Here is a 111,180-nt window from a genome sequence, read left to right on the forward strand (position 1 = left end):
CACATAACTTCTGCTTGCTGGAGAAGGACCAGGAACAAAATCTGTCTGGCTCTAAAGGCTTTGAACTTGCAGAGGCTTATCTTTGTTTGTTCATCTGTACCCAACCTGTCCCTAGGCATGGGGAAAAACAGGTATCTCAATCTAATCCATCATTTAATCTCTAACTTTTTAACATCTTCTTTCCTCTCTGTTTATAAATATGTTCAGTACTTGGAAGAAGAATCCTACTCCTGTTATCCCTGTTACCCATCTGCTCTAGTCACGTCTCCTTCCGGTCTTGCCATAAAGTGATAGCCATTGGCATAACGAAAACAATGTGATGTTTCAAGCACAACACAAGAATAAGTGTTAAAGCTTTATCCCTTATATGTACATACTGGAGACAGCGTTCATGTTCTTGCCATTGTAGCTTTAGAACTTGTCTGCAAAGTCTGATTCCTTGGAACCTATTCAGCTATACTACAGTTTCTCATTACTGTCCTTAGTAACTACCACTCTCCTATTTTCCTTTAAATAGCTAGCCCTTGGTCTTCCTATCAATCCCTTGATACTTTAATATTACATGGACAGTCCATTCAATATTTTGGCTGCTTGAACCAGTCAAGTTCCTTGACCCAGTCTCCAATAATTTTCACTCTATCTTAGCCACCCACTCCCTTAGTTATGCCCTGGCCATTGTCATTACCCCAAACTGCTCCATCTTTAAAACACAATTACCAGCATCTTATTCACTGACTGTATTCCTTCCACTTTATTGATCTATTTCTCTTCTATTCTTTGATTTCACTGGAGCATTCAAGCCATTGATTCTACCTTCTCTCCACTAACACCTTCTGTCTTTCTGTTTCTGTCCAGCTTAAATTCCAGTCACTCTCTTGGAACAGACTAAATTTCTTTGTCGTCTCTTTGTTGGAATCCGATAAAATAAGACATTTGTCTGCCTGCATTTGGACAGCTAAAATCCCAAGGAAATCACCACATAGCAGATTTACATCACAATGAATTCATGATTACCAGCGTCAACTGGGGTCTCAGCCCCTATAATCCCACTAGATTTTTTCTAGTCTCTCCCTGCAATGACTGTTTCAAACCGATATTCTTAAACCTCTTATTACCCTCACCATTCTCTCAAGTTTTCTACAGGTAACATTTTTTTAATTCATAGGTAAAAGTAGAAGCTATCAGTTGGGAGCTCCCACAAAATCTCAACAAAACTTGGTCACCCACCTACATCTGCATCATTCTCTTTCCCTCCTGTGTAAACAGAGCAAGCATGCCTCTTCAGGCCAATGCCTATTCCTGCCCTAAATCCTAGTCCTTCCTTCTTTGGGAATCTCCGACATCGGTTTTCCTATTTTACTATATTCTCACCATTGTTTAAACATGCTAAAGACTTCCTGTAACAACAGGCAAACCACCCTACCTTATTTCTCCTTCAGTTACCATCCTATTTTTCCCCCACTCTATAGCTTCTCAAAAACAGTTGGATACTTCGGCGCTCTCCATTCCCATTCATCCACCCACTCTGTTTTGACTTCTACAACCTTTATATTGAAACCCTTCTTAATGAGGTTACCCTGGCTCACCAAGTGACTTTCATATCTCTGAATTCAGTGATGATTTCCCAGTCCTCAGTTTACTTCACTTCTCAGTAGCATCTGGTAGTATTGACTAGTTCCTCATCATTAGCAGTCTTTTTTTGGTGTCTGTGATTCCAGTTGTGGTTCTGCGACTTTCACTGCAGCTTCATAGCCTCCTTTGAGGCTCACCTGTCTCTGGCCTTTACATCTAAAGATTTCTCTAGGGCCTGTTCTTTCTCAGACATTTTTCTAGAATCGTTTCCTCCCTACTCCGAGCTTCAATTACTGATGACTCCCAGATCTCTCTTCTGAGTTACTTGATTGACATCCCCACTTAGGTGTCTTAAAAACATCCCCACCTCAACATATTTTCCTCATCAATTTTCATCTTATACCTAGTACTTCTCCAGTTGCAGAAGATAGGAACCTCACTCATCCCCTTATTCAGTTGCCAAATCCCATCAGTTTGCATTTTACATTTCTAAATAGCCCTTGATTCTGTCTGCTTCTCCCTGTCTTCACAATCTTCCACCAAGGTTACTGCAATTGCTACTTTACCTCATGTCCACTTTTGCATCCCTCCAATCTGTTCTCCATTCATAGGTCAGAAAACACAAACTGATACTTAAAACCTTGCAATAGCTTCCCATTCTTCTTAGGATAAAACACATTCTACATGTGACCTGTGAGGCCTTGTATGATCCAGCCCTTGCCCACCTCAGCTTTATTTTATTGGCTGTCAAACATTGGACTGTCAGCACTGTTTGTTGAATTGAACCACACCTCACTTGTTCCCTCTCTGTGCTCTAACCACGTTGCCTTCTCAGTTCTAATCTGTCATGTGCTATTCAATCTCAGGGCCTTTGCACCTGCTATCTCCTGGCTTGCAGTGCTTTCCCCCTTACTTTACGTAGTTAACTTTTATTCATTCTTGAGTACTTAGTTCACATGCTGTTTCTTCAGATAACTCTTCCTAGACTCCAGCTCCCATAATTGCTCTTGTTTTTTGCATGTAACACTTCTAACAGTTGGTAATTAATTATATACCTCATGAGGTCACAGTCCCATGTCTGTATTGCTCACCATTGTATCCTTATCACATAATATGGCACATAATATGTGCCTGGCAAATATTGAATGAACATCTTTCAAGTTCCTCCCAGCTCAGTTTACTATTTACATATTAAGAGAAAGGCTTTATATGAGAAGAGACAGAAATGAATCTTCATTGAACTTTTGATCTTTTGCCAATGATTTGGAGGTGTTTTTCATTCAAAATCTCACTGGTTGGTATCTTCTACCCTTAATATTCACAGATCAGTCAACACCTAAAAGCCTCCATCTGGAGTGAATCAGTCATTCTAGTTTTCACTCACTTTCTAAGTATTGTAGTTCTGCTTAAATATTTCTTGAACCCTTTCTTTTCTCTCCATCTCCTTTGTCACTACCTTAGTCAAACTTTCATCAGCTCTTCTAAAGATTACAGCAGCAATCACCTAGCAGCTTCTTTCTTGAGCCTGGACTGCTTTGATTAGCATCTAGCTAAGGTATACGTAACAGACTGAAAATGACAGTGACTTACAAACTTTTATTCTTTCAAGTAAAAATCTAGTCCAAAACTGGTGTGGCATCACAGTCAACTGAGAACCGATATTCATCAGCTTTCTGCTTATTGTATCAGTGGTATGACCCTCAACTTTGTGACCCAAGATGGAGTTTTACTTATCACATAAACATTCCAAGGGTCAGAATGGAGGAGGGGGTGGGTGAAGAGGCATGCCCCCCTCCCTTTAAGGACACATCCTAAAAGTTGCACATCAGAAATTTGTCATGTGGTCAGACCTTGTCACAAGGGAAGCTGGGAGATGTCACTTTATTCTTACTCATCATTTTTTTACCCATTTAAAAAATGGGAGCTCTGTTACTAACAAAGAAGAGAATGGCTATTAGAAGATACCCACCAATCTGTTTTCCACATTAGTCAAGAGTGATTCTTGCAAAATACAAATTTAACAATGGTCCTCATCCGCTTAATGCCTTCCATGACCTTCAGCCTCTTTAGCTTCATAACTGAGGCTTTCTTGGGTGATCAGGTTTCAGGTGATCTCTCTGCCTCATCTCCAACCCCCTTTTCTCAGTTTTTGATTTTCTCACCCTTGGTTATAAAAGGATCAATTTATTTGTGGTACTGAGATACATCATGCCAATTCTGGACTCTTTTTCCTTTTCTGAGTGTGCCCCACTTGCATTCATATATTCAGTACTTCACAAATATCTGAGTGACTGCGTTTTCCAGCACTGTTAAGCCCTGTAGATACAGAGGTGAATAAAAGAGGCAATCTTTGTTCTCTTGGGACTTAACACAGGCATGGTGAAGTTCAATATAGAATGAGTGATCACAACTGTGGTGCATGTTACAAAGAAGAAATATGTGTTGTAATGGGAACATACAGTGGTAGGAACTTGTGTGGGGGATGAAAGAGAGCTTCCCAGAGCAGTGATTTAGAAGCTGAGATCTGAAGGATGAGTTAGAATTAATCAAGCAAAAGACAGGGAGAAGGGCTACCCTCCTTTCTTTCATGTCTTTGCTTAGAATAAGCCTTTTTTATTAAGGCTTATTCTGATAACATCATTTAATTTTTTAAAATCTTTATTTTTGAGAGAGAGAGAACACAAGTTGGGGAGAGGCAGAGAGAGAGAGAGAGAGACAGACAGACAGAACCCAAAGCAGGCTCCAGGCTCTGAGCTGTCAGCACAAAGCCCGACGTGGGGCTCAAAATCACAAACCAAGAGATCATGACCTGAGCTGAAGTCGGCTGCTTAACCGACTGAGCCACCCAAGTGCCCCTCTGATAACATTATTTAAAACTGCAACGCAGTACAGCCACTCTGGAAAACAGTATGGAGCCTCCTCAAAAAGTTAAAAATAGAACTACCCTATGATCCAGCAATTGCATTACTAGATATTTACCCCAAGATACAAAAAAAAAACAGATTTGAAGGGGTATATACACCCCAGTGTTTATAGCAGTAGTATCCACAATAGCCAAACTATGGAAAGAGCCCAAATGTCCATTGATAAAGAAGAAATGATTATATATATGTATTATATATATACATATATATAATATGTATATATATATACATTATATATATGTATTATATATATAATACATATATAATATATAATATATACATATATATAACATACATATATATGTATATATAATATACATATATATAATATACATATATATAATATATATATTATATATAATATACATATATATGTATATATAATACATATATATAATGTGTATATATATTATATATATACATATATATAATATATATACACATTATATATATGTATTATATATATACATATATATATATATGTATATTATTCAGCCATCAAAAGGAATGAAATCTTGCCACTTGCAACGATGTGGATGGAGCTAGAGCGTATTACACTAAGTGAAATAAGTCCATCAGAGAAAGACAAATGCCATATGATTTCACTCATATTAGAATTTAAGAAACAAAACACATGAACTTATGGGAAGGGGGGGAAAAGGAGAGGGAAACCAACCATAAGAGACTCTTTACCATGGAGAATAAACTGAGGGTTGATGGAGGGAGGTGGGTCAGGATGGGTTAAATAGGTAATGGGTATTAAGGAGGACACTTGTGATGAGCACTGGGTGTTATATGTAAGTGATGACTAAATTCTACTCCTGAAAACAATACAAAATACATACATACATACATACATATATACATTGCAACCCATCCTCTCCCTAGACATTCCTGATTCTCTTTATTCTCTGTTTTTCCATGGCATTATCATTTCTCACATACTATGTAGTTTACTCATTTTGTTCTTTGTTTTTAATTCTGGATCAAGATTTTATAAAACTTGGTCATATATTACCATGATTATACAAAATTGTTTATATTGGCATTGTCTCCTGCAGTGGTTTACATTACTGTTTTTTTTTTTTTTCCTGGAAGACTATTTTGGACTGTTATCACACATAAACAGTACATAGTGTGGACTTTTGGAATAGGCTTGTTTTATCATCTAAACAGAAACTAGGTTAGGATAGAAACAATTGTAGGGCTTTCGCATGTAATTCTCTTCCTTCAGATTCAAAGTATTATTTTCATTCCCAAGACTAGTGATATAAATTCTCTAAATGTGATCCTACTGGAGAGGGTGAAGATTAAGATCAATAATATTTCTATGGAAATTGAGAGTTTTAAATCATACCCTATGTATTGACCAGTCCTGTGGCTTACAATTATATTGTGCCTAAGTTCTATTTATTTTTATTTTTACCTTTTGGTCCCCTTCACCCATTGGTGAAATGGGTAAGGGGGCTCATTTTGTTTATTATTACTTGTATCTCCCACTAGAATTTACGTTCTATAAATCATAAATTAGGAATTTTGTCAATGCTATTGCTTTGTATGCTGGTGTAACCAAAGACCTAAAATAGTGCCTAAAACAATTGGTGCTCAATAACTATTTGCTGAGTAAGTGAAGGCAAGAAAGAGAGTTCCAGAGCAAAGGTCTAGAGCTTGGCTTTAGAGAAAGGAGGAGCATCTCATTGGTAACAGGAAAGATGGAGGATGGATAAAGCAGATCTAAGTAGTTTTTTAATTTGGTACTGGGAGATTGAGAGAGTTTATTTTATTTTTTAAACATTCTTTTTAATATACTTTTTTAATATTTATTTTGAGAGAGAGAGAGCATGTGCGAGGAAGGGAGGGGCAGAGAGAGAGGAGAGGGAATCCCATCTGTATCAGTGCAGAGCTCAATGTGGGGCTCGATCCCACAAACCATGAGATCATGAACCTGAGGTGAAATCAAGAGTCAGATGCTTGACCAACTGGGCCACCCAAGTGCCCTAAGAGAGTTTCTTTTAAATATCATGTGTGATAGTTTTTATGTGTCAGCTTGGCTAGGTTATAGTGCCCAGTTATTTAATCAAATACTAATTTAGGTATTGCTGTGAAGGTATTTGATAGATGTGGTTAACATCTGTAATTAGTTGACTTTAAATGACAGAAACTACTCTTAATGAAGGTGGGCTTCATTCAATCAGTTGAAGACCATAAGAGCAAAACAGATTTCTCAAAGAAGGAATTCTGCCTCAAGACTGCAGCTTTGGGGTGCCTGGGTGGCTCAGTCTGTTAAGTGTCTGACTCTTGGTTTTGGCTCAGGTCATGATCTTGCAGTTTGTGCATTTGAGCCCTGGATCAGGCTCTGAAACTGGTACTGGTGTACCAGGCTGCACAAGGTAGTGTGCAGCCTGCTTGGGATTTTCAATCTCCCTCTGTCTGCCCCTCCCCTGCTCATGCTGTCTCTGCCTCTTTCAAAATAATAAATAAGTAAACAAACAAACAAACAAACTTAAAAAAAAAAAAAAAAAGACTGCAGCATTAATTCCTGCCTGAGTTTCCAGCATACTGACCTATCTTATAGATTTTGAACTTGCCAGCCCCCACAATCATGTGAGCCAATTCTTTAAAATAAATCTATCTAGGGACATGCCTGGGTGACTTAGTGAGTTAAGCATCTGACTTCAGCTTAGGTCATGATCTCAGGGTTAGTGAGTTCGAGCCCTGCTTTAGGTAAGCATGAGCCCCACTTCAGGTAAAAAAAAAAAAAAATTAGCCCTGCTTCAGGTGAGTCCCTCTTCTCTCATTCTCTCTCTCTCTCCTTGTGGGATTCTCTCTTTCTCCCCTCCCTCTCTTTCTGCCCCTCACTTATGCCCTCTCTCTCTAAAATAAAATAAAATAAATCTACCTACCTACCTACTTACCTACATATGTGTGTGTGTGTGTGTGTGTGTGTGTGTATCCTATTGTTTCTGTTTCTCTGAAGAACTCTGAAACAGCATCTAATTTTTCTTAATAGGAGATGAAGTTATCACTGGAGAGTAAAACAAGAAAATGGAAGATGAAAGAGTACACGTAGGAAATAGAATTTTCACAGAATGGAAGAGTAGACTGACAGAAAAACTATAATTCAATTTTTAGGCAGTGTTGAGGGCTCAGTAGAGGCCACTGAACATGATTCCCTTCTGTCCTTGTCTGTCTGGAAAACCATTGTTTTAGGGCCATGAATTTCAAGGCCTGCTGTGACTCTGGGATTCTTCTTTGCCCTTTCCAGGAAGGGCTGCTGCCCTCACTGAACACTATTATGTCTTGTCCACCTTTACCTAAACAGCACTTGGTAGAGTGCCACAAACAACAAAAACACATAGCTTCACTGAGCTTTATTCTAGGCATTTTACGTACATTAACTCATTTAATCCCCACAGCAACCCTGTTAGGTAAATGCTGTTATTACCTTCATTTTATTTAAAAAAATTTTTTTGATGAGGTGCCTAGGTGGCTCAGTTGGTTAAGTGTCTGACTTTGGCTCAGATCATGATCTCTCATGAGTTTGAGCCCCATGTTAGATTCTGTGCTGACAGCTCGGAGCCTGGGGCCTGCTTCGGATTCTGTATCTCCCTCTCTCTCTACCCCTTGCCCATTCACACTCTCTCTCTCTCTCTCTCAAAAATAAACATTAAAAAAATTTTTTTAATTGAAATGGAGGCAAAATACCATACAACTAGTGAGTGGTACAGTCAGGTTTTCGATCCAGACAGTCTGACTCCAGAGGTGATCCCCTTTCTCATCAATGAAGACTGCTATACATTTATGCATTTGTTCCATAAATATTTTCTGATCACCTACTCATGGTGCCAGCACCAGGGAATGGGGATGCAACAGAGAGCAATCAAAATCTCTGCCACCACGGAACTTATGTTTCTGGTCAAGGGAAATAGGCAGTAAGCAAATAAGTATTTATATGAGATGGTACTAAGTGCTGTGGAGAAAAATAATGCAGGGTAGAAAGGGTAAGGAAGATAGGAACAGTGTTGTTATTTTATGCTGGATAGTCAAAGAACTCATTGATAAGGTCTCTGAACAGAGACTTAAAATGAGGGAATAAGCCTTGGGGACATCTGGAAGAGTGCTCCCTGTGGTAGAAGCCTCTCATTGTCCCTCAGTATCCATTGTCTCCTTCTTTCTTTACTAATTGACTCTTGACTTTTATCTGGGCACATGGCCACTGGAAATAAAGATCAGATTTTACAGCTTTCCTTGCAGCTAGGTGTGCCCATGTGTTTGAGTGATGTGTGCATTGCCAGATTGTGCCCTTAAAAGTAAAGGTGTGCCCCCTACTTGGGTGCCTGGGTGGCTCAGTCTGTTAAGTGTCCAACTCTTGATTTTTGGCTCAGGTCACTATCTCACAGTTCATAAGATTGAGCCCTGCATTAGGCTCTGCACTGACATTGTGGGGCCTGCTTGCAATTCTCCCTCTTTCTCTCTCACTGCCCCTCCCTTACTTGCTCGCTCGCTCTCTCTCTCTCTCTCTCACTCTCAAAATAAATAAACATGAAAAAATATATAAAAAAAAGTAAGGGTGTGGCTCCTAATTTTTCCTCCACGGACTGTGATGGGACCTAGCAGCATGGTGGTGAACATTCTTGGACATGGAAGACAAGGACCACCTTCTTGGAGAAAGTAGAACAACTGAAAGGCTGCCACGTTAGCCCTCAAGTATTTATACTTGGGCAGTTATGTAAGAGGGGGAAAAAAACTTCCATATGGTTTAAACCACTGTATTTTGGGGTCCTTTTGTTGTTACAATATATGTGGTGGGCAGAATTTTAAGATGGTCCTGAATTTCCCACTCCCTATGTGCATATCCTACATAATCACTAGGACTATGAATATGACAGCTTATATGGCAGACTTGATGTAAGAAAGCAATATTATCTGGGTGGGTCTGACCTAACCACATGGACTTTTTAAAAGCAGGGAGATTTCTCTGGCTGGATTCAGAAAGACTCCAAGCTTGCAAAGAGTTTGAGACATGGTTGCTGGCCTGAAGGTGGATGAATCACATGGCAAGGAAGGAAGGTGGCCTCTAGGACCTGAATATGGTCCCCAACTGATGGCCAGAAAGGAAATTGGGACCTAGTCTTACAACTGTGAGGATCTGAATCCTGCCAGCAAGAATGAGCTTGGAAAAGAATTTTCCCCCAGAGCTTTCAGATGAGAACTCAGCCCAGCCAACTCTTAGATTTCAGGTTTCTGATACTCTGAGCAAAGAACCCAGCCAAGCCATGCTAAACATGGATCTGCAGAACTACAAGGTACTAAACGGGTATTTGTTTCTAAGCTACTTAGGTTGTGGTAATTTGTTACACAGGCACAGAAAACTTGTATGAAACCTTGTATGTCTCCTAATAGATACACAAGCAGAGTAATTGATACATAGGCTCTGAGATGGGAGCATCCTCGGTGTAATCCAAGCACAGCTCGAGTGGAGTGGATGAGGAGAGAGAATAGGAGAGAAGGAGAGATAGTAGGTGGCTGATCACATAGCAACTTGTAGGCCATGTAGGACTTTGGCTTTCACCGGAGGGAATGAGATGATAGGGCATTAGTTTTAAGCAGAGGAGTGACAAGAGCTGCCCTGTGAAAAGGGTCACTGGCTGCTCTGAAAAGAACAGATTGTGGGGACAAGGGTCGAAGGAGGGAGTCCAGTTAGAAGGCTATGGAATAATCCAGGTGAGAAGTGATAGTGACACAGACTAAGGTTGTGGCACTTAAGGTGGTGAGGAATTGTTGGATTCTGGATAGATTTTGAAGCTATAGCCAACAGAATTTGCCAAAGGATTCAACATGGGAGGTAGGCTGAGGTGGGAAGAGAGGGATGGAAAGAGAAATCTAAGGTGATTTCAAGGTATTGACCCAAGCAACTGGAAAAATTGACTTGTCATTTTGGGGGAGGCGGTGAAAGGAGTAGGTTTCTTTTGCCACCGGGAGGGAGGTGGTAGTTAGAAGTCTGGTTTGGACATTTTAAGATTTTAAGTTTATGTTATTTATCAGATATCCAAGTAGAGCCATTAAGGAGGCAGATGGACATACAAATCTGGATTGCAGGGCAGAGGTGGGACTGTGTCATATGCTGAATTTTCTTTCTTTCTTTCTTTTTCTTTCTCTTTCTTTCTTTCTTTCTTTCTTTCTTTCTTCCTTCCTTCCTTCCTTCCTTCCTTCCTTCCTTCCTTCCTTCCTTCCTTCCTTCCTTCCTTCCTTCCTTCCTTCTTTCCTTAAATCATTCAGACCTTCCCACCCCCCATTTTGGACTTCTTATGATCAAGGATTTTGTCTTATTAGGGGTTTGCTTGTGGGGGAGGTAGTAAGGTAGGGTTGGTGGATATGTGGATGGGGTGCAGGTAGGGTCCCAAAGACATAACTTGCTGGTACTTGGTGCCAGCTAAGACGTTCAGTGAATGCATAAATAGGCACAGGGATGATACTTTCCCACGACGCCCTCACGGTTGCTACTTCCCCAAATCACCGTGTCATTTCTTTTTCAGACCCAGCCAGACTGATCACCTATTCTCAAAGCGTGTGGGCAGCCAGCAGGTTTGGTCTGGGCCGCAGTGCTTCAGCTTCCCTGTCCTCGCCCTAGCCCCTCGCCCTGTCCTTGTGCGACCCCGGACCAGCACGGATGCTGACTCCTCCCCTTTCCGGTTTCTGAGGGTTCCGGAATTCTGGGGTGAAGGCTCGGGCCTTTAGGGACCCTGTAACGGTTCTAACAGCTGGGAGGGCATGGAGCTGCGGGTGAGTCTCCAGCTTATAATCCTCTTCCCTTTGCCCTCAGACCTCCCTTGCCACTGCCCCCAGGAAGTTCCCCTCCTCCCACACTCCCAGGGACCCCCTGCCCCTCCCCCTCTTCTTCTCCCCTTCTCTCTCTCCTTCCTTTTCCTCCTCCTATTCCTCTTCTTCCTCCCCTTCCTCCTTCTCCTCCTCCTCCTTCCATCTTGGTCCTTTGCCACTTTTTCCTCTCTACACTCCCCCCAACCTCATCTGAACCATGTAGTTCTCTGTGCTTTCTGTTCCCAAGAGCCCCCCTCAGCTCTTCAGACAGGACTGGGGCTTTGTTGCCACAGAGTGACCACCTGTTCCTCCCTTCAGGCCATCCCTGGGCTCCACTCCCAGTGACGTTCCTTGCTGTTACCAAAGTTCTCTGAGTGAGCCCTTTCCAAGTGTGCATCAGTTTGTGCAAGTGATCACTCCTCCATGTGCCAGTCTCTCTGTATGGGCAGCTGTGAGTAGAGTGAGCCTGTGCTTGGGACCCAAGTCTTGGTTCACCAGTTTCTCCAACAGGCAGTTGGGATGAAACCTTACCAGCACATCAGTCTCTCTTCCCTTCCGTTGCCTCCTGTACCCCTTATACCAGGTGAGGGGGACTGTGTCCTGGGTGGTGGGAAGGAACTCTTGTGCAGAGAAGGTCCCTGCCTTTGTCTTGGGCCTGCTTCTTACCAGAGTCATTGGGGAAGCTGTTGTCCTCTGCTGTTCTGGCTCTGCCCTGCAGCTGCCCTGCAGCTCCATCCATTTCCCTGTCCTAAGTCCCTCCCCTCCCCTGTCCCCCAGCCCCTTAGACCCTGACATTCCTAGCCCAGGACCTAAGCCCCTTCTCTCACCCCTGTTCTGGGCTGGGCCATGCAGGTGAGACCCAGCAGCCAGGAGCCTGGAACTGGCAGTCAGAACCTGAACAGTGGGCAAGGTCAGTTCGACAGCAGCTGAATGCCCAGCTCCTCTTGGTCTCGGAGCCAAAGGCGGACTTGTCTCCTGAAGAGGCATCACCTGAAGCCCTTGAATCTCAGCACTCCGTCTGTGTTCCAGACACAGAAGAGCAGCTCCAGGACCGTCAGAGGACACAAAGACAGTCCCCAAAGGCAGTGAGCCAGTCAGAGCAGCCCACAGCGCTGGAGCTCCTGGTAGCTGAGCTCCAAACTCTGTTCTCAGCTGTCCTGCAGGATGGCAGCCCTGCAGCTTGGCACTACCTGCATGCGGTGCTGCGTCTGCTGCCTCCATATCGTGTGCTGCTTGTTGGTCACCTTGATTTGCTGCCCTTCCTGGAGCAGCTGTCCCACTGGGCACCCTGGGTCCAATCCCAGCTCCAGCTGGACCTGCTAGATGCCATAGAGCAGGCCTTTCCCCCAGACACCTCTTTGTTAGAGAGTGCCTCACATATTGAGTGCTGTTCCCAGAAGCAGAAGTTCCGTCACAGGCCCCCACACCCAGCCTGCCCTTTTGTGCAGGCCCGCTGGGGTGGGCAGCACGTGGGGGAGGAGTTGGCTACATGGCTGCGACCACTGACACTGCCAGAGCTACAGCGCAGCCTGGGTATTGTTGGTGCCCAGGTGGCCCTGAAAGAGACCTGGTGGCTAGATGGCCTTAGCCTCCTGCCCTTGGCACTGGCCACAGACATCCCCATACGGTATGAAAGCAGGGACACTGATGATGCAGAGGAGGAGCCTGTTGGAAGAAAAGAGACTAAGTAAGTGAGGGACCCAGAGTGGGGCTTTGAGCAGAGGGGAAAAAGAAGAAACTTAACGGGTGCCTCCAGCATCACTTCGAAGTCTAGGGCCAGCTCCCTATTGATTTTAGGCATTAGCCTGAACCCCAAGCTATGCTGGTTGTAGCTGTTTCTTTCTCCCTTTTTGTCTGCAAATAAACCGAGTGTTCTGTTAATCCCCTTCAGGCAATGCAGAAATTCATGAAAATCAAAAGTCAGCTATAAGGAAGCCAAGGCATCAGAAAACAGCTTGAGTTTCCACAGTTTCCAGATCTTTCTCAGATGGTGCTAGAAGCTTCTTTAGTTCTTTTTCTCACTCTTTCATAATCCCTGACCCTCTCCTCTGGGCCTGCCTAGGGCTGGGTGCTGGATGTTGTGTACAGGTTCTTCCCTCAGGATGCTCCTAGGTGAATGCTTGTCTGAGGGACCTTCCCATACATTTGTGTGTGAGCTAAGCCAGCCCCAAAGCACATTAGAGTTGGCAGCTCAGGCAAATGCGACATTCATTCTGACCTTTTCAGAGCCTTCTTCCTGCCCTGCCAGTGTGGGTATCCTGGCCCCTTGAGTGCCAATTGTTTCCTCCAATCGGGCTCTCATTGCTCCTTTCAAGATTTCAGAGTGTCTACAGAGACCTCCTCTTCTGAGAGTTCTTTAACACTAGTCTTAGAATTCCCCCCACCCCCCATCCTCTGGCCTGATTTTCTTCTTCTTTTTTTTAATCTTAAAATTATTTATTTATTTATTTTTTTAATATGAAGTTTATTGTCAAATTAGTTTCGATACAACACCCAGTGCTCCTCCCAACAGGTGCCCTCCTCAGTGCCCCTCACCCACCCTCATCAACCCTCAGTTTATTCTCAGTTTTTAAGAGTCTCTTATGGTTTGGCTCCTTCCCTCTCTAACTTTTTTTTTCCTTCCCCTCCCCCATGGTCTTCTGTTAAGTTTCTCAGGATCCACATAAGAGTGAAAACATATGGTATCTGTCTTTCTCTGTATGACTTATGTCACTTAGCATAACACTCTCCAGTTCAATCCACGTTGCTAAAAAAGGCCATATTTCATTCTTTCTCATTGCCAAGTAGTATTCCATTGTGCATATAAACCACAATTGCTTTATCCATTCATCAGTTGATGGACATTTAGGCTCTTTCCATAATTTGGCTATTGTTGAAATTGCTGCTATAAACATTAGGGTACAAGTGCCCCTCTTCATCAGCACTCCTGTATCCCTTGGGTAAATTCCTAGCAGTGCTATTGCTGGGTCATAGGGTAGATCTATTTTTAATTTTTTTGAGGAACCTCCACACTGTTTTCCAGAGCAGCTGCACCGCTCCCACCAACAGTTTGCCTTCCCACCAACAGTTCAAGAGGGTTCCCATTTCTCCACATCCTCTCCAGCATCTATAGTCTCCTGATTTGTTCATTTTAGCCACTCTGACTGGCGTGAGGTGGTATCTGAGTGCGGTTTTGACCTGTAGTTCCCTGATGAGGAGTGACATTGAGTATCTTTTCATATGCCTGTTGGCCATCTGGATGTCTTCAGAGAACTGTCTATTCATGTTTTCTGCCCATTTCTTCACTGTATTATTTGTTTTTCGGGTGTGGAGTTTGGTGAGTTCTTTATAGATTTTGGATACTAGTCTGGCCTGATTTTCTAAGTGCTTTGCAACTTGTCTAGTACACATTCACTGGGAAGAAGGGTAGCTTTACCTTTAATCTGGATTGGCTTCCTCAGTTTTTGCTCTAAGTTTATGGCTGGGTCAAATTTTTTCCTAAAATCTTAAAGCTGTAATGGTGGACAGATAGGTAGGCTCCTGGGGCTCTGATAGAAGCGGACAGTGCTGACAATTTATATCTTCAAGATCCCCAGCAGATCCTTTCTTTTTCCAAGACCTGCCCTGTGCCCTGAATGTGTTTCCTGGGAGTATATAACTAAAGTGAGAATGGACTGAGATGTTGGAAAGGGGTCAAGTTCTTTGCTTTTCTCTTTGGACCTGGTGATAAGTCTCTGAGGCCTAGCTAATGTGGCTTAGCTTGCATGAAGTTCTCCAGGTCTGTTCCTCCAGACATCCATTCATTCAATAAGTATCACTGGAGACCCAGTACGTATTAGGAACTGCTAGATGCTGGAGATACAGACATGAACAAGACACATTCATTCTCTTTCTTTGGGGTTTTACAGTTCAGTTGGGGGAATAATATTAAATAAGTTGATGCCAATAAAATAATAATTTCAAATTGTGATAAGTGCTATATACTAAAGAGAACACCGCCTTTCCCCTGGCTGCTCCTGTGTGTGTGTGTATGTGTACGGGTGTGTGTGTGTGTACATGTAGGGGAAAGCACATCAGAGGCATTTTGGTTTAGATTGAAGTTATTAACAAAATATCTTGCAGGTTATGAGGTGAAATAAGAGGAGAGTTTCAAGGAGGGGGAAGCAGTTAGTATTAAATGCTACTGAAGCAAGTAAGAAAAATCTGAAAAATGTTCATTGGTTTTAGTAACAAGGAGGAGGTTGGTGAGAGTGATTTATTTCAGGCAGTTTTGTGAAGGGGAAGCCAGATTTTAGTGCATTCAGGAGCAAACGGGAGATAAGGAAGTAGAAATCACATTTTACTATTCTTTCATGAAGGTTGGCTTGAAAGGGAGAGAGAGATAATGGGACACTGGTGTCTGGATAGGCCTCCTAAAAAAAATAAGATAGATGTTCATAGCCCTTACGACAATGCTTGAGAAGTGGGTGTTCAATATTTTTTTGCACAGTGCATGAATAAATATAGGCTAACAATAAGAAAAGAAAGAGATTGAAAATATAGCATGAAGAGAGGATAAAGGATCCACTTCACAAATGGAGGAATTAGTCTTACAGAGAAGAAAGGGCATTGCTTCCTCTCAAGTTGATTAGGATGGGATTAGGATGGGAATCTGGGCAGATAAATGTGTGGGAAAGCAGCTGAACTAGGGGAAGTTAGTTGATGGCCAAGAACCTCAGTTTTCTCTGGGCAGGGAAGGAGGCAGGGAAGGGAATGAGGTGGGGCCTGGCAGGGCTGGGCATGAGAGTAGGTAGAGGTCTGGAATAGCAGCTGAGGGGACTGAAAGATATAGGGTGCCTGAGGACTTGTATGAAGATACCAGAGCAGCATGAGCCCATAATTAAGATCAGATACTAGGAATCCGTCGAGGGGCTGATATTCCTGGTTCAGTAATCTTCTGAACCAATTTAGATCATGTAGGACTCTTAACTGTTGAGGAAATGAAACTTCAGTAGCTGTTACACGGTTCAAATGTCCCGATCCAACATCAAGGTTACAAGCCCTATTGTGCGATATGAACTTTTAGAATAGGATGGCACTGTTATCTCTGGGGTAACTTGTTCTGTTGATCTAGGTTTGGGTCAATTAGTGACATTGCTATACACTTGACTAGTATAGTCCAGGTATTCAGTTTTTGGTTTCTTGGAAAATTAATTTTTATATCAATTTTGTTGGCTGGCGTTGAAGGGTAAAAAGACTGAAAGTACTGGTGTAGGCTTGAGGGGATTGAAGAATGCACCATTGGATCCTGGCTGGAAAGGAAAGGATGTGAAACTAGAAGTTAGGTGGTGATGGGGGAAGAGCAAGAAAGACTCACAGGCATGGAATCATGCAGAGTTGGAAAGCAGGCATAATGGGGGCAATGGTTAGGAGATCTAGGTTAGGAAGCAGTGGTGGAGAAATCAGTCCTGTGGGCTTGCTAGATGATGAGCTGGGAAAACAAAATATTCCCATTTCATTCAGTATTATATAATAATAGCTTCATAGTAATCATAAGAAGTCCAGAATGATTACTCATTTGTCAGAAAGGGAAGGGTTGTTCATTGATTGGTCTGTGTGAATATAGCTGCTTGACGGTATTTGCTCGGTATGTGAATACCTTTGGGTATAGGTGGTAGGGTAGGGTATAGGCTCTGACAATACTACATCACATCCTCTTCAGCATCCAATCTGCTCCTCCTTTCACTGGCTAACAGTGGCAAGCTGACTCCTTGCTCTGTCTCTTTTCTCCTGATTTTTTTTTTTTAATCATACAGGTCTCAGCTAGATACACAAGTTCCTGGGAAGAAAATATTACAGAAGAGAAGCTCTGGCTTCTCATTTCAGACTTCCCTCCTGGGTAGCCAGGTGATGACCATTATGAAGACAGAGAGATACCTGAAGAAGATCCACTTCCTCTATCTCAATGTAGCTCCCAGCCGGCACTTTAGGTAAGTCCAGATGGCTTTTACTCTGGCCACTCCCTGTTTTCCTCCCATGCTATCTCCCACCCGGCTTCCTCTCCTTACCCACTCCTCTCCTGTCCTTTCTCTTCTCTGGCTGCTTCTCCTCTGTCTTCCAGTTTGCCTCCCTCTTCCCTTCTCAGCTTCCTCCTTTCCGTTCTGCACCTCTTCTTTGCTCCCTTTGCTCTCACAGCCTTTTCTACTTTTGGTTCTGTCTTCTTTATTCTGTCCTAAAATGGTAGAAACATTTGGTCGTAGCCTCAGAAGGGAATTTAATGGGGATCTCTTCCAACTCCAGTGCACAAATCTGGTGTTTGAACAGTGAGGGGAAGCTTTGAGTTTCCCAAGGGGCCCTGTTCCTTAGACTGAACCAAGCTCTGCCTTCTTTTAACTTCTACCTTCTGGTCCTGGTTGTAGCTCTGGGGCTATAAAAACAAGTCCCCTCCTTCCACATGACTCAGGAGGTGTTCATTTTCTTCTGTTAGCTCTAAAATTTATGTATGTCTCAAAGCCCTGTTCAAATCCCATCTCTTCTCAGAAATAATAATTACCATTAATCAATTTTTTTCCCAAGCATTGTGCTGTTATTATTTCCATACATGAGACGAGCACCCTGAGGCATAAAGAGGTTAAGTAACTTGTCACATACTAAGTGGTAGAAACAGACAAACCTAGCACTGTCTTAACTCAAAAGTTCATTCTCTTCAGCAGTATGTCGTGTACCCTCCCAGAAGGCTCTGTTTCCTACATACACTGCTGTCTTTCTCCTGAGCTTATGTAGCACTAATGGGGCATATCCATGCATTTACTGATCAGGTCATTTAACAAGTTCTCACTGAAAGCATTGTGCCAGTTATTAAGCAGTTGTCTTTTGGCTCTTTTCTCACTACTTCATGACACTGGGGCTGAGACTGCAAACTTTACTCCTCCTTTTTCAACTGGCCTCCTGTTAGGTTTTTCTTTTTTTTTTTTTAATGTTTATTTATTTTTGACAGAGAGAGACAGAGCATGAGTGGGGGAAGGGCAGAGAGAGAGGGAGACTCAGAATCCAAAGCAGGCTCCAGGCTCTGAGCTCTGAGCACAGAGCCCGACACGGGGCTCAAACTCACAGGCCAGGAGATCATGACCTGAGCCAAAGTCGCGCTCAACTGACTGAGCCACCCAGGCACCCCCTGTTAGGTTTGGTTAGTAGGGGGTGCTAGAAGGAGACTGGACAGCAAGATAAGAGAAGGAACTTCCTCTTTCCCTTGCTTGCTCCTTCTGTCAGGATTGGTCCTCCACCCTGGCGGCAGTGGGCACCTTCTGAATTAGCCTCTTCATGATTCTGACGGCACCAGCGCCAGCTGGGTGGCACCTGCCCATCAGCTTTCTGTATCTTGACTGCCCCTCCTCCAAACTCCAAAGGCACTAGTACCAGTCTGGCAGCGCCTCCAATGAAATCCAGGCCCCAGGTCTACAAGCCCCTCCCCCAAGCTCATAGCTTCTGAGAATCCAGACCCCTTCCCTATGTTCCTCTCATTCTCGAGCTGGCATCCATTCCTGCGGTTATTGTATCAGTGCCACCTTGGTGTTCCCTTTCGGCTGTTTGTTTCTTTGACACCTTAAAAAAAAAAAAGCTCTCTATTAAATTCACTTTGTTAAAATGCCCTGTTTGGTTTCTGCTTTCCTGATTGGACCGTTACTGATATCATGAAAGGAAAGGAGCCTCAAATATGGGATTCTGATACTGCCTTGGTAATGTCCTTGGCCTTGAACAGTACTGAGCTCCGTGCAAATGGTGTATAAGTCCTAGTAATCCATGCCATGTAGTGGCATCACAGTTAATGAAATGATCACTTGTGGCTGACTGTGATGAACTACCTACTGACACCCAGTGGCCAGCCACCACACCTGACCAGTAACAGTGGCGGTGTGGGACGGGATGCTTACTGACTGCAGTGGAGAGCTCACACCAAGAAAATTACAAGCTTAGAACTTTTAAACTATCAGCTCCATCATAATCACAGAAGCAGCACAATCAAAGATAATTAGGCACACGGAGAGACAAGAAACCATGAGCAAGAGAACTAAAAGGCAGTGAATAATTATAGGACGAACATCTGCCAAAGAAGGAAATCCAGTGAAGTGAGTTTAGCATTTGGTGGTGCTTTTCCCCAAACAGAGGCGCATGTGGATCCCACTATTGGCGATTGTGTGTCAGTTTTACTGTCAGCTCCTGAGCCGAGCTTTGGGTAGGCACAGACAGCCAAAGATCAGAGGCTGCAGCTGGGGACCCACACCCAGGAAAGCCATGTTTTCTGCTTCAACCTATAATGTGACCAGGGTACAAACCCAGAGCCCACGGCATTTAATTTGGACTTCCCTGATGTGTCCATACAGATGATTTTCATATTTTACCAGTTTATTTTGCCTTTTTCTAGTTGTTCTCAAGTGAGAGTGTTCTAAATTTCTAGTGCACTATTAGTTAAAGCAGAACCCTGCCCTTTATTGTTTCCTTTTGTTTCTTGGACATGTAATGGGTTTTTTTTTTTCAATGTGTTTGAATTTATCAATTTTTTCTTGGATTTGTCCCAGGTTTTTTAATTAAGTTTTTCATTTTAACTCTAACATAGTTAACATACAGTGTTATATTGGTATTTGTCCTGGATGTTAATTCATACTCAGATAGGAATTTATTTCTTCACTTCCTTAGGGTCTTCATTCAAGTGTCACCTCTCCCTCCCTCCCCCTCCCCCCTCCCCCCAAAACTCCTGTCCTCCCCTGGCATTGCCAACCTCCTCTTCCAGTGCTTTTCTTCCCCTCTCATTTATTATGTTTATCATCTTTCTTCTTCAATAGAATGAGAGCTCTGTCAGGGCAGGGATTTTTGTTTGTTATGTTTAACAGCATACCCTGAGGGTTTAGAACAATTTGGCATAGAGTAGAGACTCAATAACATTTGTTGAATGAATGAATGAATGAATTATCCAGAGTAGGAACAGGCATGGAGGCAAGTAGATGATGAGTTACATATAGAACTTGCTGTGTTTCAGTAAGGCAGAGAGCTTGAGGTGTTTTGGAAGCAGTTGAATACTCTCTAGCATCACTTAATAACTCCGATTGATCTGAGCCCTTTGAGGGCAAGGACTATGTAGCAGTTATTTTTATGTCCTCATCTCCAATCACAGCACTTGGACAGAAGGGAAACTCGATAAATGGTTTAATTAAATTCCATATGAAATCAGGGGCTGAATTTTTCCTGTTTACTGCTATATCCTTAGTGCCTAGCACAGTCGAATGAGTAACTATCCCCCAAAGGAGCACTTGCTGTGGGGAGTGAGAAGAGTACCCTCTATCCTGACTGTGTGCAGGAAGAGTAGCATTTAGGGGTGCCTGGCTGGCTCATTCTGTAGAGCATGGAACTCTTGACCTTGGGGTTGTAAGTTTGGTTGTACAATGTTGGTTGTAGAGATTACTTAAAATCCTAGAAGAAGAAGGAGAAGAGGGAGAAGAAGGAGGAGAAAAAGAAGAAGAAAGCAGCTTTTGAAAAAGAGAAAAGAAAGAGTAGTGTTCATTAAGAAGGTCATAAGGGAAGGAATGACCCCTTGGGGGAGCCAGGGTTCAATTAGTACAGGAAACTGTGGGAAACTAAGCAGCCCAGTGGTTAAGGGAGGTGACTTGAGTCAGGTAGATTCAGTTTTAAATCCTATATTCTTTCCTTAACTATCTTGGAAAAAGTTATGGCTCCTCTTTGTTTCAGAAGAAATGGTTTGGGGAAAAAGAGTACTTGGGAAAATCTAGTCACTTTGTCAGAAAGGAAACAAAGTTTTACATGACTTAGTGAGTTCATTCTGGATCTATCTAAATGTTCTTCAGTCATTTGCTTAATCATGTATTCTAGAAAGTTGAGAGGGAAGAGATAGAAGAGGGCCATTTTATCTCTTAGGCATTATAGGCATAGGAACTGGGACATCAAAGCTTATAAAGGGCTTTCAAATATACTTAATGCTTAAGTATATTATTGGCTCCAAGTTATGAAAATAAAACTGTAAAATAAAAGTTGATAAATACTTTATTGAATGTGCCCAAACAGCATTATGCTAACCAGTCCCCTGCAACTAGATACAACTATATAAATGGCATTTAGTTTGGGAAGCAGGTGCATTGTGCTGAAGTAAGAGAACTTAGTAGGATTTTAAGGTGGCTCCGGAGGTACTTGAGTGGTTCTTTTGGTTGCAGTTTTCCTCTTTATTTGCCTGTGTCGAGTCTTCTATTCACCCCCTGCTTTTCCCCATTCTCAGTTACTCCCAACAGCACCCACTGATTTTCTCTGCATGTTATTTCAGTACCTAGAGATATACATATTTTATCATCTCTAAGATGTACTTTTTTTTTTTTTTTTTACATTTTAACATCTCTGAAATTATGATGCATCTTACAAATTGGTGGAGTATCACATTGGCAGCATTTTAATGTTTCATTTTTTTTTTAACACTGCAGCTTACAACTGATGGCATCTTAGGTTTGATGGAATGTAAGGTATCTGGATCTGGAGATATGATCTTCTTAGACCTGGCTGGGTGCCTTTTTCTTTCTTCCCTTCCATCTTTGGCTTCCATTTATTCTTAATATTTATTTCTTTGGGGCACTTGGATGACTCCATTGGTTAAGGGTCCGGCTCTTGATTTTGGCTCAGGTCATGATCTCACGGTTTAGTTCGTGGGATGGAACCCTGTGTGGGGCTCTGCACTGACAGCAGGGAGCCTGCTTGGGATTCTCTCTCTCTCTCTCTCTCTCTCTCTCTCTCTCTCTGTCCCTCCCCCACTTGCTCTCTCTCTCAAAATAAATAAATAAACTTTTAAAACATTAATAATATTTGTTTCCTTTTTTGAGTTTGAAGATCATTCTTTTCTCTTTCCCTTCTTCCCACTTTCTTCTGCCTTCATTCCTGCTGCCATGTTTCGCCTCTCCATCCTTCTTTTGTCCCTTCCTGACGTCTGCAGGAGTTCCCAGGGCTCCTGCTGACCAGAGCTCTTTTCTAAAGGCCCTACAGCCTGGTGGTGGTGCCACCCAAGAAGGTGAACCCTGAGTACTACATCTTCTCTCCCTTTGGGATCCTGCATGTCCATCCTGTGGAGGGCAGTGAGACGATCACGCTGGGCACCTGGCACCGCCATTCTGTCCTCTGGCAGCAGCTCCAGTCCATCCCGTTCTTCAAATATTGCCTCTTATACAAGGCCTTGGCTTGGTAGGTGGTGACAGTATGGGATGTGGGGAGAAGTGTTGTGGGGAGCAGTAGCATGCTGTCGCTGCCCTCTGGTCTGTAGTTGGAAGAGGAGTGTGAAGTTGCACGGGCTGCACCGGCACCGGACTTTCCTAGGAAAGCATCTGCTCTTTGCTGTGCCCCACTTTGGAGCTGGGCTTCTGCATATTAGCAGGTAAGGTCTTCAAAATACAATGTCAATGGACCTTTTGAATTATTGTTACAAAAAAACAATAACATGTTCCTTGTAGAAGGTTTGGAAGACATGAAAAAGCACAAAGAGAAAAAAATCTTTAATCTTACCAACCGTAAATAACCACGACAAACATTTTGCACATTTCCCTTCTGGTCTTATTTTCTATCACATATACGTATGTGGTCATACTTGACATACTGTTAAGTAAGCAGTTTTTTTTGTGAATAATGTATCTTGAGCATATTTTCATGTAATTAGGTATTCCTACATCACCTTGCCCCAGACCACACAATTATTGAGTATTGGATCTAGGGATGTAACTCAGGTGCCTGAATTCAAATTCTCTGCTCTTCCCATGGTACCTTTTGGGTTCTTTTTTTTGAAGAAAAGCTTAGTTATTCCTGTTTTCAGTACTTTCTTACTTATCTTGCACTCCTCAGCCACTCTAATTCTCTTCAGTGATAGAAGTTGCAAACTCAGATGCCCACAGGGCCTGAGCCGGAGCTATGGAAGAAACGTAGTGGATTAGGTGCAAGACATGAGGGAGCAGGGGAATACAGTCTGGAGACTGCATCTAAATAGGACAGTCACTACTGAGTTCCAGTTGTCTGTTGCCTCTGGGAATATGGGTACAGCATGCCAGCTGCCTTGTTTTTCAGGATTTCCTGGAAATCCACATTTTGTTGTAAAATGTCTTAATTTTACCTACTCAACTCAAATTTTTATTAAAACAGTGTGCTGGCCAACTCTTACTGGAACATGTGAAAACATTTTCAGTCTGAATTTGACCCACGGGTTACTAGTTTGAAACCTTTGCTCTGGGAATCCTCCAGTCTAGCCTAATCATCATAGTGTAATTAAAAGCATAAGGGCTTGGAGACTGGACAGATCTGAATTTAAATCCTGAACCCTAGCAAGGACTTTACTCTTTGAGCCTCGTTTCCTGATATAAAAACTAGGGATAAACGTTCCTACCACGCAGCTATAGTGAGAATTAAGTGAGATTGTAAATATAAAGTACCATGTTCAATGCCTTTTAATAGGTGCTGAATAAATGATACCCATTATGATCACCTTTTGCTTATTGGGGATCTTTCGTCTTTTTCAAGGATTTTTAGAGATGTAGAATTCTCATGGAGAGAGTAGATAACAAAAGCAGGTTTTCTCAGGGATGGTCAGCCCATAGAGAAGTTAGAGGTTCCTCACCTTTGATCCTAAAACTGATCTGCCCATCTAGATTTTTTGGGCCCTTAGGCCTTTCAAGGAGACGCTCTCCTGGCAGAAAGGTCAGTCAGTAGAAACATTTGCACATAACTCCAGGCCTTTCCCAAAGAATTCCCCGGCCAGCAACTTCCTCAGCTTGAATTCTTCCAAAGAATTCTCAAGAGGAATCTGTCTCTGTAGGTCACCAGGAATATTAGAATCTTTCTAAATCTTTGCTTATTCTGCGGTGTGCTGGGCTAGGAAGAGGTCAGAAGTGTTCAAGGAAAGAAGGCTGAGATGCCGGCTCTGACAAGCTTAGCCATTGATTGCAGGCTTCTGCAGGAGCTGCGCTCTGTATCCTGGCTCCCCCGAGACCCCGATCAATGCTATGGGCTGCTGGACCTGCAACGGGCTCTAGCCAAGGAGAACCACAAGGCTCTGCAGCTGCTCCATCGCTGCCTGCACCTCTGCACATCCATCCTGCACCTGGTAAGAGGCTGCAGTGCAATTTATTGTGAACCTTTTCCCCAAGCTGAGCTTGCCAGAGGCCCAGTCTCCTCTTGGCTCACGCTTCTCCTGGGATCCCCTGTGTGGTCTGGACTCTGAAGTTGGCCCAGAGCCATTGTCCTGCCCGGCACCAGCAGTCTCTGTTGTGGGGTGGATGGATCAATTACAGATGGGCAGAGGCTTGGACCCAACCTTTTCCCTAAGGGTTGGTCCTGGCCTTGAGCAGGGAGGAGAAGGAACATAGCAATGGTTTTTCTTTAGCTGTTTGTGCCAGGGGCATTAGGGAATTTGAAAGTTGGAGTCTGGATCTTTTATGCTACTAGGCTTATCTTTGAACCTATTTTGAATCTTCGGTGGGCCACTGTGGCTGGTAGAAGCATCCGGTGATGGAGTCCTTCCTAATTATGCCTACTTTGCATCCGTGGTACCTGCCCTCTGCCTAGGGCTCCTGGAGGCCCTGCTACATGTTCCTGTCACTATAGTTTGCTGTCTGTCGGGTGGGGCTGGATATTTACCCAGTTCTCTGGCTGATCGCCGTCTCTAGGTAAACTAGATCTGAGAGAGATCTAGTACATGAGAAATAATGTACGAGAAGCCCTAGGTAGATTCATACAGGGAAATGGCCTTCAGCCTCCAGACAATAACAGCTGGACCTGACACTGCACTAAGCTGAATGGGGCCGAAGGTGGGGGCAAGCTATTCCATGGCCTTTCTGTACCTCCCAGTTCTGAAATCCCACTCTTGTTTTAATGTTACAAAAATATTAAAATTTTTTAATAGTAGTTTACTTTGGGGGTGCCTGGGTAGCTCAGTTGGTTAAGCATCCAACTCTTGATTTCAGCTCAGGTCATGAGCCCATGGTTGTGGGCATGCTGGGCATGGAGCCTGCTTAAGATTCTCTCTCTGCCCTTCCCCTGCTCTCTCTCTCTCTCTCTCTCTCTCTCTCTCTCTCAAAATAAAAAATAAATAAATAAAAATAGAGGTTTATTTTGTCAATTAAGGTAAATTTTGCATGCAGTAAACAAATTGTAAGTGTGCAGTTTGTTGAAATATTTACATGTATATACATCCATGTAACCACCACCCAGATCAAGATGTAGAACACTTCCAGCACCTCAGCAAGCTCCCTGGTACCTCTCCTGTCAATACCCCCACAAAGGTAACTACTACTCTGATCTCTGTCACCATAGATTAATTTAGTCTGATTTTGAATTTCATATAAATGGAATCAACATTTTTTTTTCACTCAACATTATTTTAGCAAGGTTTATCCATAATCTTCTAGGAAGCAGTGGTTCACTCTTTTGTATGCTATGTAGTATTTCCTGTATGAATATACCACAATTTATTCTCCTATCGATAGACATTTGAGTTTGTTTCAGCTTTTGCTGTTATGAATAATGCTGATGAGAACATCTTTTTAAAAAAAAATTTTTTTTTAACATTTATTTATTTTTGAGACAGAGAGAGAGTATGAACAGGGGAGGGTCAGAGAAAGAGGGAGACACAGAATCTGAAACAGGCTCCAGGCTCTGAGCTGTCAGCACAGAGCCCGACGCGGGGCTCGAACCCACGGACCGTGAGATCATGACCTGAGCTGAAGTCGGACGCTTAACTGACTGAGCCACCCAGGAGCCCCTGATGAGAACATTCTCGTGCATGTCCCTTGGTGGACATAAGCACTCATTTGTTTGGAGTATGTGTTCTAGGAGTGAAACTGCTGGAATAAGGTACATGTCTGTTTTACAGTACCAAACAGTTTTCTGGAGTGGTTGTACCAGTTTGTATTCCCCCAACAGTGTAGGAGACTTCCAGTTGTCCTATGTTCTCATCAACCTTTAGTATTGTCAGGGTTTTTAATTTTAGCCAAACTGGTATATAGTGGTATCTCATTGTAGTTTTGTTTGTTTGTTTGTTTGTTTTAGAGAGAGAGCACATGCAAGCAGGGGAGGGGCAGAAGGAGAAGGAGAGAGAGAAAATATCAAACAGGCTCCACACTCAGTGCAGAGCCAGATGCGGGACTTGATCTCACAACCATGAGATCATGACCTGAGCCGAAATCAGGAGTCAGACACTTAACCGAATGAGCCACCCAGGTGCCCCTCACTGTAGTTTTAATTTGTGTTTCTATGATCACCAAGGTTGTTGAGCGTCTTTTCATATGCTTATTGGCTGTTTTGGTACCTTCTTCTGTGATGGTCTAAGTCTCTTGTTTATTTTTAACTGTTGTCTGTTTTTTTCCTATTAATATGTAAGAGTTCTTAGATAGTCTAGATATGCATCCTGTATCAAATATATATATATAAATATATAATATATTTATATATTATATATATTGTATATTATATATATTATATATATAATATATAATATTATGTATATTATATATATATATAATAGATATTTTCTCCCAGTCTGTGGCTTACCCTTTTACTATTTTAATAGTGTCTTTTTTTTTTTTTTTAAGTAAGCTCTATACCCAACATGGGGCTTGAACTCATGGCCCTGAGACCCTGAAATCAAGAGATGTATGCTCTACCAATTGAGCCTGCCAGGTGTCCCTTAATGGTGTCTTTTGATTAACAGAAGTTCTTAATTTTCTTGAAGTTCATTTTGTCAATCTTTTTTGATTAGTGCCTTTTGAGTCCTGGTTTAAGAAATCTTTGCCTGCCCCAAAGTCATGTAGATATTTCCTTGTTTTCTTCTAGAACTTTTATTATATTTTCTTTCACATTTAGGTCTATAGTACATTTGAAATTAATTTTTATGTATGGTGTGACATAAGAGCCAAGTTTTATTTTCCCCATTTATTGAAAAAAATATCCTTTCCCCACCTAATTACAGTGGTGTCATTTTCTTAAATCAGATGACTGTATATGTGTGGGTCTGTTTCTAGACTGTCTTGTGTCTGATTAGTCTGTCTTTTGGCCAGTGTCACACCATCTTAATTATTGCAGCTTTGTGGTACGTCTTGATATCTGGTATTATAGGTTCTATAACTTTTTATTATACAAGATTTCCCTGGCTGTGCTAGGGTCTTTAAATTTCCATATCAAGTTTAGAATCAGCTTGCTAATTTCCACAAAATAATTTGCTGGGATTTTTTTTATTGGCTTGTTTTAAATTTGTATATCAATTTGAGGGAGAATTGATATCTTAATATTTCATTTTCTAATTCATATACATGGATATCTTCATGTATTTTGATTTCTTTAATTTCTCCTACTGAGGTTTTATAGGTTTCCTATAGAGGTCTTGAATATATTTCATTAGACTTATTACTAGATATTTGGTATCTTTTTGTTGCTATTGTAAATGGTATTTTAAAACATTATTGTTTTCTAATAGTTGCTACACCATACACAAAAATTAATTCATGGTATATAAAAGACTTAAGTGTGAAAAGAAAATCCAAAAAGCTTTCAGAAGACCATATCACATGTTTATTATCTCAGGGTTTCTTAAGATATTAAAAAGTGTAAACCATAAAAATATCAAGACATTTGTCTGTACTAAAATTAACTTTTTGGGGTGCCCAGTTGCTTGAGCGTCCAACTTTGGCTCCAGTCATGATCTCATGGTTCATGAGTCCAAGCCCTACGTGGGGCTCTGTGCTGATGGCTCAGAGCCTGGAGCCTGCTTCAGATTTTGTGTTTCCCTCTCTCTCTGCCCCTCCCCAACTCATGCTCTATCTCTCTCTCAAAAATAAATAAACATTAAAAAAATTAAAATTAACTTTTTAAAAAGCACCATAGGAAAAGTGAAAAGACAAGCAAATGCAACATGTAGAGCCACTTTCTGTGCTGCTGTGTGGAATGGAATGGAACTTGTCCCTGTTGGCAGTCACCCCAAAGGTGAGGGGTGGCGCAGGGGAGAGGGAGAAGGAGTAATCATCCCAAATGGCAACTGAATTGTTATAGAGCCAAGCCTGTACTCTGTGCTAATAAAAGCATGCTGCTGCCCAATAAATTGTAGCATTATTAAATAACTAAAATAGATTCGAAACACTAAATAAATAATGATATAAAATGTGAGTGTTTGGTAGATAACCTTTATCAATTTTTAAGGATGTTCCCATCAATTCTTAGTTTGCTAAGAGGTTTTACCACGAATGGATGTTGAATTTTGTCCAGTGATTTTTTTTTCTGATTCTGTTTAAACGATTATGGGAATTTTTCTCCTTTAGTCTAATATGGTGAATAATTGGTGTTACACCAGCTTTGCATTACTGGGACAAACCCATTTTCTTTTTTTCTTCTTACTTCTTTCTTGTATAACTTTTTATTTTGATATAAGTTCAAGTTTATTAGGAAAGTTGCAAGGATAGTATAATAAACTCTCATTTACCTTTTACCCAGATTATTAGTTTGTCTTATTTATCATTTCTGCTCTTTTTCTTTCTCTATGTAAGTATACATTATTTTCCTGAACCATTTGAGAGTTTTAAGTTGCACATGGTAAGTTCCCTTACCCCTAAATATGCCAGTGTGTTTCTCTTTAAGAACAAGGACATTTTCTTCCACAACTCCAGTGCAATGATCAAACATTAGGAGATTTCACTTGGATACTATTTTGTTATCTAACCCATAGTCCTTCCTAGAAATTTGCGAATTATTCCAAAAATGTCCTTTATAACTGTTTTTTTTTGGGGGGGGGTTTGGGGGGGTTTGTTTTGTTTTTTGTTTTTGTTTTTGTTTCAGGATGCAGTCCAAAATTGTGCACTGCATTTAATGGTCACTTCTCCATAGTCTCTTTCATATGTCACAGTTCCTCTGCCTTCTTTTTGGCTCCTTGTCTCATGGTGGGACAGCCGTACAATAGGGTCTTCATTCCAAAGCCTCCTCCCCCTCCACATCAGAACAAGAATAGCCTTTGCTGAGCTCTTGCTTGGCACTTTCCCCTTTCCTGTTTTGCTTCCCTCTTTCCCTTGGAGGTTTGTTTCCTGAAGATCATTCCTTTAATAAATCACATTTCCCCAAATTCCTCTCTCAGGCTCTTCTTCTAGGGAACTCAGTCTAAGAAAATGTATATATTAGACCAAGCTCACTCATTGTTCTGTGCAAATATTCTACCACCACAATAATTTTTTTAATCCACCTTATCTTTCAGTTTCTGAGAGATGCATGTTAAAAACATCCCCTCCTATGACTATAGATTTGTTCATTTCTCCTTGATGTTCTTTCATTTTGCAACATGTATTTCAAAATCATGTTGTATGCATAAAGATTCATAATAGTATTTCTTGGTGACTTTATTGCTATGAAAAGTCTGCATTCTGTTACTACTTTCCTGCTAGAGTTCTCTTTTGTTTGAGGTAAACTACATCAGGCATTTGCTCCATGTATCTTTTTCTATTAGTTTGTTTTCAACCTTCCTTTGTTATTTTGTTTTATGTGTATCTCTTACAAATAGCTGGAAGACATTTAGTCTGAGAGTCTATGTTTATCTCATTTATTATGATGACTGATAGGTTTGGACTTATTTTTTCCATCTTATTTTGATGTTTTCTATTTCCTGCAATTTCTGGTTGATTCTTCCTTGTGTTTCTTGTCTCTTGGTGGGTTGTTTACATTTTTGTTGCCATTATTGTCCTCTAATGATTTGGATGTTATACATTTTATTTTTCTCATAGTTGCCCAGGAACCACTCAATGCCTATTCATCCTTCTTAGTTTTAGAATCTTGATTGTTTCTTTTCATAAACTTGTAGCTGGAGGAAGCCACTTAACTCTGTTCAGGGCAATGAAACATAAGTGGAAGTCACCGAGAAAACTTTTTTTTTTTTAATTTTCTTTTTTTCAACGTTTATTTATTTTTGGGACAGAGAGAGACAGAGCATGAACGGGGGAGGGGCAGAGAGAGAGGGAGACACAGAATCGGAAACAGGCTCCAGGCTCTGAGCCATCAGCCCAGAGCCAGACGCGGGGCTCGAACTCACGGACCGCGAGATCGTGATCTGGCTGAAGTCGGACGCTTAACCGACTGCGCCACCCAGGCACCCCGAGAAAACTTTTTAAAAGAGGCATATCTAACCGGGATGTCATAGTGAGCATTTACTCCTGACTTATTGTCTGACCCTTGGATGAAATTTTTGGTGATAGAGAAGCTTTTACACAATGATAAAGGCAAAAGTCATATTAAAGATGGAGGAGAAGGAACATAAAAGGAGCTTTTTTTTTTATGTTTTATTTTTGAGAGACAGAGAGAGACAGAGCATAAGTGAGGGAGGGGCAGAGTGAGGGAAAAACAGAATCTAAAGCAGGCTCCAGGTTCTGAGCTGTCATCACAGAACCCGATGCAGGGCTTGAGCCCCACCAACAGTGAGATCATGACCTGAGCCAAAGTCGGACGCTTAACCGACTGAGCCACCAGGTGCCCCAAAACGAGTGTTGTTTTTATCGATACTGTTGGGCCAATATACCATTAAGGGATTTCTTATTGCATTAAATAAACCTTTTACTTGCTTAAACCGCACTTTTTTCCAGTTTTCTCTCACTTGCAGCTGAATCCATACGTAAGAAATGTATACACCTGCTCAAAAGATGTAGCTGTTCCATTTACACTTTTATAACAATGTCTCTTTCATGTCTTTTTCTAAAAGCACTTTGTCAGGAAGGCCTTCTCTGGGTCACCCTATTTAAACTTGCAAACCCCCACTATCACCAGCATCCCTGACCCCTTTTTCTACTCTGTGTTTCCTTTGCTCATAGCACCTATAACCTTTTTACATAGAATATAAATTACTTATTTATTATTATATATTATTATATTATATATTATTGTATTTCTCCCCCCACCTCCAAGAGGGTAGGGATTTTTATTTGTTTCATTCACTGATATATCTGTAGTGCTTCTTATAGGTTATGTCATATAGTAGGTGCTCAGCGAGTGTTTTGAGTGAATGAATGCCAAGTGTGCATTTGTATCCATGTCTTTCTCCCTAGCAGAATAAGAACCTTTACTGTATTCTAATTTCCTTTCTCTCCTCTCTTCCTCTCCCCACCCTCCACCCTCCCTATTCCACTTATGTTCAGATCTACTGGAATTTAATTCTGGATTGTTATGAACATTCTTGTTTTGTAGCCTGCTCATTTAGACCTGGCAATGTGTTTTACAAATGTCTTTGCTCATCAAAGCTTCTTGTAGCTCTTATATTCATTTTCTTCTGTCAAAAATATACTGTTGTTTGTTTTGTTTCATTTTTTTCAGAGAGAATCTGTGGATGGTAAATGTTTAGAGTCTTTGTATATCTAAAAATGTCTTTATTCATCCCCAAATTTCAGTGTGATACTGTGGCTAGATACAGAATTACAGGTTAAAAAAATTCCTCAGAACTTTGAAGGTATTGAAGATATTGCCCCTTAGTGGTGAGGCTTTAAAAATGTATACTGATTACATACTTGTGTAGTAATTATTGTTGCTTTGTGTATGGTTTTATCCTAATTGGCACTCAGTAAGCCCTTTCAGCTTGAGTGATACATTCTTTTTATATGTCCTGTGGAACCACCTGTGCCAGGCATTATGTGAAGCATTAATGCAGTAAGATGTGACAGAGGCCTCGTCCTTGTAGAATTGCCAGTGCAGTGCACGAGTGACACGAGTAACTAGCTAGTGGTGATGCGTCGCACTATGGGCTGTGAAGTGGGAAGCACTCAAAGCATGGAGGGTATTTCTAGAGCGTGAAAGAGAACCTCTTGTCAAGCCCAAGGGCACATTTGTGTATGATGTGAGGCTCAGGCCTCAAGTGCCTTATGTCTGGGTCTCAGAAGACTGGGGTTTGAGCTCAGGTTGAGCAGAATACAATCTAATCACAGAGTCTACTGAGCATCAAAACAGACAGGAGAGCTTCAGGGACAGAAGGTCCATCTGGCCAAGCATGTCTTCCTGGTGTCTCCCCTCTGTTCCTCAACAGGACAAATCCTGAGAGGTGGCAACTGTCAGCAACCTCCCAGATGTGAGAAAGAGCCACCAAGAGGCTCTTAGACTTTTATCCCACATTCTTCATCCCCCAGTGGAAAGCCTCTGTCAGTGCCCCGAGACAGCATCTGCTGTCACGTAAGGAGTATTATGCTAGCCAGCAGGCCACACCTCCCAGCCCTGCTGATTGGAATCCTTGTCCTGGAATTATTGCCGAGCCCTACTTATCCAATCTTTCTCTTCTTTTGTGTAGCCTGTGTGTTAGTAAGCTTCTCTGTTTACACACGCACACATTTTCTCTCTGAGTTCGATCCTTAGGGCCTTTAGCAGACAGGCCTGGCCTATCAAATTAGCACTGTGGCCTCTCAATGTATGTTCTCCATTTTGCATCTTCTCTGGTCACTAAAGGATTTTAGGGGCTAATCTCTACCAAAAAGCAGCCTTCCGTGGGTATATCGAGGTGCTAGGTTTCAGACTCTGAGACCCGAGAGTTTTGCACAGGCCAGCGGGTAGCCAGTTTGTTTTCTTTTCCCTTTGTCCAGTGAGTTTTCCACTCTCTATTCTGACAGGTTCATGAAGATACGTATCACATGCAACAGGGCCTGCAGGAGCGGCTGAAAAACTGCAAGAGGATCAGGACTGACCAACTCTCGGTGTATCTTCAGAAGGTACAGGGCCAGCAGCTGGAGCAGAAGCTGAGGCAGACAGAGGCGTGGTTGCTGCGGCTGGGACAGTTGGCCCGCCTGGTGGACCACATGATTGGCCAGAACCTTGTGTCTATCATAGAGGAGGAGATAACCTCCTTCGTGGCCAACATCCTGCAGGTAAGGGAGTGGATGGCATGTGTGGAGGCGGGACAGGCAGTCAAGGCCACATGGCAGACAGCAGATACTGACCTGTAGCCCCACGAGCTGTCATGACCTTTCTTGACAGGCCCCAAGGCAGAATCCCTTTCTCTCAGCAGAGCTGGTCTTTGACGATTGTGGCCAGCTGTCTCATGAGCCATGTATTGAAAACATGATCCAGATTCTAACTAGGGGCCTGCAGTCTGTCAAGGCCTCTGCCCTGAAGGTATCCTGGACTGGGCAGGGGGGCTGGCTGCAGGAATTCCCAATTCTAATCCCCTGTGTAATCAGAAGTTCTCAGCCTGGTCTGAACTTAGTTCCTTGTTTTCTGTTTCTGCCCCCCTCTACCTGCCTTGGTGTGAAGGTAATGCAATCTACAGACCTGAAGACCCCCTGGGACTCCTTGATTTCTGAAGGTATTTAAGTAAGGAGACACAGGCAGGCAGGTAGGAAGGGTGGAAGGAGCAGGGAGAGTCACATGCACAGTGCCAATGGCATGGCCACAGAGTCAGGCCTTAGGTGTGGAGGGAGCAGCTATGACCTGGGTACTGCACACAGGTGTGGGGGGCGGGGGTTAGAGAGTGTGGGTGTGTCTTTGCTCACTCATGCCTGTGCTTGTGTGCATGTGTGTGCATCCAGTTGAGTGGAATGAGAGGTGTGTAAAAGAATGTAAGTACATTGTCCTTCCTCTCATTCATTCAAACTCCATGAAATTACTCTCTAATGTCATAATGGCATTTTGTTTACTATTAAATTTGATTGCCAAGTAAATTTGTATTTACTTGAAGAACTCTGCTTATTTGATATTTGCTTTATTTCAGACAACTCTTTTTCATTTCATGTAAGATAATCTATTAGTATTGAGCTATTATGGTGACCAGTTATTACTGGCTTTCAGTCCTCAAACTTGTTAACAATCAGGGAGGAAATACATGTTCACATTTCCTTTATTTGCAATACTAACCCAGTTACAAATAAAACTATTACATGCATTCAGGCACATCCGACATGTAAGTACTTAACCCCCACCACCGCCTTCACTCAACTAGTATGTTTTCAGCAGGATGATTTAAAGACATGAAGTTGGGCGCCTGGGTGGCTCAGTTGGTTGAGCCTCCGACTTCAGCTCAGGTCATGATCTCACAGTGTGTGAGTTTGAGCCCCGTGTCGGGCTCTGTGCTGACAGCTTGGAGCCTGGAACCTGCTTCGATTCTGTGTCTCCCTCTCTATCCGCTCCTCCCCTGCTCACACTCTGACTCTCTCTCTCTCTCTCTCTCTCTCTCTCTCTCTCTCTCTCTCTCAAAAATAAATAAACATTAAAAAATTTTTTAAAAATAAAGACATGAAGTCAATTTTAGGAAATAGATGACAAGGAAGTGGAAGGTTCATTGAAAGCAGCACATGTCTTTTACAAATCACACCAATTGGGGCATATTTGTTCTCAAGTGCATCTAGGTTAAATGGTAGAGACTATTGATATTTGTTTTACATGGTCAGTGGAAAGAGGTAGGGCTCTAGAACCAAACACATTAGTTTACTAGCCTGTAAAATGGGAATTAGGTATTTTTGTTAAAATACCTAACTTGCAGCATTAAAAGAGGTGATATGTTTAGTATAGTGCTCAGCACATAATGATACATGCTAAAGATAGTAACTTCTTAGCATTATTAGTATTAAGGACTGAGGAAAACCAGATATTTCACATTATTCTCTCATATTTTTTACTAATTCATGTTTTGGTATATTGTAGTATTTTTCTTTGAATGGCAAAACAAGCAAAAACCTTAATAAAATTTTATTCTAAATTCTAATGAAAGTGAAAATATTCACTTGCAATGTCCTGGGTTATCCCGTCTACTTTTTTTTTGTTTTGTTTTGTTTTTTGAGAGAGAGAGAGAGAGAGAGAGAGAGAGTGAGAGAGAGAGAGAGCACACACAGAAGGGGCAGAGGGAGAGACTCTTAACCACGCTCCACGGTCAGCGAGTAGCCCAACTCAGGGCTTGATCCCACAATCCTGGGATCATGCATGACCTGAGCTGAAATCAAGAGTTGGACGCTCAATTGACTGAGTCACCCAGGCGCCCCTATCCCTTCTACTTTTAAAGGATCACCATGGACCGGTACATTTAGGCATGAAATGTCCTGATGCTTGTTATCTTACTTTCAAATGTTTTTGAGGAAAGAGAAAAGGAAAATCAAAGCAATGTGGGCAAAATGTTAATAATTGTTGAATCAAAGTGGATGGGTAAAAGGGGTTTGTAGTACTTTTAAACTTTCTTACATATTTGAGATTTTTCAAAACCAACATTTGAAGGAAAAAAAAAAGATCAACATGGAAAATCAAAGTAATATCATGGAGGAACTAGAACCAAAGTTCTGATTTAGGATTTTTCTTAAATTCTTGATGAAAATTGGAGTAGTATTTAATAAAACTAAATATCTAGCAGTTAAAACAGAACTAGTGGTGTTTAAGAAACATACATCTATCTGAGAAATTTGTTACTTAAGTGAGGCAAAATGTGTACATCGTTTTAGCCAAATTACAAAATAATTTCAGTACCTCTACTTATATATACAAACATGAAAAATCAGCCCCTTACAGTAGAAACTTACACACTGACTAGAGTCTGACCCCTAGAAGAAGACTCAATCTATTACTAATAACATAGTTGCAACATGTCTTGCAGTCTTTAAGCTTCATTCTCCAACATTTTCCAAAGAACAGTCTTAGTACTAGAACCAAAAAAAGATGATCAATATTGTTACCCTTACAATCGTTTCAGGAATTTTGAGCAGTTTAAAACTAGGAAAATACAATCAGATAATGATTCTTCTCATCTGGCAGGTGTCAAGTTCAGGAACTTAAGGTTCTTATGTTAACTTTACCCAGATCAGTGTATCTTTTTGATATCTGTGGTAAGATAAATCTGTTACATTGAGAAGGGACAAAGGATTGCTCCATTTTTATTATAAACTCTTTCCTGTATGTTTTGGTTGGGGTGGTGTTGAAGTTAGCGTAGAGATAGAATGTAAACAATTAAACTGTCCTTACTGTATATTTTGGCCAAGGGGCTACATGTGGCAGGAAGGGTCTCTTGGGAGTGTGACACATAACGAGTATGACCAGCAAGAGGAAGAATAGAGGTAAGGATTGTAACAGTGAGTAGACCAGAAATGGAAGAGAAGAGACACTTTTTTCCCAATCATCCTGTAAGAAACACTGAAGACATGAAAAGTATATAAATATGTTTGACGAGAAGATTTTGCTGCTCTGTGGACTAAGCAGCAGTCTGAGTGACTCATTCAAGGAAACCTACAGTAAAGGTCTACATTATTTGGTTTTTCACAGTTAGATTGATATTTAAAAATGCAGCTCCAGGTTGACTTATACACACACACACACACACACACACACACACACACACAGACACACACATTATACTGATACATATCTATTTTAAATTGAAGCCCAAATCCCTCAGTGGTGACAGGTAATTTATGTTTCTTTGATTTAATTGATATCATATTTCTTATCATAAGAAAGCTTTATTTGACTCTTTCTTTCACTTGGCTATGAAGTTGTTAGTGATTTCTGTTTTGTTTTGTTGGGATATTACATTCACCAAGTTGTATTAAAAATACACTAGCTTTTCTTTCCATGGCCCAGAATCACACAGGAATTGACTGTATCGCACCGTATTGCTTGAGTGCTCCTGTGGGTCTTGGTACCTTCAATCATAGTTCTTCAACCTTGTCTCGTGTTTTGGAGCTCACAAAACAGAAAGTTACCAAATTCAAAGGCAGAAAAGATATAATAGCACCACTCTTCACAGAAATGGAGACTAGAAAGTCAGGAAGAGAGCCACATCTCTCAAATTGCTGCTTATCCTTTTATCTCTACTTCTCTCTGTGCTTCTTCCCAGTTCCCCTGATTCTCTCCTAAAACTAGCTGTCTCTGCTTTCTTTGAACTTTCTGCTCCCTTATAACTATTGCTTCCAAATGACTTGGGCGTCCTGTGGTACCAACCCCATCCTTGACTCTAGATGATCTGTCAGTTAAGTTTTCCTGTATGTGTGACTGACTTATTTCAAATTTTCAAGAGAAGGAATATGATTGATTTAACCTACCCTATAGAGAGAACCACATATCCATTAGCTCTGGGAAGGGGAATGGGTTGTGTTACAAACTAGTTGGTTTTAGCTACAGGTAACAGCAGATCCTCTTAGAAGGGTATGTATAGTAGAGGAGGCTCCAATCTTTAGCTATGCTTGTATTGGCTATAAACCTACATTATGTAGGCCTAAATGTGCAAGTTGGGTTTGGATAACATGTTTCTAGCTCAGAGCTACGTAAGCAAAAAGGGGAATTTATTGGCTCCCATAACTAAAAAAATACATGGATGCAGCTGGATTCAGGCTGAGCTGGATTCAGCACCCAGGCAATGTCATTGAGGCTTTATTTCTCTTTGTCTTTTGACTTTGCTTATGTGTTTGAATTCTGAGTCACCGAGAATGCTTTTAGCTGGAAGTAACAGAAGTCCTGAGAGTAGCCTAACAGTGAAAACAATTCTCACATAATGAGAGGTCTCCAGGTAGGTGCTTCCAGGTTGTTTCAGTGGCTCAAAAATGTCATCAAGTATCAGGTTCCTCACATCTGTCCCCTGCTCCTTTCTGGTTTTAGCTATAGGTAAGGGCAGAGCCTCTTAGAGGGGTGTGTGTGGTACGGGAGGCTGTAATCAAAAAAGTTTTTTCAGGGCGCCTGAGTGGGTCAGTTGATTGAGCATCCAACTCTTGATTTTGGCTCAGATCATAATCTCACAGTTTCGTGAGTTTGAGCCCTGTGTCAGGCTCTGCACTGGCTGGAAGGGTAGAGCTTGCTTGGGATTCTCTCTCTCTCCTCCTCTCTCTCTGTCTCTCTCCCACTTGTGCTGTCTCTGGCTGTCTCAAATAGATTAAACTAAAAAAAAAAAAGTTTTTTTCATCCTTAGGCTTATTGCCTTATAAATGCAAGACAAGCTCCAACTCCAAGCATCCCATTCTTAAGCAAAATCAGGGGAAAGGGAAACAAACACTGGAGGGAGAGCTCTTCCTGCCCGACTCACATTTTAAAAAATATTTTTAAAGGTTTTATTATCATTATTATTTTAAATAATTTATTGTCAAGTTAGCTAACATACAGTGTATACAGTGTGCCCTTGGCTTCGGGAGTAGATTCCCATGATTCATCGCTTACATACAGCACCCAGTGCTCATCCCAGCAAGTGCCCTCCTCAATGCCCATCACCCATTTCCCCACCCCTCCACCCTTCCCATCAACCCTTAGTTTGTTCTCTGTATCTAAGAGTCTCTTATCATTTGCCTCCCTCTCTGTTTGAAACTATTTTTTTTTCAACGTTTTATTTATTTTTGGGACAGAGAGAGACAGAGCATGAACGGGGGAGGGGCAGAGAGAGAGGGAGACACAGAATCGGAAACAGGCTCCAGGCTCTGAGCCATCAGCCCAGAGCCCGACGCGGGGCTCGAACTCACGGACCGCGAGATCGTGACCTGAGCTGAAGTCGGAAGCTTAACCGACTGAGCCACCCAGGTGCCCCTGAAACTATTTTTTTTTCTAACTCTCACATTTTATCAGGAAAGGAAATCTTTTCCAGAAACTCCCCAGCAGACACACTTCTACATCTCATTGTAAAGATCTAGGTCATGTGGCTACCTCCAGCAGCAAGAAGGGCTGGGAAGTCAAATGGCTGACATTTCTAGTTTCTCGTGGAAGATGGACTCTACCACCACAGAAGAAGGGAGAAGGGAATAGCTACTGGGTCGTCAGCCAACATGCCTTCCAAGGTTCTAGTCTTCCATTCTCAAAACCTGGCAAGCAAGAGAATTACCAGCATTCTCCACAGCATCATTTCATACTATATTGTTTCCCTTCTAGTAACTGATATTTAGTAAAATCTCATTTAATTTTAGCTCTACAAGCAACAATGTATTTAAGCAGTCTGTGTTGATCAGTCTCTCAGTAATTTTGTTTGTCTGAAGCTAATTCTCTTTAGATTCCTCAGGAAGGGCTTGTGGAAGCAAAATTTTATTTCCCCTTTTGCCTGGATGCCTGAAACATTTCTTTTCTTTTTTTCTTGAAATTCAGTAATTTTAGTAGAGTATGCTTGTTATTGAACATTCTGAGGCAGTATTCTCAGGTATGCTCTTTCAAAATGTAATTTTACGTCTTTTTTTTTTTTAATTTTTTTTTTCAACGTTTATTTATTTTTTGGGACAGAGAGAGACAGAGCATGAACGGGGGAGGGGCAGAGAGAGAGGGAGACACAGAATCGGAAACAGGCTCCAGGCTCTGGGCCAACAGCCCAGAGCCCGACGCGGGGCTCGAACTCACGGACCGCGAGATCGTGACCTGGCTGAAGTCGGACGCTTAACCGACTGCGCCACCCAGGCGCCCCTTATGTCTTTTTTATTTCAGGAAAGTTTTCTTGAAGTTTTTTAGTATTGATCTCTTCCCTTGCTTTGGTTTTTTCTTTAGGGACTCCTGTTACATGTATGTTAGATCCTTATCATCTATCCCAAATATTTGTCCCTTTATCTTGAAATTAAAAAAAAAAAAAAACAACCTCTATTTCCTTTTTATTTTATAGTTATCCTTTTTTTACATTTTATTTCTCTTAAGGTATTACCTGTTAAGTTTCTTTGCTCTCAAATTCCTTTTAAGTTAAGTTTCCATTCTGAAATGATTTTTCCCTTTATTTCTAATCATTTCCTGAGTTCTATCAAATGATTTCTGAATTTTTCTAATTCTGATATGTGTTCTTCTTTCATGATTTATATAACTTTCCTAGTGTCTTTTATCTTGTTTTGCAATGGGCTTGTTTTACTGTTTCTTGATATGTTTCCATTGTCTTTAAAGATGTTATTCTGTCTGGATTCTTTTTTCTTATAAAAGTTTTGTACGAGTTTGATGTTGATACTTTTCTGTTGCTCACCTTTGAAAAAATGGCTTTTCTGAACTTTTAGGAAGAGGTGAGGTTCAAACTGGCTTTCTAACCTCTCTGTTTCCTTTTCTATTGTTTTTCTGTAGTGTTCAAAAACTGGTGGCCAGCATTCTGAGATTTCCTGGTTTCTGTTTTGCTCTTCCAGTTTTGTCTGGACCTTTTCTCTTTTTCTCTATTGCTTCCACTCTGCTCAGTTTTAATTCCACCCCCAGCACTTTCTCCTTCTTGTCAAGCTCTGTCCCAGAAGGGACCCTGGCCAGTTGGTTTCAGGAGTCCATCGGGCATAGATTGCTTCAGCTCCTACAGACTTCATTGCTTTTGGAGTGGGAAAACTCCCTCCACTTTCACCTCCTGTTCTCAGATTTGCCCTCTGATCCCCAGGAAATGCCTTTGGGCTGTATTGGAGTTTTCCTAGTCTCAGGTCTGTCAGTTGTGTCTTTATTCCCCTCTGCTTCCTCCCCTACAAATGACAATGCCATGTAACTCTTGAGGCTGTAGGTGCTTTGTCCCCACCCACTTGCATTTTGGGGTTTGTAAGGATCTCTTAGCCCCATTTTCACTAAAGTGTTATCATTGGGTTTGGGGTTTTACTGTCTAATTGATCTGTCACTTTTATGTCCTTTTATGTGGGAATTTGGGAGAGATTTCAAAATTGTGCTGTCACTCCCACCATTTTTCCAGAATCCCTCCTAGTATTATTTTTAAAGGGTCGTTCTTGATGTTATGTGAGGCAGAGACTGTAAGGTGTTGGAAGCAAGGGCCCAAAGCAGGGAGATGAGTTAGAAGGGCATTGCAGTAATGCCCTTCTAACTGAAAATCTAATAGTGACTTGGGCTGAGGTAAGGGGGCAGGTGGTGGTAATGGTGATGAGAGTTGGTTGGATTCTGGATATATTTTTAATGTAGACTCAGTGGGATTTTGTGATGGTTGGGTTTGTTGTATGTTAGGTTAAGAGTCAAAGATAACTCAAGTTTTTGACTGGAGCAAGTGGAAGGATGGTGTTCCCATTTACTGAAGTTGGAAGACTGCAAGTAGAGTAGTCTGGGGTAAGGGAGAAATCAGAGATCTTTTTTTTTTTAATTTTTAACATTTATTCATTTTTGAGACAGAGAGAGAAAGAGAGAGAGAGAGAGAGAGAGAGAGAGAGAGACAGAATGTGAGCCAGGGAGGGGCAGAGAGAGAGGGAGACACAGAATCTGAAGCAGGCTCCAGGTTCTGAGCTGTCAGCAAAGAGCCTGACATAGGCTCAAACTCACAAACCGTGAAATCATGACCTGAGCCAAAGTTGGATGCTTAACCGAATGAGCCATCCAGGAGCCCCTTGAGGTACATGATAGACATCCAAGTAGAGATGTGGAATAGGCAATTGTTTAAATGGGATTGGGATTCAGTGAGAGATCTGAAATAGACATAAATTTGAGAACAAATAGATGGTATTTAAAACCATGAAACTGGATGAGTTCTCCTAGAAACTACAGATGGAGAAGAGAAGAGACCTGAGGACTGAGACTTGTTGGGTGGGGGGAGGGGCACTGTATGTTTAGGTGTTGGTACTATGCATCTAATTTCTGAACATTTCAATGCTTCCCCCCACCTTTCTTTTTCAGTTTATTTATTTTTTGTGTGAGAGACAGAGAGAGTGCATGTGGGGGAGGGGCAGAGAGGGGGACAGAGGATACGAAACAGGCTCTGTGCCGACAGCAGAGAGCCCAGTGTGGGCCTCGAACTCATGAATCGTGAGATCATGACCTGAGCCAAAGTGGGATGCTTAACTGACAGAGCCAGCCAGGTGCCCATCAACCTCTTTTTGCACAAAGTTTTAACACAAATACCGAAATTGGCACTTAGCCGGTTTCTAAGAAGTTAAAGGAAAAGCCAGGCTCAAGGATATTCCTTAAGACATACTGAGGACTGGCATGTTCAACATCTTTGCCACCTCTTCCTCTGTTCCACAGAGGCTGGAGTTTTTCCCATATCTCCTTATAGCTAGATGTTGTATGTGCTTGAGATCTGCAAGAGATTTCAGTTCAGAATTAAGGTAAGAGGGGGAGAGAGCCAACACATATGCCATCCATTCTGCTGGAGGAGATCATAATAGAGGTAGTGTGCTTTTGTAGCTGCTGTTATGGCAGTGACATCCCAATTTGCCAGGCAGCACAGAGCCATAGATACTCAGCCTCGAGTGTTTTTGTTTGTCAGCCTTTCCAACTATTTGCAACTCATTTAATATCCCATAACAATTCCCTTTCTGCTTATACTAACTAAATTCTGTTTTCTGAACCTGAGCCATAACTAGTAAATTCCCTCAGTGGGTTGGTGCTTGTGATATAGATGTATGTGTAAACTCACTCAGGAGCAGGGAGTGTGTGTGTGTGTGTGTGTGTGTGTAATGTACACACTCAGGTAGGGAGAGAGGTTGTGTGGAGGCCCTGAAGGGCACTCATGGACAATTTTGGCATGTGTCCCATTAGAAGAAGAGGAAGAGGAGGACTCAAACAAGGAATTCATCATGCCCAAGCTCCAGGGCCAGCCTAGCGATGCTGTGCACATCTTTTGTGGCCCAAATATAGGATTGGTGTGGCCCTGGAAGTCTCACACAGTTACTGAAGCCCTGGAGGTCCGTGGGTGCCGGCTGCGGGGTCAGTACTTGCCCCCCAATTATAAGCAGCTGCAAGAAGACCTGGACAACAGTCCTCGAATCCAGCAGGCACTGACTCTGCAGCAGGCCTTGCTGGAGGTGAGAAAAGAGGTTTAAGCAGTGGGGTCATGCCCACTAATTCCAATCATAGCCACCCACCTCTGCCCTAAGCACCTTGTCTGTACCTAGGGCATGCTGTGGGAGGTGAAGGAATTCTGCAAGGAACATCACTGGATGACAGGCATTCATGAGTTCCTGCAAGCCTGGGGGCCTCAGAAGCTGGAGTCCATGAGAGGTTGTCCCATCAAGAACTACATGATGCTGGTGAGCCGCGTGAACATGTGGCAGACTGATGTCTCCAATATACCTAAGAAGTTGATCACAACAGGCAGATTGCTGCAGCTGAACTGCTATCACATACAGGCAGAGATGGGTGAGTGCTGCTTATCCTCTTTCCTTTCCTTCCACCTTCCTTATCTCATCCGCATGGCCCTCCTTGGGCCTGGAAATGTCCTTCAAGGACTTTTGGTGAAGGCCCCTCATTGGACCTCTAGAGCCTCCTAAAGTCCCAGGTCCCAGCCCCTTCCCTTTGCAAGTAAAGGTGTGATCATTACAGATGATAGCCTCTCCATCTGTTTTGGCGCTACTCATTCCCCATGCTCTGTGGGAAACATGTTTCTGTCACCTGACACTTTCTATTTTTCTGGCATGGAAGTAATTCAAACCAAATGTGAATGAGAAAAATCTTAGCCTACTCCTTAGGCTAGTGAGCTCAGTTTCTTTGCAGATATTCTCAGGAATCAAGAGTGCCCTTCCCCACACGCAGCAGAGTCAAAATTGACACTATAATTTGCATGTATAAAATGTTAGTCTCCTTAACTGATGTCCTCTTACTCTGTAGTCCTAACTTCTGCAGATGGCGAAAGAATGTATTCCAATTGAAAATGAAAGCACTTTTCATTTAAAGCAGCACTTTTGGTTTAACTCAGTCTATTTTGGGTATTTGGTCAATTCAAAATTCGTACTACAGTTCTGGGTTGTTTTTATTCTCAAGTGTCCTCTGCTCCTCTTCCTCCCCAAGGTGGCAGCTGGCATTGGAGAGGGCTGCTGGGCTGTGTGCTCTTCTTTGCTGGCTTCTGTCAACCCTTACTGAGGTGTGATATATCCATTCCTGGTCTCTGCCCTCCTTCTGACTTTGCTGCTTCTGGTGCAGCTATGGCCTGAGCTAGTGTAACTGTGTGTGTTCTCTTGGCTAGTAGGAGCTCAGAATGTCTACCTTTGCTAACTCAGCCCTGCATTGGATCCTGCTGGCTTTGCAGATCCATGGGATTTTAGTCAACCCTTCATTCGATCTTTGTCTTGGGCTGGCCACTCCCATAGCTTCTGCTTCAGGGTCCCTCACCCCTCTACATTGGAACCCATCCAGGCCCACTGGTTATTAAATCTCTATTATATCTTACGTATCCCCTGCCATTTGGAAGTTGTGGGGGACTTTGGAAGCATTGTATTTAGCCCTCTTTCTGCTGCAACACATCACATGATTTCTACTCTGCTATGGATATCTCATGTTAGCATGTGGGCAATCTGCAAGGTGGTATCTTCCCTAAGTTCCACATGGAAGGTGGAGCTGAAACCCATTCTGCAATCTGTTTCCTCCTCAACCATCTCAGTTTCCCTCTTGTCTCTTATCTACCCCCACTAGACCAAGGCCCAGTTGTTGGTCTCTCTGGGTCTCTGAGAAATCTGGTTTAAAACCTAGTTTTGGTCCTCTTCCCCCCCCCCCCCTTCCAATGGGAAGGATGTCTAATGCTATTGTTTACTAGCTAAAGTGTCTCTGCCTAGAAACTGGTCTTAGAAAGGTTCACAGTGGGGTAGATTGGGAAGCCATTGATTTGTACTTCTAGGAAACAGAAAGGTGGTTCCATTTTCTCACCTAGCTCCCAATAACCAATAGTGTCTGCTTCCTGCAGAGAGAATGTTCTATCAGACCCATGGTCCCCAGGGCTGCTTTCTTTATGAAGGTGGGTGGCTTTGGGTGGCTCTGAAAGAGATTTCTTGAAAGTCCTTGCCTGCCTCACCCTCCTTGTCTTTCCTTTTCAACAAATAAAAGCAATGCCAAATTATGTAGCTTTTGGGCCACAAACTCCCCACTTTGCCCTCCCTCAACCCCACCTAAATGTATAGGGGATTCAGGCTGTCATGGGAGGAACAGGGAGGGCCTGTGGTTAGCCTACCTTCTTTCTGACCTTGGCTTTGCTCCAATGTTGTTCAGGAAGCCTCTGTTCTTTCTAGTTTGTTAGATTCTTCGTCCTTAGTCCAAGATCAGCTGGCCTCTTCAAGAAAACCATGGGGTTCAGAATCATGGCTCTGCTTTTCACTGGCTTGTGTGACCTCAGGTCACTGTTCAGTTCATTTATTTGTAACATGGACGTGATAATGCAGTCACCCACAGGGTTATGATAAGGAGGAGCAAATGAGATATTTTTTGCAGTGTTTTTAGCATTGAATAAGGCATGCAACAGGTGCTTAATTTTTTCATTTAACCTTATCCCCTTCTGTCTACTCTCATTCTTCTTGTGATCTAATTTTGTCTACTTGTCCTCCAACTCTGTTCGTCTTCTGCCTGGGCTTCCCTGCACTGTGAATGACATAATTATTCACTCTTGTGAGTTAGTGTTCATCATTTATTCTTCCTTCTCCCTAACTCCACCACATACAACCTGTCACCAAATCTCTTCCATTCTTCTACCTCCTAAATATCTCTCAAATCTGTCTTCCCATCCATCTCCAACTTCTAACCCCCAGCAGCCCTCTGGTATTTTCAGTCTGTCGCTGATTTACACCATATGATGTCGCTGTTGAGCTCCTTTCTGCCATCACCTGCCTGATACTGCTGGTCTAAAAAGCAGCACAGGGGTACCTGGGTGGCTCAGTCAGTTAAGCGTCTGACTTTGGCTCAGGTCGTGATCTCACAGTTTGTGAGTTTAAGCCCCATGTCGGGCTCTGTGCTGACATCTCAGAGCCTGAAGCCTGCTTCAGATTCTGTATCTTCCTCTCTCTCTGCTCTTCCCCTACTCACGTGCTGTCTCTCTTTCAAAGATAAAGATTTAAAAAAAAATTTTTTTAAGCAGCACAATTGCAACAGCCTAGCTACTGCTAGAGGGCACAGGGATAGTCTGAAAAAGGAGATGTTCTCTTCCTTGTGTTCTGTTCAACCTTGGATGTCCCTCCATGGCTTCCCTCTCTCTTGGTTTTCTCAGTCTCATTTCTTGGTATTGAGTCCTATTGGTTACTTCCTTCGAAGCTCCAGATGGGTCATACCCAGTGTGTCTCAATTATCTGTCCCTGGAACTCACTACCTCACTTTCTAGTTGCAGAGATGCTCATAGAGGATAAGTCAGTTTATTTTCACCCCTCAAAACATAAAATAGAACAGAATGGCGCCAGGCTGCCTCAGTTTGACTATTTGCCCTGCCACTGTGTGATATACTTTTTAAGTTTTTATTTAAATTCTGGGTAGTTAACATACAGTGTAACATTAATTTCAGGTGTAAAATATAGCGATTCGGCACTTCTTTGCAGCACCCAGTGCTCATCACAAGTGCACTCCTTAATCCCCATCACCTGTTTAAACGATCCCCTCACCCACTTCCCTTCTGGCAACCATCAGTTTCTTCTCTATACAGTTAAGAGTCTGTTTCTTGGTTTGCCTTTCTTTCTCTTTTTTTTTCCTTTGCTCATTTGTTTTGTTTCTTAAATTCCATATAGGAGTGAAAACATATTGTATTTGTCTCTCTCCAACTGACTTACTTTGCTTAGCATAGTATTCTAGCTCCATCCATATTGTTGCAAATGACAAGATTTCATTCTTTTTATGGCTGAATAAGATGATATGATATAATTTATTTAACATAAATCATATATAATATAATAATATATAATATTTTATTCTATACACACACACACACCACATCTTCTTTACCCATTCATCAATGGATGGAACTTGGGCTGCTTCTATAATTTGGCTATTGTAGATAATGCTGCTGTAAACACTGGGATGCATATATCCCTTTGAATTAGTATTTTTGTATATTTTGAGTAAATGCTCAGTAGTGTGATTGCTGGATCATAGGGTAGTTCTATTTTTAACTTTTCGAGGAACCTCCATACTGTTTCCTACAGTGGCTGCAACAGTTTGCATTCCTACCAACAGTGTAATTGAGTTCCCCCTTCTCCACATCATCACCAAGACTTGTGGTTTCTTGATTTTAGCCATTCTGACAGGTGTGAGGTGATATCTCATAGTTTTGACTTGCATTTCACTGATGATGAGTGATGATGAACATTTTTTTATGTGCCTGTTACCCTTCTGAATGTCTTTTTTTGGAAAAATGTCTATTCATGTCTTCTGCCCATTTCTTAATTGGAGTATTCATTTTTGGAGTGTTGTGTTTTATAAGAATTATAAATTATTATTATAAATATAAATTAACTATGTTGTGTTATATAAAGAATTATATATATATTTTACATTTATCAGATATGTCATTTGCAAAAATCATCTCTATTCTGTAAGTTGCCTTTTAGCTTTGTTGATTGTTTTCCTTTCTTGTGCAGAAGCTTTTTATTTTGATGAAGTCCCAATAGTTTATTTTTGCTTTTGTTTCTCTTGCCTCAGAAGATATATCTAAAAAGAAGTTGCTATGGCCAATGTCAAAGAGGTTACTGCCTGTATTCTCTTCTAGGATTTTTATGGTTTCAGGTCTCACATTTAGGTCTTTAATTTATTTTGAATTTATTTATGTGTATGGTATAAGAATGTAGTCTAGTTTCACTTTTTTGCATGTAGCTGTCCAGTTTTCCCACACTACTTGTTGAAGAGACAGTCTTTTTCCCATTGGATATTCTTTCCTGCTTTGTTGAAGGTTAATTGGCCATACAGCTGTGGGTTCATTTCTGGATTTTCTATTCTGTTCCATTGATCTATGTGTCTATTTTTATGCCAGTACCATACTGCTTTGATTACTAAATTACTGCTTTGTAATGTAACTTGAAGTCCAGAATTGTGATGCCTCCAACTTTGCTTTTCTTTTTCAAGATTGCCTTGGCTATTCTGGGTCTTTTGTGGTTCCATAAAAATTTTAAGATTGTTGGTTCTAGCTCTGTGAAAGATGCTATTGGTATTTTGATAGGGATTGCATTAAATGTGTAGATTGCTTTGGGTAGTATAGACATTTTAACAATATTTGTTCTTTGAATTCACAAGCATGGGATGTCTTTCCATTTCTTTGTGTCAGCTTCAGTTTCTTTCATCAGTGTTTTATAGTTTTCAGAATACAGATCTTTCACCTCTTTCGTTAAGTCTATTCCTAGGTATCTTATTGTTTTTGGTGCAGCTATAAGTGGGATTAATTCCTTAATTTTTCTTTCTGCTGCTTCTTTGCTGATGTATAGAAATGCAATAGATTTCTGTATGTTGATTTTATATCCTGAGACTTTACTGAATTTGTTTCTCAGATCTAGCAGTTTTTTAGTGGTCTTTTGGGTTTTCTTTTTTTTTTTTTTTAATTTTTAAAAATTTATCTATATATAGAGAGAGCACATGTGCATGCGTGCAAGTTGGGGAGGGGCAGGAGATTGAATCTCAAGCAGGCTCTACACTGTCAGTGCAGAGCTCAATGTGGAGGGAGCTGGAGGTGGGGCTTAAACTCAGGAACCATGAGATCATGACCTGAGCTGAAATCAAGTGTTGAAATTGAGTGTTGGACGCTCAATGGACTGAGCCACCCAGGTGCTCCTCAGGTTTTGTATATATAGTATCATGTCATCTATAAATAGTGAAAGTTTTACTTCTTCCTTGGCTATTTGGATGCCTTCTTATTTCCTTTTGTTGTCTGATAGCTATGGCTAGGACTTCCAGTACTATGTAGAATAAAAATGTTGAGAATGGACTGTAGTGGAAAACCGCTCACTTTTCCCCCCATTTAGGATGATACTAGCTTTCAGTTTTTCATATATGGTCTTTATTATATTGAGGTATGTTCCTTCCAAATCTACTTTGTTAAGGGTTTTTATCATGAATGGATATTATACCTTGTCAAATGCTTCTTCTGCATCTAATGAAATGATCATATCGTTCTTTTATTAATGTGATGTACCACATTGATTGATCTGTGAATATTGAACCACCTTTGCAACCTAGGAATAAATCCCACTTGATCGAGGTGAATGATTTTTTTAATGTATTGTTGGATTCAGTTTGGTAGTATTTAATTGAGAATTTGTGCACATGTGTTCAGGGATATTGACCTGCAGTTCTCTTTTTTAGTGGTGTCTTTATCTGATTTTGGTGTCAGGGTAATGCTGCCATCATAGGATACATTTAGAAGTTTTCCTTCCTTTTCTATTTTTTGGAATAGTTTGAGAAGAATAGGTATTAACTCTTCTTTAAATATTTGGTAGAATTTGCTTATGAAGTCATCTTGTCCTGGACTTTTGTTGACATTATGTGATATTGATAAAGCTATTGAACCTCTCCTGAGGCTCAGTTTGCTTATCTGTAAAACAGGGACAATAATAGTATCTACCTCAAAGGGTTTTGTGAGTATTGAAAGGACTAACATAAGCAAAGTAGTTGACATTGCATATGGCATGTAGTAAGCAAGCATTCTATACTGTATTTCGTGGTATACTGCGTATCATATTTCTGTATTGTATTTTGCTGTCCTGGGCATATTTTAACATCTCTGAACTTAAGAGGTGTATTATGATTGATAGCATGTCAGAGTCCAGATGGCATTGTTTTTTTCTTTTTGCATGGTATATAAAATAATGATGCTTCTTATAAAGTGTTACTTTAGTGGTGTTAGTGATTTGGTGAGGCATCATACTGGTGCTGTTCCTGCCCTTGGAAACAGTGGAGTTGCTCATATCACCAAAGGCAGCCTCCAATATTACCTTCTAAGCCCCATATCCACCTGACATCTTCTTTTTTCCTTTTTTTCTAATCCTTAAAAACAAAACGCAGATTACACATTCTTCTTGCTACTTCTTCTACTAGAGCAAAGCCACTAAGACTCCCCAAACAGAAAACTTTTATCTGGATAGGTTGTTCTACTATTCGTGAGCATGTCATTCCCGTGCCTTTACACGTGCTATTTCATCTGCTTGGCATGCCTTTGCCCCTGGAGCCTTAGCTCCTCACAGCATTCAGCTCCAGTGTTCCCTGCTGGAGGAGGCCTTTCCCAGCTTCCTCAGGTCTCCTCTCCTTTCACTTGAAGAGGTGGGCACTTGAAGAGCATTTATCGCACTGGTTTGTGATTGTCCATTTGTTTGTCTATCTCTGCCACCATGTTGTGAACTTCTGAGGGTGGGAACATTTTCTGTCTCACCCACCCACTCTGGTCTCCCGGTGTCCAGCATAGCCTTTAGTAGCTGTGGATAGCACCAGTGGATAGCAGCTGGCCAGACACTGGGCGGGGGTCCAGTAAGTGTTCACTGAGTCAGGGAATCAATTTGTGGTCTGGCTTCCCCATTACCCCTCCCCCACTGTGGACCCACAGCGCTTGACCAGCACCCCTCCTCTTTCATGTACCTCCTAACACCGAACCTTCTCCTGTCTTCAGAATCCAAGCTGGATGGCGTCAGGAAGGACATTCTTACACATGTACAGAATGAGTGCTGGACCCGCAGTCAGCAACTAATAACGGAGCTCACAGATTTCACGGAGGTCTTCCAAACCATCAACTCAGACATTCATACCATTGCACGGTGCTCCCAGAAGGTGGGCTTTTCTCATCCTTCCTTCCCAGCTTATCCAGGGGCCCATCTTGCTCACATGCTCAACACACTCTCTTCAGGTCTCTGCTGAGCTCCCATTGGGGCTTGATGCTTCTAAACTGTGCTCACATATGTGATCTGTCCTTACTAACTCTCACTCTGTTCTCGTGGCCCTCAGTTTCCTCATGTCAGAGAGAAGCCCTGGTGTGAGAGAGACTCTGTGACAGTCAGCTAGGGATCTATCACCCTGTCATCAGGGTAATGAGTTGGTGGGGGAGGAGCCTGCTGTCTTCAGAGAGACCTGGGTCAGATGGGATCTGATCCCACAATGCCCCTGATCCCAGTTGGGTAAAGGTGGCTGTTGGGGTCTGGGGCCCCTAGAAGATGGGAGCTCCCCTCAGAATGAGCCCAAACTGGTGCACAGGGTTGTGGGGGTGCCGGTCTCATGTTGTAGCCCCCTGCAGTTGAACCAGGCCAACGAGCAGTATGCAGAGCTGGAGAAGCGAATGGAATACATACGGGCACTCCACGAACTCATCCGCAACCATTTTAGCCTCTTTAGTGCTGAGAATGAGGCACTGGACATCTCGGTGAGAAGGCAGTTGGGGAAGTCACCCATGCCTCCCAGTCTCCCTCCCCCACAGCCGCACCTACCTGACCGCACTCCCCTTGCCCCACAGCTACTGGATGTGTGGGAGGCATTTCAATTTGAGAAAAGCCAGGCCTCAGAGTTCCTGATCAGCAAGCGACATGCCATTGTGCCCAAGCTGCAGCAGCTAATAGCAGCGGCACTTGTGGAGCTGGAAGGTCTGATTGAGAACGCCCTATCTGGCCCCTTCATGGACCCTGCGCAAGAACAGAGGAGCATGGAGCGTCAGCTCATTTCCCTGGAGCGTCAGTTCCAGAACACAGCCAGTCACCTCAGTGAACTGCACCATGCCTATGCCACCTTCACCGGTACTGAGGATCCCTGCTCCCTCTACCACCATCCTGTGAGAGACCCATCAACTGAGATAAGGGTCCTGTATCCTGAGTGTCCCTAAGCAAGTCTCGGGAATCACATACCTTCATTTTAGTCTCTTTTATAAATGAAAATTACAGGACAGAATCTTTGTACATTGGCTATGTTAAGGGCTCTGCTTAGCGGGGGAAGACAGAGGGCTCACAGTCTGGTAGGGAAGGCAAATCGGTGAATGTTACATTAGAATGTGATGGGGCTGAAGGGCTAAAAGCCTCTGTAGGGGAAATGTAAAGGTGCCCTCATTGTACTCCTTAGCCGATCCAGCCCAGTCCTGTACCAGGCTGCAGGTCCCAGCTAAAAATAGGTCTTGATAAGTCATAGCCCCTGCTTCCAGCCAATGTAGTGTAGAGGGACAGCTGCCAAGGGTCTCCCTGGCCCACAGAGGAGACCAGGGCAGAACTATTGGTCTTAGCCCTCTGTACAAAGGGGTGCAGCTAGACTGGTTCCCTTCTGCACATTAAGAACTTTGTGGGCTCAAGTTTCTCCTTTCAGATTCAGTCACTTCTTTTGGTTACTTTTATCCCCTGGAAGGGCACACTGCTTCTGAGTTGCCTCTTGGCCAACTACCAACTATTACCAACTCTGCCTGTGGGCATCCCTAGTTCCAGGGCCGTTTGGCCAAATGTAGGGTGGAGGGGACACCTTGGGACCATCCTTAAGCAAGGGACTTTTTTCTTCAGCCAAGTATGGAGAGACCCTCTAACTGACATAGACCACAAACCTTAAACTTTCCTCTAGGGATTGGGTATGTTTGTGAAAAGGCAGAGTAGGGGCCTCAGGCCTTGTGATGCTAGGCCCAGGAAGCCCGAGAGCATGCTTTTATTTTAGTTCCATCGTCCATCCCTAGCTCTTCTCCCAGCTTTTGTTAAAATAATCCAGGATCTTAAAGCTAGATTATTAATACTATTCTATATTTTCCATTATGTATCTTATTTTAATTAATACTTTAAAAAAAAGTTTATTTTCAGAGAGAGAGAGAACACAAGTAGAGGAGGGACAGAGAGAGGGAGAGAGGGAGAGTCCTGAGCAGGATCCACACTGTCAGCGCAGAGCCTGACACAGGGCCTGAACCCATGAACCATGAGATCATGACCTGAGCCAGAATCAAGAGTTGGACACTTAACTGCCTAAGCCACCCTGGCACCCCAATCTTAATACTTTTGACATTTGCTTGGTTTTATAACCAAGTTATCAACTATTTTCACATATAAGGTTTACTGGTTTTGTTTACCCACTCCCCCTTTTTTTTTTTTAATCAAAGTATGGTTGACAACCAATGTTACAGTAGTTTCAGATGTACAAGATAGTGATTTGACAAGTGCTTCTATACATTCTGCTGTGCTCACCACAAGTGTAGCCACCATCTGTCACCATACATCGCTATTACAGTACCATCAACTATATCCCCATGCTGTGCCTTTCATCCCCGTGACCTTTCCGTTCCATAACCAGGTGCTGTAACTCTCCCTCCCCTTCACCCATTTTGCCCAACCTACCACCTCCCTCCCCTCTGGCAGCTCTCAGTTTGTTCTCTGCATTTATGGGTCTGTTTTCTGCTTTTTGTTTTGTTTATTCACTGGTTTTGTTTTTTTAGATTCCACACATGAATGATATCACATGGTATTTGTCTTTCTCTCTCTGACTCATTTCATCTAGCATAATGCCCTCTAGGTCCATCCATGTTGTTGCACTACCATTTTTAGAAATACCCCATCTTTTCATTATTTTCATTCTTTACTTAAATGGCAGCAATATTTCTTGGAGTATTTATTTTTTCTAAGAAGGGAGTTAGAGGTGTTAAAATTTCTAAGTTCTTTATGTCTAGGATGACTTTATAATGTCCTTATATCACAGATTGGCTAGATATTGAATTCTGAAGCCACAGACATTTTTTTCTCCAAACCTAGGATATTGCATCATTGTCTTCTGATATTTAGCATTGTGGGCCAATCTGTTATCAATCTGATTTTTTTTTTCCTGGGCAGGTAATCTGTTTATCAGTTATTTGATAATGGCTCTTAGATTTGCTCTGGTCTCCTTCCAGAATTCATACTTGTATATTGGATTTTCTGGATCTCTTCTCCATTTCTTTTATCTTCAGCATCATTCATTCCTTTATTCTGAATTCTGAGGAAATATCATGAGCTTATCTTATAAACTTCCATTTTCTTGGCATCTACTCTGTAATTTCCGTTGCATTTAGAAGTACACACATATTATATGTATACGCATGCTTATGTGCACATGTATATGTATATAAGTGTATGCATATGTGAATATATACCTGAGTATATTTCCTAGCCCTGTCTACTGAAGAGACTAAGAAGCAAAGACACTCCAACAGCAAGAAGCAACTTTGTGTCCTGGTCTTAGTTGCTAATATCATTTCCTACCAGGGCTCCTCAGAAAATTGGTGACTCCAGGGCTGTCACAGGGTAGGTACAAGATGAGTCTAGAATATGTTTTTAAGGTCTTGAGGACACAGAAGGGATGCCAACTGTCCAAATCTGAGGCAATTTTAGCACTGAAGTACAAAGTAAACTATTGGAAAAATAGGAATTTATAATCCACACTGATAATAAGTAGATAAATAAGTGAGGGAGAAATGAGGACTTGCACTTACAATAGAATGCCGAGAGCCAACTGATAAATGTAGAAGGAGAAAAATTGGAGGGAAAAATCATCATTTTGCAAACATTCTGGTAAATGTTGGATCAGGTAAAGTCATCAGTGGAGCAAATTCGATGAGATGTAGAATATTTGCACAGTCTTAGAGATTCTCCTACAGAGACTACTTATTAGTTGCAAGGGAGGGGAGAAAAAACACTAGCAATTATTTAGTAGAGAAATTGGGCAACATTTTGACCAGGTGATCAAAGTTAACATCACCAATGAGAGACAGACATCATGTGCCTCCAAACATGATACCCAAAGGACACAACATTACCTATTCAGTAGTCCAGCTGAGAATGAATAACTTCAGTCATGAAAAGAATCATATAAACACAACATGAGGAACTTTCTGTTAACAAAAAAGGGAGAAAAGGGTCAATATACTTCAAAAATGTCTGTTAGAAAAGATTAAAGCTATGGGGAATGTTCTAGATTAAAAGAAGTTAAAGAGACATGACAAGTAAATGTGGTACTTGATTCTGGACTGGGTGCTGTAGTTGAGGGGGAAAATGCTATAGGACCTTATTAGGTCAATTGACAACATTGGAACATGGACTATAGGTTAAAGAATTGTATCAATATAATATATGAAGTTGATAATTATAGTTATATAAGAGAATATCCCTATTCTTAGGGAATACACAGTATTTGGGGGATAAATAGGGCCATGATATATGTAACTTACACTTAAATAGCTCAGTAAAGAATTATGTGTTGGTGTATACATATGCCCATATACATACAGAGCCTGTAAACACAAGTGATAAAGAAAATGGGTAAAATGTTAACAAATGGTATACATCTATTCTTTTTACTGCTCTTTCTTGCAACTTTAAAAAATTTGAAATCACTTCTAAATAAAGTTTTAAAATGCAATGAAACTTACTGAGTAGATACCACAGCAAATGTGTGTCAGAGGATATTTGCTGTTAATCCTCAAGAGTGTATCTTCTCATGTGTCTGGGGATACAATGCCTGCTCTTTTTTTTTTTTTTTGAATCTTTTTAACGTTTATTTATTTTTGAGACAGAGAGAGACAGAGCATGAATGGGGGAGGGGCAGAGAGAGAGAGAGAGAGAGAGAGACAGACAGAATCTGAAGCAGGCTTCAGGCTCTGAGCCATCAGCCCAGAGCCCGACGCGGGGCTAGAACTCACGGATCGCGAGCTTGTGACCTGAGTTGAAGTTGGACGCTTAACTGACTGAGCCACCCAGGCGCCCCAATGCCTGCTCTTTCTTACAGAGGAAGTTCTTCACTTGTCCAAGATTTGATGTTGAGACAACTGCTGTCAAAGATTATATGAGTATCTAGCCAGATCTTTTGAGTTCAGACAAAGGAAGATTGGAAGGGTTTAAATTTACTATCATTTTTTTTTTTTCTGGTCAGATGAGAGCTTTGATAGCCTGATAGTTATTCTCAGTCTTTCATTATTCTGCTCTCCATGATGGATGATGCTTACACATGTAAGATTCATGATTCCCATCATTTGGGTATTATTTTATCCCTTTTTATCTCACTGAAGAAAGTATACTGGAACTCAGATGAATGAGAATGACAACTTTACTGTAATATCCTTGAGTCTAGTCAGATATATTTTAAGTAAATTACAAATCTCAGTACCATAACTATTATTAACTGCAAATTACTTTTGACACATATCTCACAACCAAATATAAATAATTGGTCAAGGATTATGCAGCAGCTTATGAGATGAAGGGAGGGAATAATGACCAGAAGTACACAAAATAGGAAGCATCACCATTTACCCCTTATGGTCCTCTCTATAGACCAGATATTTTTTCATATGCATCTCACTGGATTTATTCATTTGTCTAACAGGTATTCCTTGAGTGCCTATATTATGCACCAGGCTTGAGGTATATCAATAGATAAATAACATCTCCCCCCCACCCACCCTCATGGGCCCAACATTGTAGCAGGGAGAGAAAGACAACAAATTATAAACATAAAATATAACCAAATTATGGAGGCACCTTGGGTGGTTTAGTCAGTTAAGCATCTGACTCTTGATTTCAGCTCAGTTCATGATCTCATAATTTGTGGGATCAAGTCCCACGTTAGGCTCTGCACTGTCAGCAGAGCCTTCTTGGGATTCTCTCTCCCTCTCTCTTTGCCCCTCCCCTACTTGCACACAGCTCTCTCTCAAAATAAATAAATAAACTTAAAAATATATGTATGTATCTAACCAAATTATGGAGTACATTAGAAGGTGATAAGTGGCATAGAAAAAAGAATAGAGAAGGTAAGAGGTGTTGAGAATGCCAGAGAGGGTAGAAAGCGGTTTTTAACGGGTTGGGCTACACAGGCCTCATGCAGATGGACTTGAATTTGGTGAAGAAGTGAGGTATATGGTTTTCTAAGGGAAGAGTGTTCCAGAAAGAATGAGCTACCAGTCAGAGGCTCTCAGCAGGAGAGGGCATACCTGGGGTGTATACAAGCATCAGCAAAGAGCCTGGTGTGTCTGGAGCAGAGTGAGATGGAAACTAACAGAAGAGGAACCCTTCCCTTTTGCTGCCATCACATTTTCCCAGACAGCCTTTCCTTGGAATAACTATCTCTTAGATGGTCCCCACCTACAATAGTCCCCACTGGACAATTTTGGACACCCCATCCCTGGCACTTTCAGGACCTTCCTTCCTGCCATTATGGGCTCTTGACAGACAACTCCCTGTCGTGCCCCTCCCCTGCACCCAGCCCAGGCCTTAACCTACCCTGTCCCTCAGGGGAGGAGAGTCCTGTGCCCTTGCCAGTCTGCGGGACCCGTCCAATCGTGCAGCAGCAGCGCATCTGGCACCTGTACCGAGTCATCTCTGAAAACATCAGTGAATGGAAGTGCATGGCTTTTGCCAAGGTGCTGACACCCTTTCTTGGAGCTCCTGCCTCAGAGTGGAGAGTCTGCAGGGGTGGGCGGGGAAGAGTATCCAGCTAACAGTGAGCCTTCCTCCCTCCAGTTCAGCATGACTATCGCCCAGGAGAAGACAGATGGCTGGCTGACAGAGGCGGCCCGGCTGAGCACGACCCTGGGGCTGCACAGCCCGGTTCTGCAGCGCTGTATGCACATGCTGGAGGAGTTTCGCATCTACCTGCCAATACTTAGCAGGCTGGGCAGCTTCCAGCTGCAGAACTTAAATTTCCAAGTCCTCCTGCGAGGTGTGTTTTGGGTAGAGTCAGAGGGGAGGGGAAGGGAAGTACAGGGGGATTAGAACAATGTAAGGACTCAGTTCCCTGCTGCTCCTGTAGGAAACACCTTTCCTCCCTGGGTTGCTCCCTGCCTTTGCCCCACAGGGATAAACATTTCTAACCTCATGCACACCATGTGAGTCTCCTCTGCTGACTTGGGCTAAACTCAAGCTACAGTCTGAGCTCTGGGCTCTGTGTTGTGTTCTGGACCCTAGGTTCTGGGTTCTTGGCTCTATGTTGTGCTTTGAGATCTGCTGTCTGGGAGCTGGGCTGGGCTGGGCTGGGCTCAGGGTTGCAGATCTGGGCTCTAGGATATGGGCTGGATTCTGCCATGTACTGAGTGTTGCTCTGACTTGTCCCCTCTACCTCCAGCCTTAGGGCTGGGCAGTCTTCAGAACACGGAACTCCTAACACTGGGCCAGCTGCTAACTTGTCCGCTGCTCGAATTTGCAGATCAAATCAATCAGGTGGGGCCCTCCAGAGAGAAGGAGTTGATCCAAGCCCAGAACCTATGTGCTAAACTCTAATAGAGCCAGTTAAGTCCCAGCAGCCCCTTGAGACAGGGGACAGTAGATACTGGCTTGTGGGTGGGAAGGCGGGAGGTTGAATTTTTGGTCCTGCCTGGGGGGTGTGGGGATCTGATGGGTGGTCTCAGACTCTGCCTGAGAGCATGCCCCACCCCCAGAAGGAACTGGGTGGCAGCCCCAAATTTGTGGGCACACAGGATGGCAGATGTCCTCCAACACTTGCCCGGTTCCAATATGAACTGATTAAGGCACTATCTGCTCAGCTGAAACCTTGCAAAAGAGTAGGCTTCAAGGCAGCAGCCCTAGGTCAAAGTATGCTGCTGATGCTACCTGAGGCCAAATGGTCCCACTCTACATTTCTGAGACTTCCATTCCCCTGAGCCCTAGCCCTGGAGTCCCACTTTCAAGGCTATCCCCTGAGCCATCACCCAGTGCTGGTTCCTGAGACCCAGCTGTTCCAGATTTGGCAGTGTGAAAACGAACAAATCTGTGCCCAAGAAACTCTCCGGCGGCTGCAGCGGGTCTGGGAGGCACGCCAGCTGCGACTGATGAACTTCATCCTGTATGTACCCTATGAGCCCCCCGCCTTGGAGCGCTCCAAGAGGCAAATGTTCCATAGCCCCCAGTGGGAGGTGGTGAGCAAGGATAGCGGCACCTTCATCCTTTCAGGTGAGACCCAGCTCTTGTTGTCCAGTTATAGCCCTCTGCTAGGGGCCACATTTGTCCACCACATCCACACAACCCTGCCCAATCTGGCTTCTCTAGCCAGGGCCCCATCCTTACTGAGCAACCTGAGACATCTGTCTGTTCTGAGACAGTTCTTCCATGTAGCACCTGTATAGTCTTAATCTTGGGAGCCCCCTGCTCCCTCCCTCCTACCCAATGCCTGGCCCTTTCAGCAAAGGTCCTTCCCTTTCTGGGTGGACTAAAAAAATCCCTCACAGTCATGTCTCTCCATTTTCCAGTGCTCTTTCCTCTATATTGCATCCTGTTGTCGGATCTCTTGCCCCATTCATTCACTCTTTTGTCATTCCTGCATCAAACCTACCTGCCTTCTCGGAGCCAAACACAAGAGACCTTGAGATTTACAGTCCAAGTTCTGTCCTCTAGGAGCTCCTAGTCCAGTGAGAGAGGATGATAGAATAGAGATAAGTGCATGATGGAGAATTTAACTGAGGGCAGTAGAATCTCAGAAAGAGGACTAGCTTCAAAGGATTGGGGAGAGTCAGAGGAATCTTCCTTTCCCGTAGGTAAAGGCCTCATTGCTGACTCCTGAAGGAGCAGAAGTTTGCCAAACTTACAAGGAGAGAAGGGCATGCCGAGCAGAGAGAACAGCATATGTACAGGCACCCAAGATGGTATAGTTAGGGAACTGCCAGTAGAGGAGAAATTGTCTTATCCAATCCACTTGAAACTCAACTGGCAAATTCAAAGTTAGCTAAATAGATCATAAAATATGAGATATACATGGCTTAAAATTTTTACTTTAGCTTAAAACATATAAAAACCTTTTAGCCTGAGGACAAGGGCTTGACCTTGATTTGCAGTCGACTGATAGAAGTTCCTCACTGCCTTTCCTGCATTAATGCATTGTCCGCCATTTCCACTTTCAGCTTCTGTAAAGTTGAGCAGTGACATGAAGACACTTGTGAAGTTGCTGGAGTCCAAAATTTTTCTAGATGTTATTATAGTTTCCCAAGTTTTAAAAATTGACTGGCCTAGGGGCACATGGTGGCTCAGTCAGTTAAGCAACTGACTTTGGATCTCGGCTCAGGTCTTCATGTCAGGGTTGTGAGTTCAAGCCCTACATTGGGCTCCCTGCTGGGCGTGAAGCCTACTTAAAAAAAAAAAAAATTGGGAGTATACCTAATTTAATATCGTGTTTTTATCAGCTCACCTTTACTGAAGGTTTTCCATAGTTTCCATAGAACCAGCAACTCTTCCTCACCCATATTTCAGTGGTTAACATAATATGAGATCAAATTCTGTAATTAAGATTATAACTCACATGGACAGGCTTTAAACACACTCTGACTCTAGGAGAGCATACTTTGCAACTAGTGGAAGAAAAAATGTTTGAGTCTTCTAGGGAATAGCTTGAGAACTGAGTTTCAGTATAATTTGGGTATTCACCACCCCTGCCCTTGCCCCATCTGCCTGCCAGCTCCGCTCAGCTAGAACCCACTCTTCCTCAGATTACAGCAGCCTGCAGGATTCTATCCAGGAGAGTCTTCAGGTATTGTTCAAGATCCTGGCCATCCAAAAGTCAGGAGACTTAAACAAAATAGCTTTGGAGTGGGTGACCATCATGCATAGCCTGAGTGAGTGCAGGCCTCTAGCCTGGAGAGTGGGTGGGATCTAGGGCGGGAATGCCCAGAGGGATGGGGTGAGAGGTGGGGGTTGGGTGGGGGAAGACCAGAAGGACCGAGCGAGGACCTTCTTCCTACTTCTTGGGCTCAGGTGACCAGGTGAAAGTTTATTCACAGGACAAGTTTGCTCTCCAAGGAAGGTCCCTGGGTCCTGCTGAGTATTTGGGGGTGGGGCACCCTGGAGAGGTCAGGGTCAGCTGGACCTTGCGGAAGCTGGAACCCTAGCCTCCCTCCAGTGATCCTCTGGTGTTCACACAGGTGCCTTGCTGGAGGTGTGGGTGACTTTCCAGCAGAAGTGGATTTTTCTGAATAAAGTTCTGTATGAGATGAAGATCGAGTTTCCTAGTTCCAACCTGGTAGGAAAGAGGGGTGAGGCAGGTGGACAAGGGCTACTGCATAGTGGGGCTTATCATGGGAGGGGGAGCTGCCCTCACTTTTAACCCCTCCCTCACTGCAGAACTCCCAGTTCAAGGCCATGGATGATCAGTATCGGATCCTGATGCAGACCTCTGTAGCTGACCCCCTGGTTCTGTCACTTGTAGTGCCCAGCATCAAGCGGAGCCCTCACTTCCGAGGCCAGCAGCTACAACAACTGCTGCAAGCAGGCTCGGTGGAGCTGGAGGGCATCATCATGGCCCTGGAGACCGTGCTTTATGGGGTGTGTGCTGACTTCCCCCGCCTCTTCTTCCTCAGCAATAGTGAGCTGGTAGCCCTGCTGGCTGCCCCCCTGGAATCATGTGAGGCCCAGCTCTGGGTACGACGCTGCTTTCCTCATGTGTATGCTGTGAGTTTCAGTTCCAGCCTGACTGACAAAAACACGGATGACCGGGACTCAAGCCCAAAGCCATCTACTCAGGTGGAGGCATTTGCAGTGCTTGGGGCGGGTGGGGAGGAGGTGAAGCTGCAGGGGTCTGTTCCTCTGCATCCGGATCTCCCCAAATGGCTGGCCCATCTGGAGAAGTGCCTGCGTTTGGCACTTGTGCACATGCTGCAGGGCTGTGTGGCTTCCCGTCTCGCTCTGGGCCCGTCCCTAGATGAGGCCTTCAAGCAGCTGCCCCAGCAAGGCCAGCTGTCCTTGCAGCTGTGTGTCCACCACTGGCTAGACTTAGTCCAGGCCTTCCCTTGGCAGTGTGTGATGGTGGCAGAGGAGGTGGTATGGTGGGCGGAGATGGAGGAGGCTCTGGTAGAGGGGAGGACCCTGGCCATGGTCCCCACGCATGTGCGCAAGCTCGAGGCACTGGTGCATTTTATACGGGCTCAAAGGGCCTCCCAGGGTGGGCAGCCCCTGTCTTCTGTCCGCCAGACCAGCCTGCTCAGTGCTCTGTTGGCCATGGCAGTGACTCACCGGGATATAGCACAGCTGTTGCAGGAGCACCAGGTCAGTGATCTGACAGATTTCCATTGGGCCCGCCAACTCAAATACCACCTGGGTTCACCTCACATCGTCCCCCAGAAACCCCTGCAGAGTCTCAAGACTATTGCATCTACTGAGACTTCTCTGTCACCAGCTGCATGCTGGATAGATGTGCTGGGTCGGTCCTTTCTGTACAATTATGAATACCTGGGTCCCAGACTAGGGTCTCTACCCAGCCTGCTGCCCGAGCGGCCAGCCCTGGTGCTGTTATTGGCCTTGGAAGAGGTGGCCTGTGGGGCTCTACTGGGCCCTGAAGGAGTGGGCAAGACAGACATGGTGAAGAGCATGGCACAGGCCCTGGGACGCCAGCTGGTGACAATGCCCTGCCTGCCTCAGACAGAAGCCCAAAGCCTGAGCAACTACCTGAACGGGGCCTTGCAGGGTGGTGCCTGGCTGCTGTTGGAGGAGGCTCAGCGCCTACCCCTCGGCTTGCTCTCTGCCCTGGGCCAGCGCCTCACTCAGCTGCACCACCTCTGTGCCCCACTGTACCAGGAGGCCTCCCGAAGTACCAGCACTGTTGACCCCACACACCCCCAGCTCCTGGGCAGTGGCTTCTTTGAGAAACATCACGTGTACATACGCCTTTGCTATGGCTGTTTCCTGACACTGCGTTCCCTGAGTCCTGCTGTGCCTGCCAACCTACACCTGCTGCTACGGCCTGTGGCACTGACACTGCCTGACTTGCAGCAAGTGGCAGAGCTGACCCTGCTGGGTGCAGGGATGCGGGATGCCTCCCGCATGGCTTCCCGCTTGTCTAAATTCTTCTCCCTAGGGCGTGAGCTGGTGTCTGCATCCCTGCCCTGCCGCTTGCCATTGCTCAAGCAGGTTCTGGAAGACACGATACAAGACTTACATGTGACCAAGGAGCCCAAGTTCCAGCAGCCCCACAACCTAGCTGTCAATGAGGAGGCTGCCCTATTGCGTGCCCTGCTACGCTCACCACTATTCAGCATCCTCAGTGGTGTCCACCTGCACAACCTCCAAGAGCTGCTCTGTGGGCTCTTCCCTAATGCCCGCCAGGTGTTGGCAGAGCCTGTGACCCACACGCTGAGGAAGCCATTGCTGGTGGAGGAACTACAGCAGATAGGCCTCCATCCCAGCCCTGATATTTTGGGATCCCTGGAGCAGCTGAGCCAGGCTCTGAGCCGGGTTTCAGGTGTTTTGCTCCTGGGCCCTGCAGGCAGTGGCAAGACCACTTGTTGGCACAGCTTATTTAAGATCCAGAATCGGCTGGCAGCCAGGGAGGACACCTCAGCTCAGGGCTGCCAGCCTGTGGAGATCACCCACCTGTATCCCAATGTCCTCAGCCCCCAGGAGTTCCTGGGATGGCTAGAGGGCCCCTGCTGGCACCATGGCGTCTTCCCCAGGCTGTTTCGTGCAGCCAATCCATGTAAGACTGCCGGCCCAAAGGGGCCACCACAGGAATCGGTGGGTATCCAGCACTGGATAATATGTGATGGGGTCGCCAGTGCTGCCTGGCTGGACTCTATCACTTGCCTCCTGAGCGATGCCCCCCAGCTCAGCCTCCCCAACGGGCAGCAGATAGCACGACCCCCAGGTACTTTTCTCCTGATGGAGGTGGGAGATGCAACAGGTATGTCCCCCACAGTGGCAGGCCGGTGTGCCCTCGTCTGGTGTGGCGGGGAGCAGACTTGGCAAAGCATGCTTAGTGTTCTGATGGCAACCCTGCCCCACGAGTACCACCTGCAACCCCAGACAGTCACTGAGCTCAACCGCCTGGCTCAAGCACTGGTGCCAGCGACGTTCCGATTCCTCACCCGGCAGGGCGCCAGCTCTCTGCTGCAGGTTCATGGGCAGCAGGCCGTTTGCCCAGGTGTGGCCGAAGTGACCAGCCTGGCCCGTATCTTGCGTGGTCTGCTTGGCCCCCACCTGCGCATAGATGAAGGGGAGAAGGCACATGTCTCAGGTGAGGGAAAGAGAAGGGATGGCTTGGGACAAGGGGCCTTGAGGACAGCTGGCATACAGCTGGTGCCTGGGGTCTGGGTTCCTTAGTCGATATGGGCCCGGGGACCAAAAGTGGGCAGCAGAGCCAATCTCTACTCACTTCCTCCACCCCCCACTTTTTCCTACCTGTGCTCCTATTCTGGCCATGGTGACCTTTGCAGAGGACCTCAGCTGTAGTGATCCTGTGGCCCAGAGCTTCAAGTCCTCAAAAAGCAGCTCTCTGAACCCATCCCAGGTTGCCAGTGATGATGTACCTAATAAGTGCAAGGAGCATTCGCTGGCTGTCAGCAGCTTTCTCTTTGCATTGGTTTGGGGCTTTGGAGCCCACCTTCCCTCCAGGTATCTGCAGGGGTGGGGCTGGGGGTGGGGGATTCAGAGAGCTGAGATGGACTGGCACATGGGAGTTAACCCAGGTGACATGACTGTCGGGGAGGGTAGAATGTGTGAGTGTGTCACAAACGGAATTGTTGTAACTATCTGACACTTTTGCCTGTACATCCATCTGAACAGGCTCTGGCCCCTCTTTGATACCTTCATGAGGGGTTCTATTAGTTGCCTCTGCAACTACCTGGAGCCACTGCCTTCAGCCTTGGTGTTTGATCTACATGTATGCCCTGAAAATGGGACATTGGTCCCCTTCACTGGCCATTACCTGGGTAGCCGCATCAGAGGAATTCCGGGCACCTTCAACCCTTCTCCCCAGGTGTGAAGACAATGGGGCAGTAGCTGGGCTTGGGGCTCAAGGAGATATCCTGGGGGAGTCTATGTTCTGGGGCCAGCTGGGGCTCCCCCCTGCTTCTGTTCTTCGATATGTTTTCACAATCACAAGAATATGTGAAGTGTTCTGCAGGTGCAGCTCTAAGACAAGACCCCTAGACCTTTGCTTTCACCTAGATTACTGCCTAGATTGGCACTGCCCCAGTAAGCCCTGCTCCTGTCCTGCAGACTGAACGGCTCTTATATGTGGTGGACCTGCTGCTGTCAGAGGGACACCCAGTGCTGCTGGCTGGAGAGGCGGCAACAGGGAAGTCAACCTTTGTGGAGATGCTGGTGAAGCCACATCACCCTTACACGTACAACCCCATCCACTCTGCCTTTAGTCCCACCCACCTGCGCCTGCTGCTGAGTCAAGGGGTCCAGGGCCAAGTACAAGCTGCCCCATCACCTGGGCCGCACCTGGATTCTAAAGGCTCCCTCCTCTTCCTGCTGGAAGATCTGCACCTGGCCACTTCTAGTAAGTAGCTGGGCGGAGGAAGAAAGGAGTCATGGTGATCTCTTGAGACTGTAAAATCCCTAACGATATTTACTGACTCTCAATTAGACACTTACAGACCAAACCTCAGCATCCCATTCTTAATATCTTCTCATTGAAAATGTGCTCCCTGAACAATCACACCCCTCTCATGGCCTCATCTGCCATCTCTATGCTTTGACTGCTAAATCTTTATCCCTGGCCAGGCTTTTCTTCTAAGTGCTAGACCTGTTTACACAGCTACTTACTGTATATCTCTATCTTGTCCCACTGGCACTTCAGACTCAACACTGAACTCATCATCTGACCCTGAAAACCTGTTCCTGTCCTTTAGTAACGAGTACAACCATCCATCCAGTCACTTAAGTCAGAAATCTTGTTGACATCTCCTGCCATCTTACCGAAGTCCAGTCACCGTGTCTCTCAACTTTGCATTCTAAATATCTCTCAAATCTGTCCACTTATTTCCATTCCATCTTCCCTGGTTCAGTCAGTCACTACCTGGAACTTTGGTGAATGCTCTTGAAAGATTCCTTGCGATGAGGCTTTCTTCTCTGACACTCTGTACTCTAACTGGAGTCAACTATGTACAGGCATTCAGTAAGTCAGGTTTCCTCTAGCCTCTGGGATTGCTGTCTTCTCTGTCTTCCCTCCTCTATGTATCTGGATAAGTCCTTATTCTTTACACATAAGCTTAGGCAACATCTTTTCCAGGAAATCTGAGCCTCCAGGCTAGGTTAGATATTCATCTCATGCTCTGTACAAAAATCTGTGACAACCATGGTTTTATGATTGTGTGTTTACTTGTTGATCCTTTCCACTACACTCTGAGCTTCATGAGAAGAGAGATTTGTCTTATTCATTCTGATAGACCCAAGAGGAAGTAAGTACTCACTAAGAGTTTATAGAAGCAAAGATTACAAAGGAAAGGGGAAATTGAGATAAAAGTCTGGGATACTAAAATTTAAAGTTTCTAAAGTGATAATGACAGGTTTGAATGTGGCCATGGGATATGCCCATGGGAATGGGCAGAAGTAAAGTATAGGGCAAAGTATTAGCTGGATTGTCCAGTTAGACACTGACATCCTTTATGAAATGTAGAAAACTTGAATCAGGTTGTAGACACACTTAATAATAATAGGTACAATTTATTGAGGACTGTGTGTTACAAACTTCATATCATCTTTACTGCTCATAAAATCCTATTAAGATGGAAATTTGCTATGACATTTTAAAGATGAAGAAACTGGAAGATTTTTATAACTTGCCCAAGATACTCTAGCCAGTAAAATGTCAGAACCAAGATTAAAATTAAGTCTGTTTAGCACCAAGACCTGTAATTTTCTGCAACTATCTTATTTGGCCCTTTCAGTAAATTTGCACAAATAATCAGATTGTCAGTTGTAAATAGAAAGGGTAAATTCAGATCTGAATAGCAGCTGAGAAGAGATTTCAGCAGGAAGGCTGAAAACATTGCAATGATGTTGTGGAGTGAAGTATATTACAGCTGGCATTGTAAAAGTTGTCCTAGGGTGGGGGTGCCTGGGTGGCTCAGTTGGTTGGGTGTCCGACTTCAGCTTGGGTCCTGGTCTCATGGTTCGTGAGTTCTAGCCCCACCTCGGGCTCTTGCGCTGTCAGTGCAGAACCTGCCTAGGATTCTCTCTCTGCCTCTCTCTCTCTTTCTCTCTCAAAATAAATAAATAAACTTTAAAAAGATATTAAAAAAAAGATGTCCTACGGTAATAGCCAACAAAACATTTAGTATAAAATTTAAAAAAATTAAAAGACATACAACAAAACAAAAAACTGTGACCCATTGTCTAGAGAAAACAGTCAATAAAAACTGACCTTGAAATGGTCTAGAAGTAGAACTTAGCAAATATTTTATAGCAGCTATTATAAAAGTACTCAGATTCTTAAAGGAAAATATGATCTTAATGAGTGAACGCATAAGTAATCTCAGCAAAGAAATAGAAACTACCAAAAATAACTAAATGGAAATGGAAAGAACTGGAAAACACAATAACTGAAATGAAAAAGTCACTGCATGGTTTAACAGCAGATTGGCAATAGCAAAAGTCAGTGAATCCTGAAGAACAGAAAAATACTGAATATGAATACAGCTTCAGTATAACACATATGTAACTGGGGTTCCCAAAGGAAAGGAGAGTGAGATTAGGGCAGAAAAAAACCTATGAGGAAATAATGAACAAAATTTTCCCAAATTTCTTGGAAAATACTGACTTTCAGAAAGGGAAAGCTCAGTTATCCTCAATTAAAATAATAAAAAGAAAACCACACCCAGGCACATTATAGTCAAACAGCTGAAAATCAAAGAAAGAGACACTTGAAAGTGGTCAGAGAAAAGATAAAACACATTATGTACAGATGAATGATATTAAGAATGATGGTTAACTTCCCATCAGAAACAACAGAACCCAGAGGATGGTGAAATATCATCTTTAAAGTACTAAAAGGGGAGGGGGACCTGTCACCTTAGAATTCTCTGTCCAGTATAGATACTCTTCATAAATGAGGATAAAATAAAAGTATTTCAGATGCATGAAAGCTGAGAAGATTTACTATCGCTAGAACTGCACTATAAGAAATGCTAAAAGATGTTCTTCAGGCAGAAGGGAAATAGAATTGTATGGCAACTCAGATCTATGGGAAAAGAAGGAAGAGCACCAGAAATGGTAAATGTGTGGGTGCATGTAAGTAACCTTCTTCTTCATCTCTTAGTTTCCTTAAAAGATAGTTGATAGTCGGGGCGGGGCGCCTGGGTGGCTCAGTCGGTTGGGTGTCCAACTTTGGCTCAGGTCATGATCTCATGGTCCGTGAGTTCAAGCCCCATATCAGGCTCTGTTCTGTGCTGACAGCTCAGAGCCTGGAGTCTGTTTCAGCTTCTGTGTCTCCCTCTCTACCCCTCCCCTGCTTGCGCTCTGTCTCTGTCTCTCTCAAAAATAAATAAACATTTTAAAAAATGTAAAAAGACAGTTGATAGTTTAAAAATAAAAGTAATAACATTTTTGGCAGAAGTAGAAAATAACCTGGAACGGTAGCAAAAGGATAGGGTGGGAGCAGTGAGTAAAAATTATACTATTGTAAGGTTCTTGCATTTGTGAAATGTGAACTAGGAATTGGGGAAGGTCAGGCATGAGGTGTGAAGTGGCACAATATTACTTCTAAGTATTGATACATTAAGGAGGCATATTGTTACCCTAGAAAAATCACTCAATAACAATAGCAAAGAGTATAATTTAAAATATATAATATTTTAAATATAAAAATATTTAAGTATGTAAAAGGAAGCAGGAAGTGAGCAATAGAGGAATTAAAAAAAAGAGAGATGATTAGAAGACAAATGACAATATGATGGACTTTAAACCAACTGTATGAATAATTACATTAAATGTAAAGTCCTAAGCACTCCAAAAAGTCCTTCAAGACAAAGGGTATTACCAGAGATAGAGAACTGGATATCTCAGAATTAAAAGATTTAATTAATAAAAAAGACATAAAAGTCCTAAATGTGTATGCACCTGAAACCGCTTCAAAATATACAAAGAAAAAGAGGGGCGCCTGGGTGGCTCAGTCGGTTAAGTGTCCAACTTCAGCTCAGGTCACGATCTCACAGCTTGTGGGTTCAAGCTCCGCATTGGGCTCTGCAGTTAAGCGTCCAACTTTGGCTCAGGTCATGATCTCACAGTTTGTGGGTTCAAGCCCCACGTCAGGCTCTGTGCTGACAGCTCAGAGCCTGGAGCCTGCTTCTGATTATACTATTGTATAGTATAGAGGTATCTCCCTCTCTCTCTACCCTTACCCTGCTCGTTCTCTGTCTTTTTCTCTCAAAAATAAATAAATAAAAAATAATAATAAAATAAAATAATAAATAAATAAATAAATACAAAAATATACAAAGAAAAAAAATGGATAGAAATGAGGGACAAATAGCAAGTCCAAAATCACTATAGGAGATTTAATACTCCTCTCAATACTTAATAGAACAGGAGAGAGGAAATAAGGATATAGATCTAAATAGCCCTATCAACTATATTTACATTTACAGAACATCACACCCACCATCTGCAAAATACACTTTCTTTTCAAGTGTATATGGAGCATTCTCCAAGATAAATGATAATGCTGGGCTATAAAATAAGTCTCAACAAATGTCAAAGGATTAAAATTTGTAGAATATTTTCTCTGACTACAATAATAAAACTCAATAACAATAATACAGCTAGAAAATTCCCAAATTCTTTGCAATTAACACACTTCTAAATAATTCATGCATCAAAGAAATCACAAGGGAAATTAGAAAATATTTTGAACTGAATAATAAAACAAAACATATCAAAATCTGTGGGATGTAGTTTAAGCAGAGCATTGTGATCAAATGGACTATATCCCCAGAATGTAAAGCTGAGTCAGCATTCAAAAATCAGTATAATTTATGACATTAATAGAATAAATGAGAAAACATGTAAGATCATCTTAGTAGATAAAGAGAATGCATTTGATAAAATTCAACACTATTCATGGTAGCTCTCAGCAGACTAGGAATAGAAGGGAACTTTCACAGTTTGATGAAGGACATCTATTAAAACCTACAGCTAATTACGTACTTAATGGTGAAATATTGAACACTTTATAAGATCATTCACAAGGCAATAACATCCACTTTCACTGCTTATATTCAATATTGCACCAGAGGCCCATCAGTGGGTCTCTGGTGCACATCAGTGCACCACATCAGTGCAATAAGAAAAAGAAATAAAAGCTTTTAAAATCGGAAAAGACAAACTAATACTCTCTCTACTGTCATATAACATGATTTTGTTTCTTTTTTTATTTTTTAAATGTTTGTTTATTTTTTGAGAGAGAGAGCAAGCCAGGGAGGGGCAGAGAGAGAGGGAGAGAGAGAATACCAAGCAGGCTCTGCGATCTCAAGACAGAGCCCGATGTGGGACTCAAACTCATGAACTGTGAGATCATGACCTGAGCTGAAATCAAGAGTTGGACACTTAACCGACTGAACCACCCAGGTGCCCCAACATGATTTTCTACAGAGAATCCTAAGTAATCTACACCATCACCACCAACAACAAAACAACCCTACAAAACTGCTAGAATAAATAAGTGAATTTAATTTAGCAGGGTCATAGGATACAAAGTAAATCTATTGAAATCATAAGTATTTCTATATCCTAGTAACAACTGGCAATCAAAAATTTTAAATATAGCTTAAACTTTCATCTGAAAGCTTAAAATATTTAGGAATAAACTTAGATATATACACTGAAAATCACTAAATATTGCTGAGGTAAAGGAGACAAATGAAGAGATATACCATGTTCATGGGTCAGAGGAGTTAATATCATTACAGAGCTCATTCTCCTCCCCCAGTTGATCTATAGATTCAGTGGAATGCCAATCGAAATCTTCTAAATCTGAGCAGGCTTTTTTTTTTTTTTTTTTTTTTTGGTATAAAATGACAGGATTGATAGGCTTATTCTGAGACTTATATGGAAACACAAAAGACCTAGAAGAGCCAAAACGACTTTGAAAAAGAAGAATAGGGGCACCTGGGTGGCTCAGTCGGTTAAGCATCCAACTTCAGCTCAAGTCATGATCTCACTGTTTGTGGGTTCTAGCCCCGCATCGGGCTGTGTACTGACAGCTTGGAGCCTGGAGCCTGCTTCGGATTCTGTGTCTCCTTCTCTCTCTGCCCCTCCCCAACTTGTGCTCTGTCTCTGTCTCTCAAAATAAATAAAAGGAAGGAAGGAAGGAAGGAAGGAAGGAAGGAAGGAAGGAAGGAAAGAATAAAGTGGAAAGGCTTACACTATTTATTTCAACGCTTACTACAGGACTATAGTAATCAAGAGAGTGGGGTATTCATATAAGGACATGGATACAGACAGACTAATGGGAGAAAACAGAGAATCTTATATAATCATATATAGTCAATTGCTTTTCAACAAATGTGCCAAAATAATTCAATGGGGCAGTTGGAACGACTACACATCTGTTTGGTGAAAAAAAAGAAACCCTGAATCCTACCCCATGACATACACAAAAATTAATTATAAATCAGTTAAAGACCTAAATGTAAAAGCTAAAATTATAAAATTTTACAAAAAATGTTAGAGAAAAATCTGTATGACCTTGGTTAGAAGCAATGATTTCTTAGGACACAAATATTGGATTTTGTGAAAATCAAAAACCTATGCCCTTCAAAAGACACTGTTAAGAAAATGAAAAAGTAAGCCATAGACAAAAATACAATACACATATCTGACAAAGGACTTATACCCAGAATACATAAAAAAGCTCTTACAACTCAATAAGAAAACAAACTCCATTTTTAAAAATGGATAAAAGATACTTCACAAAAGAAAGATTAGTGAGTGGTCAACAGCACCTGTGGCAGCATTATTCTGCACAGTCAAAACCTAGAAACAACCTAAATGTCCATCAGCGTGTCAGTGGGTCTACAAGTTGTGGTATTTTTATAATGGACTACTACTCCAATAAAACAGAATAAACTGACACACGTGAAACATGGATGAATATCAGAATCATGCCGAGTGAAAGAAGCCAGACATGCTAAATTACATACAATACGATTCCCTTTACATGAAGTTCTAGAACAAGCAAAGCTAAGCAATAGTGATACAAATCAGATCATATAGAAGTTCCTGGGACAATGTGGCAGGGTACTGACTGCAAAGGGTCATGAGGTGATGAAAATGTTCCAAATGTCATTGGAGTAGCGGTTACATAGGTGTGCACATTTGTTAGAACTCGTGAGCTACACATTTAAAATGTGTACATTTTATTTTACATAAGTCATAGTTTAACACTGACTGCACAGAAGTGTGTGTGTGAGAACTCCTCTCTCTTGACTGTGATGACTGCACTTTCCCCCTATTGTGTCAGATCAGGCTTCCATCCGTCCCAGCTTCCAAACTTCCTGTTGTTAACAAATAATTGGTCACAGAAGTAGGATTTTCAGGGAGAAGGAAGAAGAAATCACTCGCTTTTAGGGAGGGTGTGGGGGAGACAGAACAATATACTCAGACATGACAAAGTCCCAGCACATCCGGTGTACAAAATTCCTTTAGAACCCTGTGTGTGCCCGAAGTAAACCCAGGGAAGCAGGAATAGGAAGAACAGGTGACACTGTCATGTGCACACCTGCATGTCCTCACTGTCAGTCTTCATGTCCCACAGACCCAGAGAAGACCTGCCAGCCAGTGTTGGAGACTTTGCGCCAGGCCATAGATGGCACGGTGTATGCCCACAGCACCTTGGAATTGCAGATGCTGCAGCCTCTAGTCAACTTCCTTGCCACTGCCACAGTACCAGGCTTCTGTGAGCTCCCACTGTGCCCACGTCTCTTTAGACTCTTCACAGTGCTGGCCCTGGGTAGCATGACCCAGGCCATCCTTCTGAGCAGGCATACACCTAGCATCCAGGCCTGGCTTGAGCGCTTCCCCTCTGTGGAACGGGAGGGGGTTCTAGCGAAAGCCCTGGTCCGGGCCTCAGTGGAGGCCTGGGAGGCTGTGGGCAACTGCTTTATGCCTTCCCCGCTCCACCCACATTACCGCTTTTCCCTGCACTCTGTGAGCCAACTACTGGGCAGCTTGCAGCTGCTGCCAACCAGGATGGGCTCCCGGGGTTTTCTGGATGTTCCCAACCATCAGGAGCACTTGCACCGGGTGTCAGGCTTACGTGGCACTCGCCTGACAGTCATGATGGCCACACGTAACATGGTGCGTCTTTGGTTGCATGAGGCACAGAGGACATTTTGTGACCGGCTGGATAGCCCTAGAGAACGCTCCTACTGTGCCAACCTGCTCCTAGAAGTAGCTCAGAGTGTCTTCTGCTGTGAGCCAGCACCCCAGCATGGGGGCAAGGGCTATGAGGAGGAGGAAGAAGATGAGGAGGAGAGAGTGCCCGAAGTGGAATCTGAAGGGGAGTTGGCCCAGTGGGAGGACTTAAGCAACAGTGGCAGTGAGACAGAGGAGGAGGACGACCCTTATGGCCTTCAGGTCACCACAGGCTCACCCTCCAATGATTCAGGTCTAGCACCTTCCACAGCACCAGTAAAGAAGGAAAGCACAGAAATTATAAGTCAGGATACAAGCCAGGAGGAAGGCACAAAGACCTGCAGCTGCAAACTTCAGTTAAACAGAAACAAGAGTTGGTGGCAGAAAACCACCCAGATGGACCTGGTCTCTCCTCTGTTGCTACCAGTGCTACTACTCTGCCCCTGGGAAAAGCCCTCTGACCTGGTCTTCAGTCAGGAGCTGACACTAGGGTCCAACTCTGAGAGCCCCAGCCTGTACCTGGAACGGCAGTGGGAGAGCCTGGAGGAGCAGCTGTCCACCACAGCCTCTCAGCTGAAGTTGAACGCCTCCCTTGCCTCTTGCCACGCCATGGCCATGCACGTGGCCCGCCTGGTCCGGGTGCTGGCCAGGCCTCGGCAGCACGGCATACTGCTCTCAGGGGCTTTGGGTACTGGGCGCCGTACTGCCATCACTCTGGCAGCTAGCATTTATCAGGCCCACCTCTTCCATCTGCCATCTGGCTCAGAGGAGGCCATTCTCCAGTGTCTACGGGATGCCAGCTGGCATGCTGGCATGTTAGGCCAGCCAGTGGCCCTGCTGGTGCCCAAGGGTGTGGATCTTACTACCCTTCATCGTCTGCTGGCCCTGGCAACCTCAGGCAGTTTCCCTGACCAGTATACAGAGGCAGATCTGGAAAGTATTGAAGAATATCTCCCCAAGGAGAACCTTAGTGTCAAGCAGAACATCAAGAAGGAAGTGCTGTTGCACAGGTGAGGCCAAGAACCCCATACTAGGAACTGCTTTGCTCTTGCTCTGTCCTGGCCAAAAGGCCAAAAAGAAATCTAAGAGCTGCCGTGAGAGCTCAGATCAGGGATAAGGGGTCAGGTTTGGGGTTGGGACCTCGATGGGCAAACAGGGATAAAGGGGAGGACAGTATCTGAGCTCCTGGCCCACAGGTTCTACCAGCAAGTGTGCAACCACCTGCACATCTTCATCCTGATTGGAGATGACCAGGCCCACAAACAGCTGCCTTCCACCCTTTACCTGAGGCTTCTTCAACTGGCCATTGCTAGCATTGACCGCTATGAACCCTGGGACCAAGACTCCCTGATCAGTGTGGTCCGGCACTACCTGGAGGGTGCTCAGAATCCATCCATTGATGATGGTGAGCCCTTTTTACTGTTCTCACTACTCATCCCAACCAAGTTTTAATGAGGGTTCAGGTCAGTCTCTCTCTCTCTCTCTCCCTAGAACCTAGTGACCCCCTTCACCTTTTCTGCCCCTTTTCCTAAATCAGAAGAGGGTCCCTTTTCTTTCCCATTCCCCTACAAGTTCACAAGCCCAGGCTAAAGTCATGCCCATTTCAGACTCCTTGAAGTGCCCAGACCTCCAGGCGTCAATTCCCAGTGTGGCCAAAGCCATGGCTCTCATCCACCTTTCGGCTGCCAGCTACCATGGACACCTATGCCCTGAGTTGCCACTAGTCACCCCCAAGACATTTCTAGACTTTCTGGACACCTTCGTGCTGCTGCAGCAACAGATGACTCTGCAGATTAAGAAGAAGGCCCAACGGTGAGTGGCCCCATTTCCTGCACTGTACCTCCTGCTTCCTTGGGTCCACTAATTGGTATATTGTTTCTCCAGGATCCAGAATGCCCTGGAAAATCTGAGAATGCTTATGGAGAAGCACAATGCCCACACCAACTTTGTCTTTAACTTGGAACAGCTGCTGAAAAGTTCCCGCAAGGTAAAGGGGGAGAAGATTGTGAGGTATGCACAGTAGGGTCAAAGCAGGAGACCAAAGGGGGATTTTGGAGGAACCAATCAAACCGAACCTAAGGGTTTTTTTTTTTTTTAAGTTTATTTTTATTTATTTTGAGAGAGAGAGAGAAAGCAGGGGAGGGGAAGAGGGCAAAGGAGACAGTATCCCAACAGTGCAGAGCCCAGTCGCAGGGCTCGAACTCATGAGCTGTGAGATCATGACCTGAGCTAAAATCAAGAGCCAGACACTTCATACCTACTGAGCCAGGCACCTCTGAACCTCAGTTCTTATCTCTTAAGAGTACTCCTTTCCTCAGGGGATCTCTTTAGTCTCTGCTATCACCTCCTTTAGAGCTTAGGCTCAAGGTTGCCCATGGCACAGCTGAGATCAGGCCGATTCTTCTAAACACATGAAACCCCAGTGTCTTCTTCTGGTGTCCTCAGTATGTACCTTGACTATGGGAAGTTCAGTGTACTCCCCAAAATCTCCATGGATTCCCAACGGAAACAGGGCAGAGATTATACTCTCATGATTACCTCTACTCTTATCTCTTCTTCTCCTGGATTCTCTATCATGACTCGTTAGCACACCTCTTATAGCCATCCTGTTCTCCCATATAGCTTTGTCTCTGTACCTCTTCCCTCCACAAAAGCACTGACTATACAAGGCTCTTGTGTCCACCGAGGAAATGTGGATGGGCGATGGCAGTGGGTCAATTTAGATTTTAGACCAGACCAGAGACTGGAATGGTACACTAGACCTCAATGTCCTGAATTTCTTTAGTCACCCTCCACAGGGCATTTCCCAGTAATCAGCTCTTCTCTTCTCCTCCCTCTCCCCGTGCCCACTCACAATGCTATTCAACCACTCCACTTTTCCTTTAGAACTCTCCCAACATAATTCTCATGTAACAAGAGATATTTTTCTCGTCCAAACTTAAATCTCATTTTGTTCTTAATAAGAGAGAATTCCAAAATAGCTTTTCTTTTTATTCCTGCTACACAAGGCTTTGGTGAAGGTTCAGGGATAACTACAGAGAAGTGAACTAGTGGTCAACTCACTAGTTCAAATGGGTTGGACAAAAGGACAAATACTTCCCCTCAGCTGGGCTTTCGGGCCATACAGCTCCCAGTGGCCAGTCTGTCCCTTTTGATGGGTGCCTCAGGGATATCACCCAGTGCTGTGCAACTCTAGGGGCATGGCTTCCATTGTGTCTACATGCATGGTTGTCAACGTGTTCTCTGTAAATGATGTTGGAGTTCTCACGGTACTGGTACCCTCCTACCATTCACCACCAAGGGTCACTAGCTTAGATAAAACTTCAGGGCTCATTAAGGTGAAAACAAAACAAAACAAAACAGTTCACAGAGGGACAGGAATGCCCATTCAAGTGTTTTCCAAATTCCAGTGTCTTGTGTTGGGTCCTGCCATTTCCCAAAGTGATGAATACCAGGAATTGTTGATCTGATTTAAAGGTGCTACTATTCTTTGAGTCAGTTATATCAAAGCACAACATAAGAAACCCAAAAATCTGAATAAGAGATGTTCATAGTGGATGCACCTGGCTGATTCAGTTGGAAAAGCATGTGACTCTTGATCTCAGGGGTTTTGAGTTCGAGCCCCGCACTGGGTGTAGAGATTACTTAAAAATAAAATCTTAGAGAGAGAGAGGGAGAGAGAGGTTCATAGTGTCAGAGGCATTCAATGTCAGATCCTTTGCCCATTCACTCAACAGCTGTAATAGTGTGTACTTCTTTCAGTGTCCCCCACACCAGGAAATGGCATCACCATCCATTTAGTCACTTAAGCCAAATCCCAGGAGTCATTCTGGAGCCCTCCATCTCCCTTTTCTCTCATATTCCACTGGTCCATTTATTCATTACTGTACTCTACAACAATTAAGGGAACTCCACTTTTTTTCTGTCCAGCCACTCATTGATATTTATGTCTGTGTCTACATTGATGTCTACATCTAGATAGATAAGTCACTAGAATCCTTGCCAAAACTTTCTGAGGTGGCTATCCTTTTTCCCATTTTATAGACGAGAAAAGTAAGACCCAGAGAGGTTAGGATGAGGATTAAATGACATCTTACTTGGAAAGCATTTAAAAGTGCTGGCACAGGGGCGCCTGGGTGGCTCAGTCAGTTAAGCGGCTGACTTCAGCTCAGGTCGTGATCTCGCGGTTCATGGATTCAGGCCCCGTGTCAGGCTCTGTGCTGACAGCTCTGAGCCTGGAGCCTGCTTTGGATTCTGTGTCTCCCTCTCTCTCTTCCCCTCCCCCATCACGCTCTGTCTTTCTCTATCTCTCAAAAATGAATACATGTTAAAAAAAATTTTTTTTAAGTGCTGGCACATAGTAAGAGTTCAATAAATGATAGCTCCTCCTAATTAAGAAAGATAAGGCACTGTCATTGCCTTCATGGTGCCCAGTTTACTGGAACATATAGACTCAGCTAGGCAATTACTGTTACTGTGATAACACTGTGTTATCACAAAGTCCAGGGAGCTCTGAAGTATCAACACTTTCTAAAGAAAGCAAAGTGCCACAGTAAGTAGCACAGAGCCATGTGTAGAACACGGCAAGCACTAAAAATCATTCCTTAAATATGTAAAGAAATGAATGAAGTGCACCAAAGGTGATGCCTGGAGGTTAGCTAGGATTTGGCGTAAAAGGGAGTGGGGGTGGGTGGGAAGACTGTCACAGGCTGAAGCAAAAGCGTGGGCAAAGGCCCAGAAGCAGGAGAATGTGTGTCACGTTGGAGGAGCTGAAAGTCAGGAATGGCTGGGAGAGTGGGGTGCTGGGGCAAGGACAGACACAAGGTTAGAAAGCGGAGTTGAGGTCTCCTGGGCACAGAGGCCTCGTAAACCAACTGGGAGAGTTGGCAAATGTTCTGAAACATGATGATGATGGTATTTGGCTACGGCATGGAGAGCAGAGGAGAAGAAGTGGGTAAGAGTGGAAACTGAGATGCAGTGAGGGAGCAGACATGATGGACATGTGGGAGGTAGAACAGAAAGGCCTTGAAGATGAGTTGGGTTTGGGGGAATAGAAGAGATGGAGCCAGAGTAACAATGAGATTTTCTTCCTTGGGAAACTGTGTTTTGCTACAGTTCTCTGTGAAAAAGAACGGGTGAGGAGATGAGTAAGATTGCAAGAGATCTGGCAGGGCACAGTGAATATGTTGTTCATTTGTGGGCATGTGGGCTCTGAGGGGCCTGTGAGGCATTGAAGAGGAGATTGCCATGAAGCAGATGGACACATGGATGTGGGGCTCAGGAAAAATATCTGGCTAGAGATAGCAATTCGAGAGTTGTTAAAATTTAAGTGGTAATGAAAGGCATGAGATTACGGAGGGCACATAGAAGTGTAGGATGAGAAGGTAAGGGGGCCCTGAAACATTGCTGTGGAATACTGAAGGGATGGTAGAGGAGAAGACTGAGTAAGAGCAGCCACAGAAGTTGGAGAAAGCCAAAGGAGTACATGGGGTCATGAAAGTCAAGGGAGGACAATGTTTCAAGAGGGAGGGAACTGTCTTGTATGACAAATGCCACTAATGGGTCAAGTAAGATAGAGTATGGCATAATGGTTAAGCATGTGGGCTTCAGAGTCAGACTGCCTGGGCCTATGTGGCAGTTCAGGAGAAGCAGTCACCCACTGGGAGCTGCATCACCAAGTGTGTAAGTCATAGACCAGTGAGTGATAGTTCCAGGGCCCAGTCTTTATCTGTGGCCTACATGGAGTTCAACTAGTTCCTCCTGACTATCAAGTGAGGAGTATGCTGCAGTCCCAAGCCCACAGGGCTCCCCTTGGGGTAAGCCCACCTGGCCCAGGATCTGGAGCTGCAGTGCCTGGACCTCTGTTTGCAGAACCTCCACATACTTCAGCAGCAGCTCCAGCAAGACAAGCTGCTGTATAGGCGGCAGCTGGCGGAGTGTCAGCAGCAGGAGGACCTCATCAAGAACCTGACCAAGCAGCGGGATGCCCTGCGGGCTCAGTATGAGGCTTTCCTGGAGCAGGTGGGGTCTTGCTGCTGCCTGCCCTGTGCTGCTCTTCTCTTGGGAGGGGACAACACTTCACGGGATGCCCAGAGGAAAGAATGGGGTGACTTGTCATGGAGTCTCGTGGGGGAGGGGCAAAGTAGGATGGCTTGAGGAATGGTCCCTCATGGGAACTCCTAGGAAGAGGTGATCACTCCTGGCAACACACTGAAGGAAGAGGACACTTTGGAAATTCACTTCAAGAGTGCATATCTCCTCATTTAGATGGGCAAGGCATTCCTGGGGCCTCTGAGCCAGCTGCAGGTAGCCGACTTTGAGGAGCTACGGAGCTATCGAGTACCACCGGAATCTGTGGTCCGGGTGACGGATGCCCTGTGTGATCTGTTCCACTGTGAAACAGGCTGGGCCAGCGCCAAGCAGCTCTTATGCACCGAGGATTTTTATCAGGTAGGGAATGTGGAGCACGATGGAGGAGGAGAGCAGAGGCACAAAGGGGATACTTGGCAGAGCGAGGCTGTTAGGGCCAGGTCCAGAGCACCTGTGTCTGCCCCTTCCCCTCTTAACACATTTTCCCAGGAGCTGGTGTTCTTCCCCAAGGAGAAGATGACAGACTCTGAGATGATAAAGTTAGCCCAAGCTCTGAAGGCTCCAGGTATGAGTGATGCAGCTCTGCGGGCAGTAAGCATACCTGCAGCGAGCCTGGCGGCCTGGCTCTGGGCCGTCCTGCGCTATGGGCTGGCACAGCGTCGGGGACTGCCCACGGGCCTGCTGCTGCGGCAGATAGAGGCCACGCTGGCTCGGGAGCAGGCCCTCCTGGGCCACCGCCAGTTCCAGGCCCAGGAGACCCTGGAGCACAAACTGGATCTGGCCAACAAGCTGGAAGACTCCTGGGTTTCGCACAACCGTGTGATGGAGAATCTCATTCGCGCTCAATGTGGCCAATATCACAAGTGGCCCATAAAGACTGCACTGCTCACACCTATGCAGTCCTGGACTACAGAGCTCCAGGTAACCAGCTCCTGCCCCGGTCTTCCCCCAAAGCTCATTTCTGTCCCACTGACCCCAACAACTCTGCTCCTCCCTGCACCCTCACTGCCTCCCTTTGTCCCACTGCCCTCCTTACCATGCTTTCCTGCATACCCTGCTTCACGCCCTCTCTACCAGACCCTCTCTGCCTGTACCCTCCTCGCTGGCCTACATGCCCTCTGTTCTTCCCTTCCACACCAGAAGTTGAAGGGGCACTGCACGACTATTTTCGGGGATGCCCTTCTGTGTTCAGCTGCCATCATCTACCTGGGTCCTTTCCCAGCACTGCGGCGTCAGGAGCTACTGGACAAGTGGCTGGCTCTGTGCAGGGGCTTCCAGGAGCCCCTGGGCCCAGATGATGTGGCACAGGCCCTGAAGCAGAAGCAGAAATCTGCCATCATGCCACCAAAGAACCCCCTGCTCTCCACACGCTCTCCCTTCAACCTTCTGACCCTGCTTAGCTCCAAATCTGAACAGTTCCAGTGGGACCGAGACCTGAAGCCCCAGGCAAAGTCAGCCCGCCTGGCAGGCCTGCTCCTGCGAAGTCACACCCACTACTCCAGCTTCCGTTGGCCTCTGCTGCTTGACCCTAGCAACCAGGCCCCCATCTGGCTGAACCCACTGCCTCTGCAAGAGACTAGATGCTTGGCCCCAGGTCCAGGTAAAGTGCAGATATAAAGCCAGGGATAATGAACATAATGCTTCTCCTTCTCAGGTATCTGAACAGCCAGCACTCAGCCACAGGTGGTCCTCCCTTTCATAATAAAGACACTAAATTTTTGTAGCCAGCGTATCCTAGATTTCAGCAGCCTACATGATATTAATAAATTAGGTCACATTTGCATCTTGGGGCCTATACTGCAATGATTCTGACTTTACATGTCTGACCAGTCCATGATCTTCCACTTCCTTGGTCTGCTCAGCACTCTTAGAAACTTGGCCTATGGGGCGCCTGGGTGGCGCAGTCGGTTAAGCGTCCGACTTCAGCCAGGTCACGATCTCGCGGTCCGTGAGTTCGAGCCCCGCGTCGGGCTCTGGGCTGATGGCTCAGAGCCTGGAGCCTGTTTCCGATTCTGTGCCTCCCTCTCTCTCTGCCCCTCGCCCGTTCATGCTCTGTCTCTCTCTGTCCCAAAAATAAATAAACGTTGAAAAAAAAAATTAAAAAAAAAAAAAAAAAGAAACTTGGCCTACAACTCGGAGCCTTCCTTACTGTCGGAATTTATCCCATGTTCAGGAATTCTGGGGAAATATTTCTATTATCTCTGCTTGGAGCAGAGACCTATCTGGGTAGAGTGTCAGAAGGAGGTGTTTCCTAGGGGAAGGAAGCAAAGGTATTGGGTAGGGGAAGGAGAAAATGGTGTTTATTTCCCAGAAGGGGTTGGGAGTTGCACCGGGGACAGTAATAGATATCTACAATGGAAGGTACATAATAAAGCAGTCTGTAATGTGGGCTCTATAATCCGACTGTCTGGGTCAAATACCTGTTATTTGCTAGCTATGCAAACTAAGACATGGTACTTAATCTCTCTAAGCCAAAATTTATTTGACAATAAAATTAGCATCTTAATTATACCCATCTTACAAAACATCATATTAAATGAGATAATTTATGTAAAAGGGGTTCACATAGTGCCTAAAAATAATTTCTCAAAAATTTTAGTATTACTACTCATGTATTACTGCTACCATTATTACATTCCATCCCTTGGCTGTCCAGCATAACCTTCCATTGTGCCCATACACCATTATGAAAATACACAGTATATAACTTTCACATGTGCAACTATAAGTAAATTTACACCCTTTCTAATAAGGGACACAATGAAGAAACATCTAGCTGCAGCATCCAATTCTGAGTCCAGGAGCTGTGAACAGTGTTTATTGTTCTTGATCAGAGTTAGATGTGGCTCTTTGTGATTCTATAACCTATGACAGAGTATACTCTCAATCTCACCATAGCAGTACATCCAATATGCAGAGTGAAGCAAAATAAAATCAAGATAACTACAGTAAACTTCCTGTTTAGAAACTGGATAAGGGTAAGAAACACACACTTATCTAATTAGTCTTTAGCATGTACTGTGTAATGCCAGACAGAGATAGGAAGGCAAATGATTAGCATCACTTCACTGGCTATAGAGTGAGTTCTTGGGACAGCCACTTCAGCTATCCTGTGTTCTAATGAACAGTATGATGTTCCTTGTCCATTGTACCCAGGGCTATCTGTGAAAGGAACATTGGTCAAGAATCCTGTTTGTAGCTGTTCAGCCGTACATAGCCACTTCCTATCGGAATGGGATGGGGGCTTAGGATTTGTCTTCAAATTAAGCAAACACTGATCACTTGTTACCAGATAGAGGATTTTCTGGCTAATTCCACTAAATCTCTCATCTTCTTTCCTTCAGATTTCATCTGTAAGGATTCTGTTAGCTATTAACCAATGCCAGAAATCTTGGTACACTCTCATTCTTGAATTTAAACCCTATTTTCTGTCTTCTCTCTTAACATTGGTTCTGGGGGCTTGAGAAATTCCACTAAGCCTTAATTGCCATCCAGCTAAACCTTGGCCTTCAGCTCAGAGCTGTAGTAAGAAAATAGTTTGAGTAGTGAGCTCAGGGTAATTGGCCATGGAACATAGCCCCTAATACTTGGGGGCTGTATCCAAATCAAAAGGGGAAGGGAGACTATTAAATTTGTCAAGCAGAGAATGCATAAAGAGAAGTGCTTGAGATGGATCTGGAAAATTACCTTCCCTGATTTTCCAGCCTCTTCCAATAGCCAGTAGTTTCCTATTCCATGCAACATAAGGTAGATAATCATCTTTACAAATCAGCAAGATACTCAAGGTGCATGAGTATCTGAACATTTGTGGTCTGAAATTGCTTGATATGAGCAGAAAGGAATTTTCTTACAGTTTTTTTTTTTCCTGAGGGTTGTTTCTCTCATCTAAGTAGAGAAGTAGCCAGCATGCCTTCTTCTAAATCCACTGAAGTTCAGTGAGCATATGGTCCAAATCCCATGAGATAAACCAACTTCTTACCCACCACACAGATTAGTAGGGAAAAGAAAAATCCTCATTGCCTCCCCACTAACTCGCTGTATCAGGTAGAAATGCTATCACTATCAGTAACAAAAGCCCAACTTACCATGGCTTAAGACAGAAGGATTTATTTATCTCACATTATAAGAAGTACTGAGATAAGCAGGCACCAGCCTTCAGTGTTGCCTTCAAGTACCCAGATCCTTCTGTCTTTCTGCTCAATAATCCCTAGCATGTTGGCTTATCACATTATAGTGGGTTGAATGTAGTGGGTTGAATCCTAACCCACAGAACCTCTATGTTAAAGAGTCTTGCAGATATAATTAAGAACCTTGAAATGAGATTACCCTACATTATCTGGGTTGGCCCTAAATCAATGACAAGTGTCCTTAGAAAAAAGAGAAGGCATAGGGACAGAAAGTAAAGGCCTCATGAAGAGGGAGACAGACAGTGGAGTTATGTAGTCACAAGCCAAGGAACTCCTGGAACCACCAGAAGCTGGAGGAGGCAAGGAAGGAGTCTTCTCTAAAAGCTTCAGAGAGAGTGCTCGCTTCGGCAGCACATATACTAAAAGCTTCAGAGAGAGTACAGCTTTCTCAACACCTTGACTGTGGACTTCTGGCCTCCAGAACTATGAGGAAATAAGTTCCTGGTTTTTCCAACCACCATATTTGGGTGCTATCCTTCCAAGCATCATGTCAGAGTTGCTGCTAGCCATTTCTGTCCCTTTCATCAGGAAAACAAAAGATCTTCCAGAAATCTGAACAGCTACATGTGGTAGGCAGAATTTTGGCCCCCGTCATCTTTGTCCTCTATTTTTACTCCTATGATTATGTTACATGGCACAAAAGACTCTGCAGATGTAACTAAGATTACTAATCAATTGACCGTAATAAAGAGATATCCTGGGGTTGCCTGGTGGCTCAGTCAGTTAAGCGTCCAACTCTTGATCTTGGCTCAGGTCATGATCTCAGGGTTCGTGAGTTTGAGCCTAGAGTCGGGCTCTGCACTGATAGCACAGAGCCTGCTTGGGATTCTCTCTCTCTGCCTCTCTCTCTCAAAATAAATAAGCTAAACACACACACACACACACACACACACACACAGGACAGAGATATCCTGAATTATCTGGGTGGGCCCAATGTAATCACATATGCCCTTCAAAGAAGCAAGGAGGAAAGAAGAGGCAGTCAGGAAAACTTGAAACACAGAAGGATTCAAGGAACTATTATTTCTGGGTGGAAGATGCAGTGGGCTACAGGGAATGTGTGAGATAGAAATGAATTCTGTCAAAAACCAGTAAGCCTAAAAGAGGACCCAAGTCCCCGATTAGAACTTCAGCCCCCATTGATGCCTTGATTAGCCCTGTGTAACCCCAAGCAGAGCATCCAGTCATGTTGTGCTGGGCTTCTAACCTTCTGAACTCAAACATAACAAATGGGTGTTGTTTTCAGCTACTAAGTGGTAATTTGTGGTGATTTGTTAAGCAATAGGAAATGAATCCACCAAACTGTGGACCCAGCAACCTCCACTTGCCCACTTCTTAATGCTTAATACTTTTAAAAAATTCTTAAATTTCTTAATACTTAAAAAGATATTATTTCTCTCTTCCAGCTCCTGCTGTAGAGGAGGCAAAGGAGAAGGTGGCTGGGGAGCCAGCCATCTGTGTCCACCATACTGTGGCCCAGGACTTGGCTAATTCCACAGTTTATGGTCTTTCACTTAGCAGTTGCTGCTTCCAGGCACTGATTTCTATATTAGCAACAATTATTTTCGTTATGATAAAAGTAGCTTAGGCAAAAGGAGAGATACACGGAATCTTCTAACCGACCGCTGAAAGGCAGAAATGGAGCAGACTTCCCTGGAGTTTTAGGGAAATAATAATGACAGCTAACATTTGTTGAGTGCTTACTATGTCCAGCTGAGTACTCTCTATGTATCGTTTCATGTCATCTTCACAGTAACTCCGTGAGGTACCTACTAATATCAACCCCATGTTGCAGCTAAGGAAACAGTCAGAAAGAGCTTAAGTGACTTTCCTGAGGTGTCTTCCTGTGGACCTTCCCTCAAGAGATAGAGCCTTGAGGGTGAATGGTGTTCCCTAGGAGCCCAGTTTGTCCTCTGAGAGGAGCTCCTCTGCATCTTTCTGTCATAGGGATGGGCTTTGTGAGAAATCAAGAAAAAGAAGAGGCCATGGAAGAGGAAGATGATAACAGTGAAGACAGTGATAAGACTAAGGGCAAAACAAAAGAGCAGAAGACAGAGGACAGAGAAAATGAGGAGGAGGGAAACAAGCAAGAGCACGAAGAGGAGGAGGAGGAAGAAGAGGAGGAGGAGGAGGAGGAGGAGGAGGAGGAGGAGACAGAGAGACAGAGGTCAGGGCCCGCCTCAGAGACTGGGGCTCTGCCCCTTCCCTCCCTTAGTGTGCTCTCAGGCACTGACCCAGAGCTGGGTCCTCAGCTCCAGGAGGCAGCTGCCAGTGGTAAGAACTGGTCCCCACTCACCATGTCCCCCTTCTGTGGCCCCACAAGCCTCTCACCCCCAGCCTGAACTCTGCTCCCATCCTTAACCCAAGCACTAACTCTGTTGAAGAGCCCTGAGGGAATCCTCCTATTACCCATGGGGGAGCCAGTGAGAGCCAGATTTTGTACAGGAGAGGGGGCTGGGTGCTGGCATGGTGAGTAGAGTGTCCTTGCCTCCCCCTCATAGGCCTGCCCGTGCTACTGACCAACATGGAGCTGGGCCTAGGGTGCCAAGAACTACAATGGCTACTGCGGCGGGAGAAGCTGAGCCCACCCCAGGTGCAGCCCAGCTTCTGTCTCTATCTGAGCACTACTCTCCCCCTCAATGCCTTGGAAAAAGGTGAGTGCCAGTGGGTAAGTTGCCACCACAGCTCTGTGGACACACCAGGTCTCCAGCTTCACTCAGTCTGACCCCGAGCAGGCTCAGTACTGCAGCAGGGTGCCATACTCTCTGTGTACCCCAACCCTGGTTCTGTCAAGGGGTTAAGCATCCCCTATGTCCCTATGTGACCCCAAGTGCTAGGTTATGAGCTGCTGAAGGGGCTGAATGTACTGGATCTGAGCCTGAACATGGAAATCCTAGAGGAACAGATGCTGCACGAAATCTTGTGCGTTGAGTGTCCCGAGCTTGAGAGCCGCTGGCAGGACATAAAGCTCAGAACCCTGGATTCCTTTGAAGCTGTGGAGGCTGCTGAGGTGCCTGGGGGTCCTGTTATGGGTGGGGATGAGCTCGGGGGGGGGGGCAGATATGGGTGTGGAGATGAGTGTGGATGGTGGGGGAACCACGTGAGAAAGAATCAGACCCATGGAACAGGTGACTGTCTGCAGGAGGGGCTGCTGCTGCTGCTGCTGCTCCAGAACCCAAAACATCAGAAACCAGCCAAATTCCTCCGGGAGATGGTGAGGGCCCAGGCAAAGCTATGTCAGCTGCGTGCCCACTGTGAGGAGCTAGAAGAAATGAGACGGCAGGAGGTGGTACTGTGGGCACCCTATCGGCGTGTGGTCTGGCATGGAATGGCCATTATAAAGGCCCTTAGCCCACTGCAGAACCTGCTTCCACTTTTCCGTATGCACCCAGACAACTGGCTAGCAGCCACCAAGCGGGCCCTGAACAGCATGGAGCAGTATGAGATTCATCAAGGGGAGGACCTGCCCAGCCATCTGCTGCAGCTGAGAACACAGCTGACCCGCCAGCTACTGGGCAGCACTGTGGCTGCGCTGGGCCTGACCCAGTTACCGTTGGTGGGTGCCTTGGGTGCTCTGGCTCTGCTGCAAGTGGCAAGGAAAGCACCAGAGCTGGAGAGGCTGGCGCTTTGGCCTGGCCTGGCAGCCTCTCCTAGCACAGGCTACAGCAAGCCAAGTGTGGCTCGACCAGCCTGGCTGGGGCTGAAAGCCTGGCAAGAATGTAGGATGTTAGAGCTGCTGCCACCATTCGCTGGGCTGTGTGCATCCCTGGCACACCACTCTAATGTTTGGCAGGCTTATCTGTCCCTGTCATCCACAGTGCTGGGTCCTGCGCCTGGGCCTGGACCTGATCCACTTAGTCTCCTCCAGAAGCTGATTCTGTGGCGTGTGCTGCGACCTGAGTGCCTGGCAGGGGCCCTGGCTGACTTTACCACCAGCCTCCTGGGCCGGCCCCTGGATGAAAACCTGGATGCCTCCACCATACCCTTGGAACACAGCCAGGCTACTCAGCCCGTGCTGATCTTGTTGCCACCACCTGGTCACCCCACAGCCACCATGCATCCCCTGACTGTCATCCAGAAACTGGCTGCCAGGCATGAGCAGGTTTGAGCCTTGCTTGTTGGCCACACAGACACCAGACCTCTGTGGACTGAGATGGGGTGTGGTGGTCCCTCCCAGCATGCCCATGGATCTTTCTGGCTTATTCAGGGACTTTTGGGGGTCATTTGTGGCATTACCTTGGGTCCCTTGGGTCACCTAGGATCACTTTGAGTTACTCTGCCACCTCTCTGTTGGTCTTCAGGGACAGAAGCATCTGGAGGTGATCGCCCTGGGCTCTGAAGCCTGGGATCCAGTCTCGGTAGTGGTTAGCACTCTATGCCAGGCTATGCACAAAGGGCACTGGCTCGTGCTGGAGAACTGTCATCTGATGCCTCACTGGCCGAAGGAGCTGCTACAGCCTTTGTGGAGGCTGTTGGATGGAGCCAGGGGTGCGTTTGCTACCTAAATATGGCTTCTTGGACCCTGTCCAGTATCTGGCCTGACCTTGAACTCTCAGGCCTCATGGCTGATCCCCTCACTCCAAGTCTGTCCCTTGTATCTGACTCCTGACCCTTGAGCCTCAAGTCTGATCCCTAAATTTACATCTGACCCTTTACCCAGTGATTGATCTCAGCCCCATGTTTGACCCCTAGTGGTCTCGGACCTGGAGTCAGAACTGCTTCTGGCCCAACCTGCAAGCAGGAACATGGCCACTGTCCACAGAGATTTTCGTCTTTGGCTTATTTTGTCTGCAGAGGCTATTGCTTCCTTACCAGGTGAGGAGCTCCCCACTATAGTCTCTCAGATTGGAGGAGGATGGTACCTGTGCTGTGCTGACCCAGCGCTCTCCTTCTGCCCCAGCTGTACTGACTCAGCACTCCATGCCTGTTTTCTGGGACCAGTCCCTGGAGCTGGGCCATGTCTTGATCAACAGCATGGAGCTAGCCCAGCAAGGACGGAATGTACAATCCCCAACCAGGACGCTGCCTCTGGTCCTCCTACATGGCCTCCTGCTATACCGGCAGCTCTATGGAATGAAGCTGCAGGCACACAGGGGCCGTTGGTGAGGGACCCCATCCATCTTGCTCAGTCAGTCACTCAGCAAACATTGTGCATTTTCCACATCCTGGATGAGTATGACTAATTCATGCCTGGGAAGCACCAAAGTGTGAGGGCAGGGGGGTAGTCAAGAAAGTCTCCTCCAAGGACTTTGAGATCTCACTTTGAACTGAGTCTTGGAAGCAGAGGCAGATCAGGTACCAATGGGGCCTTTCTGAGCAGAGGGATCTAGGCTCAGCAGGAGGGAGATTTCAGTGTGGCTGAGGTGGACACGCTGGGAGGTTGAGTGGGGACAGGCAAGGTTTATGGTAAAGGGCCTTTAAGATCATGGCAAGGGACTGGATTTTATCCTGAGGAGAGTAGGAAGCCACTGGAGGGTTTTAAGTAGGAAAAGAAATGTGATCCTAGTTGTCTGTTGGAAAGATCACTCTCACGGACTGCAGTGTGAATGGACCAGATGGGATAGGGCTGGAGGCAAGCAGAGCAATTTTAAAGGAGGCTCTGGCAGTCTCAAGGGACAAGGCCATGGTATGGGTGGAAGGGACTAGGGTAGTCATAGTAGAGATAGAGAGTAAATATGGAGTGAAGAAGAAGGAGGAGTCAAGACAGCCTCCCAGATTTCTGCCGAAGACAATTGGGTGGCTGGTATGGGGGAAATATGATTTCAGTTAAAAAGCAAGCTGTATGAGGGGTGCTTGGATGACTCAGTTGGTTAAGCATCTGACTCTTGATCTCAGCTCAGTTCTTCATCTAAGGATCCTGAGTTCAAGCCCCATGTTGGGCTCGGGGCTGGGCATGAAGCCTACTTTAATAAACAAAAACAAAAACAAAAAAACAAGTTATATTGGAAGTGCTAAGTGCAAATGACTGGTGAGCCCTTATGAGTTGGGAGCTTGGGCTAGACAGACCAGAGTCCTCAGCATATAAATGGTTCTGAAACCCTGCTTCCTGCTCCCCTCCCCCAGGAGTCAAGTGACCCTGACCCAGGTCCTTCAGATCCAAGACCAGCTGTGGGCCAGCCTTAGCAATCCCAGTGCTGCCATGCAGGAGCTGGCTGGTGAGAATCTTCCTGTCCCCATGGAAAGCCCTGGAAGGGGCAGGGGGAGTGGGAGTACTGAGTTTTTGGTTTGGGTTTGGGAGGTGGTGGAAACTGGAGAGGCTAGAACTGAGGGGTTCTGACCTCATTCTCAGCTTCGGTTTTCTATGGGGGTCCTGTGGGAGACAGCAAGGACAGGGAGGCCCTGACTAGCCTAACACAAGCCTGTCTGAGCCCCAGCAGCAGGAGCTGGGCTCAACCACACACACCCCAGTATCTGCTGGCCACCCTGCTGCCCAGCCCAGGTAAGCTCCAGCCAGGTATCTGTGTTGGGGTGGGGAACCATGCCATGCCACTCTCTCAGGAATGTGAGCTGCATCCTACAAAGGTGTAGGAGGGGGCAATATTCACACAGTTATGGGATGGTGGCTTAAATGTCAGAGGAAGGCCTACTCCCTTGAGCCTGGGTGGGGCAGAGTCCATCTTATCTATCTCTCTTCCCTCTCTCCACCTACAAGAGCTACGGGAACTGGATGCTTTGGCAGAGTGCAAGGCCCAGATGCACCTACTGCCCACACCTCCTGAACCCCAGAGCTGCGGACTGAGTGCCGGCCCCCGGGCCTGGCTGTTGCACCGCAAGAGTCGCGCTCTCTTGAGCGCGCTACAGCGGAGTCTACCCGCTTGGGTTCCTGCGGCTCGAGGAGGTTCCAGGCGCACGGAAAGGCGGCTGCGGCAGCGCCTAGTGCAGGCCAAGAGGAGGCTGGAGTCACTGCAGGCTCTGCTCATGGACACCGCCCGCCCGGAAGAGTCTGGCGCCGGGTGGGTGGTGCCGCGGCAGCGGCCTCTGCAGGCCTTCCTCCAGACCGAGGTGCTGGAACTGAGCCAGCTGGCGCGCACGGTGCTATGCGACCTTGATTGCCTGTTGCAGCAGCTGAAAGGCGCGCCCCTGTGCGCCTCCCGGCGCTGTGCCGCGGTGGCCCACGCTCTCTGGACTGGCCGCCTACCCCCTCCTTGGCGTCCCTATGCGCTTGCCGGCCCGCAGCCGCCCTGGCATTGGCTGCGACAGCTGTCCCGCCGTGGGCAGCTGTTGGTTCGCTACCTGGGGGTGGACGCCCAAGTACCAGGGCGCATCTTTCACCTATCAGCCTTTTGCCACCCGCGCCGCCTGCTGCTGTCACTGCGCTCGGAGGCTACCTTTGCTACGGGCGCCCTGCACCAGCGTGTGCCCAGCTCGAATCTCCCTGAATGCCAAGGCCCTGGCTTCAGTGGGCTCCCATATAAACGTCAGGAGCTGAACAGCAACCCTTTGCACCTCCAGGTATATTCATGCCATCCCTCCGTTTACACTTCCGCCCCCTCAAATCCTTGATTACAGCGTGCAATTACCCCATCTTGCCTCTATTGTGATCTTTCCCCTTCAGTAGGCCCATCTGCTCGGATACCCCGCACCCCCAGGACCCCTCCTAGCCTTGCCTGATAAGCTTCTTGCGCCCCCAGGTGGTGAACAGCCCAAATCCTACAGTTCCAGAGATGGGGCTGCTGCTGATTGGGCTACAGCTCCGGAACGCTGAGTGGGACCCGTTAGCAGGGGCCCTGCAGGACAGCACCTCCAGTCAGCCCTGCCCTCTGCCTCCGGTCAGCGTCTGCGTCCAGGCTCGGGGCGCCAATGACCTGACACCCCCAGCCGGTCTGGCTGTGTATTCCTGCCCTGTGTACATGGAAGGCCCCCTAGGCATTGTTAGGCTGCACAGCAGGAACATCCTGATGTACCTGCCCCTGCCCACGAAGCTCAGCCCGGCCACCTGTGACCAACTGAGAGTCCATGTGTGCAGCCCACCCTTGCCATGAGCCCTCAACCAAAATAAAGTTGGGGTGATTCGATTAAAGGTTTCTGAGATTTAGTAGTGCAAGGTGGTGTGCACATGGAGAATTGACACGCTAAGGGGAAACCCCAGTGTGCACAACTGAGAGGGGGGTGTGGGTATCCCGTGGGAAGATGGGCCTAGTGTTGGTCATGTATCCAAGGCTCTAGGCAGATGGGGATGGCTAATACACAGGATCCTGAATCCTTGCCCAGCTTTCTACTGTGGTCTCAGTACTTGTGCTAAATCCACAAGGGGTGGAGATATATATATATATATATCTCCACATATACATACATACATACATACACACATTTTTTTTCACAAGGGATATTTTTATAGAGAACATTAGAACTGAAAAATTATTTTTTAGAGCCTTGGTTGTATTACTGACAATGCCTCAGTCTGGCCCTACCAGTCATCCCCTCCCCTGGGATGGATTCTCCCAGTGAGTCATACACATAAAAAACAAAAGCCAAATTAAGATACAAGGTTTTATGTGCATTCAACAATTACTTATTGAGCACTCCTCTGGATCACGTGCTCTTCCTGGCACTTATGAGGTTGTTCCAAAGCAGGAAGACAGAGAAGGAAAAGGTCAACATATGGATAAATTAAATTTGATGATTTCTATGTGTTATAAAGACAATAAAGGAGGCTGACGTGTTAGAGCACGACTAGAGGGAAGCAGTTAGTATAACTTGGGTGGTCAGGGGATGCTTCCTAAACATTAGAAAGGGAGCTACTTGAAGATCTAGGAGGAGAGTTTCTGGATAGAGCCCTCAGTAGGTGCAAAGGTCTTGAGGCAGGACAGAACATGTAGCTGGAGTGTGGTGAATGAGGGGCAGGGTGATACAAAATGATGGAAAAGTATAGAAAGGGGTAGGCCACATACAGCCTTTTTGTGATAATGATCTTGTATTTTATTTTAAAAAGCATGAGGAATCTAGTAGAGAGTATTAGGTATGAGAGGACATGATCTAATTTGGATTTTGAAAAGATAACTCTGGCTATTCTGTGGTGGATGGATAGAAGAAATTCCAGAGTAACAAGGAGGAATATTTATTTGGAGGCTTGAAGTAATTCTAGTGGAAGATGATGGAGTTTGGATTAGAGTCCCAACAGCGGAGATGGAGAATTGATAGATTTAGGTAATATTCAGGAGGCAAAGCCATAGGATTTGCTGATGGGCTGGATGTGAAGAGTGAAGGAAGAGGACAAGTTTAGGATGACTCTGAGATTTAGGTTTGAACAACTGAGTGGAGCATGGTGTCATTAATTGAGATGGGAAATTGGCTGGGGGGTAGGGAATCAAGAGTTCTGCTTTGATATGCTCAAACTTTGATATGCTTATTAACTGATTGCATGCTATCCCAGGACAAACTTCTCTGATAAAAGCTAGGTTCGTTGTACAGCTGAGCTAAAGACCTACATGGGCTCCTCTCCTTGCCCCTGAGCACCAAAACTCAGTAGGTGCAACCTACTTCCCTCTCTGTATGGCTAGGTATGAGCTATGTGGTGGGAAGTAATGCAAATGGCAGTGTCTACTGAGCATTGGTACACAACCTCTTCCAGTCACACCTTCACCAGTGACTGTGATGCAACTGATGTCCTTTAACAAAAGGCTGAGCAGAGGAGCAAAAATTCCACTTTCCTCAGAAACCCTTTCCTTTTCTTTTCCACAGTCAACCAGACGCATGGCTATTCCTTTGGGAGAGGAGATTGGCAGAGTGTTAAAGAGGTCCTTTTGGATAAATGAACCCTGTGCTCTATCCATATATACCATCGCTACTATCTATTCTCCAGTGGGAGCAGGGAGCAACGATCTAAAATTGGTTAGCACAGAACATTTCCTACAAAACCATGCCATTCTCTAGACTGAAATTCAATCTTTTTCTCTTTTATGTAGGATTTTCTCCTTTTTTTTATTTTTGCAATTTCAGCTTTACTGAGGTATAATCAACAGAAATTTATTCCTGAATTATGTCCAGCCAAGTTATTAAACTTAGTCAATTAGAGATTATAAAATAAGTACCATATTACTGCATTGCTCAAATACAATGACTGCTATGTAAAAATGTTCCAGATTTAACAATTCCACTATTGAAATTGTCGACCAGATAAATTAAAACCCCACTAGGAAATCAAAAGTCCCAAACAATGAAAGGAAGGAAGACAGATGACAGAAGGGAGAAACAGATCCCATCCTGTCCTGACAGATGGGGGTAGATAAAGTAGAGACAAAATCAACCTCATCTGGGACTTTGGGATGAAGGAGTAAACTGAGGTACTGAGGGCAAGGAAGCATTTGCCCTTTTTTCTACTGAGACTTTAGAAGGAAACTACTCTGCATTATGGACCTACCATGGCCCCAAGAGCATGAAGAGGGCAGAATGGCATGGCCAGGAATAAGTGTCCTTTGACCCCTCTATGGTAGGGATACTGAACAGAGACCGTTTTGGCTGGATGGAATAGGAGGCAGAGAATCACTGGGGTCTGCAGCACTAAAGAGGAGGCCAAAGTGGCAGGGAGGGGCACAAGGCCCTGAGAGCAGAGACCACCAATTCATCAGCTTTAGAAGGAGATGTTGGCAGAATGCCTATGTGTGGGGCAGGGCAAGCCATACCCAGAAGATTCCAGCTTGAGCACATCCAAGAACTATTATTAAGCCAGGGGACTCCTTCCTTCTAATACCAAAATGCCACATAAGCCCTCCCTTCTATACCCAGATGCCACTTTGGAGAGGAGCAAAGGTAGAAAAAAAAATGAAACCCAAAGAGACTGAATTTATTTCTAGACTCTACTACTATCCAGTGGAGTGGAGGAGGGAGTGAGGCTTGTGGGGAAAACCAGACCAGTAACTAAGAAAGGAGCTAAATTTTATTTACATATCCCAATTTGTAAGGAAATTTGTGATTCTGTTCTGTACTCACTGTATACACTAATAATCCGAAGACCAATACTTTCATGGACTACTGCTCTGTAACTCACCTGAAACTCACTTATTTTTGTAGCTTTTCAGTCTAATTTGAAATCCTTATTTAGAAATAGGATAAATAGAGGGAAATGTCTGAAATGGGGGGAAAAAAGTACCAGTTTTACCCACTAATGTCTAAGAAGCTCTGGTATCTATAAGATAGGTACTATTCCATGTTACAGACGAGAAAACAGACACAGATTCAGTAAATTATCCAAGGTCACAAAGTCAGAAAATGGTAGAGCCAGTTTATGAATCTATACATTTGTCCTCAGAATTCATTCTCCTTACAGCTTTCCATTGCCTCTACCATACCAAATGTCGGGGGGAGGGGTAGTGGAAAATAAGCATTCTCATGCACTGTTGGTAGATGGTTATCCTGGTGTAGTTATTCTGGGGAGCAATCTAGCAGCACTTGGTGAAATTAAATATACTATATGCTAAGGGAAACAAAAGCAAAAATAAACTATTGGGACTACATCAAAATAAAAAACTTCGGGGTGCCTGGGTGGCTCAGTCAGTTGGGCATCCAACTTCAGCTCAGGTCATGATCTCATGGTCCGTGAGCTCAAGCCCTGCATCGGGCTCCGTGCTGTCAGTTTGGAGCCTGGAGCCTGCTTTGGATTCTGTGTCTCCCTCTCTCTCTGCCCCTCCCCCACTCACGCTCTGTCTCTATCAAAAAATGAATAAACGTTAAAAAAATATTTAAAATAAAAAACTTCTGCACAGCGAAGTAAACAATCAACAAAACTAAAAGGCAGCCTACAGAATGGGAGAAGATATTTGCAAATGATATATCTGATAAAGAGTTAGTATTCAAAATATATAAAGAACTTATAGCATTCAACACGCCCCCACCAAATAGTCTAATTTCTCCAAAGAAGACATTTCTCCAAAAAAGACAGTCAGACGGCTAACACACATACATGAAAAGATGGTCATCATCACTTATCAGGGAAATGCAAATCAAAATTACAGTGAGATATCCCTCACACCAGTCAGAATGGCTAAAATCAATAACACAAGAAAAAAGTCTTGGCGAGGATATGGAGAAAAAGGAATCCTATTGTACTGTTGGTGGGAATGCAAACTGGTCTAGCCACTATGGAAACACAGTATGGAGATTTCGCAGAAAGTTAAAAATACAACTATCCTACCATCCAGCAACTGCACTATTAGGTATTCACTCAAAGAATACAAAAACACTAATTCAATGGGATATATGCACCCTGATGTTTACAGCAACATTATCTACAATAGCCAAATTATGGAAGCAGCCCAAGTGCTTACTGATTAATGAATGGATAAAAAAGAGGTGGTACATATATACAATGGAATATTACTCAGTCATAAAAAGAATGAAATCTTGTCATTTGCAACAACATGGATGGATCCAGAGGGTATAATGCTAAGCAAAATAAGAGAAAGACAAATACCATATGATTTCACTCATATGTGAAAAAAAAAAAAAAAAAAAAAAAAAACAAGCAAAGGGAAAAAAAAAGAGACAAACCAAGACACAGATTCTTAACTAAGAGAACTTTTTATATAGGTAACTCTGATAGAGGGGAAGTGGGTAGAGGTAAGGGTTAAATAGGTGATAAGGATAAAGGAGTGCACTTGTGACGAACAATGGGTAATTAAAATAAAAACTTAAAATATATATTTACTATCTTCTAGCAATTCTGCTCCCAGGTTTATGTCTTAGTGGGTTACACACAAAGTGAGTGAGGATGTGTTCTCTCCTACTCTACTTTTTAAAAGAATTTGTGTTGGATTGACATTTCTTCCTTCCTTAAATAGTTGATAGAATTTGCCAGTAAAGCCATCTAGGCCTGGAGTTTTTAGTTTTGTTTTTGTGGGGGGAAGTCTTAAATTTTAAATTCAACTTTAGTAGATTTAAGGCTATCAGGTTTTTTATTACTGGATTTTGAGAGTTCTTTATATATTCTAGATACTAATCCTTTGTCAGATACATAGTTTGCAAATATTTTCTCCCAGTCTGTAGCATTCTCTTAACAGGATCTTTCACAGAGCAAAGATATTTAGCTTTGATGAAGTCCAATCTATCAATTTTCTTTTATGGATCATACTTTTGATGTCAAGTTTAAAACTCTTTGCCTCACCATAGATAGCAAAGATTTTCTCCTGTGTTTCTTTTCTAAAGTTCTTTTATTGTTTTATACTTTACATTTAAGTCCATGATCTATTTTGAGTTAATTTCTGTATAAGGTGTGAGACTAGATCAAGGTTCATTTTTTTGCCTATGGATGTCCAAGTTCTCCACCTCCATCTGTTGAAAAGGCTTTCTCCCACTTAATTGCTTTTGCATCTTTGTCAAAAATCAGTTGGGCATAGTTGTGTGGGTCTATTTCTGGGTTTTCTATTCCATTCTACTGATTTATGTGTTTATCCCTCCCTCCACCAATACCACAATCTTGATTATTGTAGCTATATAGTAAGTCTTAAAATTGGGTAGACTGATTCCTTCTACTTTATTATTCTCTTTTCAAAACTGTCTACTTATTCTAGTTCCCTTGTCTTTCCATAAAAATTTTAGAATAATCTTGTCTGTGACTACATAAAATCACACTGGGATTTTGATAGGAATTGTGTTCCACCCTCTGTGGTTTGCGTATGTACACAAATGATATCTTTACCATGTTATGTTTTGCAATCTGTGAACATGGTCGGTCTCTACATTCACTTAGATTTTTTACTTCTTTCATCAGCATTGTATAGTTTTTAGCATAAAAGTCCTATAAATGTATTTTAGGTTTACAACTAAATATTCAATTTCTCTGTGAGCAAGTGTAAATGGTACTTTCAATTTCAGTGTCTACATATTCACTTTTAGTGTACAAAACCATGGGTTTTTGGTTTTTTTTTTGTATGTTGATCCTATATCTTGTAACCTTGTTGAACTCATTTATTCTAGGAATCTTTTTGTAGATCCTTTAGAATTTTCTATATAGACAAACATGTCAACTGTAAAGAGGAACAGTCTGAGTCTTCTGTTCTGTATGCCTTTTATTTCCTTTTCTGTATTGCACTAGCTAGAACTTCTAGCACTAATTTGAGTAAGTGGTGAATCCTTGCATTCCAGGTAAGTATTCCATTTTTCACCATTAAGTGTAATGTTAATACAGATTTTTAAAAAAGAGATATCCCTGGGGTGCCTTGGTGGCTCAGTCAGTTAAGCGTCCGACTCTTGATTTGGGCTCAGGTCATGATCTCACAGCTTGTAAGATTAAGCCCCACATCAGGCTCTGTGCTGATGGCGTGGAGCCTGCTTGGGCCTTTTCTTTCTCCATGTCTCTCTGCTCCTTCCCTATTCGTGTTCTCTCTTTCTCTCTCTCAAAATAAATAAACATTAAAAAAGAGAGAGAGATTTTCTGAAGTTGAGGAAATTCCCCTTTATTCCTAATTTTCTTAGTTTTTAACCTGAATGGGTGTTGAATTTTGTCAAATGCCTTTTCTGTATCAACTGATGTAGTCCTGTGTTTTGTTTTGTTTTTCTCTTTAGCCTTTAAATATGGTGAATTACATTGATTTTCTACTATTGAACTAGCCTTTGTATTACTGGAATAAACTCCATTTGGCCATGGCATCTAATTCTTTTTTATATATTACTGTATTCTATTCGCTATTATTTTGCTAAAGATTTTTGTGATTATATTCATCAGGGATATTGGTCTGTAGTTTTCTTTGTTTATACAATCTCTTCCTGGTTTTAATATCAGAGTAATACTAGCTTCATAAACTGAATTGGGAAGTGTTCCTTTCAATTTTCTGAAAAAGATTGTGTAGAATTAGTGTTATTTCTTCTTTAAACATTTGATAGAATTCCCCAGTGAGACAATCTTGCCCTAAAATCCTTTTTCTTGGGAGTTTTAAAATAGTAAGTTTAATTTCCTTAACAGTTCATAGGGTTAAATTAGTTCATATTGCATGAGTTGTAATATTTTTTGAGGAATTGTCCCATTTTAACTACACTGCCAAATGTATGTCTATACAGTTGTTTACAGTATTACTCTATCTTTATATAGTTATGTTTTTTTTTTTTTTTTTTTTTTTAATGTTTTTCTTTATTTTTGAGAGAGACAGAGACAGAGCATGAGCAGGGGAGGGTTAGACAGAGAGGGAGACACAGAATCTGAAGCAGGCTCCAGGCTCCAAGCTGTAAGTGCAGAGCCCAATGCGGGGCTCAAACTCACAGACTGCAAGATCATGACCTGAGCTGAAGTTGGATGCTCAACCTACTGAGCCACTCAGGTGCCCCAGTTCCACTGTTCTTCTATTTTCAATTTTGTGGATTTCTGCTCCTACCTATATTATTTCTTCTGTTTGCTTTGGGCTCATTTTACTCTTTTCCACCCCTGGATTATCAAGGTGGGAACCTTGATTATCTTTCTAATAATGTATGCTTTTAGTGCTAAAAATTTCCCTGTCAGCATTGCTTTAGCTATGTCCCACAAATTTGGATATATTTATTGTATTTCAATTTTCATTACATTCAATGTAATTTTTTATTTCCCTTGTGACTTCTCTTTGACCAATGGATTATTTGTAGGTACACTGTTTAGTTTCTGAATATTTGGAGATTTTCCTGTTACTGATTTCTAGTTTGATTTTGTTGTGGCCAGAGAACACTCATATATTATTTCAATTCTTCTTCTTTTTTTTAATTTTTAAAAATGTTTTTATTTATTTGTGGGGGGGGGGGCAGAGGCAGAGAGAGAGGGAGACACAAAATTCAAAGCAGGCTCCAGGCTCTGTGCTGTCAACACAGAGCTGGAAGCGGGGCTCAAATCCACAAACTGTGAGATCATGACATGAGCCCAAATCCGAGGTTTAACCGACTGGGCCACCCAGGCACTCTGATTTCAATTCTTCTAAATTTGTCAAAATTTACTTTATGGCCCAAGATAGAGCCTATGTATGTTCCATGAACACTTGAAAATGTGTATTTTCTTGGGTGGAATATTCTATAAATGTCAGTTAGATCCTATTGGTTCACAGTGTTAAGTCCTTCTGTATACTTGTAAGATTTTCTGTCTTGTTTTACCAGTTGTTGAAAGGGGTGCTGAAGTCTCCAACTGCATTGTGGTTTGGCCTAATTTCTTTTTTCTGCTATATCAGTTTTATGTCACATATTTTGTACGATGTTGTTTGGTATATACACATTTACGATTGTTATGTCTTCTTGCTGCAGATTCATTTATCATTACATAATGTCCTTCCCTGTCTTTGCCAAATTTTCCTCTTAGGTCTACTCTATCTGATATTAACATAGCCACTCCTGGTTTAATTAATTTTTGCATGATAAATCATTTTCACCCTCTTACTTTCAATTTGCCTATACTGCAACATTAAAAAAATTTTTTTAAATATTCATTTACTATTGAGAGGCAGAGAGAGACAGAGTGTGAGTGGGGGAGGGCCAGGGAGAGAGGGAGACACAGAATCCGAAGCAGGCTCCAGGCTCTGAGCTGTCAGCACAGAGCCTGACACGGGGCTCGAACCCACAAACTGCAAGATCATGACCTGAGCCGAAGTAGGACACTTAACAGACTGACCCACCCAGGCGCCCCCCCATACTGTAACCTTTAAATTGAGTTTCTCATAGACAAAGTAGTCATCTGCTCATCTCTGTTAATTGGTATGTTCAGTTCATTAACATAAAATGTAATTATTGCTATGTTAGGAAGTCAAGTTGCCATTTTTTTTCTTTTCTGATCGCTTCCCCCGATTTTTGCCTGTTTTCTTTTTTGTCCCTTCTACAGGTTAGAATTCTATTTTATCTATAGTGATTTTGAGTTTATGTATTTGTATAGCTTCTCAGTTGTTGCTATATGTATTGCATTATAAACGCATTACTCAACATGGTCTACTGGTGTCATTTTACCAGTTCAAGAGAAGTATAGAAACCTCACCTCTCTTTATCCTTCCCCATTTATAATTATCTTAAATATTTCCCCTACATATATTTAGAACATCAGACAGCATTATAACTTTTGCTTCAACCATTAAACACAATTCAGAGAACTGAATTGTGAAAGCTAGTTCAATTTGCACATATTTTGTTCACATGCTCTTTCATCTTTCTTTATGTTCCAAGATTTATCATTTCCTTTCCACTTGAATAACTCCTTTTAACCATTATTTTAGGGTAGGTTGCTGGTGACAAATTCTCTTAGTTTTCCTTCATCTGAGAATGTCCAAATTTCCCCTTTATTCCTGAAGAATATTTTCACTGGGTATACTATTCAGAGTTAACAGTTCTTTTCTTTCAAACCCTAAAAAATACTGTACCACTCCCTATGGCTTCCATGGTTGACAAGAAATCTATTGTCAATCAAATTGTTTTTCCCCCCTTAGGTAAGCTATCATTTTTCTTTTGCCACTTTCAATATTTTTATTATTTTTTTTTTAGTTTTCAGAAGTTTAATTTTTTTTTTTTTTTCACATTTATCCTGTTCAAGGTTCACTCTATTTCTTATCTCTGACCAAAGTTTGGGAAGTTTTCAGCTGTTTTTCATTAAGTGCTTTCTCGGCTCCTTCTGGTATTTTGATGACACAATATTAGACCTTTTGTTACAGTCCCACAGGTTCCTGAGGGCCTGTCCATTTCTCTCAGTCTATTTTCCCGGTTACTCAAATTGAGTAATTTGTATTGTCCTTTTCTTTTCGCTTTTAGTTATTTATACTTTTCAATTCTAGAATTTCCATTTGATTTCTGTCTCTGGGAAGGTTCCTTATCTGTATATTCATTGAGGCCATACTTTAGTTTCTAATACATATTTTCCTTTCATTGCTTGAATGCACTAATAACAGCTACTCTGAAGTATTTGACAGCTAAATCCAATATCTGTGTCCCCTGGAGTTAATTTCTATTGAGTGTCTTTTACCCTGAGTATAAATTACTGTTTATAATTTCATGTTTTTATAACAGGGTTATAATTTTCTGTTTATTTGTATGTCTGGTAATTTTGGTTAAAAGCTGGTTATTGTGGATAATATGCTGTAATAAGTTTTCATTCTGTTATATTCTAAAAATTTGTTATTGGTATTGTTATAGCAGGCATTCTGGGGTGGGAGCAGGCCTAAATTGCAAATTTTTTATTTCCTGTGTTGTGTAACAGTAGATGTCTCTGCTTATTTTTTAGCTTATAGCAGCAGCATGCTTTTTTTTTTTTTTTTTTTTTTTGTAAGCCTGGTCTAGAACATCTCACCTGCACATTTACAGTTTAGTCACTGGCCAAGGATCTAGGCAGAATTTGGCTCAGATTTTGGGGCTCACCTCCTCTACAGTCCTTTTGCTTCTGGGGTTTCCCTTTTAAATTTCCAGCCGCTCTCCACTACCGAACCCTGTCCTCTGACACTTCAGTTGCCATCCAAGCTGGACATAAATTGAGGAATGCACTCAGTCAAAAAGCAAATTTGCACATCTCACACAGTGCACTTCTGTCATTCAGGGGTAGACTCTTCTCTGGACTCTGCCAGTTTTATGTGTTAGGTACCCCCCCTAAGTCTCCTCTATATGCATGTGTATTTTAGCAGTCATGCAAAGGTTTGGGCAGAGTTTATGTTCATATTTTGGTTTCACCCCTCATGGCACTCTCTCACTTCCAGGATTTCTGCTCTTAAATTTCCAGCTGCTTTACCAGCCCTGAACTCTGTCCTCTATTTTGAGCCAGTATGGCTGTGGTTTTTTGCCTTTGGAACTGGTGGATGCTGTGGGGCTGGGAAAGACTTTCAGGCAAAGACCACAAAATCATAATTTTTATCCATTGCAGTTGAAGTATTTTAAGGGTAAATTCTCCTCCAGTTTTTGCCTGCTTTTCTTCACTTTTCAGTGTCTTCAAATAGTTGTTCTTTGGTTTATATTTTGTTCAGATTTTATAGTTGTTAATTTTGTTATATTTTATAGTGGAATAACCAGCCTGACAAATTAAGTTGAACTCTGGAAGCAGGACTCACACATATATATTTAAGAGAACCCTTATAAGAAAATTCTTTACTCATTTTTTTTGTGGTCACAAGGATTTGCATAATCTAAATGTCCTTAACTAGGGAAATGGATATGTTAAATGTTCTAAACAGACACTCTGGAACACTAAACAGACATCAGAGGCAAATAAGCCTAGATCCTAGGGGTGCAGTACTGAATAAAACAGATCGAGTCCTTGCTGTCTTGGAACTTACATTCTAGTGTGAAGAAATACGCACCAATCATATAAACAAATAAATATGCAATTTAAAAGGTGATAAGTTCCTTGAAGAAAAACTAAGTGTGGTATGGCAGTAGAGAGGGGGAGTATAAAAACTGACTTTTCAACAGAGATTTGAATGAAGTGCCTAAGTGAGCCAGGTAGATATCATGGAAATAACATTCCACATAGATGCACAATGACCCGGAGGCAGGGAGGCATGCTGAGAATATTTAAGAAATAGCAAGATAGACGGTATTTCTGAAAAGGCATGAGTAAAGGGAGTGAATGTTAGATAACTGGAATCCAGAAAACACAGGGCCTCTTAGGAAACAGTAAGAATTCTGGACTATGTTATGAGTGAGATGGGAAGCCATTAGAGCATTTGAAGAGGAGGAAGAGTGAGTCAAAGGTACATATAGCAACATGCACAGCACTTAAAAGCATTGTGGTGAGAAAAGATTTATAGGAAAATATCATTTATGTTCACTCATGAGCATAGCTGCAAAAGTCCTAGACAAAATATTACCAAAATGATTTTAGCAATGTATAAAGAGAATAATAATCAACTAAGGTGATTTTATTCAAAAAATTCAAGGTTGATTTCACACATGAAAATGAATCTATTACTTGCTACACTGAACAAAATTAAATATATATATATGATCATCTCAATTCAGCAGTATTTGACAAAATTCGAAGTCCAATTCATGATAAAAATAATAGCAAACAGAAAAGCACATCATTAATCTGATAACCACTAATCAGAACCTCAATGCAAATATCATACCCAATGATGAAATACTGAAAGTTTTTCTTTCAAGTTTAAGAATGAGATAAGGACTTCCACCAACATCACTTCCCCTGAACATAGTAAGAGACCTTCTGGGTTGTTCACAGCATTATTTGCAGGGACCACAAGCTGGATGTTAGGCAGTTCACCAACCTTGTTTGTCTTCCCCCTGAGCACACAACAGGAGTACACTTTCTCACCAACTACAGAGAGAACTGTACAACTACATGGAGAACTCTACAAGGAGACTTGTTTTGGCCAATTACATAGGGGCAAAAAGGGCTGAAACTTTGGGTGCCAGGGAGTGATTTCCCTCGTTCCCTTTTCTTTCCTAGTGATTTTGGAAGCGTGCATTGCATTAGCTAGGGTTCCTGAGTGACTATGAACAGTCCCTGCCTCTAGCAATAGTAAGAAATTATCTTCTGTGGAGTTAAGACATTAACATTCTGGATTTTAATTTCCTGCAGCATGGCACAGCCCATTCTGATTGATGTACAACTCAAATTTACCTAAACAATTGAATTAATCAATCATGGTTTACAATCGTAATTTACTTACAGAACAGGATACTTCTATAGTAATAACAGTGAATGAAATTCATTTGTACTCAACAACATGGATGAGTCCCATAAACTTAATGTTGAGTGAAAAAGCCAGACACATGAAAATACGTACTATTTAGGTGTACACACTTTAAAAAGGGTCTGAGCACCCAATTCCACCATGGGAGAAGGCCCCCACACCAATAAACAATTCTCTGAGACACCAGCAGGGTGTTCTACAACTCATCTTAATTCTGACACTAACTGTCCTGAGACAGCATTAGATTCCACAGGCTCAGCGCTCAGTCCTACATGACTGCTCTCCTCCCGCACTTCAAATGCTAGTCCCAAGTCCAAGTTGTCACAGAACTTGGAAAAAGTTTATTTACATTTGCCGGCTTATTATAAAAGGACATAGTAAAGAATACAGCTGACCATCCAGGTGGAAAAGATGCACAGGGCAACCCCTCAATCCGAGGTGATTTGGGGGCATTCCAAAAGTCATCTCATTAACCTAACAAAAGACCGGTTCCAGCTCTCATCACTTAGGAAACCCCAAGGGTTTTAGAAGCTCTGTGCTAGAAACGGGAGGACTAAATATGTATTCTTTATTATAAATCACAATATCACAATGCTTAACCAGTAAGACCACAAAGGAATGCAAGGAAATGGTCACGAGAGTCAGGATGGTGGTAACTTTGTATGGTTGAGAGAAACAAGTGGTTGATGTTTGGGAGGTAGCATAAAAGGTTTTTGGGTGCGGAGGCTTTCTCAATTTGGATGGTGGTTGCAATGGGGCTGGCCTATGATAAAACCATGGGTCAAACATTTTGGTTTCATTTACTTTTCCATATGGGTATGTGTTTTGCTTACTTTTCCGATGTGTTCAACTAAGAATAATTTTAAAAAAGATCAATAGTTGCTGTAACAACAAACCCTCAAGTGTGTAATGGTTCATCTATAAAGAAAATGACTTCTCACTCAGGTGAAGTCCCAAACAGGTGGCTCTCCTCCAAGTGTTGTTCAGGGATCTATGTTCCCTCCATCTTTTGGCTCCATCATGTTTGACATGTACCTTTCAAGGACATATGGGCAAATGCATCAAGTTGGCCAAAGTGGATTGACATGGGGACTAATGTGTAGCAAAATATAAGGACCCAAATATGCAAGTAGCATACCTTAGTTCCACTACCACCCAACTGGCCAAATTCAATCACGTAGCCACACGAAAGTATAAGGGGAGCTGGAAAACAGAGTCCAGCTAATTTCCCAGGAAGAAGAAAATGGGTGTGAGGAACAGCTGCCAAGTCCCTGCCACAACATATATACACCAAACCATGCACGTTGCTAACATACGTATCTAGGGACACACAACAAACATATTGTGGGAGTGAGGAAAAAAGAGCAAATAAGTAATAAAGGAAACAAATAACAGGAGAGAGGGCTTTCATGGGCCAATCCTAAAACAGGGCCACAAATTTAGGAGGATTAACTCAATTCCCAGCATCAACCTATGTGGCAACAAAAAAACACAAAAAAAGTCCAGCAGCCATGGTGCCAGCAGTGCCATCCTAACGAGACTCTCTGAAGTGTGACTTAGGTTTTGCAGTTGGTCCGTGTTTGTTTTCTAAGCCTCACTCCCTGGACTTCTCACGAGTTCTGTGAATTACTTAACTGATACCCTCCCAGTACATTTTTTTCTTAACCACACTTTCTTATAGTGTCACAGAGTAAGTTGTATTTTGCCTGTTGAACCTCCGTCCCATGTTGAACTTGAGCCATTACAGTGGGAATCCTTACTTTGTCCTTGGCCTCAAGGGGAATGCTGCTGCAGAAAGCCCAACATCTAGACAAACCTGCTCTCCAGCAGCAACAGCCAAGCAGCAGGAAGATGCCCCTCGCCTCCCAAACCTTAGATGAGCGCATCTAATTGGTGGAACATAGTTTTTACTCAGAACCCCAGCTCCAGGGATTTTAATTTCTCCAGGTAGCAAAGAATTTGAAGCAACCAAGTGAATGGATACGTTTACTCTGGTGGATGTATACCCTGAACATTCCACGGTGACCCACGGCTGACAGAAGCAACAAAGTATGCATAAGAGCAGCTAGTGGAGTGTATCCCTTATTTACCTATTTTCTTAGGGCTCCTGGCCTCTACAGATCTCCCTCCACCCCCCACTCCCCACCCCCTTACACACACTCTTTGTGTTGCTGCAGCTGGAAGTCTGCAAACTCTATTTCCCAGAATCTACTGCCAGCTGGTTCCATTAGTTCCTGTCAATGGATGTCCTAAAGGGAACCTGAAAGTGAGAGGGGAGGAAGGCCCTTTGTCCCTGTTTTCCAGCTGCTGTCTCATTACTTCAGCTGCAGGCAGCTGGCTCCAGCTATTAGCTGCTTCTGCACTCAGCAGCAGCTTTGCCGCATTTGTCAGATTGTAGAAGCAGACAGGCAGTCACTCCCTTCCTCAGAGGTCCAAGCACTAGGTATGTAGAAGGAGCTTCCCCCACAAAGATGTGAGTATCAGTCAAAAGGGGGTCTTTCTCTGAGCTCCTAATTTCTGGTGATTACACCACTTCTTCCTGTTTGTTTTCCCAGGACTTGGGATGCTCTCGGAATTCTCCAGTTAATTTTTGAATTACATCAGCAACTTCGACCTATTCTTTCATCCTTCCAACACTTGGAATCAATTCTCAATAAATGCCCTTTACTTGAAATGCTTTGCATTTTCCCGACAGGGCTCCGATTGATACGTGAATGGATACTAAAAACAGAGCTGAGGGAGGGAGGGAAAGTAAGAATACATTGTCAGTAATACTCTATATAAATAAAGCAGTTCACGTTTTCTTTTTTTTTTTAATTTTTTTAACGTTTTTTTAATTTATTTTTGAGACAGAGAGAGACAGAGCATGAGTGGGGGAGGGTAAGAGAGAGAGAGGGAGACACAGAATCCGAAACAGGCTCCAGGCTCTGCACTGTCAGCACAGAGCCCGACGCGGGGCTCGAACTCGTGGACCGTGAGATCATGACCTGAGCCGAAGTTGGACGCTCAACCGACTGAGCCACCCAGGCGCCCTGCAGTTCACGTTTTCTAAGAATATGTACATAAGAAAGAGGATGTTAAATGAGTTTTTCAGTCGTCTAAGACCTTTGGATAATACACCAAGACTGAAGACCATAGGTAATAGGCACTGACACATTCTAAATAAAGATGCTGGATACATCCACACAGGATTTATTCTAAGAAAATAAAGCTGATCCAGAGACCATCAAACTTTCTACTGTATATGAAGTGAGAAATGAAAGATGCATTGATGGGAATTTTTTTAGGAATAGAGAACTTTTCCCCCCGAAAGGCATCCTAAATCAAGTGAGGAGGGCTCTAATAGAACCATTTATAGTAGTTCTGTGTCTCCACGAGAGGGACAAGCTTTACATTCATTCAGATTACATTCTCGAGCTAGAGGCTTGCCACACTCAGGAACTTAATAGAGCCATCTGTATATGGCCACTGAGGTGGGGCCTGGGGCAGAGGCCTCTTGGGAGTTAATACAACCTGAATCACTTATGAGGGTTTGCAGCCATATGCATATAGAGATTGGTGCTTCTCACATGGAGAAGTCAGTCAGGCTGGCTGAGGCAAGCAAGGGGAGAGGGGTCAGCTGCTGACTGCGCTGCACTGCCAGTGTTGGTGGGAAAAATATGCATGAGTTTCTGGTGGGCTCCCTGAAAGGGAACTAATCTTGAAGTGTTTGTTGGAAACTGTCCCAGGTCCCCTCCCTCTGTGCCAGGGATAGGGATGTTAGCATTAGGAAGCTATGGATTCATGGACAGGGGCAGAAGCTGAAGAGCTGAGGGGGAGTGTGGGCTGTGTATAATAAGCAGCAAAGCCAGCCAGTGCACAAGTCCCTACTGGGGGGCTCCAAAGAACCCCAATACCCCACATGAGAGCCAACATTTAAATAAGTGCCTGTCTTAGTAGAGCACACTGATGGTGTTTACCTTTTTCTCCTCTAGTGTGTCCTCCCCATCCCAATCCTAAGTGACAGAGGAGGTAACGAATGAAATAAAGACCATGCTTCCCCACCCCACTGGGCTGGAGGAAGAACAGCTTCAAACTGGGTAAGTTGCTAATAGATCACTGAGGTGTGGGAAGGAGTGTGGGAGACAAATATATTTTAAAATGTTAATATTTTAGGGGCACCTGACGGCTCGGTTGGTAGAGCATGTGACTCTTAATCTCAGGGTCTTGAGTTCAAGCTCCACACTGGGTATGAAGCCTACTTAATATAAAATTCAAAAAAATAAAGATAGAAAAGAAAATGTTAATATTTTAAATTGGCCTCAATTATGTTGTAGGGAATAATGAAACATATTTATACCAGAGTATTAATAACATAGAAGGACCCTTGAAGTAAAGCCAAAAAGGTAGGGGCTGTGGCAATCAACAAGACTCCCAAGAAGTGTAACAGTAAGTAGGGTGTCCCCGACTAATCAAGAACACATCATCTTGTAACCATTAGAATCAAGACACCAAGAGCAACAAAGACCTAAAACTTAACATCCTTGAATTCCTAAACCACTGACAGCAGCCATCTACCTTCAGGTTTCTAAGTATAGTAGAAGAAAAAAATCTAATTTGTTTAGGACATTCTTCAGTGGGATTTTTTTTTCTGGTCACAATCAAAATGCAACTGATAAAATGAGTATCTCAACTTCCTCACGTGGACGTTTTTTTCTCAATTAAGATTCAAAGTTATAGGATAGGTAGGAGTGTTGACTGGCATCTGGTAAGATAATTACATGTTTGAAGCACCCTGAGGGAAACAAAAAAAGGTTTTGTGGTCAAGAGCAAGGTGGACAGGATGCCCAGAAAAGATATATTAGCCAGAGTATATAATACTAACGTCTGTAACCTTCCCAAAGCTCAGTAACTTAATGCAATAGAGGTTTATTTTTGTTGAAAAGTCCAATGTGGATGTTCTTGGTCAAGCAGATTTCCTCCAAGCAATTGACTCCACAGTCTTTAAAACATATGCTTCAAGCTCACCCAGGAAGGCAGAAGAGGGGATGGGAGAATGTGGAGAAGGCTCATCCACTCTTTAATTGCCTTGGCCTGGTAGTAAAGCATTACTCCTACTTACTTTCCATTGGCGAAGACAATAGCCCCGCCTTGATGCAAGGAGCTGGGAAACATAGTTAACTATGTGTCCATAAAAAGGACATTTTGGTGAGCATCTAGCCAGTTTCTTCCAAAGAAGAAACGGGGATTTGGTGTGAAGATCTGGAAGATGAAAATGAGCTCATCACAAAAAGTACTGTAAAAAGATAGAGCAGCATGTGTAAAGACCCGGCAGGAATGGCTTGGAATGCTAGAGGAATGAAAAGAAAGCTTGCATGGCTGGAGTCTTGTGAGGAAGGAGTGGGTTAAGATGCAGTTGGAGAGCAAGGCCTGAGCAAGATCACACAGGGCCTGGGAGCGAGTCTGTCTTTTGTTCTCAGAGCACTGAGAACCCATTGAAGGATTTTAAGCAGAGAAATGACAATATCTGATTTACATTTTAAAAACATCACTTGGCTGTGTGGGAAACAAATTGCTTTGGGGGCAGGAGTGATGGAATTAGATCAATAAGGCAATTGCTACAGTAGTTGAATATCCTAGAAACAGGTGGCCAGTCTGAGAAGTCATCTGGGAAGGAGGACCACCTGGGGATAAAAAAAAACACTATTGTGGGTCTCTGTGAAAAGCTGTAAAGGGCTCTGTGCATTTATGTAAATGGCTGAGTGTTTGGAGCTAAGTTGTGTCTCTGCCAAGATCATGTTGTTTCCTTTGGAACCGTGTTCCGTAGGACTGTGTTACAGGAACAAGAGCTGGAGCACACCAAAAACTGCAGCAGCAAGAAACCTCTCAAAGGCATGCTGAACAAGCACAAGGCACAGACTGCCATCCAAACCCAAGCTTATTCTTGTCTCTCACCACCCCTCCAAAGCATTTTCATTTGGGGACACTCTTTCCCTGCTGTGGAGGTAAGCTGCAGCAAGCCCGTGACTTTTCAGCTTATTCTTAGTTAACAGTCTTACGCAATCTCAAGCAATTAGAATATCTAACCCTAGGTAACTATAAATAATGTGCACCCACTTGGAGCTTTAACCACCTTCCCCTCCCAGCTCTGCCCCACTTACTATGTCTCAATGAGCCTGAGCTGGGGAGAAGAGGAATAATAGGAATAATCTGTGTGCTCTCTGCTCTTCTCACCTCCTCTTCATCTCAAGCAATTAGGATATCTAACCCTAGGTAACAATAAATAATGTGCACCCACTGGAGCTTTAACCGTCTTCCCCTCCCAGCTCTGCCCCACTTACTATGTCTCAAGGAGGCTGAGTTGGGGAAGAGGAGAATAATCTGTGTGCTCTCGGCTCTTCTCACCTCCTCTCTACCTAATAGCTGCAGAGAAGGAAGGGTTGAGAAAGGGGATAAAGTTCCTGCTGGACTAGGCGATTCTGTGCCTGAGGGGCTTGGCAGATATTTACTTATTTATTTATTCAAATTTTTAAATGTTTATTTTTGAGGGAGAAACACACAGAGACAAGCAGGGGAGGGGCAGAGAAAGGGAGACACAGAATCCGAAGCAGGCTCCAGGCTCCGAGCTGTCAGCACAGAGCCTGATGCAAGGCTCAAGCTCATGAATACTGAGATCATGACCTGAGCCGCAGCCAGCCGCTTAACCGACTGAGCCACCCAGCCACCCAGGTGGCTGAGATACCCAGCCACCCAGGTATCTGAGTACCTGGATACTTAAAGGGGATATCCCAGCTGTCCCCTTCACCCTGGAGGGGTCACATATTAGGGGGCGGAGCATTAGTGGGTGGTCCTAGCAACTCCCTCAGCCCACATGGCATACACCTACCTTCTTTGCACTGAGGACTCCTTGCCTCCTCAAATGGTCCTACTGGACAGGGCCCAAGACCACCCCATGCTTCCCTCTCTCTTGCAAGGTGCACAGGATACACACATGCATCGCTTGCTATGGCAACTTCTGGGAACACAGGCCTGCAAAAGCTGCAGCACTCCCCTGGCCCCACCACTGAAGCGGTCAGTGAGCTCTGCTTGCCCTCTACATTCCCAGGGCAGGAGTCAGACTCCAAGTTCATCATTCCTCAGCAGGCCCAAAGAATAAATACCTCAAGCTTCCTGAATGGTCCCAGTGGAGTCCACAGTCAGAGCTGAGGTGAGGGGGTGGGTCCTGACAGTCCAGCTGTGCTGTCTCACAATAAGCTCTCTACACAGCAATCCTGCATGGTCTCTTCCCACACATTCTCTTTCTGACCCTGAACCAAAAGCATGCAGTTAATACCACCAGCAAGCATACTCTATTTCCCCCATTTGTTCATTCCCTCTTACTCTCTTAAGGATATTCATGTTCTCCTCACCTCACAACTCCAACCTGTTCACTGCTATTCTCAACCCTACTTCCTGCTTCACTGTGAAAAACCAAAGCAATCAGAATAGCACTTCTCAAACCCTATCC

General features: G+C 43.7%; 1 protein-coding gene across 1 annotated transcript; it reads left to right on the forward strand.

The window, feature by feature from the left end:
• Positions 1 to 11,436: 11,436 nt before the first annotated feature.
• DNHD1 (dynein heavy chain domain 1) lies at positions 11,437 to 91,969 on the forward strand. The gene is made up of 42 exons (XM_032595114.1): positions 11,437 to 11,898; positions 12,168 to 13,002; positions 17,090 to 17,263; positions 22,299 to 22,502; positions 22,582 to 22,692; positions 24,249 to 24,405; positions 32,909 to 33,163; positions 33,273 to 33,410; positions 33,549 to 33,600; positions 42,654 to 42,919; positions 43,010 to 43,253; positions 50,446 to 50,603; positions 51,064 to 51,556; positions 57,038 to 57,165; positions 57,266 to 57,464; positions 57,867 to 57,961; positions 58,483 to 58,690; positions 60,217 to 60,342; positions 60,649 to 60,746; positions 60,848 to 63,731; positions 63,931 to 64,108; positions 64,280 to 64,472; positions 64,715 to 65,003; positions 72,258 to 73,866; positions 74,053 to 74,261; positions 74,464 to 74,668; positions 74,741 to 74,843; positions 78,728 to 78,877; positions 79,124 to 79,306; positions 79,436 to 79,867; positions 80,087 to 80,546; positions 85,081 to 85,407; positions 85,635 to 85,787; positions 85,965 to 86,143; positions 86,276 to 87,235; positions 87,435 to 87,621; positions 87,826 to 87,948; positions 88,034 to 88,235; positions 89,197 to 89,288; positions 89,423 to 89,572; positions 89,786 to 90,585; positions 90,765 to 91,969. The coding sequence occupies exons 1-42, from the start codon at positions 11,835 to 11,837 to the stop codon at positions 91,113 to 91,115; spliced, it is 14,424 nt and encodes a 4,807-aa protein (XP_032451005.1). The 5' UTR covers positions 11,437 to 11,834; the 3' UTR covers positions 91,116 to 91,969.
• The last annotated feature ends 19,211 nt before the right edge of the window (positions 91,970 to 111,180 follow it).

This window comes from Lynx canadensis, chromosome D1 (assembly GCF_007474595.2).
Source record: "Lynx canadensis isolate LIC74 chromosome D1, mLynCan4.pri.v2, whole genome shotgun sequence".
Lineage (NCBI taxonomy): Eukaryota > Metazoa > Chordata > Mammalia > Carnivora > Felidae > Lynx > Lynx canadensis.

Excerpts from the sequence above, each read along its gene's own strand:
- DNHD1 (XM_032595114.1), top strand. The coding sequence starts at position 11,835 with ATGAAACCTTACCAGCACATCAGTCTCTCTTCCCTTCCGTTGCCTCCT. Across the intron at positions 60,747-60,847 it reads AGTTTCCTAGTTCCAACCTG|AACTCCCAGTTCAAGGCCAT; the intron begins GTAGGAAAGAGG and ends CCCTCACTGCAG. Across the intron at positions 89,573-89,785 it reads CACCCTGCTGCCCAGCCCAG|AGCTACGGGAACTGGATGCT; the intron begins GTAAGCTCCAGC and ends TCCACCTACAAG.